This window comes from Rhinatrema bivittatum, unplaced genomic scaffold (genome assembly GCF_901001135.1).
Source record: "Rhinatrema bivittatum unplaced genomic scaffold, aRhiBiv1.1, whole genome shotgun sequence".
NCBI lineage: Eukaryota > Metazoa > Chordata > Amphibia > Gymnophiona > Rhinatrematidae > Rhinatrema > Rhinatrema bivittatum.
The window spans coordinates 194,442-338,620 of NW_021820692.1; the positions used below are offsets into that span (position 1 = coordinate 194,442).

The 144,179-nt window shown below is 50.6% G+C and overlaps 1 protein-coding gene and 1 long non-coding RNA gene across 2 annotated transcripts; one reads left to right on the forward strand and one right to left on the reverse strand.

The window, feature by feature from the left end:
* Nucleotides 1–2,599: 2,599 nt before the first annotated feature.
* LOC115081952 (zinc finger protein 721-like) lies at nucleotides 2,600–78,875 on the forward strand. The gene is given in 6 exon segments (XM_029586194.1): nucleotides 2,600–2,767; nucleotides 4,137–4,263; nucleotides 15,869–17,073; nucleotides 43,920–43,974; nucleotides 52,684–54,584; nucleotides 76,641–78,875. Coding segments are annotated over 6 exon segments (4,500 nt in total). The 5' UTR covers nucleotides 2,600–2,740; the 3' UTR covers nucleotides 77,826–78,875.
* Nucleotides 78,876–101,780: 22,905 nt separating this feature from the next.
* Nucleotides 101,781–107,646, reverse strand: LOC115081954. The gene is made up of 4 exons (XR_003854044.1): nucleotides 107,590–107,646; nucleotides 107,020–107,048; nucleotides 106,674–106,743; nucleotides 101,781–102,157 (listed from the first exon to the last, which is right to left on the reverse strand). It is a non-coding gene; the product is annotated as an uncharacterized LOC115081954 (long non-coding RNA).
* Between the last annotated feature and the right edge of the window lie 36,533 nt (nucleotides 107,647–144,179).

A 144,179-nucleotide genomic window follows, 5' to 3' on the forward strand; every position in this document is an offset into this window, starting at 1 on the left:
AGAAATACTTCCTGACATTGGTTCTGAGTCTTCCTCCCTGGAGTTTTAAATCGTTACCCCTGGTTCTGCTGACTTTTTTGCAATGGAAAAGGTTTGTCGTTGTCTTTGGATCATTAAAATCTTTCAAGTATCTGAAAATCTGTATCATATCACCTCTGCTCCTCCTTTCCTCCAGGGTGTACATATTTAGATTCTTCAATCTCTCCTCATAAGTCATTTGATGAAGACCCTCCACCTTTTTGGTCGCCCTTCTCTGGACCGCCTCCATCCTGTCTCTGTCCCTTCGGAGATACGGTCTCCAGAACTGAACACAGTACTCCAGGTGAGGCCTCACCAAGGACCTGTACAAAGGGATAATCACTTCCCTTTTCTTACTCGATATTCCTCTCTCTATGCAGCCCAGCATTCTTCTGGCTTTAGCTATCGCCTTGTCACATTGTTTCGCCGACTTCAGATCATTAGACACCATCATCCCAAGGTCTCTCTCCTGCTCCATGCACATCAGGCTTTCTCCCCCCATCGAATACAGTTCATTCAGATTTCCACTCCCCATATGCATGACTCTGCACTTCTTGGCATTGAATCTCAGCTGCCATATCTTCGACCACTCTTCCAGTTTCCTTAAATCCCGTCTCATTCTCTCCACTCCTTCCGGCGTGTCCACTCTGTTGCAGATCTTAGTATCATCCGCAAAAAGACAAACCTTACCTTCTATCCCGTCTGCCATGTCACTCACAAAGATATTGAACAGGACCGGTCCCAACACTGATCCTTGTGGCACTCCGCTCAACACCTCTCTCTCTTCAGAGTAAGTTCCATTTACACATTGTCTTCTGTCCGTCAACCAGTTTGCAATCTAGGCCACCACCTCGGCACTCACTCCCAAGCTTCTCATTTTATTCACCAGTCTCCTGTGCGGGACTGTATCAAAAGTCCAAGTAGATGACATCGAGCGCTCTTCCTCGATCCAATTCCTTGGTTACCCAGTCAAAAAAGTCAATCAGATTTGTCTGACAGGACCTTCCCCTGGTGAATCCATGCTGCCTCTGGTCCAGCAATTCTCCCGACTGTAGATAGTTCACTATTCTCTCTTTCAACAGTGACTCCATTACTTTTCCCACCACCGAGGTGAGGCTAACCGGCCTGTAGTTTCCAGCCTCCTCTCTGCTCCCACTCTTGTGAAGCGGGACCACCACCGCTCTTCCCCAATGTATCTTGGGGAGATCCATTCCTTTGTCACCGGACCGGGCATTATTAAGCATCCCAAATGAGGGCTCTTGAAGTGAAAGTATGCTATTCACTCAAATATGCCTGGGTACACGGTACATACAGGCGGCAACATGGAAGCAGGCAACGGTGCCTTCATTGGACGTTTTGCTTCAAAAACTGGACAACATGTGTAGCTTGTACCAGATAACGGCACATTCCTCGCTTCAGCCAGGCGTGGAACCCATATTTGCATTGGAGGAGGAGCACATCTTCTGTGGCGACGGTGACTCAGAGACAACAACCACTATCGGCAAGTGATAATAAAGACACTTCGACGTTTCATATAAAGCACCGCTGTTTATTTAATTGCTTCTTATTCTGTTAACATTAATATGATATGGCTCATCGCATTGCTGTATTCCTGCACATGTTTGTACAAATGCTATTTAATTATAATATGCTTAATAAAATTTAAATTACAAAAAAAAAAAAAAAAAAAAGAACAGTCGTCGGATGGTTCCTCCGATTATGGGGAGGTGCGCTGAGGTATTCACAGGTTTGCATAGTATAGATGGTCATGCAGATCCCAGGTGCGAACGAGGCCCACACGAAGGGGCAGGCCCCTATGTCGTGCTCCGTCGCGCGTTTAGTGGGCAGTGGTGAGTGGGCGGATCGGCCGCGCATGTCCCGTGGCTTCCCGCTCTCTCTCGTTCCGATGGGGGGGGAGGCGGCCTAGCGTGTCTGAGCGCCGGTTTCCGGCTCCCAGGGCCGAAGGATGGCCCAAGCCCGTGTGCAGCTCGTGCCCTCCGGTGTCGCCGCCGCAAGTTTGGTGGTGGGTGGGTAGGCCGTAAAAAAATAAATAAAATGTAAATTGTAAATATATGCAAAATTATGAAAATGTGCCACTTGATTGCTGCAGAATTTGCAATCTCTTGCCGCAGAACCTTTACAACTTTGCTGCAGGATACCGGGGGCCCTACTACTAAAAATAACCTCTGCACCAGCTCTGCCCGCTTCAGCTCTTTCCAACCATCCTGCCCTCCTTGTAAGGGAGCGCAGTCAGTTCCCAGACCCTCTCCTGCTCCTTCCAAAGCAGAGTGGCCCATTTCATATGTTAGAAGCAGAATTTGGCTTATTGTTTAATATATTTATGCTTTGTTTTTTGGTTTCTTTTGTCTGGGACAGTCTCGCTACAACCCAAACCTGCAGCTGCTGCCACAGAACTCAGTTCATGAAAGCCCCTCCCCTACCACAGGACTACATTTCCCACCAGTCCTAGTTGCTTTTAATTCTGGAAAAAAAAAAGGCTGCAGCAGGACTACATTTCCCAGCATTCATACCCACCCCTCTTTACCACTGGCAACTGCTGTTCTCACGTCCTTCTCCCTCTTTGGTGATGTCACTTCTTGCTGGAAGGGGACGGGCACTGCTGAGAGCCGGAAACGGTGGCGAGAAGCTGAAAGCCTTCAGTGCACAACCCAAAGCTGCCCCCACCCCAGGGAGCGCGCAGTGAGGGAGCAGGGGCAGGAGAATGGCTGCAGGGCTTTCTGCTCAGCAGGTAGGAGAGGGGCAGGGGATGCAGCCTGGGACTGATCCCATCCCCCACCCCAGGGACCATGCAGGGAGGGAGCCAGGGCTGGAAATCCTGCTCTGGAGAAGGGGCAGGAGAATGGCTGCAGGGCTTTCTGCTCAGCAGGTAGGAGACTGGCAGGAGGGGGGCAGGGGATGCAGCCTGGGACTGCTCCCATCCCCCACCCCAGGGAGCGTGCAGGGAGGGAGCCGGGGCTGGAAATCCTGCTCTGGAGAAGGGGCAGGAGAATGGCTGCAGGGCTTTCTGCTCAGCAGGTAGGAGATGGGCAGGGGATGCAGCCTGGGACTGTTCCCAACCCTTCCCGACCCACACGCTGAATCCATTCCTTTATTCCTTGCAGCTCCTCAGGTCTTCTTCCTGTGTTCCAGTTTCTGACCCATTTAATTTAGTGGTGATCTCTGCTGGTCATGCATTTCCTTTCCGCACATTCTTGTCACCATGTGTTGTACATGGATTGCACAGATTGCCTTGCATGCAGTGATAGATGGTTTCTGTACAGTTTATACAGTAATAAGCCTGAAACAGTTTCACTTATGATTCTCTCAGTGATCTCTCTCCACTTCTGAGTACAATGACTGGAGCATCTTTTCAGAGAAATTTTGTTTCTTTATTTTTTTGATCTGTGCTGCTCTCTGCTGCTAAAGAACTTTTGCATTTTGTCAGAGAAAGGTGACCAAGTGGCTCTGCATGTATTGTATTCTCCTTTTAGGTTTTCTATCACGTTCTCCAATGATGATATTTTTCCCTACTTTGTTTATCCTTTCATTTTATTCTGATTCCTTCTCTGACTTCCACTGTCTTGCTGGTACTGTTCCAGCTGCTTAAAGTGGAACGCGTCATTCGGAAGTTGCCAATGTTATTAGTCTCTCCATAGTTTAGTACGTCTAGGACCATCTGGGTTTTGATCTCTTAAAGTGACCTGTTTACTAAGCTGTGACTGAAAATGAATGTGCAGAAAACCGTGTTTACTCTGCATTACAACACGCTAGCATGGCATAGAAAGGAGTGACGGTGAGTTCTCCGGGTGTAACAGAAGCAGATGTTCCTGGTGTTCTGGATAATGATCTGTTGAGGCTCAACTTTCATTACTGATTAATTTATCCAGGCAGTAACCTTTTTTTGAAGCAGCAGCCTCCTTCTCCTCTGGGCCTGTAGCTCACTTAGGATCAGGGCTGGGATCTGACACCAGGAACCTTCATTCACTCGGGTTAGGGGAACAGAGGGGAGCTGGCATCCTCTGTTCCATGATAAAACGTTAGGAGAAGAAATCCAGCTGAGATCTAGTGCACGCTGAGCCCCTCCTCGTGTCCCTGAGTGTTTCTGGTTTGTGTTTCAGGTGCCGGTGTCGTTTGAGGACATCGCTGTCTATTTCTCCCAGGAGGAGTGGGGGTATTTAGATGAAGGGCAGAAGGAGCTTTACAGGGAGGTGATGAAGGAGAATTACGAGACCTTGAGCTCCCTGGGTAAGGATTGCATAACATAGGCACTGTAAGCCAATTCGGGCAGCCTTCCCTCTCCTCTTTTCCTCCTCACTCCCTGAAATCCAGTCTCTCCCTTCCTCCCTCCACCTTTTTTCTTACCTTTACAAGAAAGAAACCTGGAGAAAGGCAGGTTTGAAATGGAGGCTGTAGCTTTATTGAACGTACAGCTTGTAAAAGATGACAGTTTCACATTCAGACTTCTAACTTTCCTGTCCATAACATTCCTATTACGGTTTACTGCTTGCTCTGCAGCCCTGCTAAACCAACTCGGCTGCTGTTGGCCATGCCAGACCAACCCAGTCATCACGAGATGCATAAGGACTACCAGGCGGGCCTCGTTATATGAGCACGTGCATTGCCAGTAGGACTTCTAACAACGCGGACTTGGCCATGCTGGCTGCCTGATACCCATGGAAAAAGTGGAAGGGCTGAATTAAGGCCCTTAATCTGTTTTATTTACATAGTCACGGTCTGTCCTGACGCTATGCCAGATCTGTGGTTCTCGGGCCTTTTTCATCAAATACTAGTAATTTAAAGAAGCAAAATGTATAAAAGCTGCCTCGCAAACAGATCTCGCCAAGCAAGATACAGCATTGAAAAATCTTCTACCCAGACACAAGAATAGTAAGACACAAAAATATTAATAAGTGACAGGATGTCAGGAAGCCGGTGTATCTTTTGAAGATGTATCTTCACCCTTCACAAAAAACCATATCCATTTTTAATCCAATTTTATGTTTATAAAATCCCAACGTTGGCTAATGTTTCATCAAGAAAATCTACAGCATAAATCACAAACTGAAATTTTGTCTGTATAACATGTTCACACTCGAGCATCCCTCTGCCTCACGGTTCTTTAAATAGATCTAAACCTTTCTTTTAACTGCAGCTTTGCTAAAGCTTTCACTACATCCCCCGGCAGCAAATTCCAGAGCTTAATTATGCGTTGAGTAAAAAAAAATATTTTCTCTTATTAGTTTTAAATGTATTACCCAGTAACTTCATTGTGTGTCCCCTGGTCTTTGCACTTTTTGAAAGAGTAAACAGATTAACGTTTATTCGTTCCATTTCGCTCATTATTTTATAGACCTCCATCCTATCCCCCCTCAGCCGTCTCTTCTCCAAGCTGAACAGTCCTAACTCCATGAAGTTAGCATGGGGCACATTTAAAACTAATCGGAGAAAGTTCTTTTTTACTCAACGCACAATTAAACTCTGGAATTTGTTGCCAGAGGATGTGGTTAGTGCAGTTAGTATAGCTGTGTTTAAAAAAGGATTGGATAAGTTCTTGGAGGAGGAGTCCATTACCTGCTATTAAGTTCACTTAGAGAATAGCCACTGCCATTAGCAATGGTTACATGGAATAGACTTAGTTTTTGGGTACTTGCCAGGTTCTTATGGTCTGGATTGGCCTCTGTTGGAAACAGGATGCTGGGCTTGATGGACCCTTGGTCTGACCCAGTATGGCAGTGACTTATGTTCTTAACCTCTATAGCCTTTCCTCATAGGAGAATCTTTCCATCCCCTTTATCATTTTGGTCTCTCTTCTCTGTACCTTTTCTAGTTCTGCTCTATCTCTCTTGAGATGAGATGACCAGAACTGCACACAATACTCAAGATGAGGTCGCACCATGGAGGGATACAGAGGCATTATGATATTCTCTGTTTTATTCTCTGTTCCTTTCCTAACAATCCCTCGCATTCTATTTGCTTTCCTGGCTGCTGCCATCACTGCACTATATTACCACTCCGCCAATCTTGTTGTACCAAATCTATGACTATACGTTGATATTCAGCGCAATGTGCCACCGAAGGTGCTGTAAGCCAGGAATGTTTCTGTTAAATCTGCTGCATTACACATGCGTCGTCTTGCCCACATAAAACTTGTCACAAGGACAACGAGTCACATAGATCACGTTAAGTATCTGACTCGTAGTATCATAATGTAACTTAGTTGTGCAGAGGGAACAAATACCTTTTTGATTTGGTTCATTTTGTGCACGCCGAGAAAGATTGTGCCCAAACATGACTAAAAGGTGTCGGCATGCCTCTTTTGAAAAATCAGACCGTATTAATTTCTCTCTTAAACCCGACCCCCGAGTGTAAAAGATAACACACAAATGTAATCCTAGATTCTTCGCTGGCACGAATAGGAATCTGTAGCCATTCCCGATGGCGATATCGTGCTCTAAAATAAGCCTTTCGCACACATGACCTCGCCTACCCCCTCTCCAAAATCGTTCCGTCGTGCTTTTATCTGGATTTCTGAAGCGGTGGAACAGATCCTGCGCAATCTAAAAAAAAAAAACCCAAAACTTGATGCGTTTATAAGCTGTCCTTTACCAAATGAGGCTGTGCACTATCGGTTGGTTTCTGAAATAAACCATCAGCCATCTTTATTGTAACAGAGTCCAAGAAGAAAGGCGTTCTTCCTGGATAACCGCGGTGAGCTTCACGTTCAGGTGCAAACCGCTGAACCAGTGCAAGGACGTGTTACGTTGAGAGCGGGATCCCTTTCAGAATAAAGGAAAAACGTCGTCAGTGTTACATTTCCAAACCAGCAGATGGTATTGGACGGGATGATCTGACCTGCTCGTTTGCCCAAGATTTCATTATAAGTCTTTTGGATCTGGATTTGGATCAGCAGGTTAATTCTCCCACTCATTCCAGGGGGCGATGTTTTAGATCTCACTATAGCATCTGAAAGTTTTGATTGAGGATAGCAGATGGAAGCTTGCATACTGTGTTTTCATCTTTGATCTTCTTAAATCGAGCACTAGTGGGAGCTGGGGAGGGATGGCTGAGAGGTATCAAGAGAAAGGAGACCCGGATGCTTTTAGAGAGCAGCTCGCTGGATTGTCCTGGCCTTACTCTACTGACACGTTGGAGGCTCAAAGTTTTTACGTTGGAATTCCAGTCTAAATAGGGCTTAGGACCCAGCCCCACGGCAGCTGTTCTCCAAGCCTAAGGTTAGAGTTAGAACTGAGCGCTGGTTTCTGAATGAGCATTGTTTGCTTAAGTGGGAAGTTCAGCGGTTGGAGAGAGGGTGGTTAGCCACTAAGGACAGTCGGAATAAGAGCGCCTGGAGAGCAGTAACTAATAAGTATTTGGCAGCTCTTTCGAAGGCTAAGAAATCATTTTGTAATAACAGGTACAGAGTTCAATTAACAGTGCTTGAGGACCGTTTTCTGTAGGGAGAAATTCGTGTGGATAGAAGGTTTAGTGCTGGAAAGGCACGCGGGAACCTTTCTCTGCTGAACGACTTTCAGGCAGCGGTCTCCAAGTTCTGCTCGAGTGTTGGAATGATTGGCGTGGAAGCGAGCCCTTTGTGCTGTGGCGGAGGCGATCCTATGAGGTCTATGCTGGAAGCTGGCAAATGCCCCCAGTATGGAGCTTCACCTAAACCAGCTGCCTGCCCTGCAGGTTGACCACTTGGGTTCTGGCAGCCGGCAGGACTGCGGTGAGTCCCTAGGGTGGAGGGAAGAGCGAGAGTCCAAGGGCGCGCCGGGGTCAGGACAGACAGCAAGCTGGAGATACGGAGATAGGCCAAGGGTTGGGGCAGGCAGCGGGCAAATGTGCAAAGCAAGGGTCAAACTCGGTGCCAAGAGATCAGGCCGCAGACGTACTGGACGAGTCAAGGAGAAGGGAAGAAGGCTGGATGAGGCAAGGCAAAAATGCAGGGGCTTCATGAAGACCAGCACTTGCCTTGCTGATCCCTGTCCTTCTTGGCTGCTGAGGTCTGCAGCAGATGTTGAAGATCTTTGAGGGGAGGGATTTCATTTTCCCTCCTTTATTAAAACAAGCTATTGGTCAGATCAGACCTCAAGAGTTATTGCCCCATTGCCAATTTGCCTTTTTTCTCTAAAATCATTGAGAAACTAGTAATTGACTTTAGAAAAAGATTTTGGTTTAGCAGAGAATCCTGTAAGCTTTCAGAGGGGCCACAGTACCAAGACCGTCACAGTCTCGATCCCAGATGACATTCTGCATTTGCTGGATGGTGGGCGGCAGCTGATGTCAGTCTTACTTGATCTGTCCTCTGCCTCCGACCTAGTGGACCATGGGCTCTTGTTGGATAGATGGAGCGGGGCTGGCCTGCAGGGCCCGGTTTTACAGGGGCTGGCTTCTTTTGTGCTTGGAGCGATGGCGTTTCTAAGAGTAGGACAGTCGTTATCCTCAACTAGGCAACCTCCTTGCAGTATCCCTCTGGGTTTATCACGGTCTTCAACATAGTTTAACAACATTTTGCAACCCCTTGGGTGGCTTTTGGGTTATATTTACGCTGGCAGCATCCAGGTGGCGATTCCCTGGGTCCAGGTCAAGGATAAAGCCGCTCTACATGTGTCATTCTGTTTGTAGATTGAATGACGAACCACAAACTGCTCTCAAATATTCCGAAGTCTGAATTGTATTCTATTGGCAATTCAACTCAGGACATGCCCCTTTTACTAGCTGGGAATAAGAACATAAGAAATTGCCATGCTGGGTCAGACCAAGGGTCCATCAAGCCCAGAATCCTGTTTCAAACGGAGGCCAAACCAGGCCACAAGAACCTGGCAATTACCCAAACACTAAGAAGATCCCATTCTACGGATGCAATTAATAGCAGTGGCTAATCCCTAAGTAAAATTGCTTAATAGCAGTTAATGGACTTCTCCTCCAAGAACTTATCCAAATCTTTTTTGAACCCAGCTACACTAACTGCACTAACCACATCCTCTGGCAACAAATTCCAGAGCTTAATTGTGCATTGAGTGAGAGAGAATGTTCTCCAATTAGTCTTAAATGTGCTACTTGCTAACTTAATGGAATGCCCCCTAGTCCTTCTATTATTCGAAAGTGTAAATAACCAAGTCACATCTACTCGTTCAAGACCTCTCATGATCTTAAAGACCTCTATTATATCCCCCCTCAGTCATCTCTTCTCCAAGCTGAACAGCCCTAACCTCTTTAGTCTTTCCTCATAGGGGAGCTGTTCCATCCCCTTTATCATTTTGGTCACCCTTCTCTGTACCTTCTCCATCGCAACTATATCTTTTTTGAGATGTGGTGACCAAAACTGTACACAGTATTCAAGGTGCGGTCTCACCATGGAGCGATACAGAGGCATTATGACATTTTCCGTTTTATTAACCATTCCCTTCCTAACATTATATTTGCATTTTTGACTGCCGCAGCACACTGAGCCAACGATTTTAAAGTATTATCCACTATGATGCCTAGATTTTTTTCCTGGGTGATAGGTTCCATATTAGGAACTAACATCATGTAACTACAGCAAGGGTTATTTTTCCCTATATGCAACACCTTGCACTTGTCCACATTAAATTTAATCTGCATTTGGATGCCCAATCTTCCAGTCTTGCAAGATCCTCCTGTAAAGTATCACAATCCACTTGTGATTTAACTACTCTGAATAATTTTGTATCATCCGCAAATTTGATAACCTCACTTGTCGTATTCCTTTCCAGATCATTTATAAATATACAAGCCGTAAAGCCCGTTAAAACGGGCTACATCCCTCTGTCTCTCACCTCCCCCTCATTCTCTCTCCCCTCACTCTTCACCGTCCCCCCTCTCCCTCACACTCAGTCCCCCCTCTCCCTCCCTCCCACTCACTCAGTCCCCCTCTCCCTCCCTCCCACTCAGTCCCTCCCTTCACCCACCTCCATTTCCTCCCGGCGCCGTAAGCGCGACTTCCCGCAACCCTCACCCGGCTCCATTAACTCCTCCCGCTCCTGCCGGCAGATCTCGGGGGGGGGGGGGGTGTCACTCCCGCGCGCGCGGCAGTGACCCCCCCGAGATCTGCCGGCAGATCTGGGGAGGAGAAGCAGCGGCGCCGCGCGCGCGCGGTGCCGCTGCTTCTCCTCCCGCTCCTGCCGGCAGATCTCGGGGGGGGGGGCGCGGGAGTGACACCCCCCCCCCCCCCGAGATCTGCCGGCAGATCTGGGGAGGAGAAGCAGCGGCACCGCGCGCGCGCGCGGCGCCGCTGCTTCTCCTCCCGCTCCTGCGGCCCCACCGCTATTTTTTTTTTCTGACCGACGTCCTTGCCCGCACATGCGCAGTAGAGCTGCGCTCTACTGCGCATTTGCGGGCCGTCGGTCACAGGCCATTTATAAGGTAGATTGAAAAGCACCGGTCCAAGGACAGATCCCTGAGGCACTCCACTGTTTACCCTTTTCCACTGAGAAAACTGACCATTTAATCCTACTCTTTGTTTCCTTTCTTTTAACCAGTTTGTAATCCACGAAAGGACATTGCCTCCTATCCCATGACTTTTTAGTTTTCTTAGACTCTTCTCATGAGGGACTTTGTCAAACGCCTTCTGAAAATCCAAATACATTACATCTACTGGTTCACCTTTATCCACATGTTTATTAACCCCTTCAAAAAAATTAAGCAGATTTGTTGGGCAAGACTTCTCTTGGGTAAATCCATGTTGACTGTGTTCCATTAAATCATGTCTTTCTATATGCTCTACGATTTTGATCTTTAGAATAGTTTCCACTGTTTTTTTCCCAGCACTGAAGTCAGGCTCACTGGTCTATAGTTACCTGGATCACCCCGAAGCCCTTTTTAAATATTGGGGTTACATTGGCCACCCTCCAGTCTTCAGGTACAATGGATGATTTTAATGATAGATTACAAATTTTAACTAATAGATCAGAAATTTCATTTTTGAGTTCCTTCAGTACCCTAGGATGCATACCATCTGGTCCAGATGATTTGCTACTCTTTTTAGTTTATCAATCTGGCCTACTACATCTTCCAGGTTCACAGTGATTTCGTTCAGTTCATCTGATTCATCACCCTTGAAAACCATCTCTGCAACTGGTATCTCCCCAACATCCTCATTAGTAAACATGTAAGCAATGAATTCATTTAGTCTTTCTGTTATGGCCTTATCTTCCCTGAGAGCCCCTTTAACCCTTTGGTCATCTAATGGTCCATCCGACTCCTCACAGGTTTCTTGCTTCAGATATATTTTAAAAAGTTTTTATTATGAGTGTTTGCTTCTATGGCCAACTTCATTTCAAATTCTCTCTTCGCCTGTCTTATCAATGTTTTACACTTACCTTGACAATGCTTATGTTTTATCCTATTTTCTTCAGATGGATCCTTCTTCTGATTTTTGAAGGATGTTTTTTTGGCTAAAATAGCCTCTTTCACCTCACCTTTTAACCATGACTGTAAACGTTTTGCCTTCCTTCCACCTTTCTTAATGCGTGAAATACAATTGGACTGCGCCTCTAGGATTGTATTTTTAAACAATGTCTATGCCTGTTGAACACTTTTAACCTTTGCAGCTGCACCTTTCAGTTTTTTTCTATTTTCCTTATTTTATCAAGGTTTCCCTTTTGAAAGTTTAGCGCTAGAGCCATGGATTTACTTACTGCCCCCCTTCCAGTCATTAATTCAGATTTGATCATATTATGATCATTATTGCCAAGTGGCCCCACCACCATTACCTCTCTCACCAAATCCTGTGTTCCACTGAGAATTAAATCTAAAATAGCTCCCTCTCTTGTTGGTTCTTGAACAATTGCTCAATGAAGCAGTCATTTATTACATCCAGGAACTTTAGGTCTCTAGCAAGTCCTGATATTATATGTTAGATTCAAAATGCAAGTGGACAGGCCCCGACTTAAAAATCCCATTTGGACACACTGATCTTCTAAAATTACAGGTCTTTACTAATGAGGATGTTGGGGAGATATCAGTTCTGGAGATGGTTTTCAGGGGTGATGATTCAGATGAACTGAACGAAATCACTGTGAACCTGGAAGATGTAGTAGGCCAGATTGACAAACTAAAGAGTAGCAAATCACCTGGACTGGACGGTATGCATCCTATGATACTGAAGGAACTCAAAAATGAAATTTCTGATCTATTAGTTAAAATTTGTAATCTATCATTAAAATCATCCATTGTACCTGAAGACTGGAGGGTGGCCAATGTAACCCCAATATTTAAAAAAGGCTCCAGGGGCGATCCGGGTAACTATAGACTAGTGAGCCTGACTTCAGTGCCGGGAAAAATAGTGGAAACTATTCTCAAGATCAAAATCGTAAAGCATATAGAAAGACATGATTTAATGGAACATAATCAACATGGATTTACCCAAGGGAAGTCTTGCCTCACAAATCTGCTTCATTTTTTTGAAGGGGTTAATAAACATGTGGATAAAGGTGAACCAGTAGATGTAGTGTATTTGGATTTTCAGAAGGCGTTTGACAAAGTCCCTCATGAGAGGCTTCTACGAAAACTAAAAAGTCATGGGATAGGAGGCGATGTCATTTCGTGGATTACAAACTGGTTAAAAGACAGGAAACAGAGTAGGATTAAATGGTCAATTTTCTCAGTGGAAAAGGGTAATCAGTGGAGTGCCTCAGGGATCTGTACTTGGACCGGTGCTTTTCAATATATATATAAATGATCTGGAAAGGAATACGACGAGTGAGGCTATCAAATTTGCGGATGATACAAAATTATTCAGAGTAGTTAAATCACAAGCAGACTGTGATACATTACAGGAGGACCTTGGAAGACTGGGCATCCAAATGGCAGATGAAATTTAATGTGGACAAGTGCAAGGTGATGCATATAGGGAAAAATAACCCTTGCTGTAGTTACACGATGTTAGGTTCCATATTAGGAGCTACCACCCAGGAAAAAGATCTAGGTGTCATAGTGGATAACACATTGAAATCGTCGGCTCAGTGTGCTGCAGCAGTCAAAAAAGCAAACAGAATGTTAGGAATTATTAGGAAGGGAATGGTTAATAGAACGGAAAATGTCATAATGCCTCTGTATCGCTCCATGGTGAGACCGTACCTTGGATACTGTGTACAATTCTGGTCGCCGCATCTCAAAAAAGATATAGTTGCGATGGAGAAGGTACAGAGAAGGGCAACCAAAATGATGAGGGGGATGGAACAACTCCCCTATGAGGAAAGGCTGAAGAAGTTAGGGCTGTTCAGCTTGGAGAAGAGACTGCTGAGGTGGGATATGATAGAGTTCTTTAAGATCATGAGAGGTCTTGAACGAGTAGATGTGAATCGGTTATTTACACTTTCGAATAATAGAAGGACTAGGGGGCATTCCATGAAGTTGGCAAGTAGCACATTTAAGACTAATCGGAGAAAATTTTTTTTCACTCAAAGCACAATAAAGCTCTGGAATTTGCTGCCAGAGGATGTGGTTAGTGCAGTTAGTGTAGCTGGGTTAAAAAAAGGTTTGGATAAATTCTTGGAGGAGAAGTCCATTACCTGCTATTAATCAAGTTTACTTAGGGAATAGACCGATAGTTTCTGCTAAGGAATCAGTACTTGAGCCGGGATCTAGATTTCTTGACAAAATTCTACAGCCCTTTGTATCACAAGCTCAATCTTACATTAAGGAGACATCAAACATGCTTCAATTTTTGTCTAAAATTACTCTCACTCAAGATTTAAAAATGAACTTGGCCCAAAAATTCGGAAAAGTAATGTGGATTTAAGAAATATACTTCTTCTGATAAATCTTGCCTGGAGAACACGGTCCAGTACAGTCCCTGACGCAGCAGCCCGCGAAACGTGGACCCGTCGGACTGGACTTGCATTTATAAACTCTGGATCTCCAAAACGCGGTAGCGACTCCAAAGGGAAGTACCTTTCCACATTTTTTAAGAAAAAAACAAAGAAAGGAAAAAAGATTATTGTTGCAAATAGAAAAGACACTGGGGTTATGGACCGATGATTGAAAAAGACCCGCGGCGGTTGAAATCACAAGTTTACATACTTGCAAACCGCGGGTGTTGTGATGGCAATTGAAGTCTCTCATTATTATTGCACAGGGTTAGCGTCCCTGATTTCTCTTAGATAACCCCCAATGATTTTAGTTTAGGATCTGTCTTTGATTCATATTTTTAGTCTGGACTCCCCGATCTCTCAAGCCTTTCCACAATTATTTATTTATTTATTTAGACAATTTTATATACCGATGAACGTTGCGAACATCTTATCGGTTTACATTAAACAAAGTTAAGACTTGTGAGGAAGTTACACCCATTTCTGGACAGTCGTTTCTTTAGAGCTGGGGCCCAATCTGTCGAGTTATTGCCCTTGCAACTGGGGGCAGCCCATGCCAGATCCGTACCCCCGTTACAATCCCGTTAAACTGTCCCAAATACCTGGAGCCAAGAGTTTGCGGGGAACTAAATAGGCCGCAGCTTTATTGCATCGTTTAAAGCCGGACAGTTATGTACCCAACCTTTCTTCTAACAGATGGGTCTAACCTAAACAGAGGAAAGAGCGCTGCTCTGCCCTGCAACCCAACCCGGCCGCTCCCAGCAAGCAAATCCATGTTGGAGCAGTCAGTGTGTGGGTGTAAGGGGCCATCCAGACGGCCTGAACCGTAATAGCAACGCTAAAGCCTAAGTAATACAAAAATCATTCAGCAGCCCAGGTCAAGCCCTGAGAGGAAGAAGAAAGGGGACGGGTTGGACCACTGCCCGCCCTGTCCCCCCTGTGAGCTGCCAATAATAAAGCAGCAGTGCCCCCTCTCCGCTTGGGGGGGGGGGGAATGAGATGAGAGGGGGAATCACCTCCTCAGTCCTGGCAATCTATGAGCCCCAGCTTCTGAAAAACCGGCCCTTGCAGGAGGACGATGTCACCCACGATGACCAGGAAGTGAGCAGCGCGTGGGCAGGAAAGCAGCGAGGAAGTGGAGGAGGGGCGGGGAATAACTCTGGCACAGGCACCCGGCTACGCGCGATGACCGTGCGCGTGGGATGGGCGCCGCACATGGCTGTTGCAGTGCTCTGTACGCGGGCCTTACCCGGTGGCTCGCCTGTGGACTGCGGGGACTCCAAAACTCAGTGGCTCTCCTGGATGAACTACGGCAGCGAAGCATTGGCTTCCTGTTGAGCGGAGGCTCTGGCTTAAGATCCTGTGCTCGGTATTTCACTCTCTGAAAGGTGAGGCTCGAAGTTATTTAAAAAGAAACCCGAAGGGTTCCTCTCCGGCCCTTCATCTGCACGCTGGTCAGTCTTCCGTCATGCAGAGAAGCAGCTAGCGTGCGGGCGCAGGCTCGTGGGTCTTCAGCCATTGTTCCTTGGCTACGGAAGGAGCTGGCTGGAGACGGGCGTCTGCTAGAAAACATTTTGTTTTATTTTTTCAATGTTTATATCCCCTTTCAAACAAGACTACAGCCATGTTTCCAAGAACATAAAACATTAAAATTAAATAATAAAAGACAGACGAGCATAAACCATCCCAATGCAGTAATCAAATAGGAACATCTCTAGATTTTTCAGGCTCCAGCTTCAGTTGGTTGGGGCAGGTGGGCTGTTCTGAAGTCTTTCTGCTGATATAACGGAGTTGGGTATAGTGTTATTTTATGACTGTTTTCTTTTTTTTTGTGTTGTTTTTTTTATGTATTTGGTGTTTGTTCACAACATTTTGAAGGATGGGGGAGGCGGTATATAAATAGATGGATGAAACGAAATGAAATATGTTCATTGTGTGCCCCTGACATTCTGCTCCCTGGTTATTGGAAGCTTGCCATAGTCACTGGCACGTGGCTAATGTTTTCTTTTTATATCCAGCAGACAAGGAAGTCATACAGGAGGAGAATCGAGAAGAATGGCCTACAGTACTGGAACTAATACCAGGACTGTTAGGAAATGACTGCAAGAATCTTTATCAGGGGATTGAAAGGGGAAAAGATATCCAAAATCCTCAGGACAAAGAGAAAAAGCAAGAATCTGCAGGAGGCTCATTGGATGGACTTATCGAGTGTGAGAGAAGAGACAGGGGGCTCTCAGACATCCCTGAGCACCACACAGGAAAGAGACCCTTTCAAAGGCCTCAGCATGGGAAAGCTTTCAAAAAGAAGTCAGATCTAAAAGAACAGCAGAAAAGTCACATGCAAGTGAGACCCTTCAAGAAAAACAAAAGTACCCACACAGGAAAAACACACTTTGCACATAATGACCGTAGCCAGTGTGATAAAAGATTCACATTCTCATCAAAACTGAGATTGCACAAAAAGGTCCACACTGGAGATAAACCTTTCACATGTACTGAGTGTAATAAAGACTTCAAACAGAAATCTGATTTAAGACGACACTGGAGGATCCACACGGGTGAAAAACCCTTCACATGCACTGAGTGTGGTAAAAGCTTCAGTCAGCAATCACAGGTCCAGCGTCACCAAAGGATTCACGCTGGAAAGAAACTCTTTACATGCACTGAGTGTGATAAAAGCTTCAGCCAGCAATCACAGGTACAGTGTCACCAAATGATTCATGCTGGAGAGAAACTCTTCACCTGCACGGAGTGTGATAAAAGCTTCATATTCTTATCACAATTGAGAATGCACAAAAGGGTTCACACGGGAGAGAGACCTTTCACATGTACGGAATGTGATAAAGGCTTCAAAGAGAAATCTCTTTTAAGTAAACACTGGAGGATCCACTCAAGTGAAAAACCTTTCACATGTCCTGAGTGTAATAAAAGCTTCAAACAAAAATGTGATTTAAGTAAACACTGGAGGATCCACACAAGCGAAAAGCCTTTCACCTGTACGGAGTGTGATAGTAGCTTCACTCAAAAATCAAACTTGAGAATGCACCAAAGAACCCACACTGGGGAGAAACCTTTCACATGTTCTGAGTGTGGTAAAAGCTTCAGACAGCAATCACATGTCCAACGTCACCAAAGGATTCACACCAGAGAAAAAGTCTTTAAATGTACTGAGTGTGATAAAAGCTTCCTATTGTTAACACTGGAGGATCCACACAGGCTGAATGTGAAATGCTAATGTCAGAAGGCTTGTACACAGGAAGGCACAAGAAAGTGGCACGGTGTATTCATTGGAAACTGTAAGCATTATAACATCAATTTATCAAACAAACACTGGCAGCACAACCTGAAGAGAATAAGATTGAAGTTGTGATCACCTGGGATATTCCTGTTCCTACAGACAGGAAGATTGATTCTATAAAACCAGATGTGGTGAAAGAGAAACCAAGAACAGCATTGCTGATATAGGTGTCAGTTCCTAGTGATTATTCTGTAGATTGTATGGAGAAAGCAAAGATCCTTAAGTACCCAGAGATGCAATCAGAGACCAGGAAAATGTGGCAGAAAGATACAGAATAGTCACTATAAATTCTGGATGCCCATGGCCTGATTTAGAAGTTTCCAAGCGCATCTTGATATGTTGCCTATGAACTTCAGGAGGAGGCTCTCTTTAGTACAATGCAAGTACCAAGAAAGGCATTAGCAGTAAGTGTGAGAGATTGAGATCATGCCCAACATACCATGGCTCGTTACTGGCAAGGTATGCGCAAAACAAACCCATGTGGAGAAACTGCCCCATGAAAAATCTTACACATGTAATGGGCATCAGTAAAAAAACCAAAACAAAAAACCCCTCTCATGTCCAGTATCTCCAAATGATTCACATTTGAGAGAAACTCTTTACATGTATAGAGTGTGAAAAAAACCCCTTCATATTCATGTAAATAGGGTGAAATAAATAATTACCTGCCCTGCGCTGGTGGAGGTGACCCTGGGTGCTGTAGTGGGGGCGTGGTGGCCGGGAGCCCAGAGAGATGGCCACAGTTTGGGGTTTTTTTGTCTCTTTTGTGGTGAAGGGGGCCCGGCGGCAGCCGCGGTGCTGGCAGCTGTGCGGGCCGCGGGTTTGCGTGTAGCTCCCTGCGGTGGCGAGGAGCCAGGCTGTGGCAGGTAGAACTTTTTATGAAGCGAGGAACAGCTGAGCCACGGGTTTGAGGGAGGCTCCCCTTCCCCCTCCCTGGCGTTTCCGAGGCCAGCTCTGGTGGCGATGGCGGGGGTGGTGGTGGTGCTGGGCCTTCGAGCCTCCCCGTCAGGCGGAGGTGAAGCGCTATCGCGGGCAAGGCTCAGTTAAGCAACGGCCGCTGCAGAAGGTGGGGCTGTGCCGTGTTTGAGCGGTGCAGGCCGGGTCCTGCTGACGACGTGGGTTTGCATGGGCCGTCTGGCCCGCGGCCCATTTTAAATGTATAAAAAAAGGCAAGAAAATATTAAACTGACATTTGTTTAAAAATGGCCCGGTTCAGGTGGGGAGTCCTGGGAGAGGATCCTGGTGAAGCTTTACACACTGAGAAGCACCCCCCCAAATATAAAAACGTCACATTTTAACATCATGCTGGCTGAGGTCATGAGAGTAGAGTCTTAAGAACCTGAAGCAAACCAGTATTTATGGTTAAAATTGAATTTTGACCGATTTTTCAGGGGGGCCCCTGTTTGATCATATCTTGGAGTTAAAATACTATAATTTTGGATGTCTTCCAGGGAATTTCGGGCTGGTTTTGCGGGTGTTTGATTGGCACAGGACGCCCCTGGGTGATGGTTGAGTGGGGTGGAGAGAATTTTTGGACCAGTTTGGGGTTTTTGGACTGGGATTTTTAGGTGATTTTTGAGCTCTGCTTTGATGGGTTTGTTTCTATTCACAGGGAGATGCTATGGGAACACAGGGGGTAGATTTTAAAACATACGTGCGCACACTCGGACGCGCTGATCTTGCAACATGCGCACGTAATAAAATCCATTGGCCGTGCGGGCGGCACACGTGGGGGAGGTGAATTTTTGCAAAATTCCCTCGTTCCCTCCCCGTCCGCTCCTAACCCCCTGCCTAACCTTTCTTCCCCTCTCCTCCCTTACACCTAACCTACCTTTCACTATTTTTTTTTTTATTTTCTTAGTTACTGGTCCTCTAGCGCAGAAGTAAGTCACAGGCACCGGCTGACGCTTCCACGGGACAGCGGCTAATCCCGGCCATCCTTCGTCTGCTCCTTTTTAGGACCCGGTGCTTAGAAACAATAGGCCCATCCAGGCTGCCCAGCAAGCTTTCACACTTTTATTTTCTCATACTGTTACTCTGACCGCTGAGTTCAGGGCCCTTATTGGTAACTTTTTTTTTTTGCCATTTGTAGTTTATTAACCATACAGCAAGAAATACAACACAAGTAATACCAACAAATAACATAGGTTATACATATATGTTGATGCATATCATTGTAGGAGTTACACTTCTAGACAATAAGGAACTAACAACTAGAATAGAAGTCCGTAGGTATGAACTTAACAGCTTACAGCACTAGGGGAGAGTGTCAGCCTTGGGCACACAGAGTAGACAAGATAAGAAAGACTAAGCACTATCCTTAGAGGGTGGGCCGGAGCCAGTTCGCCAAATCTGATAAGGTAACCAAACGTTCATATATTTAAGATGGTTGTGGTGTTTTTGTGCAGTCAACTTATATAATATTTGCATAGTGTCCAACTTATACAGGAGAGCATGTAAGGGCGGGGAGTCACACTGTTTCCACCGTGCAGCTATGACACATCTGGCTGCAATCAAAATTTGATGTATCAACAACCATATGGTCCGGCTGCTATTAACCGGAACACTAAGTAGCGCCTGTTCAGGAGACAAAGTAAATGATTGCCCAAAAATTTGAGTACATAGATTGGAAACCACTTCCCAAAATTGCTGTATCTTGGGGCACCCCCACCACATATGGAGGAATGTTCCCACCCCCCCGCAACCCCGCCAGCAATTAGCCGTGGACCGGAGCTTAGCTTTCCATAATTTATAGGGAGTACAATACCACCTCAATAACACCTTGTAACCGTTTTCCGCCAGGGATGCTGAAATAGAACTGCGTTTGGTGGACAGAAAAATACCATCCCAGGTTTCTTTGTCCAGCGTAGTCCCCAAATCTTTCTCCCAGGCCTTAACAAAAGTTGGAATGTAGGTTATATCGGTATTTAGGTAATCATATATCTTAGAAATAACTTTTTGGATCTTGTCCGCCTGTTTACACCAGTGCTCGAATTGAGTCATCCCAAGGGATAAGTCCTTACGTATAGTTCTGGAGCACAGGAAATGTCTGATGCTTAAGTACCGAAATATCTCGTTCCCCCCAAATTGATAACGGTCTTGAAGGGTCTGAAATGATACAATATTACCTGCTTCCCACAGGTTCCCAAATGATTGGAGATGTCTCTCCTGCCATCCCTGGAAACTGTTAGTATCCCGCCCAGGGGGAAAGGTCGTATTATAAAATAGAGAAGAGCTCATAAAGTACTGCCTAGAACCCCCTAACTTAAACCTCCATTTTCTCCACACCCGTAGCGTGGTAGCAAGAGCTGGTGTTTCCGCACCTCCCGGTATCCATGTCCCTCTAGGTTGCCATGTCACTGCCCAGAGCGGCATGTGCCCCAATATCTCCTGTTCAATATCCGCCCACCGCTTCCGTTCCCCTTGTTTGTGCCAATCAATGATTGCTCGGAGTTGTGCAGCAGCGTAGTAATGCGCGAGATTAGGCACTCCCAACCCCCCCTGAAGACGATTCCTATATAGTGTGGCCCTCGCCACCCTCGGAGGTTTACGCTTCCAAATGTAATCGTATATTTTCTTCTGCCACCGTTTAAGCATGGCAGGAGAAATGAAAACCGGGAGGGTTTGAAAAAGGTATAAAAACCTTGGTAGGACCGACATTTTAACTGCAGCGATACGCCCCATCCAAGACAGCTGATGCCTTGTCCAGCTGTCTAAATCCTTAAATATTTTATCTGTGAGAGGAATATAGTTCAGTCTGAAAAGATCCTCCAACTGGTTACTAATGAGTATCCCCAAATATTTTATCCGATGATGAGCCCATTTAAAAGGAAAGCGGGACTTCAGCCTCCTCACTTGGTCAGCCGATAGTGAAATGTTGAGTACCTCTGACTTCTCCAAGTTAAGCTTGAATCCAGAAACAGAACTAAATTCAGCTAGGGTAGAAACCACTTGTTCCAAAGAATGGGATGGATTAGTCAATGTAAACAGAACATCGTCTGCGAACAAAGACATTCGATAATCTATGCCACCCACTTCTATGCCCGTGATCCGTGCCGTTGATCTAATTTTAATGGCTAGAGGTTCCAAAAATAGGGCAAATAATAATGGGGACAAAGGGCATCCTTGTCTGGTTCCCCTGCCAATCTGGAAAGGCTCCGAATACGTGCCATTCACCTTGACACAGGCCTGCGGGTTCTCATACAACGCCTGTAGCCAACTAAGGAAAAACGGCCCAAAGTTCATGCGCCCCATTGTTTTGAACAGGTAAGACCAATGGACCATATCGAATGCTTTTTCAGCATCGATCGATAGAAGGAGGGTGGGAATATTCAGTCGCTTTGCCCACCAGATTAGATCTAAAATTTTCCGAACATTGTCGGCTGCCATTCTGCCGGGTATGAAGCCAGTTTGATCTGGATGAATTAAATGGGCTAAAACCACATTTAAACGATTTGCTAATACTTTCGCCAAAATTTTTAAGTCCAAGTTAATGAGGGATATAGGGCGATACGACCCGCATTCCACAGGATCCCGGCCTGGCTTCGCCAAGATCGTGATCCCAGCAATGTTAGACCCACTATACAGAGAGCTACCATTGCGCAAGGAATTAAACAACTCCGTAAGAACTGGAGCTATTTCCGGGGAGAATTTTTTATAAAAATGGGCAGTAAACCCGTCGAGCCCAGGAGCTTTATTGACCTTAAGATCTTTAATCACCTGAAGGACCTCACAGAGAGAGATCTCGGAGTCAAGAGTAAGGCGTTCGGACCCAGAAACTCTGGGGAGAGTCACCTGTGTCAGGTAAGCCTCTATCTCCTCATTCCGTATGGAGATCTCCGTCGCATAAAGCTGCCCATAAAATTTTTGAAACCTTTCATGTATAGCAGTAGCTGTCACCAACTGGGACCCATCCTCTCCACGGATGCTAGTAATCTGCGATTGGTTAAGTCGGTGTTTCAGCTTCCTCGCAAGCATTTTACCCGCTTTATCCCCCCATTCAAAATACTGTTGCTTAATAATATTTAGTTTGTGGGGTACCTCCGCGAGAGAGAGCTCACAATATTGAGAACGGGCCTGTTGCAATTGTTGCAATACTGAGACAGTCGGGCTAACCTTATGAATAGCCTCCAACTTAGCAATGTCCTCCTCCAATTTTTTTTTAAGGGCCACCTTTACTTTTTTCAAGTGTGCCCCCTGGGATATGAATTTACCTCTAAGAACAGCTTTGAGGCATTCCCAATACAGAGGGGGATTCACCCTCGCTTCTACATTAGTGATTTGATAGGTAGCAAAATCGGCTCTGATCTGTTCACAAAAGGCCTCATCTAGTAGAGAGTCATTTAATTTCCAGTATTTCCGCCCACACTCAACCTTCGCCATCACGAGCTGCAGACTCACTGGAGCGTGGTCGGACCAAGTAATCGGACCTATTGTCAAATCCTTGACAGCACTGGAGCATGTTTTATCGACCAGGAAGAAATCTATCCTGGAGTAGGATTTATGGGGATTGGAGTAGAAAGTATAATTTTTCTCAAGTGGGTTACGGTCCCTCCAGATATCGGTTAGACCCCATTTAGAAATAAAGGATTTAAGGGATTGTCTTTCTTTTTTGGACCCCAACCCGCCCCCCGAGGAGTTATCCAGTCTCGGCTGCAGAGTCATATTGAAATCCCCCGCTATAAGCCAAGTACCCCTCTCCATTTGAGCCATCAATTGACCCAACTGATCAAGAAAAGTGTCAAGAGAGGCATTTGGAGCATAAACATTCAAAAGATTATATACTTCTGTTCCCATTGCAATTTGCACAAGTACAAAACGTCCCCCTGCGTCAGCGTGGGATTGTAGAACCTGCCCTGAAAATTTTTTATGGAAAAGAATACTGACTCCCGCATACTTATGGGCTTTGGAGGCTGGGGCACTGAAACATTGAGGAAACATTGACCATGGAAGCAATTTTCCATACTTTTTGGTCAAATGCGTCTCTTGCAAGAATATGACATCAGCCCCTGAATGAGAGATATCCTCCCTTAACAACTGACGCTTCCTTGGAGTGTTGAGCCCTTTTACATTTAGGGATCTTATATGAGTGATCGCCATTTTAGATTACAGAGACCATCCCCGTTCCCCGTCCCCTCTGCCCACCCGTGCCTTCCCTGTCTGCTAGTGGCTCCCTCCATATACGAAATACAAAGTAATCAGTGTGCTGAAAATATCTTAAGACCTCGGACCATAACTGTCGTCTAGAGTGTCCCCTACAAGTGCATAAGAAAACAGTATTCCCCATCCCCGTTACCCCTCCCCCCCCACCCCCCCTTCAGTGTTATGCCCGTTATGCCCGGCAGATCTGCCAGCGCAGATGGGATCGTTAAACCCATCGGAGTATGCATCCCAACCCCCCGAAACATCACAATGAACAAGTAGAATGATAAACAGCTGCAACCCGATTATGTCCCCCTTACAAAAGTCCCAAGAGTCCATGCTGACTACCGCGGAGGGAGTCTTTTAAAAACTGCTCCCCAAGGACGCTGTGGAAAACCATACCCAGAGTACATACGCAGACCATCGCAGAGGCTTCAACATGATCACCCGTCGCTAGTTGGGCCATGACGCAGAGTGTCCGAATCCTGCCGCCTCAGTCTTCGACCTCCCTTAGTCACTCTCTGCCATTTCGGCGTTTCGTGAGGCGGTAAGGGAAAATTTCTTTTCGGAGCCAGGGGAATCTGCACCACGTGGCCGGCCTCCTTCAAAATGGCCGCCGCATCGCCTACCGACAGCGCTTTCGTAGTCTGACCGTTGATGGTGATAGCCAGGCCCATCGGATACAGCCATCGATAGCGCAGACCTTCGTTTCTTAAAAGTGAGGTAATTGCTCGGAACTCCATCCGCTTCTTTAGGGTGAGGGGCGATAAATCAGCAAATACCGCTATGGACTGGTTTTGCCACTCCCACGAGCGTTGTTGTCTTGCTGCCCGCCATATTTTTTCTTTTACTGGGAAACGTGTATAGCATACCACAATATCTCTTGGTTTGTCCCCGATCTTCGGGCCTAAGGATCTGTGAGCCCGTTCGATATCTATGGCCACCGATTCCGGAGCTGTCGAGGAATCCTTCTGCAGAAAAAAGAGGCTAACTTTTTTAATAGTGTCAGCACAGTCTGCAAATTCCTCGGTCTCCGGGATGCCGCGAAAACGCAAGTTATTCCGGCGGCTCCGGTTTTCTAAATCCTCCAGTTTATATTGCAGATCAGACATGGCTTGAGAAAGGTGCTGGCCGTGGGTTTGTGCAGCCTCCAATTGCATAGCTTGGGCGTCCATCCGTCCATCCATTTCATCCACCCTTCGGCCAATATCTGCAATTTCCTCTTTTAAGTCTGCCATCATGTCCATCATTTCCTTCTTATTAGCTTTCATGTCGCTACGGAGATCTCCCAAACCACTGTCTGAATTCGCTCCGGGTAGGTGCCTCCGACACGATCACCTCTCCTGCTCCGGGGTCGGCTACTGCAGCAGGACTCACGTCGCTGTCTGACTCTCCCTGTTCTGTAGGCCCCGTTTCTTCCGAAGCCCCTTTGGAGTATGAGAATTGTCTGAAATCTACTCCTTTTTTCTTCTGGGCCATCGTGTAGATTAGAGCTACCTGTTAGGGTTCTCAAAGCCAAAATTCTCCGAAAATTAAAGGGGTTGCAAGCAGTTTATTGATCGCGGGGTTCAGGAGCTCTGGTTTTATGCGACCATTCTACTCCGTGGCTCTAGTGCCCCCTATTGGTAACTTTTTTATTCAAATTTCCTTCCTTCCACACCCACCACTGATGCAGAGAGCAGTGCTGGAGCTGCATCATTGTGAAGTATCAAGCCTAAATTGTTTTTTATTTATTTATTATATACTGACATTTGATCTGAGGTACCATATCGGTTTACATTCAGGTACTGTAGGTATTTCCCTATCCCCAGAGGGCTTACAATCTACGTTTTTGTACCTGAGGCAATGGAGGATAAAGTGACTTGCCCAAGGTCACAAAGAGCAACAGCAGCACCTGGTCTCCTGGTTCATAGCCCACTGCTCTAACCACTAGGCTATTCCTCCTCTGCCGCAATAAGCAATCTACTCCCATGCTTATTTGTTTACCCAGACTGTGCTACCTTGTTGGTTGAATGTAAATCCTCTTATCTTCATTCCCCCCTGCCGTTGAAGCAGAGATTTACGCTGAATATGCATTGAAAGTGAAGTATCAGGCTTAATTGGTTTGGGGTAGTAACCGCCGCAGCAAGCACGCTACTCCCATGCTTATTTGTTTACCCAGGCTGTGCTACCTTGTTGGATGTTGCCTGAATGCAAATCCTCTTTTCCACATTTCCTCTTGCCGTTGAAGCATAGAGCATTGTTGGAGTCTCATTAACGGTGTGAATGTTTATTGAATAAGGGTATTAATCACCAGGTAGTAGCCGTCATTCCCGCAAGCCACCCCCCATGCCTCTTCTCTACATTCCCATCATCCAGGCTTTATGGATCTACAATGTTTATCCCATGCTCCTTTGAAATCCTTCACCGTTTTAGTCTTCACCACTTCCTCCGGAAGGGTGTTCCAGGCATCCACCACCCTCTCCGTGAAGAAATACTTCCTGACATTAGTTCTGAGAAGCCACCTACCCGCGTGGCCGGGTCCTTTTGAAAATGCGCAGGGCCCGGCCAGGCACGTAAGTGGCAATTTTTACGCCCGCCGGGCTTTTAAAATCCAGCCCATGCTATTTACCAGAAACCAACAGGTTAGCAGGCTGGCGTCGTTATACCTTTTTAGGTCAACATACAGTAATGATTGGTTAACGTTAACATTTCCTTCCAGTAAAGTTATTACAAATCTTTTCACATCCTAACCTATCACAGGGGGCTTTAGAGTAGGTTAATGGCTATTAAATCAGGGCTTTGGTTAGGAGAAGAAACTATTCCTTAATGATATCAGCAACGTCGGATCTCGGTGAGAAAAGAGAGAATCCGTGCCAGTTTATAAGAGGGGGAGGGCGATGCTGAAAGCTCACAGGGAAGGAGTGTGTCCTTTTGCTTTTTCTCTGAGGCCTAATTTAAATAAAACAAATAAGTGAGGGGACATTATTTAGGTGTGTATGCGTGTGTGAATGAAATTGTATTTTATATTAAGAGAGAACCTGAAAAGATAAGCTAAATCAGTCAGCTGCCATGTAGAGAACAGCTGCTCCCTAGGGTTTTGAATCATCTTCTGTAAATAGCTAAATCAAAGAAATTGAATGATAGGACATTGAAAAATGCACTTGGGGTGAACACTGCAGACTGATTAGTACAAGTTTGCTGAGGCAATAGAAGCCATATGATAAGCCTGTGTCTCTTAGGAAAAGGAATTGCTAATCTCTGAGGAATATTTTACTGATTAAGTGTTGAATTCATCTTTACGTCAATCAAGTAAAAATTGATGCCAGATTTATGCCGGGAGGAACAGGGAAGGAAGAAAGGAATTTCTCCTGTCTTAAACCATCTCTGTGGATACAAAGTCAGCTTCGGAGAAAAGAAAATACTTTTTCTCTGAATTGTTACTATAAAAATGGGAGAAGCAGAATAAAATGAGTATCAGAGGAAGGAAATAAACGGCGAACGTGTTGGTGTGTGAAAGACATTATCTTTGGCAGGGGCAGCACACTTAAATTTGTCTTAAGTTTCATTGTTTTGAGGGTCACGTTTCCAAATCTCCTGTCCCTCACTTGGTCTGCATCGGCCAGTCCCAAGTCACTCAGCCACACGTCTCAGTACCCTTATTCTTCTTATGGCTGGCGTAACTGCAGTTATCCTTTGCCCTCCAGGAGAGAGAGGGGGTGCCAGCATGGCCATTTGGCTCGGGCCTACAATGGTCAAGGGGCCTACTTTTGTTGGGCAAAATTAAAAAAAAAAAAAAAAAGCTAAATAATCTATTTCTAACATGCATAAATAAAACTTTCAATTGGAATCGAAGAATTTGGTAACAAAAGAGCTTCTTAAATAAATAAAAATTATTTGGGAAGTTTAGAAAACTATTTCTCTTATGAAGTATCACATCAGCACCTTACGTAGGGGCCTACCTTTCTTCGCTGGCACGGGCCTAGTTCCTGCTCTCTCCGGCCTTGGTCCTTTGATTGTAATTAACTGGTATATCAGCACAATAAGCCTGTGAGACATACACCGAGGGGTAAACGTAGCTGCTGGAAGATTTTCAGTTTGAGGAAGATAGGGGTTTGGGGTTGGGTTTTTTTTTTTTTAATTTATTTGGTCAAAGATCGTGTAGTAGGTGGAGAAACCTGACTGGAAATTGAAGAGATGATGTGAGCAAGAGTTAACGAATTCCTGTCTTCACTCTCAGGCAGCGTTCACGAGCTTCGTTCTCGGTCTCTGAAAGCTTCTTCTTTTGGGGTTAGCACAGAGCCATCGCTGTCAGTCGGTGCTCGCGAGCCCCGCCTTCCAACTGCTGCCTCGGTGGATTATAAAAAGTCAAGAAGTACATTTTCAAAGGGCTGCGGGGCAGCGCGTGCGGAAAATACTTCTGCTCCACCGGAGAGCAGGAAGTAGTGAAATAAAAATATTTGGGGTAGCGAGGTAGGAGTCGGGGTGGAGAGGGGAAAGGGAAGGGAGGTTAGGGGGTAGGGAACTGGGGAAAAGGCCGATCATGTCATTATGGGAGACAGAGGAATAGAGTGACTAGAGAGACACAGATATACAAATAAAACGTAGCAAACGCAAGATTATTTATTTATTTTATTTAGGGCTTTTATATACCGGTATTCGTCGAGACGTCTTATCGGTTTACATGTAACTTATAACAGCAGGGAAATACAATAAAACAGGGAGATAAGCAGAACTGGGAGAGTATACAGAGGTATATATTACCTACCTGTGTTGTAATTCCTGAAGCTGTAAATTATCTTCAAAGAAATCTGAAACATAAAAAGAACCCGAAGACTAAGTTCTTCGTGTTAAAGTCAGAATATCATAATAACAAACTAAAAGAAAAGAGTAACAAAATTCTGTTTATCTAATGTTAACCCACAGATTCTTCTGGGACCCCTTTCAGAGTAATATATCTTAATGTTAAAAAAACGAGAGTATTGATACCGATATCTGAAAGTGTGAATAATTGCTTTGCATTGTTTACAGAATTGCATGGCAAAGCATTTTATGTGTGTGTTTGACTAGCAGTTGTTTACAGTAATTTAGGAAGAAGAAGTACCTACCTGCGTGCCAGGTTTGTTCTTAATAAAACTTGTTCTACTGGAGTGTCCTTTTTATTTATTTATTTATTTATTCTAAATGGTAAATCTACATTGGGCATAAGATCTAGCAAACTATTTTAGCTTAACAACTGTTAACGTGGCAACCCCTTAGGCCTGAAGCCAATGGCTGCCTACGTGACCGGGCAGGAAATAATTCTTACGTTCCCATCACAGTGGAGAAGGCACAAAACGGGGCCACACATTTAGATAAACCTTTCGCCCACGTACCGAATGTAATAAGGACTTCAGAAAGAAATCTCATTTAAGAAGACGCTGGAGGCTTCACCGAGGTCTGTTCCTGTCCAGATCGGCAGAAAGCTCACCCATTGGGAGAAATTGCCCAAGTGCAATCATGAAAACTTCTGTGTGCGCGTCAAGTAATCTGAAAGAATCCGTGGATACCGAGATTGTACAATCCAGCAGCTGAATGGGCTGTGGGCCTTTTAGAAATAGATTATTCATATGAAACTCTTATAGATCTACAAGCATACCCAACGGCATGAACAGATCCAGATACTCAAAAACTGCTGAAGCAAACCGCCACAATCGGGGGTACATTTTAAAAAAAGGCGCGAGCGCGTACTTTTGTTCGCACACCAGGCGCAAACAACAGTACACCGGATTTCAATAGATACGTGCGTAGCTGCGCGTATCTTTTAAAATCCGGGGTCGGCACGCGCAAGGGGGTGCACATTTGTGCAACTTGCGTGGGCCGAGCCCTGCGCGTGCTGCCTGTTCCCTCCAAGGCCGCTCTGAAATCGGAGCAGCCTCGGAGGGAACTTTCCTTCCACCTCCCCTTCCGCCTTCCCCTCCCTAACCCCCCCGGCCCTATCTAAACCCCCACCCTACCTTTATCGCAAAAGTTATGCCTGCCCGAAGCAGGCGTAACTCGCGCGCCGGTGGCCCGCTGGTGCGCCATCACCCGACCCGGGGGCAGGCATAACTTTGCGATAAAGTTATGCTAGGGGGCGTGGTCCGGAGGCCTGGGCCACGCCCCCTAGCAAAGCCCCAGGACTTGCGTGCGTCCCGGAGCTTGCGTGCGCCGCCGAGCCTATGCAAAATAGGCTCGGCGCGCGCAGGGTTTTTTTTTTTAAGGGTTACGAACAAAACTTATGTGCGTAACGCTTTTAAAATCCACCCCAATCGGTCTCCATTCTTAAGCTCGGATGATAACTTTGGCAAGTGGAAGGAAATGAGTAAGAATTTGCCAGCTGTCGTGGTACATACCGGTTCCAAGAACATAGGAAGGTTCTGCGGGCTAAATATATTTATTTATTTTATTTATTTGTAGATTCTTATATACCGCGGTACATATAGTTATACATCACCTCGGTTTACAGTGAAACAATAACTTAGCAACAGGCTTTACATGTAACAGGTTAAAAAGAAGAACATTTAACAGCTACAGGGTTTCCAAAAATAACGGGTTTCTAACTTCATTAACTATGATAACCAAAATATATTAATTTTCAATAAATTACGCAGGAGTAATTAATTGTCAAAAGCAAAATCCAATGTCCCTTTAAAGTCAATAAACAGAAATTGAATAATGGATGGGGGTAGTCGCATAACAGCGGGATTGTCAGTATGATATAAACATAAGAAGAGCATAAGAACATGGTGCAGGTAAGTAAGAATATGAAATATCTGACTTTCAGGTTAGTTATATAGGCTTTTAGTTAGAAAACTGGAATTGAGAACCTCCAGGGTTGCATTCTAAGGACGAGCTTCCTATTCCTTGGGCAAGAACCCGGAGACAGACCGAGCGCCAGAGTCTCAAGGCGTGCAGGAGAAGATGGCGCAGGAAAGAGGTTTTAGGGTTTTTTTAGAAACGGGGGAACAATTTGTAGAAGGGGAAGCCTGTTCTGAGGGGACGGGCTCCACCTTAACCAAAGTGGAACCAGGCTGCTGGCGCTAACTTTCCTAAAAGGAGGTAGAGCAGCTTTTAAATGAGAGCATGGGGGAAAGCCGACAGTCGCTCAGCAGAGCATGGTTTGGATGGCGGCATCTTCAAAGGATGCTGGCAAATCAAGTAAGTTAAAATGAAAACCCAGAGGTGTTTAAATACAAAGCATGCAGATAAAAATGACTCCAGACTAGGAAGGTAGCTCCACTAGGTGACGAAGAGGTGCCAAGCTCACTGTGGTGCCCGGCTGCCGAAGCTACATGCCCGAGGAGCATGCCCCTGGATAAGAATCTGGCTCGATGTGAAGGGAAAGAGGAGGGCTATTTGTACGCCTGGCACTTCTACACCAGTACGATGTCCTACGGATCTTCATTTACAGCATTGGGTGACCTTCGTGCAGAAGCAGTGGATGTTTCTCTTGGCAGGGAATTCCATATTTTGTCATCTTGGGGATCCCTCTGACGAAGCTACATCTGTACATATATTAGTTTCTCAACTAAAAGAACCAGGGAGTGGTGCTGCTCTAGGGAAGGGTAGGGTGGCCCAGAGAGGCTTAACATAGGATGGCTCTTTAACACAGTCTCAACAGTTTGTTGCTTCTACTCCGAATCATTTGACAGGGGATCATGGCTTTGTTCATTTTACATCTGCTGCTAGTGGAAGTGATCCTGATAGTGTCGGCAATAGGAAGTTTGGAGGCAGGAGAGAGACTATCTCTGAGCCAGCCAACATTAATCTCCGGGATATTTGGAGAGCAGTGACCCGAACAGAAACCTCACTAGTACAAACTATTTTGCAGCTGTGCATTTTTTCATAAGAACATAAGCAGTTTCCATACTAGGTCAGACTGAGGGTCCATCAAGCCCAGCATCCTGTTTCCAACAGTGGCCAATCCAGGTTACAAGCACCTGGCAAGTACCCAAACACTAAGGAGTAGATTTTATAAAAGTACGCCCGCACGTACTTTTGTTCGCGCACCAGGCGCAAACAAAAGTACGCCGGATTTTAATAGATACGCGCGTAGCCGCACGTATCCTTTAAAATCCGGGGTCGGCGCACACAAGGCTGCCCAAAATCAGCAGCCTGCCTCCATTCCCCCCCCCCCCCCCCCCGCACCTTCCCCTCCCTTCCCCTACCTAACCCACCCCCAGCCCTATCTAAACCCCCCTACCTTTGTTAGAAAAGTTACGCCTGCTTGAGGCAGGCGTAACTCGCACGCGCCGGCCAGCGCGCGATTCCCCGGCCACGCCCCTGAAATGCCCTTGGGCCGGAGCCATGCCCGCGGCCCTGCCCCCGAATGACGCGCTGCCACGACACGCCCCCCTAGCAAACCCCCGGGACTTACACGTGTCCCGGGTCTTGCGCGCACCGAGCCTGTTCAACATAGGCTCGGCACGCACAGGGGGAGATTGGGGCAGGTTTTTTTTGGGGGGGGGTACGCGAGTACCCCTTTGAAAATCTGCCCCAAGGAGATCCCATGCTACTGTTGCCAGCAATAGCAGTGGCTACTCCCCTAAATCAACTTGATTAATAGTAGTTAATGGACTTCTCCAAGAACTTCTCCAAACCTTTTCATTGAGTGAAAAATAATTTTGTTTTAAATATGCTACTTGCTAACTTCATGGAGTGCCCCCTAGTCCTTCTATTATCCAAAAGAGTAAATTGGAGATTCATGTTTTCCCCTTCTAGACGTCTCATGATCTTAAAGACCTCTATCATATCCCCCCTCAGCCATCTTTTCTCCAAGCTGAACAGCCCTAACCTCTTCAGCCTTTGCTCATACGGGAGCCATTCCATCTCCTTTATTATTTTGGTTGCCCTTCTCTGTTCCTTCTCCAGTGCAACTATATCTTTTTGGAGTTACAGTGACCAGAATTGCACACAGTATTCAAGGTACAGTCTCACCGTGGAACGATACAGAGGCACTAAGATATTCTCCGTTTTATTTGCCATTCACTTCCTAATAATTCCTAACATTCTGTTTGCTTTTTCGATCGCCGCAGCCACAGTGAGCTGACGATTTCAATGTATTATCCACTATGACGCCTAGATCTCTTTCCTGGGTGGTAACTCCTAATATGGAACCCAACATTGTGTAACTATAGCATGGGTTATTTCCCCCCATATGCATCACCTTGCACTTGTCCACATTAAATTTCATCTAGTATCTCATCAAAATTGTCTGATTTGGAGCACAAATTGGGAACTGTCGAAACCCAGATGACATCCATATTTATTTAGATTTTTATATTCTGCTTTTTGGCACTTCAGAGTAGATTGCATTGAGGTACTGTAGGTATTTTCCCTATGCCCACATTGTAAGGGACAGCTGTCTCTAATATTAAAGACAATTTTAATTTTAGATATGAAGCTTGAATTGTTGGAAAATAAGATTTAGGAATTTACAGCTACATTTTCCTAGGATTAGACTGCTTTCATCTTTTGAGTCGGTAGAAGTATATTCTATTTTCTCAAGATGAGGATTTTTAACTTGTCTAATTGTTATATACCAGTGATGGCGAACTCCAGTCCTCCATCGCCACAAACAGGCCAGGTTTTCAGGATATCCGCAGTGAATATGCATGAGGAAGTTTTGCATGCCCTGTCTCCATTGCATGCAAACTATCTCCTGCATATTCATTGTGGATGTCCTGAAAACCTGGCCTGTGTGTGTGGGGCGCTCGAGGACTTGGAGTTCGCCATCACTGTTGTACACCAGCTATGAAGGAGGTCATTGGTGAAGTAGAAGGTGCTCTGGATGTGTTAGCGCCCTTTTGGTAGTTCTGATTTGTCAGGTTCCTTACAAACTTCTTACGTTAATATTTATTTAAAACTTTTCTATACAGACATTCATGGGACTATCACATCGGTTTACATTAAACAGGGGTAACCATTAATTTTGGAAAATAGAAATTACATATAACGTAAGGGGAGAAAGGGCGAGAGTAGCAGAGTCGGGGCACCAGAGAGGTATGGTTACAGCAAAGAGTGTTAACAATTGTTTAACGATATATGATGATATATGATGAATTTACAACATGTACAAAATAAAGTTTGGAGGGCAATTACTTGAATGAATTCGAAACGAGGTTGGACAATATTACAGCTAAAGCCCCACTTTTGTTCTAGATTCCGATAAGGGCTTGGCTCTAAAGCAATATTTCAAATTATAAAGAGCAAATTTGTGGGCAGAAGATTCAGATTTCCCCCCCCTGTGGCTAGAGAGACCCAAATAAGAAGGAAATTGTTCTTGCAGCTTAAACGTGAGCTTCCTTGGGGTGCTTCCTTCTTTCTGAAGTTCCCTTGTAAATGTATTGTTGCCTTTCAGGGGATTTAACTGCCTGATTCACTATGGCTTTTCTCCTATTCTGAGTCTATGGGAATGTACCTTGATGAATCAGACCCTAACTTTGTTTTTACTGGCCCTGCTCATCTTGGACTCATTTCTTTTGGAAAAATCACCAGCAACCTAAATGCTTTAATTATTTTTCTGCCTAATGCCTTATGGGGGCTTTTTTTTTTACTTAATTGGTTGGGTGATGTCTTATCATCTAGATTTGCTTTTTCTTTATTTTTTCCCATTATAATTTTGTTTCTTCCTTCTGATTATTTTCCCTGAAAGTTTATTATAATGTATTTTCCTCGCTTTATTTCACGTGTAATGACTTTAAATGCACATAAAATATACATTAAAAAAATGACTCCAAACTGCCTGCATCATCTGATAAGGAGAAGGTTGCGGGTATATATAAAAATAGAAATACAAATAAAACTACTTTAAAGTAGCAGAAGTCTGAAAAATAAGACTGAATTAGAATGCGTGATGCTAAAGAAGATATAGTCATAAGAGGAATCTCAGAAACCTGCTGGAAAGAAGTTATCCAATGAGACAGTGTGATAGCAGGGTTCAATTATATCAACATGACAGAGTTGATAAAACTGGTAGAGGGGTGGCACTATATATTAAGGATGGCATAGAGTCAAGCAGGATGAAAGGTTTGCAGGAGACAAACTGCAGTTTGGAATCCTTAGGGATAGAAATTCCAAGGGTAAAAGGGAAAAGTATAGTAGTGGGCTACAATACCACCTACCTGGCCAGGACGAAGAAATGCTGCAAAATGCTAACAGATTAGACTGGCTAGCAAAATGGATAACCCAATAAGAACATAACATAAGACTTTCCATATTGAGTCAGACCAAAGATCAATCAAGCCCAGAATTCTGCTTCCAAGAGTGGCCAAGCCAGGTCACAAGTAGCTGGCAGGATCCCAAGGGGTATATAGATTTCAAGCTGCTTATCTCAAGAATAAGCAGTGGATTTATGCAACTCCCCCTTAATAATGGTTAATGGACTTTCCCTCCAGGAACTTGTCCAAACCTTTTTCAAACAAAGCTACACTAATCGCTTTCACCACATCCTCTGGTAATGAATTCCAGAGCTTAGTTATGCATTGAGTAATAAAAATACTTTCTCTTATTAGTTTTAAATATATTACCTAGTAAATTCATTGTGTGTCCTCTGGACTTTGTACTTTTTGAAAGAATAAACAATTGATTAACATTTACTCGTTCCATTCCACTCATTATTTTATAGACCTCTATCATATTTCCCCTCAGCCGTCCCTTCTCCAAGCTGAACAGTCCTAACCTCTTCAGCCATTTCTCATAGGGGAATCATAACATCACCTTTATCATCTTGGTCGCCTTTCTCTGTACCTCTTCTAATTCTGCTAAATCTTTCTTGAGATGTGGTGACCAGAACCGCAGACAATACTCAGGATGAGGTTGCAGCATGGAGCGATACAGAGGCATTATGATATTCTCTGTTTTGTTCTCCATTCCTTTCCTAATAATCCCCAGCATTCTGTTTGCTTTCTTGGCTGCTGCTGCACACAATGCTCATTGTATGGTTTCTCTATGGATCGATACAGGAACATTGTGATATTTTCTGTCTTATTCTCTGTTCCTTTCCTAATAATCCCCAGCATTCTGTTTGCTTTCTTGGCTGCTGCTGCACACAGTGCTCATTGTATGGTTTCTCTATGGATCGATACAGGAACATTGTGATATTATCAGTTTTATTCTCTGTTCCTTCCCTAATAATCCCCAGCATTCTGTTTGCTTTCTTGGCTGCTGCTGCACACAATGCTCATTGTATGGTTTCTCTATGGATCGATACAGGAACATTGTGATATTCTCTGTCTTATTCTCTGTTCCTTTCCTAATAATCCCCAGCATTCTGTTTGCTTTCTTGGCTGCTGCTGCACACAATGCTCATTGTATGGTTTCTCTATGGATCGATACAGGAACATTGTGATATTCTCTGTCTTATTCTCTATTCTCTATAAAATATATGAGTGGAATGGAACGAGTAAATGTTAATTTGTTAATTTTTTATTCTCAGTTTTTTTTTTAACACAGTTCCTATCAATTTCTCTCTCCCCTAGCACTTCACTACCTTTCTCCTTCCCGCAACTTCTGCGCTTACTGTCACCTGACCCCCATCCTCTCCTTTTTCCTTCACTGCTCCACCTCCCCCCTCCCTGTTATTTGTAATTTCCTCTTCCTCCTTTACAATGTTGATTGTGAACCGGCATGATATGTCCTATGAATGTCGGTATATTTTAAAAGCATTTAAATAAATAAATAAAATAAATATTCCTTTCCTAATAATCCCCAGCATTCTGTTTGCTTTCTTGGCTGCTGCTGCACACAGTGCTCATTGTATGGTTTCTCTATGGATCGATACAGGAACATTGTGATATTATCAGTTTTATTCTCTGTTCCTTCCCTAATAATCCCCAGCATTCTGTTTGCTTTCTTGGCTGCTGCTGCACACAATGCTCATTGTATGGTTTCTCTATGGATCGATACAGGAACATTGTGATATTCTCTGTCTTATTCCCTGTTCCTTTCCTAATAATCCCCAGCATTCTGTTTGCTTTCTTGGCTGCTGCTGCACACAATGCTCATTGTATGGTTTCTCTATGGATCGATACAGGAACATTGTGATATTCTCTGTCTTATTCCCTGTTCCTTTCCTAATAATCCCCAGCATTCTGTTTGCTTTCTTGGCTGCTGCTGCACACAATGCTCATTGTATGGTTTCTCTATGGATCGATACAGGAACATTGTGATATTCTCTGTCTTATTCCCTGTTCCTTTCCTAATAATCCCCAGCATTCTGTTTGCTTTCTTGGCTGCTGCTGCACACAATGCTCATTGTATGGTTTCTCTATGGATCGATACAGGAAACATTGTGATATTCTCTGTCTTATTCCCTGTTCCTTTCCTAATAATCCCCAGCATTCTGTTTGCTTTCTTGGCTGCTGCTGCACACAATGCTCATTGTATGGTTTCTCTATGGATCGATACAGGAACATTGTGATATTCTCTGTCTTATTCTCTGTTCCTTTCCTAATAATCCCCAGCATTCTGTTTGCTTTCTTGGCTGCTGCTGCACACAGTGCTCATTGTATGGTTTCTCTATGGATCGATACAGGAACATTGTGATATTATCAGTTTTATTCTCTGTTCCTTCCCTAATAATCCCCAGCATTATGTTTGCTTTCTTGGCTGCTGCTGCACACAATGCTCATTGTATGGTTTCTCTATGGATCGATACAGGAACATTGTGATATTCTATGTCTTATTCTCTGTTCCTTTCCTAATAATCCCCAGCATTCTGTTTGCTTTCTTGGCTGCTGCTGCACACAATGCTCATTGTATGGTTTCTCTATGGAGTGATACAGAGGCATTATGATATTCTCTGTCTTATTCTCCATTCCTTTCCTAATAATCCCTAGCTTTCTATTTGCTTTCTTGGCTGCTGCTGCACACTGAGCAGATTTCAGCATATTTTCAACAATGACACCTAGATCCTTTTCCCAAATGATGACTCCTAATGTGGAACCTTGCATTGAGCAGCTATAATTTGGGTTTCTCTTCCCTAAGTGCATAACTTTGCACTTCTCCTCATTAAATTTTATTTGCCATTTGCATGCCCAGACTCCAAGTTTTGCAAGGTCCTCTTGCAATTTCTCACAATCCTCTTGTGATTTAACAACTTTGAATAATTCTGTGTCATTGGTAAATTTGATCACCTCACCTGTTGTTCCCATTTCCAGGTCATTTATACATTTATTAAAAATCAGAGGTCTCAGAACAGATCCCTGGGGCACTCCAGTATACACCTTTCTCCACTGGGAAATGTACCGTGAAAGCCCTCCTCTCTGTTTTCTATCTTTTAACCAGTTGGCAATTCACAATAGGACGCTGCCTCCCTATCCCAGGACTTTTTAATTTCCTGAAAAGTCTCTTATGAGGGACTTTGTCAAATGCTTTCTGGAAATCCAGATACGCTACATCAGCTGGCTCACCTTTATCCACATGATTATTTACGCCCTCAAAAAAAATGTAGCTTTATGACAGTTTCTACCATTTTGCCTGGCACAGACATCGGACTCACTGGTCTGCAGTTTCCTGGATCACCCCTTGATCCCTTTTTAAAAATTGGAGTCTTCAGTTACCCAAGTATTGATTGGGTAAATGTCACAACAGGACAAGCAAGGAAGATAAAGCTGCTAGATGCCACCCATGAATCCTTCGTGCAGCAGATGGTCATGGATCTGTCGACAGGGCGGAATTATATTAGGTTCTGTTCTCAGTGGAATGCAGGACCTGGTGCAGGAGGATAAAGGTGGTGGATCTGCTTGGTATCAGTGATCATAATGTCATAAAATTTGAAATAATCACAGGAGGGTGACTACTAAGGAAAACGACTGCAGCAGCCTTTAACTACTGAAAGGGAAATTATGAGGAAATGTGCTGAAAATAACTATTAGGAGCAATTCATAAGCTTAAGAACGTTGCATGTGGAGTGGACACTTAAAAATGATCATCCAAGAGGCCCAGACAAAATGTATTCCACATGATAAAAAAATAAAAGAGACTGCAAGAAAACCAAAGCACTGCTGGGGAGGTTTAATAGTGAGGTGGAAGAGGCAATTAAAGCCAAAAGGGTATCATTAAAAAAATGGAAAAAACACACACAAATGAGGGAAAATAGGGCTCAGCATAAGCACTGGCAAGTTAGATGCACTTAAGCAGGCTAAAAGACAACTGGCAAAGAAGCGATAAAATCATTTTCAAGCCCATTCAAACATTCAAAGCAAAAACATCTGTGAGGAAGTCAGCTAGGTCGCTAGATGACCGAGGGGTAAAATGTATGGTAACGGATGACAAGGATATAAGTGGAAAACCTAAATTAATTCTTTGCTTCTGATTTACTGAGGCAGATTTGGGGGTCATACACACTCCAGAAAGGTTTTTTTCTTTTTTGGTGATGATTCTGAGCGACTGTGAAGCTGGAGGACGTAATAATTCAGACTGACCGACTAAAGAGTAACAAATCACCTAGACCGGATGGTGTTCAGTCCGAAGTTCTGAAGGAACTCAAACATGAAATTCTAGATCTCTTTCTGGTGATTTGCAAATTATCATTTAAAACAGCCATGGCTTCATAAGACTGGAAGGTGGGTTTCTGGGTGGGATCCAGGAAACTAAAGACAAGTGAGCCTGATGCCAGTACTGGGAGAAATGTTCAAAACTATTCTTAAAAACAAAATTACTGCCCGTATAACTAGACATGGTTTAATGGGGGAGAGTCAACAGGGTTTTGCAAAGGGAAGTCTTGCTTTACCAATTTACTAGTTATTTTTAGGTTATAAACAAACATGTGGCTAAAGGTGAGCCGGTTGATGTAGTGTATTGGGATTTTCAGAAGGCGTTTGAGAAAGTCCCTCACGAGAGACTCCTCAGAAAATTGTGTGTGTGTACGTGTGTGGTGGGGTGGTGGTGGTTACGGGATCAGAGTCAGTGTCCTATGGTGCATTGGTAACTGGATAAAAGATAGGAAACAGAAGAAAGGTCATTAGTGGAGTGCGCAGGGGTCTGTATAGGGACCTATGCTATTTAGCATAGTCATAAATGATTTAAAGAAAGGAAGGACATGTGAAGTGACAAAATTTGCAGATGACACAAAATTGTTTCAAGTCATTAAAACAGCAGCAGCAGATTGTGAAGAGCTCCAGAAGGGCCTTGCGAGACTAGGAGACTGGGCTCCTGAACGGCAGATGCAATTTAATGCGAACAAATGCAAAGACATGTACACAGGGAAAATGAATCCCAACCGTAAGCGCACAGTGCTGAGTCCCATGTTAGAAGTCACCACCTAGGAAAAGGATCTTACATCCTTGTGGACAATGCCTTGAAATCTTAGGCTCAGTTTGTAATGAAAGTCAAAAAGGCAAATAGAATGAAATATTTGGAAAAAATAGAGAACAAAACGGAGAATGTCGTAATGTCTTTGTGTAGATCCATGGTGCGACCACAGCTTGAGTATTGTGTCTGAAAAAAAGACAAAGAAAACATAGAAAAGGTACAGAGAAGGGAGACAAAAATGATAAATGAGATGGAAAAGCTCACTTACGGAGAAAGGCAAAACAGTAGCACAGTAAGGACGGCAGACAAAGACCAAATGGTCCATCCAGTCTGACCCACAATTTGCCCATGGCAGTACCTGCTGCTCCATGCAGGTTACCCCCATGCCTTCTGTTAAGGGTAGTAACTGCCACTCCATGCAGGTTACCCCCATGCCTTCTATTAAGGGTAGTAACTGCCACTCCGTGAAGGTTACCCCCATGCCTTCTGTTAAGGGTAGTAACTGCCGCTCTGTGCAGGTTATCCCCATGCCTTCTATTAAGGGTAGTAACTGCCACTCCGTGCAGGTTACCCCCATGCCTTCTGTTAAGGGTAGTAACTGCCGCTCTGTGCAAGTTACCCCCATGCCTTCTGTTAAGGGCAGTAACTGCCGCTCCGTGCAGGTTATCCCCATGCCTTCTGTTAAGGGTAGTAACTGCCGCTCCATGCAGGTTACCCCCATGCCTTCTGTTAAGGGCAGTAACTGCCGCTCCGTGCAGGTTATCCCCATGCCTTCTATTAAGGGTAGTAACTGCCGCTCCGTGCAGGTTATCCCCATGCCTTCTATTAAGGGTAGTAACTGCCGCTCCATGCAGGTTATCCCCATGTTTCTGTTAAGGGTAGTAACTGCCACTCCGTGAAGGTTACCCCCATGCCTTCTGTTAAGGGTAGTAACTGCCGCTCTGTGCAGGTTATCCCCATGCCTTCTATTAAGGGTAGTAACTGCCACTCCGTGCAGGTTACCCCCATGCCTTCTGTTAAGGGTAGTAACTGCCGCTCTGTGCAAGTTACCCCCATGCCTTCTGTTAAGGGCAGTAACTGCCGCTCCGTGCAGGTTATCCCCATGCCTTCTGTTAAGGGTAGTAACTGCCGCTCCATGCAGGTTACCCCCATGCCTTCTGTTAAGGGCAGTAACTGCCGCTCCGTGCAGGTTATCCCCATGCCTTCTATTAAGGGTAGTAACTGCCGCTCCGTGCAGGTTATCCCCATGCCTTCTATTAAGGGTAGTAACTGCCGCTCCATGCAGGTTATCCCCATGTTTCTGTTAAGGGTAGTAACTGCCGCTCCGTGCAGGTTATCCCCATGCCTTCTGTTAAGGGGAGTAACTGCCGCTCTGTGCAGGTTACCCCCATGCCTTCTGTTAAGGGTAGTAACTGCTGCTCTGTGCAAGTTACTCCCATGCCTTCTGTTAAGGGTAGTAACTGCCGCTCTGTGCAAGTTACCCCATGCCTTCTGTTAAGGGTAGTAACTGCCGCTCTGTGCAAGTTACCCCATGCCTTCTGTTAAGGGTAGTAACTGCCGCTCTGTGCAGGTTACCCCCATGCCTTCTGTTAAGGGTAGTAACTGCCGCTTTGTGCAGGTTACCCCCATGCCTTCTGTTAAGGGGAGTAACTGCCGCTCCCTGCAGGTTACCCCCATGCCTTCTGTTAAGGGGAGTAACTGCCGCTCCCTGCAGGTTACCCCCATGCCTTCCGTTAAGGGTAATAACTGCCGCTCCCTGCAGGTTACCCCCATGCCTTCAGAGGCAGCTCTCTGTCACATCCTCTCTGTTCCTTACCCTCTCCCTCATCATTCCCAATCTCCCTGCCTCTCCTTTCTATGATTCTCTGTTATTTCTATAAATCAGATAATGTATGAATCTGAGCTCTCAGTCTGCCAGTCCCAATATTCCTGAGAGCGCAGTCCCAGCTGATCCTGAATCCTGCAGCCTTGTGTGCAGCCTCAGCTCCTGCTGTCAGTGCTGGGCGGGGGAGGCAGAGGGCAGCAGTCAGAGGCCGCTCAACCCCAGGATCCCTCCCTCCCCCCTCTCTTCTCTTCCAGATTCCCTCCTACCTACACCCCACTCTCCCTGCTGTGTCCCCCACCGCCTTCCTTCTGAGCTCTTTCCCCTCTCCCAGCTCTCTCCAGACTCCTTCCTCTCTCACATCCTTCCCCCTCTCTCCTGTTTCTCCTTTCCCTGCTGTGTCCCAGCCTCCTTCCCTTTCTCCTAGATTCCCTCCCTCATCCCTCTTTCCTTCGTGCTCTCAGTCCCCAGACTCTCCCTGATCTAAACTTGCAGGCAGTGCACTGCCTGGGACTACACTTCTCACAGTTCCCACCTTCGCTGTACCTATTTCAGCCCAGAACAAAATGAATCGGGGAGGAAGGTGCGTTAGCCGCCCCCCCCCCCACAAAACAATGAACATCAACTGATGCGACCCTGCATCCCGCAGGGTACGCAAAGGAGGACTGAAGCAAAGTCACGGGTGGTATCATGACTAGCTGCAAGATGCCGGAACTCATGAGCTTTGAGCAGGAGAAGTGGGAAAGGGGAGGAACCCACCTTCCCTGTAGCTGAAGAAAAGGCAGTGAACTACATTTCCCAGCGTCCAATACGCAGCTGCAGCTTCCCTGTGCCTTCTCCCTCTTTGTTGACATCATCTTCTGTTATAAGGGGGCGGGGCTTACTGTGCAGAACATAAACACTGAGCGCCTGCAACCAGCACAGCCCAGGGCTGCTCCCATCCCCCACCCCAGGGAGCGTGCAGGGAGGGAGCCGGGGCTGGAAATCCTGCTCTGGAGAAGGGGCAGGAGAATGGCTGCAGGGCTTTCTGCTCAGCAGGTAGGAGGGGGGCAGGGGATGCAGCCTGGGACTGATCCCATCCCCCACCCCAGGGACCGTGCAGGGAGGGAGCCGGGGCTGGGAATCCTGCTCTGGAGAAGGGGCAGGAGAATGGCTGCAGGGCTTTCTGCTCAGCAGGTAGGAGGGGGGCAGGGGATGCAGCCTGGGACTGATCCCATCCCCCACCCCAGGGACCGTGCAGGGAGGGAGCCGGGGCTGGAAATCCTGCTCTGGAGAAGGGGCAGGAGAATGGCTGCAGGGCTTTCTGCTCAGCAGGTAGGAGGGGGGCAGGGGATGCAGCCTGGGACTGCTCCCATCCCCCACCCCAGGGACCGTGCAGGGAGGGAGCCAGGGCTGGAAATCCTGCTCTGGAGAAGGGGCAGGAGAATGGCTGCAGGGCTTTCTGCTCAGCAGGTAGGAGGGGGGCAGGGGATGCAGCCTGGGACTGATCCCATCCCCCACCCCAGGGACCGTGCAGGGAGGGAGCCAGGGCTGGAAATCCTGCTCTGGAGAAGGAGCAGGAGAATGGCTGCAGGGCTTTCTGCTCAGCAGGGAGGAGGGGGGCAGGAGGTGGGCAGGTGCCCTCACCCCACACGCTGCCTCCATGCCCTGCAGCCTCCCTCAGGTTCTTCCTCTTGCTTCTCCTCCCCTCACACTGCAGCGGCTGCTCGTGCTCTGGGGCACCCTGGGATCTCCTTGCGTTCGCCCTGCTCTCTCCCCCCCCCCCCCCGATCCTTCTCGGAGCGGGGTCAGATCCCGGGGGGGGGGGGGGGGGGGGAACATTCCGGACTCCGGCAGTTAAGGTCTCAGGCTGGAGTGTGCAGGCTCGTGTGCGTTTCCGCGCCCAAATCCCGAGGGGGAAGGCATGGGCACCCGCGGCGAAATCCTTCTGAGCACGGAGGGGGGGGGGGGGGGGGTGAGCGCGCCTGCTGGTCCTGCCCGAGGCGCTTCTGAAAGGGGATGTGTGCGTGACCCCTCGGAGCCCGCCGTTTCAGGGACCCGCTCGGCCCATCGGGCCAGAGCTTGGGTGGGTGGGTGAGGGGGTGAGGATTGGTGCGGGCAGCCGGCGGTGCTGGTCTGGGCGCAGCCCCCTCTCCCGGGGCGCCCGTGGCTTTTGAGCGCTAGGGGAGCGCGCGCGCGCTTCGTCACCAGCGCCGCCCTCTCTGCCGCGCCGGCTTCATTTGAAATATCGCGCCCGGGAGAGGTTGGCCGGGCGCACGGCAGGGAAACCCCCGCGATGTTGCGTGGTCCCCCCCAAGTTTCTAGCGGAGGCGGCGGAGGGTAAAGTGATTTGCCCGGGGTCGGCAGGGAGCGCGGCGGCTGCTTTAGCCCCCGGGCTGCTCCTCCGCTCCAAAACCGCCTCCCAGTACCCCCAGCTTCCCGATTCCCCTTTTACTCTTCCAGACGCCGCGTGAGACCATCCTGTGTCTGATGTGCTTTGCAGGTGCGGGTGACGTTTGAGGACATCGCTGTCTCTTTCTCCCAGGAGGAGTGGGGGTATTTAGATGAAGGGCAGAAGGAGCTTTACCTGGAGGTGATGAAGGAGAATTATGAGACCCTCATCTCCCTGGGTAAGGATTGCGTTATCTGCCTGTTTAGCGGACTAGGGGGGGCTGATTTAAGAAAGGTCATTTCAGATTTGTTTTTTTCCAGGGCGTCCTCTGCTCCAGGACCTGTTCCAACCCTTCCCTGGGCTGAAGGAACCGCAGAGCCGTGATGTGTATCTTCCAGGTCTCCTTCTCTTGAGGTTCGGAGACATCCCATCCCCAGCGCTGAGCGGTGCTGCGAACCGGGACTCTTTTGAAAGTGCAGGAGAAGTGTCTTACATAGGAACATAAGAAATGACCCTACTGGGTCAGACCAAGGGTCCATCAAGCCCAGGATCCTGTAAGAGAGGCCAAACCAGGCTACAAGTACCCAAATATTAAATAGATCCCATGCTACTAATGCCAGCAACAAGCAGTGGCTATTCCTTATTGATTAATAGCAGCTTATGGACTTTTCCTCCAGGGACCTATCCTAACCCTTTTTTAAACCCAGCTACACTAACTGCACTAACCACATCCCCTGGCAACAAATTCCAGAGCTTAATTGTGCGTTGAGTGAAAAAGAACTTTCTCAGATTAGTTTTAAATGTGCCCCATGCTAACTTCGTGGAGTGACCCCTAGTCTTTCTACTATCCGAAAGAGTAAATGACCGATTCACATCTACCCGTTCTAGACCTCTCATGATTTTAAACACCTCTATCATATCCCCCCTCAGTCGTCTCTTCTCCAAGCTGAAAAGTCCTAATCTCTTTAGTCTTTCCTCATAGGGGAGCTGTTCCATTCCCCTTATCATTTTGGTAGCCCTTCTCTGTACCTTCTCTATCGCAATTATATCTTTTTTGAGATGCGGCGACCAGAATTGTACACAGTATTCAAGGTGCGGTCTCACCATGGAGTGATACAGAGGCATTATGACATTTTCCGTTTTATTCACCATTCCCTTTCTAATAATTCCCAACATTCTGTTTGCTTTTTTGACTGCCCCAGCACACTGCACCGACGATTTCAATGTGTTATTCACTATGATGCCTAGATCTCTTTCTTGGGTTGTAGCACCTAATATGGAACCTAACATTGTGTAATTATAGCATGGGTTATTTTTCCCTATATGCATCACCTTGCACTTGTCCACATTAAATTTCATCTGCCATTTGGATGCCCAGTCTTCCAGTCTTGCAAGGTCCTCCTGTAATGTAACACAATCCGCTTGTGATTTAACTACTCTGAATAATTTTGTATCATCTGCAAATTTGATGAGCTCACTGTTGCGCAGGAGCTGGACCCTTGGGCCGAGGCAGGGTTGATGCTACCCGTAGGGGAGGCCCTACGGGTCCCCACCATCGATAAGCAGAGCTGGCTGACTGACGGAGGCCGGCTGGAGCTTCGCCAGTACCGGCCCTCGCTTTTCGCCGTGCAGCCGCCTTCGCCGAGTGATCTGGCGCCAAACGGACAGGGGAAGCCTGGAATTGCAGATTCTGCTGTTGTTTTCTGGCTGCCTGCATCATTACTTGCTTGCGATGGTAATTACAAATCTTCACAATAACCATACGTGGCCGAGTTTGCCCTGCTGCCCGAATTCCCAGCCTGTGTGCTCTTTTCGATTTCCAAGGAGTCTTTTCATTCCGGGAGGCCCAGCGCGACTGGCAGCCATTTTAAAAGCTCTTGTCGCGGTGAATTATCCTCCACTGATTCAGGTGTACCCAGAAAAACGGATATTTGACCGCCTAGATCTGTGCCGATATACCAGTGAGTTTACCTTCCAAGGCATGGGTAACAGCCTCGGTTATTTCTGCCGTAGTCGGATGGAGAAGGGGAGGATTATCAGGGCTCTCACCGCTTGCGGCCTCGATTCCTTGCGGCGCCTTCTTGCCTTCCATCCCCCCTCCCCAAACCTTCTCTTTGTCTCGTTTCGCGATTTTCGCCGGCATCACCGCTGGGGACTTTTGCATAAAAGTGGTGTTCGACCTAGGCAGGTCCGCCAAGTTTTTTTTAGAAGGAAAAGCTTCGTTTAGGCGGTTTTAACGGTGGTGGGGAAGGCCGCGACGCTCAGCGCTCTTTCGGACACGTCCGACCCCCCGCTCACCGCATCACGTGATCTCCTTGATTTTTATTTCCGTCCTTGTCTTGAGCGCCTCTTCCGGGAGAGCCGCCTTTCCGTGAAGAAATAGCTCTCGACGTTGGTTCCCGAGTCTGCCCTCTTGGAGTTTCAGATCCTGACCCCCTAGTTCCACAGCCTCCTTTTCCATCAGAAAAGATTGGATTCTTGTGCATAATTTATACCTTGAGGATATTTAAAAGTCTGTATCCTATCTCCCTGCCCCTCCTCTCCTCCAGGGTGTTTATATCTTAAAGTCCTTCAGGCTCATCTCCTATGTCTTTTGGTGCAGACCCCACACGATTTTGGTCGCCCTTCCCTGGACCGCCTCCACCCTGTCTCTGTCCTTTTCCGGATGCGGGCTCCAGAACTGAGCACCGTCCTGCAGGTGAGGCCTCACCGTCATCACCTTCGTGCTTCTCTCTGTGCATCCTGCATCCTTCCGGCCTTGGCCGCGGCCTCGTCACCGTGCTGCGCTCCCTTCGGATCCTCAGACATCTTCACGCCAAGGTTTCTCTTCCAGTCCGTGCACATTCCTCATTCTTCCACCTTCACGCACCGCTCTTGGGGGATTATGAGCCTCCAGGTGCGCGACTCTGCCCTTCCTGACATTAAATCGTAGCTGCTACATTTTTCGCCGCTCTTTTGTGGTTCCCTAGACCACGTCTCTTTCTCTCTGCTGCTTCCGGCGTGTCCACTCTGTATCATCCGCTAATAGGCAAACGTTACCGCCTATCCCTTCTGTATCTACTCCTTCCGGCGTGACCACTCTGTGTCATCCACTAATAGGCAAACGTTACCGCCTATCCCTTCTGTATCTACTCCTTCCGGCGTGACCACTCTGTGTCATCCGCTAATAGGCAAACGTTACCGTCTATCCCTTCTGTATCTACTCCTTCCGGCGTGACCACTCTGTGTCATCCGCTAATAGGCAAACGTTACCGTCTATCCCTTCCGTATCTACTCCTTCCGGCGTGTCCACTCTGTATCATCCGCTAATAGGCAAACGTTACCGTCTATCCCTTCTGTATCTACTCCTTCCGGCGTGACCACTCTGTGTCATCCGCTAATAGGCAAACGTTACCGTCTATCCCTTCCGTATCTACTCCTTCCGGCGTGACCACTCTGTGTCATCCGCTAATAGGCAAACGTTACCGTCTATCCCTTCCGTATCTACTCCTTCCAGCGTGACCACTCTGTGTCATCCGCTAATAGGCAAACGTTACCGTCTATCCCTTCCGCAGTGTCACTCATGAAGATGACCCCAGGACCGATCCCAGAGGCACTCCAGGTGACACTGTTCTCTCCTCAGGGTGGGCGCCATTTACCATTGCACGCTGTCGTCTCTCAGTCAACCTACACTGTAATGCTTTCTGCCACTTTGAAACCTATTCTTCGGCTTTTATTTATTTATTTATTTGGCATTTTTCTATACCAATATTCTTGTAAACAAGTTACAAATCACCTCGGTTTATTTTCTTTTTATTCACTAGCCTCCTGTGCTGGACCGTATCAAAACCTTTGCTGAAATCCAAGTAAACCGCAGTGAGTGCTCTTCCTTGATTTAATGCTCTAATCACCCTACGAAAAAAAAACCCCAGATTGTTTGGGTACTTGCCAGGTTCTTGTGGCCTGGTTTGGCCTCTGTTGGAAACAGGATGCTGGGCTTGATGGACCCTTGGTCTGACCCAGCATGGCAATTTCTTACGTTCTTATTTGTTTGACAGCACCTTCTGTGGTAAAACCCATGCTGCCACCCGCTGGACTGTAGATAGTTCCCTCTCCTTTCCTTCTGCAAAGTTGCCATTAATTTCCTCACCTCCAAGGTCAGGCTGGCCGGCCTTTGGCTTCCTGGCTCCTCTTTGCTAAGACCTTTGAGATAGATTTCAGAAAGCTGCACGCACAAAAAAAAGACCACGTGAGCGCGAGAAATAGCACGGGCACTAGTCAACGGGATTTTTTTTTTGTAATTGAAAATTTTTATTAGAAACATCATGAACAAAAATATGTAACATTGTTAAGTACAAATGGGAAGTACAATAAACATTGAACAAAAATGAGTTTCTATGGTGTTATTAAGTTATTCCCCTCACCCCCTCCCCCCGATCTTGCAGGAACCATTTAACACAATCTCCAGGTGCAAAAGATACACACGCAGCAAATCATAAGTATGAAATTGCCTATTATACCCTAGGCTTGGGTAAAAAGAGCGCCAACCAGTAATCATTCTGTGATGAGGGTCGTTCGCCACAACTGATAAGGCTGCCATACCTTCTGGAAAGAAGACAATCTCTGGCGTTTGTGAGCAGTGATCTTGCACATATGATAAACTTTGTCCACTCTCGCTTTAATAGCCGCCAGAGTTGGTGTCTCAGGTGCCTTCCAGAGGCGCGCTATTTCACACCTGGTAGCCAAGACCACGAACTTAACAAACCGAGAATGGTACACATCCCCGGACGCAAGATCCCCATTAAGAAGAGCCTGCTGCGGTGTGAGAGATACCACCGCCCCCATAATTGCCGCGAGCCAGGCGGAAACGGCATCCCAGACCCGAGAGATCATAGGGCACTTCCACCAAAGATGGAAAAAGGTACCCACCGTCCCACAACCTTTCCAGCATATATCTGAGACCTGGGGATATAGGCGATGAAGTCGTTCTGGGGTGTAGTGCCATCTATATAATAATTTAAATTCGTTTTCTATTAGAGTTGCTGATATAATACCCTTCCCCAGCTTAGAGTAAATATCGTCCCAGGCGTCGCTATCCAGGGTGACCCCCAAATCTCTCTCCCATGCGGCTACATACGCCGGGGGGGACCGCAAATCCTGAGTAAGCAGTTTATATATTTTAGATAATAACCTGGGGACCTTATCCACCGCCCGACAGTACGATTCAAATAAAGAGACCGGGGCCTGAAGATCTCTCCTCAGGCCAGAGTGTATGCTATATTTTTGCAATTGAAGATATCGGAATCTATCCCATGGGTGCAGGCCATATTTGAGCTGAATATCCTCAAATGGCAACCACCCATCTTTGTCCCATAAATGACCACAGGTAGTGATACCCTTGTCCAGCCAACCCTTAAAATCCTGGTAAGCTTTACCATTTAGGAAATCCCCATGATAAAAGGGTGACGAGTTGATTGACCCAATCCGCTTACCCATGAGAACCCGCCGCCAAGTATACCACATCTGGATAGTATGCTGCATGGGCGGTGACAGCTCCGACAATTTCGGCCATGCCGAGCGTGGTCTCCATACCAAAGAAGCTAGCGGACGAATCCCCACTATCTCCTGCTCTAGATTGATCCAAGGCTTCCCCCTCCCCGACCGATGCCACTCTGCCACTATCCTTAAATGCGCGGCTGCATGATACCATACCAGGTTGGGAACCGCAAGCCCCCCATGAAGTTTAGGGCGGAAAAGCACCTTACGTGCCACTCGGGGATGCTTACCCTGCCAAATATACTTCATGAAACGCCGCTGCCATTTCCCCAACAGCGCCTCGGGGACCTTAACCGGCAGCGTCTGAAACAGGTAGCATAACCTAGGCAAAATATTCATTTTAAAGGCTGCTATACGCCCCAGCCACGATATGTGGTATCTGCTCCACTCTTCCATTTCCCTATATATTTTGGCTAGTAGGGGAGGGTAATTAAGAGTAAAAGCATCACCTGTGTTTCCTATATAAACCCCCAAATATTTCAGTTTGTCTTTGGCCCATCGGAAAGAAAAGGCTGCCTGTAACCCTGCCACCTGAGAACTCGCTAGGGAGATATTTAGGATCTCAGTTTTATCCCAGTTTATAGAATAGCCGGACACCTTACTAAAAGATTTAATGAGGTCCACTACCACAGGTAGAGAGTGCATAGGATGAGAGAGGGTGAGAATCATATCGTCGGCAAACATTGCCAATTTTGATGAAAAGGTCCCCACTTTAATGCCAGTAACGGTCGTCGTCTCCCTAATTTTCTGGGCAAGGGGTTCTATAAAAATGGCAAATAATAATGGGGAGAGCGGACATCCCTGTCTGGTACCCCTCTCCACTGGAAAAAATGTGGAGTACCCGCCATTCACTTTGATACAGGCTTTAGGCCCCTCATACAACCGTTGTAACCACGTAATGAAAAAAGGACCAAAACCCATGACGGTTAATGTCTGGAATAAAAACGGCCAGTGGACCAGATCGAAGGCCTTTTCCGCGTCCATAGCCATGAGCAAAAATGGAAGCTTGCTTCGTTTAGCCCACCATAGAGAGTCCATGACTTTCCGGACGTTGTCAGAAGCCATTCGCCCTGGGATAAATCCCGCTTGGTCAGGATGAATCAGATGGGCAATAGAATGGTTGAGCCGATTGGCCAAAATTTTAGCCAGTAACTTAAGGTCAATATTTAACAGGGAGATGGGCCGATAGGAGCCACACTGTGTAGCGTCCCTGCCTGGCTTCGCTATTATGGTAATCCCCGCTACATTCGAATTAGGAGCTAAGTGGCCCTCCGCCCTCAGGGCATTAAACATCCGGGCCAGAGGGCCCGCGAGCTCTGCTGTAAAACATTGATAGAACCTGGCTGTAAATCCATCCAATCCAGGAGCTTTGTTCACCTTCAGCTGCTTAATGGTGAGAGAAACTTCCAAAGGGGTAATAACAGCATCCAGAGCCGCCCTCTGACTATCCAATAATCGGGGTAGAGAAATATCCCCTAAGAATGCCTCAATGTCCGCCCCCTCAATAGTGGTATTACTTTGGTATAAAGTGGCATAAAATCGTAGGAAACGAGAACGGATATCCTCGTTGGAAGTAAGAGGGACACCCTGCTCATCCTTGATTTTAGTAATAAGGTTCTGCATTCGCTTCATTTTTAACCTGTTGGCTAACAGCTTGCCGGCCTTGTTACCCCCTTCAAAATATGTTTGCTCCACCCGTTCCAAATTAAACGCTATCTGTGCAGCATCCAAGGTGGCCACCTGGGAGCGGCAGAGAGCAATCTGTTCTCGGACCAAGTCAGTAGGCTTTAGTTTATGTTGCTGCTCCAATGTCGCTAATTTATGCAGAAGAGCCACGCGTTCCTGATTCTCAGCTTTCCTAACAAAGGAGGCTCGGGCGATGAGCTCTCCCCGGATAACTGCCTTCAGACAGTCCCAGATCGTTATGGGAGAAATATCCGGTGACTCATTAAGTTGTAAATACTCCGTAATACGTTGCTGACATATGGACACAAACCTCTTGTCCTCCAGAAGGCCATCATTTAATTTCCAAAACCTCTGTCCCTTGTCATATAAGGGAAACTCTAAGTCCACCCACAGAGGTGCATGGTCTGACCATGTAATCACATCTACGGTGGGACGGACCACTCGTTGAAGAAATCCCCTATCCACAAAGATATAATCAATCCTGGTATATAAATTATGGGGATTGGAATAAAATGTATATTCCCTTTTGTGAGGATGGAAAAAACGCCACGTATCCTCCAATTGAAAATGACAAAGGAGAGTTAGTAAACTACTCCTGTCCTTCTTGAGGAAAGAGCCCCTGCCCACAGAGGAGTCCAGTTTGGGGTTAAGCAAAATGTTACAGTCCCCCACCATTAAAAGATGGCCCTCCAGGTGAATCTGAATTATACCAAACAGTTTAGCAAAAAAAGCAGCCTGCCCGGAGTTAGGGGCATACACATTTACCAACGTATATTTTTCCCCCGCCACCAAAATAATAAGCAGGAGAAATCTGCCCTCGAGGTCAGGAACACACTTAATCATTTCAAAAGCAAAATCCTTCTAAAACATAATTCCCACCCCTGCATAACGGGAACTCTTGGAACTCGCCGCCCAAAACTGGTGAGGATAATGTGGGGAGCGCATCAGGTGTTCATACCGCCGTTTAAGGTGCGTTTCTTGCACCATGGCCACCGCCACATTTCCCCGTTGTAAGTCTTTAAATAAAAGTTTGCGCTTCCGCGGAGAATTTAATCCTTTCACATTCAAGGAAGTCAATGGGATTTTTAACAGCCGCAGCACTGGCGTGTGCCACGGAGGGTGAGTGAATTGGGCGCGTAGAGAAAAGGGGTGGACCAGAGGGCGAGGCAGGGGCCGCATTGTGTGCACGTAAGTTTCTGCTTGAGAACCTGCAGGTCTCTTACCTGCGAACGTTGACTTCTGCTCCGTATCAGGCGTAAGCACTCGCAAACTCCTTGAAAGTGGAAAACGTGACATGGGGGGGGGGGGAGGGATTCAGGCCGAAAGGCTGCAGATAGACAGGGCAAACCGGCGGACTCATTGGCGAGACTGGTCATCTCCTTCTCACGCGCATATTACGGAGTTCCAGTAAGTATGAGTGCAAAAGCCGACATTGGCTCCGAATGCAGCGCAAGTTAAATCTTCTCGTACGAACGATTGAAATTAGGAGCGCAAATACGCAAGCAGAGCTGAATTGCGCCACACACCCGGATACATTTTGACTTCTCAGGGTGAGCGGCAGCCTTGCTGTCGCTTAGATGGATAAGTTAGAAAAACGGCCGCTCATCCGGCTAAGTAAGATAGGCGGATAAGTGTTAACATGGTACTTATCTGGCCATGTTTTACATCTTTTAGATATGCGACTATGTTGTCGGCTGGCTGATTAATATCTTCTTTTTATATCCAGCAGATGATGAGGTCACGCTGGAAGGGATGAGGGAAGAGAGTCGAGAACAATGTCCTATGAAACTAGGACTGCTTCTGAGACAACGGGGAAATGACTGTGCGAATACGTCTCAGGGGACTGAGAGGAGAAACAGAAGGAAGATGCAGCGAGATCCTGGAGGAGACTCACCGGATGGAGTCACTGCATGTAAGCGGGAGGTCACAGACATCCCTGAGCACCAGAGACACCTGAGAGCAGAGAGGCCCTTGCAGAGTCAAAGGACTTCTGACTTCCACCAGAGAGAGGGGAAAGGGAAGAAATCCGGTGTGTGTGACACGTGTGGAAAAAGATTTGATCCGAAATTCCATTTAATTTTGCATCAGAAGTGCCACAAGGGAGAGAAACCCTGGCAATATATGGAAGGGGGTGAATTTTACCCTTGCAAGTTTTTCTCAAATAAGAACCAGAAAATGTCCATTGCAGAGAGACCATTTTCATGTTTTGAATGTGGGAAAGGTTTCCTCCAGAAGAAAGATTTAATAATACACCAAACAATACATAAAGGAGAAAAGAGGCTTACATGTACTGAGTGTAATGAAAGTTTCCTTTATCTATCACATCTAAAAATGCACCAAAGGTTCCACAAAGGAGAAAAACCATTCACATGTAGTGAGTGTAATAAAACATTTGTTGCTCTGTCACACCTGAGAAGGCACAAAATGATCCACAAAGGAGAAAAGCCATTCAAATGTACAGAGTGTAATAAGAGTCTGAGTAGTAAATCAAGTTTAAGATGCCACTGGAGTATCCACACAGGAAAGGAATCCTTTCTCTGTACGAAGTGCAATAAGAGCTTCATGTGGCATTCACAGCTTAAAATACATGAAAAGATTCATACAAGAGAGAATGTTTTTGCATGTTCTGAGTGTGATAAAAGCTACACTCGTCTATGGCATCTGAAATTGCATGAAAAAACCCACACAGGAGAGAAACCTTTTGCATGTACGGATTGTGATAAGAGATTTACTGTGCTTGCAAAGCTTAAAATACATACAAGGAATCACACAGGTGAGAGACCATTTATATGTGCTGAATGTGGTAACAGCTTCACTCAACTTTCTCAACTAAAAAGGCACAAAATGATCCATACAGGAGAGAAACCATATACCTGTACTGAATGTGATCACAGCTTCCTTCAACATTCCCAATTAAAAAGGCACAAAATTATTCACACAGGTGAGAAACCCTTTACATGTCCTGAGTGTGACAAAAGCTTTAGATCAAAATCACAGCTGAAAATTCATCAAATCATTCATACAGATGAGAAACCATTTACATGTACTGAGTGTAATAAAAGTTTCAGTCGCAAAGAAGATCTAAAAAAACACTGGAGAACCCATACAGGAGAAAAACCGTATAAATGCACAGAGTGTGATAAAAATTTCGCTCGGCTTTCCTACCTGAAAAGCCACAAAACAATTCACACTAGAGATAAATTGTTTACTTGTTTTCATTGTAATGAAAGCTTCATGCAGATTTCACATCTTAAAAATCACAAAACCATCCATATAGAAAAGAAACATTTTGCATGTAATGAGTGTAATAAAAGCTTCACTTGCCTGTCGATGCTGAAATTGCACTACAGAATCCATACAGGAGAAAAACCATTTTCATGTACTGAGTGTAATAAATGCTTCACTCAGCTTTCACAACTGAAAAAACACAAAATGATCCACACAGGAGATAAACCTTTTACATGCACCGAATGTGATAAAAAGTTCATTTTTCATTCGTATCTAAAACGGCACAAAATAATACATACGGGAGAGAAACCTTTTTAATGTACAGAATGTGGTAAAAACTTCATTTATCTCTCACACCTGACAAGGCACAAAATGACCCATACATCAGAGAAACCTTTTATGTGTACAGAATGTGGTAAAAACTTCATTTCTCTGTCACACCTGACAAGGCACAAAATGAGCCACACAAGAGAGAACACTGCCCTGGAAGAAACCATATACATGTACTGAGTGTGCTGGAAACTTCACTTGTCTATCCGTACTAAAAATATAGGAGAGAAATAATAGCTAGACCAAATTATAGCCAGTCAACTACTTCTACTGAAGTTTGAAAAGAAGCAAAAAGAAAAATTCATTCTTGCCGCACATCCCCCTGTTGGATGAGTGATGTTTTGCTCTGAATTACTGTACTGATGCAGGACTATTTTGTACTGTGAATGGGAAGAAATGGCTGAAGAAATTAAGGATCCTGTGATGCAGTAACCTTCCCCCAAACAAAGCAAATCCTGTCATGAATGTTACCTGATTGGTTCACTGCACAACATGGGATCGTTCTTCCCTGCAGTCCTCGCTGAATACCGTTAAGATCACAATGAAGATGCATCGCTCTTTCAAGGTTTTGGGTAACCATCAAGGGTTTATGGGCTGTTGCAACTAGCAGTAAAGATTTCTTTTTTTTTGGGGGGGGGGGTCGGATGATTTTATTTGTTTTATCTTACTGTTTTATTTCATTGGCTCTGTATTCTTATATTTTATATGCTGTGCATTGCCTAGCACGGTTTATACGATATAGGCGGATGGTAATATTTTAGTAAATAAGACACAGCGAGGAGATGCAAAAGGAAGAATTTCAGACTGAAGAAGGTCCACACACACAACTGAAGAAAAAGTTACCGGCAAGATCCAGAAACCAGCTCGGACAGAAACTGGAGGCCTGCAGATGCACACAGAGAGAGAGAGAGAGATCAACACCAGTACAGAGACTCCGCCGTTCATCACAGAAAACGCAGCACTGAAGGATTCTTGCTTATCAGTAAGCTTGGACTGTTTCGGGTATTTGAGTAATATTAAGTGTTTGAACATTTAACCTATAATTTTCTCTAAATAAAATATAGAGTTAAAATAAACAAGCCTGTTCCTTTAAGTTAACCTCTTGCTACTGTCTGGTGGTTGGAGACACGTATTGCACTTAATTTTAACGTAGTTAAGTCCTGCAAGGAATTGTAGGTAGGTAGATAATAACCTTTTTTTTTAAATATATTTCATAAAATATCTGCCTTTCTTTTGTAACAAGCCAGGGAGGGTAAAGAGTGTCCATTCTTAGTCTGGGCACTAGGGCTAATAACGGTGGTAGCAACAATGCAAACCTTTTAGGTGACAATAGCTGTACCAGAAGATAGACCACAGAAGGTAATGAAGAAGTTAAGAGGATTAAGTGGACACCTGAAGATAAAAAGATAATAAATAGCTACTTTTAGGCCACAACCCCTCTGTTTAAAAGTGTAGGGCATGCAAAGAGAGCCTGCCAAAAAATGGAAGAAAGCAAAAATATCAAAGGAAAAGATGGAAAAGGCAATGAATGAAAAATTCAAGATCTTAAGGGAAGAAATCCTAAATGCCGACATCTGAAAAGAGCTGAAAGATGGTGCAGCAAGAGAAATAACAAGAGAAAAGGAACCTACCAAGCAAGGTGGCCGAGCACGAGGAGCGCCAGAACAAAGGTGTCAAAACAGCTAAGTGCAATGGGAAGAGGGAACGAGTAAGGCTGCGCCCCGGGAGGAGAACAGGGTGTGACAGGCCAGGAAGTAGGAGACTGAAGAATTGGCGAGGGATAGGTGGCTCCAGGAAAGGGAAAGACCACAAAGGTACATCCAACACCCAAAGTTAAAAGGTAGGCTAAAGGAGACGAACAAGGCCGTAATGTCTATTGAGGCTCCCTCTATCGACATCACAGGCAGCAAACATTATTCCCGAGAGATTGCTGCCAACAAGGACACAAGGCCAGAAGAAGCGGAGAAAGATAACGATTAATCCTTGGAAAAGAACATACAAAAGAGACAATGTAATCCCTGCCTGCAGATGCATACCTGAAAGGAGCGAGGTGTCAGGTTGGGAACCCCTGGGAATGGTGCCTCCGTACTGGTCCCTGACTTCGGTTGTGCCACAGCTATAAAGAAACAGGGAACTCCAATCAAAGTTGCAGACGCTCACAGTTGGGGGCAAAACTGAAATCCAGCCCAGGTCCGATTCCGCAGTTATCGCTTTCCCTGGACAGGCTCCATGAGCCCGGGACAAGCTTTCTACCCACAAGGTTTGCACTGAGTTCAGCAGCTTCACATCCTCTAACAGCAGCATGCACAGGCTTAAGAGCTCACAGGTTTTCCACCGGGATCCTACGCCATCACTTGGCCTCCAAGCCATCTAAATGCCATCTTGGTGTTGCGAACGCGCCCTGAGGAGGGACGCGGAGGCGTGATCCCCTGCTCCTGGGAGATAGTGAGCCCTTGGCCCACGGGGCGAATCAGGGGGGAACCAAGACACACCCCGTGGGAGGTGAGTGAGTACAGGCACGGGCGAAGCAGGAACACAGGAACTAGAATGAAGCAGGGTCAGCCCTCCGCTGAACCAACATGTACCACTGAGACCCAGCAATGCAAAGCTGGTCTCGAGAGTAGCCCTCCGGCCACTCGGTAGCCCTTCCGGGCCCGCCACTATGGAGCGATGAGTGCATGAGGTCAAATGGAGGCAGAGGGCTGGAAACGAAGAGACAAGGATCTGGCACAGAAGACCCCGGACACTTGGGAGAAATAAAAGAGTCAATATACTTAGAGAGTTCAGATTGAGGACTCAGAAGACTCAGGAAACTTGGAAGACACAAAGAAGTGTCAGAGTACTTGGAGGAGATGAGGACTCCTGGAACTTGGACGAGATGAGACTCTGGAGACTTGGATGAGACGAGATTCTTGGAACATGGAAAGCACTGTCCCTCATAGAGGACTGGTCATGGACCACCCTGTCCCACTGCGCACCCTACACAACCTGAGAGGCTGGATGCGGACCACGCAGAGAGCGGGACATGTGCAGAATGGAGAAAGGATCCAGACAACACATGAAGAAAGATCCAGCCAGAAGGGGACTCCAGTCACCCGAAGACGGACACTAATTGAGACGGATTTACTCCTAAGAAGGTCGGCTGAAGACGAAGTCCGGCGGATGGCAAGGCTGCTCATGGATTCATCAGGAAGGACTGGACGAAGGACATTGGGTACACAGAAGACTGGTATCTCTGGACACGAGGACAACTAGGACATCAGGGACATCAGATATGGACGAGGAACATCAGGACTTCTGGAAAAGGAGCCTGAAGACTGGAATATACCACAAAGAAGGTCCGATGAGGGACGAGACCCAGAATATCAGACGGAGAACATCAGGAAAACGAAGAACATGGAACATGAAGTCATCTGGTCAGGAGCAGATCACGGAAGACCTTGACCGGAGAAGAGAAGACATGGACGACCATGGAATCCGATTCAAAGGCCCTGAGGAACTGAAGCAGGGCCTTTATATAGGGCTGGTCCAGGAAGTGCTGTGAAGACCTCATCCGGTGGGGCTGTTGAGTGCTTCCTGCTGCTGGCCCTTTAAAAGAGGAAAAGAGGCGCGCGCCCACGCCTAGGAGGACTCCGGAGGAAGGAAGGAGGAGCTGAGGCCTGTGGTGGCGTCCAGCCGCATTAAGAAAGGGCAGACCGGAGGCGGCTCCAAGCCACAGGAGAGCCAGGCAGCATGCGGCATCCACGCCGTGAAGATGAAGCCCCAACGGAGCAGGCATTGATAGCTGAGCGCAGGTAAGTGTCAAAGATAATACATGACTTATAAATTGCATTTCTATGGCATTTTATTATTATTTTTTTTTTTAATTAATATTTTATTAAGCTTTACAAATTCTACAGAACATAAGTTCAAGAATATCAGATACAGGATTAGGAAATCTTCCATTGCTTCTCCATCATTTAACATATAACACTAACTTCCTGATCTGTGTATATTAGAAGAAATAGGGAGTCCAATACATAAATGAGAAGCATATTTAACATTTAGTCTCCATCCATTTGACTTAGATAAGCCATAACTTCGTGTTTTTCAAGTAAAAAAATAAAAATAAAACACTCGGCAGATGGCCGGCTGTGAAAACCGACGCCGAGTTTCCCCGGCAGCCGCAGCGGCGGGGGTCGCATTAGCAAGGTGGCGTTAATGTCGTCCAAGCGACCCTAGCGCGCCTCCTCGCTAGCGTGATCCCCTTAATTTGTGTATTGCATGACCCCCTCCATGGCCCACCCAGAAATGACTATTATTTCCCTTCTCATTTTGGGGTAGATTTTCAAAGGGTTACACGCGTAACCCCCGAAAACCTACCCCAAACCCCCTCCCCGCACGCGTCGAGCCTATCTTGCATGGGCTTGGCGGCCCGCGCAAGCCCCGGGACGCGCGTAAGTCCCGGGGCTTTCCTGGGGGGGGGGCGTGTCGGGGGCGAATCGGGGGGGGGGGGGGTGTTGCAGCGGCGCGTCATTCGGGGGCGGGGCCGCGGGCCTGGTTCCGGCCCCGGGGGCGTTTCAGGAGCATGGCCGAGGCCTCCGAAACAGCTCCCGGGCCGGGGAATTGCGCGCTGGCCGGCGCCGGCGTAACTTTTAAAACAAAGGTAGGGGGGCGGGGGTTTAGATAGGGCTGGGGAGTGGGTTAAGTAGGGGAAGGGAGGGGAAGGAGCGGGGGTGGGGGTGGGTGGAAGGAAAGTTCCCTCCGAGGCCGCGACCGATTTGGAAGTGGCCTTGGAGGGAACGGAGGCAGGCTGCGCGGCTCGGCGCGCGCAGGCCGCCGATTTTGGGCAGCCCTGCGCGCGCCGAGCCCGGATTTTAAAGGGTACGTGCGACCACGCGCGTATCCATTAAAATCCGCCGTACTTTTGTTTGCGCCTGGTGCGCGAACAAAATCTACGCGCGGGGGTACTTTTATAAAATCTACCCCTTTGTGCGTCATTTTTATTACGGTACACGTGGCTCGGGCGCTGCCGAAACGCCTGCGCTCCACTGCGCGCGTGCTCCGCGACGGTAACTTTCCAACGGCCCCGCGGGGGCGCGCGCACACTCTGGCTCGCGCCAAATGATGCGGCCATTTCACGACATGCGCGCGCGAATGCCGGCCCTATCGCGTAAGTGGGGGTGGGGTGGGATTTTTAGTAGACGTGCGCGCGCCGACGCAATGACCAGTTTCGCCAGTTCGTCGACCAGTTCGCCCAGGTAAGGGACGGGGCTTTCGAAGCTGACTAGGCTGGATTTTTTTTTTTGTTGCTTACCCGCCATTCGTTGCAGCGGTAAAGTCACGCGGCAGGGGGGTCGCAGATTTCGCGTTAAAGTCCTAGAATGGCCGTTCCTGCCCAGGTCACCCCGACACCACCCCCCCTTTTTTTCTGCAACTTCTTAACATCCAAAGGGGCCGACGCGATGCACTAACTCTGCAATAGGGGAGGATTAGCGCCTATTTAACGCGCGTGCGCCGCGGAGTGGACGGGATAGCGCGCTCAGGCACATTTATCGCTCAGCTGCTAACGCCTGCCTGGCGCGCGCACGGAGATCCCGGCCCCTCCCTCCCTCACAAAAAGCCCCGTTTGTTTGCGGCGGAATCGGGGGCTACGGGGCATCGGACACCCCCCCCCCCCCCTGCCTGGAAGAAACGACCCCCCCCTCCCCCAATCAACCCTGCCCCCACCCCAGTGATGTGGACCTGCAGGGTTTGCTGCCTCGCGCTGTCTCCCAGGGGCTTCCCCTCTCTGTCCTGCAGGAAGGAAAACCGGGAGCGGATCCCGGGATGGGAGCGGGACTCCCTTCCAGGTGGCGGCGCTTTCCCTGCTCCTTCCTTTGTGGGATTTTCCTCTCTGCAGCTCCGATCTCTTTTGTATTTTGCGCAGCGCGGGAGGAAACGCATCCCCCGTGTCCTGCGCTCCGGTGCTGCCCTGCCGGTGCAGTTGGGGTATTTTGGGGGGGGGTTGGGGGTAATCGCAAGGCTTAAGGGCTAGGGGGGCGAGGAAAACCTGGAGAAACAGCTCGGACCCCCATAACCGGAGCCGGCCACCCTGCACCCACCCCGGGATCTCTCCTCCTCTCCTCCCTGCATGTGGGTTACTCGCCTCCATCTCCCGGCTCTCCCCCCCCCCCTAATCTCCTCCCACCTCAGTCTCCTCCCTCCCCCAATCTCCTCCCACCTCAGTCTCCCCGCCCCCCCAGGCTCTCCCCTCTCTCCCCCAGGGTCTCCTCTCTTGCCTGTCCCCAGGGTCAGCTCTCCTCTCTCCTTCCCAGCAGGGATTTCCCCGTGTGACCCTCCCCCTGGGTGGGCCCAGGCTCTCCTCCCCTCCCTCCTCTCCTCCCTGCCAGGATTACCCAGCATTCCTGCTCAGCACAGGGGGGGGGGGGGGGGGGGTGTCCATCCATTCATTCAGAAGCGGGGAGGAGAGACAAAGAGAGAGAGAGAGAGAGGCTGCACTGGGAGCTGCAGGGCTGGCTCAGCTCAGGATCCCTCTTGTGCCGGTCCAGTGACAGAGGGCAGAGCCCGGGGGGCAGCTGGAGGCCTGGGAGGAGGGGGGGTGGTACCCCCAGGGTGTTCCCTTCGCTCCCCTTCTTCCAGGGATTACAGCGGAGGGGAGCAGCCAGCAGCCATCCTGGCACAGGTAGGGGAAGCAGCTTTCTGACTGTCAGGTCTGGGCCTCGCTGCTCTGCAGGCAGGAATTACTGGGGAAGGGAGCAGCCAGGGCTTAGGGGCATGCAGGGGGGGGGGGGCAGGTACCCAGGGGGGGGGCAGGTACCCAGGGGGTGGGGCAGGTACCCAGGCCGAGATGCAGAGGAGGGGGTCTCAATAAAGAGGCTTGCAACCAGGGCCAGATGCATGACAGGGGGGGGGCTGAGAAGCAGAGAAGCCAGGGCTCAGATCCCACTGCCGCTCCCCCGCAACCTCGCCCTTCGCTGCCTGGGGGTACAGGGCTCGGGCCCTGGCTGCAATCCGCCCCTGACGCGCCACGCAAGGCAGGAAACAGAGAGTCATGCACAGGGGGGGGGGGGTCCCCAGGCAGACCCTGGGCCTCGTTGGCGGGAGAGGGGGGGTGGACCCCGGCTGGCCCCCTTTCGGCGATCCCAAAGGCTGGGGAAGGGGGTTTCCAAGGGCGCAGGGGTGTGGCAGATGGGGGCAATAATAATATTTCTGCCTTTCTCCAGGGCTAGGTAAAAGCACCCCCCCCCCCTGCTCGCCTAATCCAGGGCGAGCAGCTCAGGCTTGGGGGTCTGGAGTTCTACCTCCTGCGTCCCTCCCGGCTCTGCAGACCTTGCTGGCATCGTGGTTGGGAGCTCCAGGAAGCGGCATCCTCACCTGGCAGCCCTGCAGTCAGCGCACCCCCCTAGCTCCATACCACCTGGGCCTCCTTCCCTGTGCCCCGCCACGCCCTCCGCGGCAGCCAAAATGTTCTTATGGCCCTGCTTGGGTTGGAGGCCTGCACAGTCAAATAGACAGGGGGGGGGGGGGGGGGGCGACGACAGCTATTTTACCCTTTCAAACAGCACCAGGAGTAGAGGGCGCTCCTCGAAGCTAACAGCAGATTTGAACGAAAGCCAATTTTTGACTATTTTCGCACTTAAGAAGATAAGAAATTGCCATGCTGGGTCAGACCAAGGGTCCATCAAGCCCAGCATCCTGTTTCCAACAGAGGCCAAACCAGGCCACAAGAACCTGGCAATTACCCAAACACTAAGAAGATCCCATGCTACTGATGCAATTAATAGCAGTGGCTATTCCCTAAGTATAATTGATTAATAGCCATTAATGGATTCTCCTCCAAGAACTTATCCAAACCTTTTTTGAACCCAGCTACACTAACTGCACTAACCACATCCTCTGGCAACAAATTCCAGAGCTTTATTGTGCATTGAGTGAAAAAGAATTTTCTCAGATTAGTCTTAAATGTGCTACTTGCTAACTTCATGGAATGCCCCCTAGTCCTTCTATTATTCGAAAGTATAAATAACCGAGTCACATCTACTCGTGCAAGACCTCTCAGGATCTTAAAACCTCTATCATATCCCCCCTCAGCCAAGCTGAACAGCCCTAACCTCTTCAGTCTTTCCTCATAGGGGAGCTGTTCCACCCCCTTTATCATTTTGGTTGCCCTTCTCTGTACCTTCTCCATCACAACTATATCTTTTTTGAGATGCGGCGACCAGAATTGTACACAGTATTCAAGGTGTGGTCTCACCATGGAGCAATATAGAGGCATTATGACATTTTCCGTTTTATTAACCATTCTCTTCCTAATAATTCCTAACATTCTGTTTGCTTTTTTGACTGCTGCAGCACACTGAGCCGACGGTTTTAAAGTATTATCCACTATGACACCTAGATCTTTTTCCTGGGTGGTAGCTCCTAATATGGAACCTAACATCGTGTAACTACAGCAAGGGTTATTTTTCCCTATATGCAACACCTTGCACTTGTCCACATTAAATTTCATCTGCCATTTGGATGCCCAATCTTCCAGTCTTGCAAGGTCCTCCTGTAATGTATCACAGTCTGCTTGTGATTTAACTACTCTGAATAATTTTGTATCATCCGCAAATTTGATAACCTCACTCGTCGTATTCCTTTCCAGATCATTTATAAATATATTATATATATATATTGAAAAGCACCGGTCCCAATACAGATCCCTGAGGCACTCCACTGTTTACCCTTTTCCACTGAGAATATTGACCATTTAATCCTACTCTCTGTTTCCTGTCTTTTAACCAGTTTGTAATCCACGAAAGGACACTTGACCCACGGTGAAACCGCACCTTGAATACTGTGTACAATTCTGGTCGCCGCATCTCAAAAAAGATATAATTGCGATGGAGAAGGTACAGAGAAGGGCAACCAAAATGATAAGGGGAATGGAACAGCTCCCCTATGAGGAAAGACTAAAGAGATTAGGACTTTTCAGCTTGGAGAAGAGACGACTGAGGGGGAATATGATAGAGGTGTTTAAAATCATGAGAGGTCTAGAACGGGTAGATGTGAATCGATTATTTATGCTTTCGGATAATAGAAAGACTAGGGGGGCACTCCATGAAGTTAGCATGGGGCACATTTAAAACTAATCGGAGAAAGTTCTTTTTTACTCAACGCACAATTAAACTCTCGAATTTGTTGCCAGAGGATGTGGTTAGTGCAGTTAGTATAGCTGGGTTTAAAAAAGGATTGGATAAGTTCTTGGAGGAGAAGTCCATTACCTGCTATTAAGTTCACTTAGAGAATAGTCACTGCCATTAGCAATGGTTACATGGAATGGACTTAGTTTTTGGGTACTTGCCAGGTTCTTATGGCCTGGATTGGCTACTGTTGGAAACAGGATGCTGGGCTTGATGGACCCTTGGTCTGACCCAGTATGGCATGTTCTTATGTTCTTATGTTCTTATGAGAAGACGTTTGAAAAGGGACCGCACCTGGTTGCTAACCACCCCGGGGTGAAGATAAAAGTACACCCGGCCCTTTCACAACGCCCGCTGCTATTCCCTGGGTGGACTAGGGACGTTCCAGGGAGGGGGTGGGGGATGGGCAGGGTGACTTCGGGGACCCAAACTGCAGGTGCAGAATTGAGTTTCTGAAGCTACGCGGGGCGTTTTTCCTCCATTCCTTCATCCGCGGTAATCGCAGGTGGAAGGTCCCCGAGTCCTTTGCTGGAAGGGGACGTTGGAGCAAATTTCTCCAATGCAAGCTTCCCGGGGACCTTCCCCCTGCACAAGTCGGCAAAACCCAGCCCCTTAGCGCAGAGAGAATTTTTTTTTTCCCCTCCTGGCGTTGGTGGCATTTTCCAGGTCCAGTTTGCCAGTGGTCGTGGGGGCATCCTGCTTCCCTTTTTTTCTCTTGTAAACGTGTGATTTTTTTTTCCATGCGCAGCGAGCAGATTCAGGGGTAGGTTCAGCGGCTGCAGAGCACCGGGGACCTGGGAGACGGTAGAGTGGTGGCCTGGGTCGCTCCCTTGCATCAGAGGATACGTGATGATAATATTATTTTGTGGCCTGCTCTTAAAAGTCAGTGCCACTGAGAGCTGGGAACGACTTGCGTGACTCTGCCTTTCTTCCCGTTGCAGGTACAGGAGCTACGACGGCCTGTGGCTCCGAGATGGAGCCGGAGGGAGAGCTGCGGGGCGGAGATCCCCAGGACTCGGCGGAGAGAGACACCCCACAGGCTCCCTGCGCAGGTGAGGGACAATGACCACACTTACACTCGCTGTCTCATTCAGGGCTCACTTGTCAACTCTTCCACTGGGTGGTTTGTGAGCTTCAGGAAACCGCAGAGAGCGCAGGGGCTGAAAATACCAGGGGAGGCTCCGGCCAAATGTAGAGAGCTCAGGGGCTGAAAATACCAGGGGAGACTCCAGCCAAGTGCAGAGAGCTCAGGGGCTGAAAATACCAGGGGAGACTCCGGCCAAGTGCAGAGAGCTCAGAGACTGAAAATACCAGGGGAGACTCCAGCCAAGTGCAGAGAGCTCAGAGGCTGAAAATACCAGGGGAGACTCCGGCCAAGTGCAGAGAGCTCAGACGCTGAAAATACCAGGGGAGACTCCAGCCAAGTGCAGAGAGCTCAGAGGCTGAAAATACCAGGGGAGACTCCAGCCAAGTGCAGAGAGCTCAGAGGCTGAAAATACCAGGGGAGACTCTGGCCAAGTGCAGAGAGCTCAGACGCTGAAAATACCAGGGGAGACTCCAGCCAAGTGCAGAGAGAGCAGGGGCTGAAAATACCAGGGGAGACTCCGGCCAAGTGCAGAGAGCTCAGACGCTGAAAATACCAGGGGAGACTCCAGCCAAGTGCAGAGAGCTCAGAGGCTGAAAATACCAGGGGAAACTCCAGGCAAGTGCAGAGAGCTCAGAGGCTGAAAATACCAGGGGAGACTCCAGCCAAGTGCAGAGAGCGCAGGGGCTGAAAATACCAGGGGAGACTCCGGCCAAGTGCAGAGAGCTCAGAGGCTGAAAATACCAGGGGAGACTCCGACCAAGTGCAGAGAGCTCAGAGACTGAAAATACCAGGGGAGACTCCGGCCAAGTGCAGAGAGCTCAGAGGCTGAAAATACCAGGGGAGACTCCGGCCAAGTGCAGAGAGCTCAGAGACTGAAAATACCAGGGGAGACTCCGGCCAAGTGCAGAGAGTTCAGAGGCTGAAAATACCAGGGGAGACTCCGGCCATGTGCAGAGAGCTCAGAAGCTGAAAATACCAGGGGAGACTCCGGCCAAGTGCAGAGAGCTCAGGGGCTGAAAATACCAGGGGAGACTCCAGCCAAGTGCAGAGAGCTCAGAGGCTGAAAATACCAGGGGAGACTCCGGCCAAGTGCAGAGAGCGCAGGGGCTGAAAATACCAGGGGAGACTCCGGCCAAGTGCAGAGAGCGCAGGGGCTGAAAATACCAGGGGAGACTCCGGCCAAGTGCAGAGAGCGCAGGGGCTGAAAATACCAGGGGAGACTCCGGCCAAGTGCAGAGAGCTCAGAGGCTGAAAATACCAGGGGAGACTCCGGCCAAGTGCAGAGAGCGCAGGGGCTGAAAATACCAGGGGAGACTCCGGCCAAGTGCAGAGAGCGCAGGGGCTGAAAATACCAGGGGAGACTCTGGTCAAGTGCAAAGAGCTCAGAGGCTAAAAATAACAGGGGAGACTCTGGCCAAGGGCAGAGAGCTCAGAGGCTAAAAATAACAGGGGAGACTCTGGCCAAGGGCAGAGAGCTCAGAGGCTGAAAATACCAGGGGAGACTCTGGGCAACTGCAGAGAGCTCAGGGGCTGAAAATACCAGGGGAGACTCCGGCCAAGTGCAGAGAGCTCAGGGGCTGAAAATACCAGGGGAGACTCCGGCCAAGTGCAGAGAGCTCAGAGGCTGAAAATACCAGGGGAGACTCCAGGCAAGTGCAGAGAGCTCAGAGGCTGAAAATACCAGGGGAGACTCCGGCCAAGTGCAGAGAGCTCAGAGGCTGAAAATACCAGGGGAGACTCCGGCCAAGTGCAGAGAGCTCAGAGGCTGAAAATACCAGGGGAGACTCTGGCCAAGTGCAGAGAGCTCAGAGGCTGAAAATACCAGGGGAGACTCCGGCCAAGTGCAGAGAGAGCAGGGGCTGAAAATACCAGGGGAGACTCCGGCCAAGTGCAGAGAGCTCAGAGGCTGAAAATACCAGGGGAGACTCCGGCCAAGTGCAGAGAGCTCAGAGGCTGAAAATACCAGGGGAGACTCCGGCCAAGTGCAGAGAGCTCAGAGGCTGAAAATACCTGGGGAGACTCCAGGCAAGTGCAGAGAGCTCAGAGGCTGAAAATACCAGGGGAGACTCCGGCCAAGTGCAGAGAGCTCAGAGGCTGAAAATACCTGGGGAGACTCCAGGCAAGTGCAGAGAGCTCAGAGGCTGAAAATACCAGGGGAGACTCCGGCCAAGTGCAGAGAGCGCAGGGGCTGAAAATACCAGGGGAGACTCCGGCCAAGTGCAGAGAGCTCAGAGGCTGAAAATACCAGGGGAAACTCCAGGCAAGTGCAGAGAGCTCAGAGGCTGAAAATACCAGGGGAGACTCCGGCCAAGTGCAGAGAGCTCAGAGGCTGAAAATACCAGGGGAGACTCCGGCCAAGTGCAGAGAGCTCAGACGCTGAAAATACCAGGGGAGACTCCGGCCAAGTGCAGAGAGCTCAGACGCTGAAAATACCAGGGGAGACTCCGGCCAAGTGCAGAGAGCTCAGAGGCTGAAAATACCTGGGGAGACTCCAGGCAAGTGCAGAGAGCTCAGAGGCTGAAAATACCAGGGGAGACTCCGGCCAAGTGCAGAGAGCTCAGAGGCTGAAAATACCAGGGGAGACTCCGGCCAAGTGCAGAGAGCTCAGAGGCTGAAAATACCAGGGGAGACTCCGGCCAAGTGCAGAGAGCTCAGAGGCTGAAAATACCAGGGGAGACTCCAGCCAAGTGCAGAGAGCTCAGAGGCTGAAAATACCAGGGGAGACTCCGGCCAAGTGCAGAGAGAGCAGGGGCTGAAAATACCAGGGGAGACTCCGGCCAAGTGCAGAGAGCTCAGAGGCTGAAAATACCTGGGGAGACTCTGGCCAAGTGCAGAGAGCTCAGAGGCTGAAAATACCAGGGGAGACTCCGGCCAAGTGCAGAGAGCTCAGACGCTGAAAATACCAGGGGAGACTCCGGCCAAGTGCAGAGAGCTCAGAGGCTGAAAATACCTGGGGAGACTCCAGGCAAGTGCAGAGAGCTCAGAGGCTGAAAATATCAGGGGAGACTCCGGCCAAGTGCAGAGAGCTCAGACGCTGAAAATACCAGGGGAGACTCCGGCCAAGTGCAGAGAGCTCAGAGGCTGAAAATACCAGGGGAGACTCCGGCCAAGTGCAGAGAGCTCAGAGGCTGAAAATACCAGGGGAGACTCCGGCCAAGTGCAGAGAGCTCAGACGCTGAAAATACCAGGGGAGACTCCGGCCAAGTGCAGAGAGCTCAGAGGCTGAAAATACCTGGGGAGACTCCAGGCAAGTGCAGAGAGCTCAGAGGCTGAAAATACCAGGGGAGACTCCAGCCAAGTGCAGAGAGCTCAGAGGCTGAAAATACCAGGGGAAACTCCAGGCAAGTGCAGAGAGCTCAGAGACTGAAAATACCAGGGGAGACTCCGGCCAAGTGCAGAGAGCGCAGGGGCTGAAAATACCAGGGGAGACTCTGGTCAAGTGCAAAGAGCTCAGAGGCTAAAAATAACAGGGGAGACTCTGGTCAAGTGCAAAGAGCTCAGAGGCTGAAAATACCAGGGGAGACTCCGGCCAAGTGCAGAGAGCTCAGACGCTGAAAATACCAGGGGAGACTCCAGCCAAGTGCAGAGAGCTCAGAGGCTGAAAATACCAGGGGAGACTCCAGCCAAGTGCAGAGAGCTCAGAGGCTGAAAATACCAGGGGAGACTCTGGCCAAGTGCAGAGAGCTCAGACGCTGAAAATACCAGGGGAGACTCCAGCCAAGTGCAGAGAGAGCAGGGGCTGAAAATACCAGGGGAGACTCCGGCCAAGTGCAGAGAGCTCAGACGCTGAAAATACCAGGGGAGACTCCAGCCAAGTGCAGAGAGCTCAGAGGCTGAAAATACCAGGGGAAACTCCAGGCAAGTGCAGAGAGCTCAGAGGCTGAAAATACCAGGGGAGACTCCAGCCAAGTGCAGAGAGCGCAGGGGCTGAAAATACCAGGGGAGACTCCGGCCAAGTGCAGAGAGCTCAGAGGCTGAAAATACCAGGGGAGACTCCGACCAAGTGCAGAGAGCTCAGAGACTGAAAATACCAGGGGAGACTCCGGCCAAGTGCAGAGAGCTCAGAGGCTGAAAATACCAGGGGAGACTCCGGCCAAGTGCAGAGAGCTCAGAGGCTGAAAATACCAGGGGAGACTCCGGCCAAGTGCAGAGAGTTCAGAGGCTGAAAATACCAGGGGAGACTCCGGCCATGTGCAGAGAGCTCAGAAGCTGAAAATACCAGGGGAGACTCCGGCCAAGTGCAGAGAGCTCAGGGGCTGAAAATACCAGGGGAGACTCCAGCCAAGTGCAGAGAGCTCAGAGGCTGAAAATACCAGGGGAGACTCCGGCCAAGTGCAGAGAGCGCAGGGGCTGAAAATACCAGGGGAGACTCCGGCCAAGTGCAGAGAGCGCAGGGGCTGAAAATACCAGGGGAGACTCCGGCCAAGTGCAGAGAGCGCAGGGGCTGAAAATACCAGGGGAGACTCCGGCCAAGTGCAGAGAGTTCAGAGGCTGAAAATACCAGGGGAGACTCCGGCCAAGTGCAGAGAGCGCAGGGGCTGAAAATACCAGGGGAGACTCCGGCCAAGTGCAGAGAGCGCAGGGGCTGAAAATACCAGGGGAGACTCTGGTCAAGTGCAAAGAGCTCAGAGGCTAAAAATAACAGGGGAGACTCTGGCCAAGGGCAGAGAGCTCAGAGGCTAAAAATAACAGGGGAGACTCTGGCCAAGGGCAGAGAGCTCAGAGGCTGAAAATACCAGGGGAGACTCTGGGCAACTGCAGAGAGCTCAGGGGCTGAAAATACCAGGGGAGACTCCGGCCAAGTGCAGAGAGCTCAGGGGCTGAAAATACCAGGGGAGACTCCGGCCAAGTGCAGAGATTTCAGAGGCTGAAAATACCAGGGGAAACTCCAGGCAAGTGCAGAGAGCTCAGAGGCTGAAAATACCAGGGGAGACTCCGGCCAAGTGCAGAGAGCTCAGAGGCTGAAAATACCAGGGGAGACTCCGGCCAAGTGCAGAGAGCTCAGAGGCTGAAAATACCAGGGGAGACTCTGGCCAAGTGCAGAGAGCTCAGAGGCTGAAAATACCAGGGGAGACTCCGGCCAAGTGCAGAGAGAGCAGGGGCTGAAAATACCAGGGGAGACTCCGGCCAAGTGCAGAGAGCTCAGAGGCTGAAAATACCAGGGGAGACTCCGGCCAAGTGCAGAGAGCTCAGAGGCTGAAAATACCAGGGGAGACTCCGGCCAAGTGCAGAGAGCTCAGAGGCTGAAAATACCTGGGGAGACTCCAGGCAAGTGCAGAGAGCTCAGAGGCTGAAAATACCAGGGGAGACTCCGGCCAAGTGCAGAGAGCTCAGAGGCTGAAAATACCTGGGGAGACTCCAGGCAAGTGCAGAGAGCTCAGAGGCTGAAAATACCAGGGGAGACTCCGGCCAAGTGCAGAGAGAGCAGGGGCTGAAAATACCAGGGGAGACTCCGGCCAAGTGCAGAGATCTCAGAGGCTGAAAATACCAGGGGAAACTCCAGGCAAGTGCAGAGAGCTCAGAGGCTGAAAATACCAGGGGAGACTCCGGCCAAGTGCAGAGAGCTCAGAGGCTGAAAATACCAGGGGAGACTCCGGCCAAGTGCAGAGAGCTCAGACGCTGAAAATACCAGGGGAGACTCCGGCCAAGTGCAGAGAGCTCAGACGCTGAAAATACCAGGGGAGACTCCGGCCAAGTGCAGAGAGCTCAGAGGCTGAAAATACCTGGGGAGACTCCAGGCAAGTGCAGAGAGCTCAGAGGCTGAAAATACCAGGGGAGACTCCGGCCAAGTGCAGAGAGCTCAGAGGCTGAAAATACCAGGGGAGACTCCGGCCAAGTGCAGAGAGCTCAGAGGCTGAAAATACCAGGGGAGACTCTGGCCAAGTGCAGAGAGCTCAGAGGCTGAAAATACCAGGGGAGACTCCAGCCAAGTGCAGAGAGCTCAGAGGCTGAAAATACCAGGGGAGACTCCGGCCAAGTGCAGAGAGAGCAGGGGCTGAAAATACCAGGGGAGACTCCGGCCAAGTGCAGAGAGCTCAGAGGCTGAAAATACCTGGGGAGACTCTGGCCAAGTGCAGAGAGCTCAGAGGCTGAAAATACCAGGGGAGACTCCGGCCAAGTGCAGAGAGCTCAGACGCTGAAAATACCAGGGGAGACTCCGGCCAAGTGCAGAGAGCTCAGAGGCTGAAAATACCTGGGGAGACTCCAGGCAAGTGCAGAGAGCTCAGAGGCTGAAAATACCAGGGGAGACTCCGGCCAAGTGCAGAGAGCTCAGACGCTGAAAATACCAGGGGAGACTCCGGCCAAGTGCAGAGAGCTCAGAGGCTGAAAATACCAGGGGAGACTCCGGCCAAGTGCAGAGAGCTCAGAGGCTGAAAATACCAGGGGAGACTCCGGCCAAGTGCAGAGAGCTCAGACGCTGAAAATACCAGGGGAGACTCCGGCCAAGTGCAGAGAGCTCAGAGGCTGAAAATACCTGGGGAGACTCCAGGCAAGTGCAGAGAGCTCAGAGGCTGAAAATACCAGGGGAGACTCCGGCCAAGTGCAGAGAGCTCAGACGCTGAAAATACCAGGGGAGACTCCAGCCAAGTGCAGAGAGCTCAGAGGCTGAAAATACCAGGGGAAACTCCAGGCAAGTGCAGAGAGCTCAGAGACTGAAAATACCAGGGGAGACTCCGGCCAAGTGCAGAGAGCGCAGGGGCTGAAAATACCAGGGGAGACTCTGGTCAAGTGCAAAGAGCTCAGAGGCTAAAAATAACAGGGGAGACTCCGGCCAAGGGCAGAGAGCGCAGGGGCTGAAAATACCAGGGGAGACTCCGGCCAAGTGCAGAGAGCGCAGGGGCTGAAAATATCAGGGGAGACTCCTGCAGGCTGCATCAGAGCGTGTGCAGCCGCGCTCGCTTCCTCAGACCCCACGCCCTACACGGGGAGTAATGGCTGCTCCTCAGCCTCGCATGCTGCCTTGGAAGGTTAGCGGCAGTCGTTCGTCGGCCCTGCAGGTCGTCTCAGAGTAGGGGGCAATGACGGCTCTTCTCTGGCCTGAGCTGGGGGTGGGGGATGGTGACGGCTCTCTTCCACCCCCCACAGGCAGCCCCTGAGCTCTCTGCTATGTAACGCCGCAGATGTGGCTTCTTTACCTCATCTCCCTGAAAGAGCCTCCTTCACACCTCTCTGCTAGCGTCCGAATCCCGAAAAGAATCCCAGGGGACTCCCGAGAAAGCGGCTCCGCCGGGGAGACGCGGAAAAAGCCCCTGGCTGGGAGAGAGAGTTTCTCCCGCAGGCCTGGGAGACTGTGAACGACGTTAGCTCAACAAATCTCGCCGCCTTATAGCCGGTGGCCGGGTTAGGATGAGGCCCCCCGGGAGGAGAAATCCAGAAACTCTTACCAGCCCGGCTGACCTGAGGGAAAGCCAGGGCTTGGGAGCTGCCGACTGCTGGGCTCCTGCCGGGCACTGGTGGCCTGGATCGGCCACGGGTTGGAGACATCGGCTGGGCCTGATGGGCCCTCGGCCTGCCTCTGTGTGAACGGGCAGAGGAGTCACGGCCACCTTAAACCAGGTGCGAAACTCCAGGAATCCTAGAACATGGTGACAGAAAAAGAGCAGGTGACCCATCCACACCGTCCGCTTAGCCTGTCAGTCCCATCCTTGCTCTCAGGGGGCCTCTGTGCTTTCTTCAGCTCCTAACGCCATTTTCCCTCCCTCTGTGCAGAAATATTTCCTTCCATTGCTCCTGATTTTTTACCCCTTTCCCTCATCATCCCGTGACCCCTTGCTCTAGAGCCTCCCTTCCATTGCGTTTCTTCCTCGCTCGGCCCTCTTTTCACGCCTTTCCGCCGGGCAGTAGGCGTTCAGGTTTTCAAGTTTGCCTGCGGGTGCTTGGGTAGCCTCCCCCTGGACCCGACTCCGTCCATTCAGAGGCGCGGCCTGCGGGATTCCTCTCAGCGCTCTGAGCGGGGTCGCGCCAGAGACTGATACGGAAAGGCAAGGCCGCTTTTCGTTTCCTGAGGCGATTTCTCTCCCTGGGCACCCGAGCCACCTTTTCTGTTTTTTTTTTAACCTGTTTCGCCACCTTGAGATCGTCGGAAGCGATCGCCCTCCAGATCCGGCTCCTGGTTTTGTGCACCCCCCCGTTCTGTATCTGACCTAACTCTGATAAGCCCCGTGCTGCCTCGGATCCAGGAATGAACCGGCCTGTGGTTCCCAGCCTCCTCCTTTACTTCCACTTTTACGAAGAGGAACCACATCCGCCTGCCTCCAGAACTACTCCTGTCTCTATAGAAACATTGAAAAGATCAGACAGTAAAGCTGCCGGAATGTTCTCTCAACGCCCTCGGAGGGTCCCGTTGCTTCATCTACCTTTAGTTTTCCTAGCTCCTCACATACACTGCCTTCTGAGAATTGATTGCCGGCTGCCTCACGTCCATTTCTACTTGCGGCAGTTACCTGTGGCCCTGCTCCAAGCCCTTCCTCGGTGAACCACCGAACGGAAATATTTGCTAAATCAGCCGCTACTTATCCCTCCCCTTCACCGTGGAGTTTTACAATCCCGTTCTTGCACTTCCTTCTGTCCCTACTACATCTAAAGAAGTCTTGTTCACCTGCCGATTTACCGTATTTGCTGTTTTTCCTTCTTCCATTTGCATCTTCGCTCTCTTGACTGCTTTCCCAGCATCTCTTAGTCTTTCCGTACGTTGCCACCCGACTTCCTTTTTCCGAGAGCTCTTGTAGTTCATGAATGCTACCCTTTTCTCCCTTACTGTTTCAGCTACTTTAGAAAAAAATAGCGGCCTCTTTTTCCTCTTATTGTTGTTTATTTCCTTACGGTAGCTCCTTTCGGTTTTGCCCACTTCTGAAGATGGCGAAGCAATGTGACAAGGCGATAGCTAAAGCCAGAAGAATACCGGGCTGCATAGAGAGAAGAGTAAGAAAAATAGGTGATAATCCCCTTGTACAGATCCTCGGTGAGGCCTCACCTGCAGTACTGTGTTCAGTTCTGGTGCCCGTATCGCAAAAGGGACAGGGAGGCGGTCCAGAGAAGGGCGACTAAAATGGTGGGAGATCTCCATCAAACGACTTATGAGGAGAGGTTGAAGGACCTGAATATGTACACCCTGGAGGAGAGGAGGAGCAGGAGTGATAGGATACAGACCTTCAGATACCTGAAAGGTTTTAATGATGCACAATTGACAAACCTTCTCCGTTCAAACTTTGAACCCATTCTGTTGGAAAAAAAATCAAGAGAACTAGGGCTCATGAAATGAAATTCAGGGGAGGGAATGACTCAGAAACCATCAGGAAATGTTTCGTCACGGAGAAGGGTGATGGATGCCCTTCCTCCAGAGGGGGTGAGGAAGAGAAAAGTAAACGAACTGAAAAGGGCATGGGGCGAACACTACCGATCCCTAAATGGAAATGAAGGCAAGGGTGCATGGGGGTAACCTGCATGGAGTGGCAGTTACTTCCCTTAACAGAAGGCATGGGGTAACCTGCACGGAGCGGCAGTTACTACCCTTAACAGAATGCATGGGGATAACCTGCATGGAGCGGCAGTTACTACCCTTAAGAGAAGGCATGGGGGTAACATGCACGGAGCGGCAGTTACTACCCTTAACAGAAACATGGGGGTAACCTGCACGGAGCAGCAGTTACTACCCTTAAGAGAAGGCATGGGGTAACCTGCATGGAGCGGCAGCTACTACCCTTAACAGAAGGCATGGGGGTAACCTGCACGGAGCGACAGTTACTACCCTTAAGAGAAGGCATGGGGGTAACCTGCACGGAGCGACAGTTACTACCCTTAAGAGAAGGCATGGGGGTAACCTGCACGGAGCGACAGTTACTACCCTTAACAGAAACATGGGGGTAACCTGCACGGAGCGGTAGTTACTACCCTTAAGAGAAGGCATGGGGGTAACCTGCAGGGAGCGGCAGTTACTACCCTTAAGAGAAGGCATGGGGGTAACCTGCACGGAGCAGCAGTTACTACCCTTAAGAGAAGGCATGGGGGTAACCTGCACGGAGCAGCAGTTACTACCCTTAACAGAAGGCATGGGGGTAACCTGCAGGGAGTGGCAGCTGCTACCCTTAACAGAAGGCATGGGGGTAACCTGCACGGAGCGGCAGTTACTACCCTTAAGAGAAGGCATGGGGGTAACCTGCATGGAACGGCAGTTACTACCCTTAACAGAAGGCATGGGGGTAACCTGCACGGAGCAGCAGTTACTACCCTTAACAGAAGGCATGGGGGTAACCTGCAGGGAGCGGCAGCTGCTACCCTTAACAGAAGGCATGGAGGTAACCTGCACGGAGCGGCAGTTACTACCCTTAATAGAAGGCATGGAGGTAACCTGCACGGAGCGGCAGTTACTACCCTTAATAGAAGGCATGGGGGTAACCTGCATGGAGCGGCAGTTACTACCCTTAACAGAAGGCATGGAAGTAACCTGCACGGAGCGGCAGTTACTACCCTTAACAGAAGGCATGGGGGTAACCTGCACGGAGCGGCAGTTACTACCCTTAACAGAAGGCATGGGGTAACCTGCAGGGAGCGGCAGCTGCTACCCTTAACAGAAGGCATGGAGGTAACCTGCACGGAGCGGCAGTTTCTGCCCTTAATAGAAGGCATGGGGGTAACCTGCACGGAGCGGCAGTAACTACCCTTAACAGAAGGCATGGGGGTAACCTGCAGGGAGCGGCAGCTGCTACCCTTAACAGAAGGCATGGGGGTAACCTGCACGGAGCGGCAGTTACTGCCCTTAATAGAAGGCATGGGGGTAACCTGCACGGAGCAGCAGTTACTACCCTTAACAGAATGCATGGGGGTAACCTGCACGGAGCGGCAGTTACTACCCTTAACAGAAACATGGGGGTAACCTGCACGGAGCAGCAGTTACTGCCCTTAACAGAAACATGGGGGTAACCTGCACGGAGCGGCAGTTACTACCATGAGCACCTTTCTGGGGCAGGCTGGATGGACCGTTTGGCCTTTTATCTGCTGTCATTCTTATGTTACTGTACGTAAGATGTTACTAGCTTCTCCCCTCCGGTCGCTGAAGTCTTGAGGTACTCCCCCCAGTTTAAGAGCGTTGGCTTTCCTGAAGCCCAGGACCCTCTCCTTTGAATGAACCAGCTCTGCCTGAGCTCTAACACTGAACTACCCAGTGCAGGGATCAGTTTATCTCGGGTGACCCCTCACTCGGATCCCCTTTCATGAGCGTCAGGTCCAGTGTCGTCGTCCGTCCCCCACCACCTCACACGTTGGTTCCGTTATCCGTTGTCCGAACAGTTCTCCCTAGGTGACTGATAACGTCACGGTCCTTACGTGGCATGAAAGAGTAACTTGGCGGGGGGTGCACAACTCCCAACCCATCAGGTCCAGAGTGGAAATTGAATGGATTTTAATGTAAAGATTTTTTTCAGCGTATTAAAATTTTAGAAAGAGATTCTGGGCAGTCAACATATTATGTATCCATAAACGTTTAAAAGCACTAAGGTCCTTGGTGATAATGTCTACCAGTAGCCTGTGGCTAGTACCTGCTCTCTCTCTCTCTCTCTCTCTCTTATCCAGAAGATGGTGAATCCTTGAATGGAGAGTGTGCCAAACATCTGGAACCTCTGGAGGCTGTGTCAGAAGAGGACGGAGGCCTCCCCCAGCATTTCGAAACCAATTTGGGGACCCACCATGGCAGAACCTTCTCAGGAGCCACAGAAGAAAGACCCATGCGCCTGTACTGATGACGAGGAAAGCTTCCTGGAGGGCACCGGGGAGAGAACAAATCCAGGCACTGACGGTGGGAACGCAGGACCCCAGGCAGGTCGGAAACAGTATGCGGGTGCCACCAGCGTGAAGGATTCAGAAGAGCGAGGGCACGTGTGTGCCGAGTGCGGAAAAGGCTTCCGGCAGAAGGGGAGCCTAACAGCACATCGGAGCATCCACACAGGCGAGAGGCCTTACAGCTGCACCGACTGCGGGAAAAGCTTCCGGCAGAGGCGGCACGTCATAAAGCACCAGCGGACGCACACGCGCGAGAGACCGTACGAGTGCTCGGAGTGCGAGAAGAGCTTCGGCCAGAAGGACTCCCTCGTCGCCCACCGCCGAATCCACACGGGAGAGAGGCCCTTTGTGTGCCCGGAGTGCGGGAAAGGATTCAGGGACAACTCGAACCTGATCATCCACCTGCGCACCCACACTGGGGAGAAACCGTACCGCTGCGCCGAATGCGGGAAGAGCTTCAGCCACAAGGGCTCGCTGACCATTCACGAGCGAACTCACACCGGCGAGAGACGGTACAGCTGCCCGGAGTGCGGCAACAAATTCAACAACAGCTCGAGCCTGATAAAGCACCAGCGGATCCACACGGGGGAGAAGCCCTACACATGCACGGAGTGTGGGAAACGTTTTGCACACAACTCGAACCTCACCACGCACCACCGGGTTCACACACGGGAGAAACGGTACAAGTGCATCGAATGTGGGAAGAGCTTCAGCCAGAGCTCCTACCTCATCCGCCATCAGAAAATCCATACGGGGGAGAGACCATTCACGTGCACGGAATGTGGGAAAAGCTTCGCTGACTGTTCCAACCTGATAACGCACCAGAGAACTCACACAGGGGAAAAACCGTATGCATGTTCTGAATGTGGGAAAAGATTCAGTGACAGTTCCAGTCTGATATCGCACCAAAGGACTCACACGGGAGAAAGACCCTACAACTGCACGGACTGTGGGAAGAGCTTCAGCCGCAAAGCCAACCTTACCACGCACCAGCGAATCCACACGGGAGAAAAAAAGCACAGGTGCGCGGAATGCGGGAAGAGTTTTGTTCAGAATTCCTACCTTGTTCGGCACCGGAGAACCCACATGCGAGAAAAGCCATTTGCATGCAGCGAGTGCGAGAAGAGGTTTGGCGACAGCTCCAGCCTTCTGAGGCATCAGATAATTCACACCGGAGAGAGACCGTACCCATGTAAAGAATGTGGGAAAAGTTTCACCCGCAGCTCCCACCTCTCCACGCACAAGAAAAGTCATTCAACCAATCCTCTGATGTGGGAATGAGGTCTGGGGTGTTTCATTAACCCGTAATTATGCAGAATGGGAGAGAACCCCCCAACAGTAATCCTCCACTTCCAGTTCTGCAAACAGACACTCAATGCCCACAGAAACTCCCCTCATAATGGGAGCAGAGCAGAATTAGGACACTTCCCCGTACTACTCACCAGGCCCAAAAGAATATGCAAATTCAGGTGCCACCTCAACAGCAGTGACACAGAACTCCCTCTACTACCAGGTTCTCTGTGAAAACAACACAAACCCCCCCCCTGGAAAACCACACTTAGCACTTGCGAAGCAAACTTGCACTCCCAATCCAGCACTAACCCCCGGAACTCAAACTACTACACCCCGGCCGACCAAAAGAGGCAGCCATGCAAATGTTTCTCCACCGTGGGTCCATGGGCTGGTCCTGGGAAGGCCCCCAGACGATCCTGGCTTCTGTGCCAGGGAGGTGGGGACCCCCCCCCCCCCGTCCCTCCGACTGCATAAAAAAAGTGAAAGACTGAAAGAAGCGACATAAATAAACGGGCTGGTTATCTTCTTAAAAGGATGTGGGCAAGCCGCAGGGCCCGACCCATGCGTTTAAGGAGCCTGTGGGGGGCTTCTTATTTTTCAGAGGGACTTCTCCCCTCGCCCGCCCCCGCCCGTCAGCGCTGCCGTCGGTCCTCGTAATGTAAGGAAGGTAGCTAACCGGTCCCTGGAGCGCAAAAAAAGCTTGAGGGAACCCCAAGCCACCGCTTCCTTGGGAAAACAGAGCAGATGCCCCCCCTACCTGCCAAGCAGAATCCCTCCGCCAGGTCCCCACACGCCAAAACAGATGAGACCCCCTTGCCAGACATCGAACAAGTGATCACAGAAAAGAAATGGAAAGAAGCAGACACAAAAGGGGAACTGGAAGCTGCAGAAAGCCGAACTCTGCTTGCAGTGCAACACTGGAAAATATTACTGCTAAACATTTCTAAAGCAGCACAAGCTTTACGCATAAAACGTGCAAAAGAGATGGCCCTCCAAAAATCTCCGGTAATTACCTGCTTCAACAGACCTGTTATTAATTTTGCATTAAAGTGTTCCTTTTAATTGTGCATACAGATGATTTATAATTTTCAGTGCTAAGTTATTTGGTTTTTTTGGATCACTACCTTTTTTTTTTTGTCAGATTTTGTTTTATATGATAATTGTTTCTATACATTTGCTATTCTCACACGCACACGTAATCCAGTCTCTGCTCCAGGGAGCTTACAATCTGCTCAAGACAGATACGTTTTTGGAGGAGGTTCGGGGGAAAAGATTTAAACCATTGCAAGGGTGATTATTGGATGCAGTTTCGTTGAGGACCGAGTGCATTTCATCTAACTGGGGAAGAGCCGATAAGACCTGACTTTCTTCCCCTCCCCCCCCAAAAAAGCAATCTCTATACCAGGAGTGGGTGGGTGGGTGAGGGGTAGGAAGGGAGGGAAGGATGCAGGACCAGTTGGTGGCCACCACAAAGCACTTTCTGTGCTCTGCCGAGAACTCTCCTTCCCTTTAACGCAATGGAAAGTTTGCACGCGGGACCTGCCAAAGGAAATGATGTTGGGAGGCAGAGCGAGAAGAAGGGAAATCAGCTCTGCTTCCCAGGTAGCAAGCTCGGGAGTGCGACGGAGGTCTTTGGGTCTGTCCGCCTGTTCAGTATGTGCGCACATACAAAAAAAATGATCTGGAAACCCCCACGAAGGCAGACTTTGCGTGCACCGCAAGACGGGGGAAAAGAAATGCAATTCCCTCCCGAGCTGTGCGGAATACAAAGAGAGAAAATGCACAAAAGCTAACACGGTGCTGTAATATTTAGGTAGATTGCATATATTTTTCTTCATTCTACATTATTTCAAAACAGTCCCTCTCTTTTTTTCTACAAAGTATTCAGTACTTTAACAAGTCACGCACATAAGTGTTCTGTACCATTTACAGTCCCCGACCCAAAATTACGTCGCACCTTTCCCCCACTCACACAAGCCACAGGTATCACTCATCGCATGTCACGTTAAAAAAACCACCCAGTATCCAAACCCTACCCGTACAATGTAAGCGTCCTACTGTCACGCGCTCAAAATCCCACTTCCGGCCATCAGGATGCAGGCGAGGGGTGTGGATGTTTGTCACACCTACGCCTCATGCGGGTTGGGCATGTTAAATTGTATGGAACAGTTCCATATGTGGTTTACTAAAGTATTGAATGTTTTGTCAAAAAAAAAATAAAAATTAAAAAGGGACTGTTTGGAAATAATGTATAATAAGAACATAAAAACATAAGAAAATGCCATACTGGGTCAGACCAAGGGTCCATCAAGCCCAGCATCCTGTTTCCAACAGAGGCCAAACCAGGCCACAAGAACCTGGCAGTTACCCAAACACTGAGAAGATCCCATACTACTGATGCAATTAATAGCTGTTATTGTTTGTAAGGTTTTGGGTGGACCCTTGGACACATATATGTGTAGTTTACCTAAACATGAAAGCATTCTCTTTAAAGGACTGTTAACTGGTGCTAACTGTAGGAATCCAATATATACCTTCAGCATTGTGTTTGAGGCCCATCTTCAAAAGCCATTTAGGTGCACAACTCACACCTCATCCTTCTAATCGGCGAGATCTGAGATATTCAGCCACTTACCGGCTAGATTTTAGCCGGATTAAAAAACCAAAAACCCCAGCAGCGTGCCAGGGATGATTCGGGGGAGGAAGGCTGAGTCGATTGTAAGTGCTATCCGGCCTTGTGCGGCCGCATAACTCGATACTTAACCGGATATCCTCAAAAGTTAGCCAGATAAGTAGCACCAGCAAAGTCCAGAAACAGAAGTACAAGGGCCTAGAGCTCTATTCCTTCACCACCCCCTCCCCCCCCCCATCCCATCGCCACCACCAAGCCCGCCAGAAAATCTCACTGATGCCCCCCATCCCTTCCTAAATAAACCTCAGGGGTGAGCCATGGTCGTTGATTGTACCCTGTCAAGTTACTTTGGAGTAAAAAAAACTCCTTTAAATAAAGAAGTGCTCCTCCGGATAACTTTAAGCGAGTATATTCGGTGGGACGAGTTCTCCGGCTAACCTAAGCCAGATAACTTGTCAGCTAATGGGCCCAATGAACATGAACTTGGGCCTAATGAACGTGAACCTCAAAGAGATCGGAGCCGCACATTTCCCAGAGCTGAGAGAGAAAGTCCAGGACTTTCCCACACACGGAGGAGCAGGGGGAAAAAAACTGGAATAATCCCGGGGGAAAGAGGAGAAACAACAGCCGCAGGAGCAAAATATTTGCGAGATCCTGCCACCAACCAGGCCGGAAATGAAGCCTGAGCGGGGACGGCGCGGACCGGCACCAGAACATCGGGAACTGTCATGGTTTTCATTTTTGGCCTTGCTCATCCTTTCCTTTGATCGCTCTGCCTTGGCAAACATATGCACAAATTGCGAGGCCAGCCTCTCCACCCTACGCTCTGGCCTTCCCTCCGTTTTGCCGAGGTCCCGTCCCACGTTCCGCCCTCCCTGGGTTTGGAGATGACGGGTTGCAGAAAGGAATAAGAAATCTTAGATTTCACACTATTTCCATTTCCTCTCGACACGATACCCTCTTGCCCCTTTCCCCAACACTGGGGCCTACAAGCGAGCAGGAGGACGCCCGCAGGGATCTCCGATCAGGTACTGGATGGGAGACTTAGAACAGGGCAATAAATAGTGAAAAGGGGGGGGGGGGGTTAGAGAAGGGAGGGGTGGGGGACGGCAGAAGGCAGAGATCTAAACATAGTCCTTTTGTAGCTTGATATTTACAGAATACAGGGTCAGAGATGACGATAAAATGACTGCGGAACCATTCACCCCGAGATACTAATAAAACTCAAGCACCTGCTGATCATAGCTCTGTTCAAATGTGGTCCTTTAGGATGGGGGATGTTCCAAGGGAGGAGGAGGAGAGCAGATCCGTACAAAAGTGGGGGCATGAAGGCGGAGAACTACAGAGCCATCAGTCTTAAGAGGGGAAAGCTCTGGGAGCTCGTAAAGAGGAAGAGACAGTGTAGTAGCGGCAGCTGGAGTTGCACGGAGTCATTCAGGCTCTCTGCAGGGCGTTCTCCTGGTTCTCCTTCCCGCGCTTCTGACTGTGAGATTCCCACCCACGTGGGGTTGCTGGTGTGACCATAATAAAGGCTGGCTCCACCTATAATATTCCAGCGACGAGGGAGGGAAGGAGGGGAATTCTGCTGCCGTCGACTTGCACGGGCAGGAGGAGCAAGGGGTTCTGGTTCTTAGGGTCCCGCACGACCGGCCCACCTGCCGAAAGTAAAAGAACACGCTCGCCCGTTGGGTCCACGTTCAGGAACCCGGGACGCTTCTGCAGGCAGGAACTGTCCTTCTGTTGGGAAGCAAATAATCTCGAGATCCCTGAAACGGAAATGGGTCGTTCTCTTAACTGTGTGTGTGTGTGTGTGACACGACGACTTAGACCCTCGCACGTTGGCTGGCTTTGCCACTTCGATGCACGGGGATAGCACAGCATCGGTACGGATAAGATTTCTCGCCTGCGCCATCCATCGTAGCAGAAGGATTTCGTCCGTCACGAGAGCGTCGCCACCTCTTGACGCCGAGCTACACGGAATCAGGGAGCATTGCCACACGGAGCGGTTCGTACCCAGTGGCCGCCCAGGACCGTGCATTTGGGATCCAGGAACGCAGCGCTCCAGCACCGTCTCCACCTGGCGCCGGATCCGACCCTTGATGGCGCAGGCTCCTGCAGCCGAGATGGCACCGAGCTGGGCAGAAAGAGCTGCGGGTCAGCAGCCGGGCCCAGGCTGGCACGGAGGCTCTGAACGCAGATTTAAAGGGGCACTGAACGAATTCGCAGACCAAAACTCTGGGGGGAGAACAAGGACCCCCGATTCAGAAATAAACTCAACACGGCCATGAGTGATGAGGCTGGAAACTGTTATCACACGCACTCAGTACAGAACAGGGAGCCGCGTCGTTCAGGAGCGTTACTGACGGTCGTGTCTGTGAAACGGAGGTTGGTGCTGGGTCTGGGTTGTTAGCTTTCGGTGAAGACGCCCTCACAGGCCGACGCGATATCGGCGCGCGCAAAACGGGCCGGCAATGCACATATTGTGGGTGTCTGTTGGGCGCCCAGGAATTCCCCCCCCCCCCCCTCCCGAATTTTTATTTTCCATCATCGCCACGATACTAATAGGAGGGATCACAGAAATCTGGAATCTTGTTTTGTTTAAAAAGTGAGCCCCTGGGGGCGGCAGCCCTTTAGGCCGGCCACGAGCTGGCGCAAAATTTGCCGTTGGCAAAGGCGCCCTGGTCGCCCGGGACATTTTTTTTGGCATCGCCGGGATTCACGAATAACCTCATCTACATGTACTTCGCATAGGACGAGCGCCGTTAGCTATGCGCTCTGTCAGGCGCGCTGATCCCCGTTATGGGCGCGCATTGAGCCGTGCGCCGGCTGCAGCGCACGGTATTGCCTCGGTTCGTCGGTGCTCTCGAGCTGTCCATCCCGCCGTGCGGCCTCCACGATTACAGCGGACAGAAGCCCAGCTCTCAGGAAGCTGCGCTCTTTAAGTCAGGGGTGAGCAAACTTTCCGAATGCATTAACCCAGCTTTGGGGGTGCGGGGGGGGGAGCGTTCCCCAACCCACTGCATGGGTGAAAGGGGCGAGGAGGCCACAGCTCACCCCTGCTCCAGTTATCCCAGTTCAATGGGAAGGTTTCTCACCTCTCCCTATCTGCAGCGTCTCCAAACCTTTGCACCTTGCAACGCCTCCTCCCCAAAGATCTTGGTGATCGTTCAAGCGGGGGAACGGTGGATGGGTTCCCTCCCGCCGCAGGTCCGGCTTCCCCAGGAAGGCAGCCCAGAATATTCTCTGATGGATCCCTTTGTGTGATTTTGAATTTTCTAGAACAGTTATCGGGATTTTGAGAATTCCAGACTCACTACGCGTTTCATGTACTTCCCTCTCCCCTGGTTTGTTTTGCAGGTCAGGGGGAGAGGAAACGGTTAAGTGCATTTCTTTTCTGCTAAGTGCACAGCCTCCAGCCCTGTGAAGTCCTCTCACTCCCTGCCTTGCTGCAGTGCTCAACCTCATCTGCCCCCACTTCCCACCCCGCTCTGTTGCAGCCCTCTCCTCACCCATGTGCAGTTCTCTTTCCAGTCTGGCTCCCGCCCCCACTACAACCTTCTCCTCCTCCTCCTGTCCCTCCCTCAGTCCACCTTTTTTCCCCCTTTTATCCCCTGACCTCTGCTGCAGCCCTCTCCCCTCCCTCCAGGCCTCCCAGGCCCAGATTAAGGCAGAAGATGCATCCTCTTTACCCCTTGCTGCCAGCTGGGGGTGGGGGTGGGGGTGGGGTCAGAGAGGCTTCTGCCACCCTCCTGGGGGGGTGTTTTCCCTCTGCCACACTATTTTTGCTCCGTGGCAGGGGAAATGATGCTGCCCGTGGCCTCCTCTGAACTGCCGTTGGGGGTTCTTTGGCCTTGCTCTGCCTGCTTGCAGGCACTCGGAACCAGCTCAGCAGTGCCAAGTGGGCAGAGTATGTCTTCGCCAGCCCGACAGTTATTACCAGCTATGTTTCAAACAAGAGAGAGAGAGAGAGTTAATGATAACTTATTGCGTGCCCATTCGCTTCTCTTTCCTGTAATGTGTGTGCTTATTCAATGTAAAGCGCTTTGTGCGATTTTATTCAGAAAAAAAGCAGAATACAGATGTTTTAAATTATATACACACACGCGCGCACACAGGTATAAATGAAGGGTCACCCAGACAGACGCAGCCACCCAGACCTGGCCCACACACGGAGAGACCCCGGGCAGAGGTGCAGGCGCGCCACATCGAGCTGCCCGACGGAACACGGCGTGGACGGAAACCGTGCCCTGGAACCTGGCCGCGCGGTTCCTTACGGCGCAGGTGAAAAGGTTTTTAAAACTCCCGCAGCTGCAAGCTCGCATCGTGCTCGCACGCTGGGAGTTACAGAAGTGCACAGACCGGAAAAGGTGCGCACAGACCCCTCCCAGGGGCGTCGTTGCAGGCTCTTCCCCCCCCCCCCCCCGTTCTGAGTGCCTGCTGCAGCCCTCGCCAGGAGACGCTGCCTTCTCACAGCCACGCGGGGTAAACACGGGAGCCTCTGAGGAAGGAACCGGCCCGCGCCTTTAGGAATCAGTATCCCGGGGGCCCGTGTCAACACTCGAGGAGCATTTCCGGGACTTCATGGATGGGAGTCCCTCGGGTGAGGAGCTGGGAGCTTGCGGGGGACCAGGAACACGACGGCCTACGTCTGAGGCGGCCCTCGAGCATCTTCCAGCACAAAAGGCGTCCCAGAACCAGTTCCACGCACTAAATGAGCCACAACCATCCTGCCGGGGCTAGGGGAAACTGGAGATGGCGGGGACCTGCGGAGGTTACGAGGGCATTTTTAAAAGGCGCTTGAAGATCACCCGCACCCCCACGCCTGCTGTTACCCGATTATTCACCACGGGCTTGCCGGAGGGAAGGTGTTTTGCAAAGCTTGATCCTGCACAAGCCTGCCGGGAATTGACTGTGGTTGAAGAAGCTGCAGCCACCAAGAAAATCCTGACTTAACAAGGTGCTCCCTGAGACGAATGTGTCCAATTCAGAAACTCTGTCACACCAGGCATCTTTCACTGCTTCACAGCAACACTATAATGACAAAAAGGATAGAAACACCTGAGGATGCTCTTTACTCCCTGCACCGTGTGATACAGTGAGATTGAAAGGATAGAAACACCTGGGGATGCTCTTTACTCCCTGCACCATGTGATACAGTGAGATTGAAAGGATAGAAACACCTGGGGATGCTCTTTACTCCCTGAACCATGTGATACAGTGAGATTGAAAGGATAGAAACACCTGGGGATGCTCTTTACTCCCTGAACCATGTGATACAGTGAGATTGAAAGGATAGAAACACCTGGGGATGCTCTTTACTCCCTGCACCATGTGATACAGTGAGATTGAAAGGATAGAAACACCTGGGGATGCTCTTTACTCCCTGCACCATGTGATACAGTGAGATTGAAAGGATAGAAACACCTGGGGATGCTCTTTACTCCCTGAACCATGTGATACAGTGAGATTGAAAGGATAGAAACACCTGGGGATGCTCTTTACTCCCTGAACCATGTGATACAGTGAGATTGAAAGGATAGAAACACCTGGGGATGCTCTTTACTCCCTGCACCATGTGATACAGTGAGATTGAAAGGATAGAAACACCTGGGGATGCTGTTTACTCCCTGCACCATGTGATACAATGAAATTGAAAGGATAGAAACACCTGGGGATGCTGTTTACTCCCTGCACCATGTGATACAGTGAGATTGAAAGGATAGAAACACCTGGGGATGCTCTTTACTCCCTGCACCATGTGATACAATGAAATTGAAAGGATAGAAACACCTGGGGATGCTCTTTACTCCCTGCACCATGTGATACAGTGAGACTGAAGGGATAGAAACACCTGGGGATGCTCTTTACTCCCTGCACCATGAGATACAGTGAGACTGAAAGGATAGAAACACCTGGGGATGCTCTTTACAGCCTGCACCACGGGATACAGTGAGATTGAAAGGATAGAAACGTCCAGGATTGGTCCTTATTACCTGCACTGTGACCCTGCACAAAGGGAAGATGTGAGACACAGACCATTGACTCTGCAGATCGATTAAGGTGGAAAGAGAACAAAACTCTCTCATGAAAAAGGTACAGGTATGGAGGGTAAGAGACCAGAGCCTGCAGCCCCATTATTCTGCAGGCTAAGGTTATTACTGTCAGCAAAAGCACTAGCCAGGGGAGCTCTTTGAGGTCCACTGAATGTAAGGGTTCCAGAGGAGGCTTGGGACATTACAAAAGCTCCTCGTGCAGGTCCCTGAGATAGGAGGAGACCTGAGGGGAGGATCCAGCTGCAGCAGCCCTCGCACGAGCTTGGATACTGGAGGATGGGAAGAGGTAAGATTTCCATCCTGTAACACAGGATTTACTGCTGGATCCCTTGGGTGGACCCTGACCCAGTTGAGTTTTCAGCCAATAATGGAAAGCCGGGACCCCACAGTGGGCTGGAGGAACCCCAGTTACTGGAGAATAGGGTTCCCCCTTCCCAGGTCATCCCTTTCTGCACAACACAACCCCAGTTCTCATCACCCTCCTCACTCCTACGCCCTGCCAGCAGTTTAACCCCCAAGCCTTCTGTTATGGGTATTAATTGCCGCTCCCTGCAGGTTACCCCCATGCCTTCTGTTAAGGGTAATAACTGCCATTCCCTGCAGGTTACCCCAATGCCTTCTGTTATGGGTAATAACTGCCGCTCCGTGCAGGTTACCCCAATGCCTTCTGTTATGGGTAATAACTGCCGCTCCGTGCAGGTTACCCCAATGCCTTCTGTTATGGGTAATAACTGCCGCTCCCTGCAGGTTACCCCATGCCTTCTGTTAAGGGTAATAACTGCCGCTCCCTGCAGGTTACCCCCATTCCTTCTGTTAAGGGTAATAACTGCCGCTCCCTGCAGGTTACCCCCATGCCTTCTCTTAAGGGTAATAACTGCCGCTCCGTGCAGATTACCCCCATGCCTTCTGTTAAGGGTAATAACTGCCGCTCCCTGCAGGTTACCCCCATGCCTTCTGTTAAGGGTAATAACTGCCGCTCCGTGCAGGTTACCCCCATGCCTTCTCTTAAGGGTAATAACTGCCGCTCCGTGCAGATTACCCCCATGCCTTCTGTTAAGGGTAATAACTGCCGCTCCGTGCAGGTTACCTCCATGCCTTCTGTTAAGGGTAATAACTGCCGCTCCCTGCAGGTTACCCCCATGCCTTCTGTTAAGGGTAATAACTGCCGCTCCGTGCAGGTTACCCCCATGCCTTCTCTTAAGGGTAATAACTGCCGCTCCGTGCAGATTACCCCCATGCCTTCTGTTAAGGGTAATAACTGCCGCCCCGTGCAGGTTACCCCAATGCCTTCTGTTATGGGTAATAACTGCCGCTCTCTGCAGGTTACCCCCATGCCTTACGTTAAGGGTAGTAACTGCCGCTCCCTGCAGGTTACACCCATGCCTTCTCTTAAGGGTAATAACTGCCGCTCCCTGCAGGTTACCCCATACCTTCTGTTAAGGGAAGTAACTGCCACTCTGTGCAGGTTACCCCCATGCCTTCTGTTAAGGGTAATAACTGCTGCTCCCTGCAGATTACACCCATGCCTTCTGTTAAGGGTAATAACAGCCGCTCCCTGCAGGTTACCCCATGCCTTCTGTTAAGAGGAGTAACTGCCGCTCCGTGCAGGTTACCCCCATGCCTTCTGTTAAGGGTAATAACTGCTGCTCCCTGCAGATTACCCCCATGCCTTCTGTTAAGGGTAATAACAGCCGCTCCCTGCAGGTTACCCCATGCCTTCTGTTAAGGGACGTAACTGCCGCTCCGTGCAGGTTACCCCCATGCCTTCTGTTAAGGGACGTAACTGCCGCTCCGTGCAGGTTACCCCCATGCCTTCTGTTAAGGGTAATAACTGCTGCTCCCTACAGGTTACACCCATGCCTTCTGTTAAGGGTAATAACTGTCGCTCCCTGCAGGTTACCCCATGCCTTCTGTTAAGGGTAGTAGCTGCCGCTCCCTGCAGGTTACCCCATGCCTTCTGTTAAGGGACGTAACTGCCACTCCGTGCAGGTTACCCCCATACCTTCTGTTAAGGATGGCAACTGCCAATCCCTGCAGGTTACCCCCATGTCTTCTGTTAAGGGTAGTAACTGCCGCTCCCTGCAGGTTACACCCATGCCTTCTGTTAAGGGTAATAACTGCCGTTCCCTGCAGGTTACCCCAATGCCTTCTGTTAAGGGTAATAACTGCCACTCCCTGCAGGTTACCCCATGCCTTACATTAAGGGTAGTAACTGCCGCTCCCTGCAGGTTACCCCCATGCCTTACGTTAAGGGTAGTAACTGCCGCTCCCTGCAGGTTACACCCTGCCTTCTGTTATGGGTAATAACTGTCACTCCCTGCAGGTTACCCCCATGCCTTCTGTTAAGGGTAGTAACTGCCGCTCCATGCAGGTTACCCCACGCCTTCTGTTAAGGGTAGTAACTGCCGCTCCATGCAGGTTACCCCCATGCCTTCTGTTAAGGGTAGTAACTGCTGCTCCCTGCAGGTTACCCCCATGCATTCTGTTAAGGGTAGTAACTGCCGCTCCGTGCAGGTTACCCCCATGCCTTCTGTTAAGGGTAGTAACTGCTGCTCCCTGCAGGTTACCCCCATGCATTCTGTTAAGGGTAGTAACTGCTGCTCCATGCAGGTTACCCCCATGCCTTCTGTTAAGGGTAGTAACTGCCGCTCCATGCAGGTTACCCCCATGCCTTCTGTTAAGGGTAGTAACTGCCGCTCCCTGCAGGTTACCCCCATGCCTTCTGTTAAGGGTAGTAACTGCTGCTCCCTGCAGGTTACCCCCATGCATTCTGTTAAGGGTAGTAACTGCCGCTCCATGCAAGTTATCCCCATGTTTCTGTTAAGGATAGTAACTGCTGCTCCGTGCAGGTTACCCCCATGCGCATCTTCCAAAACTCAAGACTTGGCTGTTTCAACAAGCTTTCTCCTAACCTAGGCCTGCCTCGATATTTAGTCCACAGATGCACATTCTAAGGCCTTCTATTCAGTTCACAACATCTCAGACACTGTAATTGTTTTGTTACCTTCCTACTTCTGGCTTCTTCTTTTTCTCCAGTTCCATTACCTTTGTTTTATTGTAACTTTTGCATTATCGTCTTTGTTAAGGTTAATGTTATAACCCCTGTTCTTTGTAAACCGATATGATATGATCTGTATCATGAATGTCGGTATAAATGTCGGTATTATTTATTTAGAATTTTTTATATACCGACATCCGTTTGCACATCGTATCGGTTTACAAATAACTTGGAACTTTTAGGCATTGCCTTTACATGGAACAATAACTATGTGAAGAGGAACAGTAACTAATAAGGAAAACAGTATTACAATTCACAAGGTTCAGTAGAATAGAGTCGATATACTGATTAGAAAGCTGGGTGTGCAAGGGGATATTTACAAGATATTCGACAAACATAGGGTAGAATAAGCGATTTAACGTGGTGTTAGAACCTGGGGGAAGTAGCGGCAGATTATACAAGGTTATTCGGGAAAAATACTACACACATTTCAGGGATTCATCAGAAAGGGGATTAGCGTTGGACGGGTAGGCCTGTAGGAATAAGATGTTTTTGTACCCAAGCTTTTATATATTTATCATAAATGGACCCTTTTCTCTTGCTAAACTTATCTTGTAGGATCTGAAATCAATTATAGAACAATCGCAGGCCTCATTTGTCTATGGCTAAAATAATGACCCCAACGTAAAAGTGCATAACATTGCCTGCAATATGTTATTAGGAGATAAGTCTCCAACAGCTTGCCTAGTTTATGAGAAACAATTCTGGTCCCCGCATCTCAAAAAAGATATAATTGTGATGGCGAAGGTACAGAGAAGGGCAACCAAAATGATAAAGGGGACGGAACAGCTCCCCTATGAGGAAAGACTAAAGAGGTTAGGACTTTTCAGCTTGGAGAAGAGACGGCTGAGGGGGGATATTATAGAGGTGTTTAAAATCATGAGAGGTCTAGAACGGGTAGATGTGAATCGGTTATTTACTCTTTCGGATAGTAGAAAGACTAGGGGGCACTCCATGAAGTTAGCATGGGGCACATTTAAAAGTAATCAGAGAAAGTTCTTTTTTACTCAACGCACAATTAAACTCTGGAATTTGTTGCCAGAGGATGTGGTTAGTGCAGTTAATGTAGCTGCGTTTAAAAAAGGATTGGATAAGTTCTTGGAGGAGAAGTCCATTACCTGCTATTAATCAAGTTTACTTAGGGAATAGCCACTGCTATTAATTGCATCAGTAGCTTGGGATCTTAGTTTTTGGGTAATTGCCAGGTTCTTATGGCCTGGATTGGCCACTGTTGGAAACAGGATGCTGGGCTTGATGGACCCTTGGTCTGATCCAGTATGGCAATTTCTTATGTTCTTATTATGTTCAGCCACTGGATATTGCATTTTGTACTTCATGCCTGAAAAGACCAATTGCCAGAGCAGATATCCAATTCAGTTTTCATGTAGGCTAATCGTTGGGTCTGGAAGGATTTGAAGGTCTTACGTAGGAGGCTCTCTCGTTTCTGCCCTTGGTGGGAGATATGCAAATATTTTATAATAAATTGAATGCTGAGGGTAAAGCTGTTATTAAATATTTAATTGATCCTGTTTTTTTCAACACTGTAATATACATCTTCCTCTCGGCTCTAGTGATTATTATGTACAAATAATAAGTTATAAAGAAAAAACAGTGCTGAGGGATAGGGTAGTACACACCTCAGGTCCTTTTCACTGCTTAATCCATCTTTTTCAAAGCCAGAAAGTCTCTACAGCTGTGCTATATAAATATTTGCATATGATTATGGGACATCATCTACTGGATGCGTTACCTGATACTTGGAGCAATCATTTAAATACCAAGTATCTGATGTTGAAAGAGTAGCTTGTAATAAAATAACTCAAAGTGCTGCTGATAGCAAAGCTGTGCGTGAAGAACATTTTACAATCATAAACAGGATTATCTCTTGGCCTCTGAAGACCTATAAAGCGAAAACGTCAACTGGCAGCTCTTGTCATAAGTGCTCAGCTCTGGATGCCACACGTATGCACTGTCTTCGGGAGTGCAAAGTGCTTCAAGATTTTTGGAAGACAATTCAAGTCTCCATGAATAAGGCGTTAGAAACCTCCTTTTCCTGGTCTTCTCCATTTTGTCTATTGGGCCTCCTTGACAAATCTTCAATGAAGAGATCTCACCAGCTTCTCACGATTCAGAGCTGTGTGAGTGTGTAACGATGCATCTGAAAGTCTTGCTTAGATAAGCGTAGTCCACAAGTTTTCCGGTATGGGGATCGTCTATGACTGAGTTGCTTCTTGTGGAGAATAGATAGGTGGATCCCTCAAATTCTTTCTAGCGTTTCCGAGTAGTGTGACCACCTTTCTTCTTCTCTCTGTCTGAAGAGGTAAAAGATAAAGATAAACTTAAGATAAACTGAAATGATTCCAATCTACTGGAAAGAGGAGGCCTCCAAAACAAGTTTGGGTTTGCTACAAGCAGAAGCCCGACTAATGAATACGTAACAGCTTAGGTAATCAAATTTGCAAATGACACAAAATTGTTCAGAGTAGTTAAATCACAAGCAGATTGTGATAAATTGCAGGAAGACTTTTACTTCTCGACGCCATCAGCGACGCTGATCCTTCCCGTGCCGCGGCCCTGCGCAACTCAGGGTTTGGCCACGCCCCCTTTTGACGTCAGACGCCGACGGCAGACCCGGGCAGCGCGGGAGATTCGATCTATTTAAGGGACGCAGTTCCTCTCCTCTCTTGCTTCAGCCTCAAGTGTGCTGGGAGTGTTCGGTCTGTGTTCCTGCTGCTTGCTGCCTGCCTTGACTCGGACTGTACTGGATATTCTGCCTGCCGCCTGCCCTTTGGATTATTGCCTTGGTTCCTGCTTGCTGCTGCCAGTCCTGACCCGGGCGGTCTCCGGACCTCTCGGTTCCTTTGCTGAGCTATCTGGGCTTTCTGGAGCTTCCTTTCACATTCTTTGAAGTTCCCGATCCTAGAAGTTCTACTTCCCAAGGTAAGCAGCCATCGGCCCTGGTTCCACATTTACCGCATAACAAAGACCTTGTGAGGCTGGAAAACTGGGCATCCAAATGGCAGATGAAATTTAATGTGGATAAGTGCAAGGTGATGCATATAGGGAAAAATAACCCATGCTATAGTCACACAATGTTGGGTTCCATATTAGGTGCTACTACCCAAGAAAGAGATCTAGGTGTCATACTGGATAACACATTGAAATCGTCGGTGCAGTGTGCTGCGGCAGTCAAAAAAGCAAACAGAATGTTGGGAATTATTAGAAAGGGCATGGTGAATAAAACGGAAAATGTCATAATACCTCTATATCGCTCCATGGTGAGACCGCACCTTGAATACTGTGTACAATTCTGGTCGCCGCATCTCAAAAAAGATATAATTGCGATGGAGAAGGTACAGAGAAGGGCTACCAAAATGATAAGGGGAATGGAACAGCTCCCTTATGAGGAAAGACTAAAGAGGTTAGGACTTTTCAGCTTGGAGAAGAGACGGCTGAGGGGGGATATGATAGAGGTGTTTAAAACCATGAGAGGTCTAGAACGGGTAGATGTGAATCAGTTATTTACGCTTTCGGATAATATAAAGACTAGGGGGCACTCCATGAAGTTAGCATGTGGCACATTTAAAACTAATTGGAGAAAGTTCTTTTTCACTCAATGCACAATTAAACTCTGGAATTTGTTGCCAGAGGATGTGGTTAGTGCAGTTAGTGTAGCTGTGTTTAAAAAAGGATTGGATAAGTTCTTGGAGGAGAAGTCCATTACTTGCTATTAAGTTGACTTAGAAAATAGCCTCTGCTGTTACTAGCAACGGTAACATGGAATAGACATAGGTTTTGGGTACTTGCCAGGTTCTTATGGCCTGGATTGGCCACTGTTGGAAACAGGATGCTGGGCTTGATGGACCCTTGGTCTGACACAGTATGGCATGTTCTTATGTTCTTAGCATCCGCTTTATAGAAACAGAAATGACGGCAGAAGAAGACCTAACGGCCCATCCAGTCTGCCCAGCAAGCTTTCGCACTTATTTTTCTCATATTTATCTGTTACTCTGACCGCTGAGGTCAGGGCCCTTATTGGTAACTTTTTGGTTCTAATTTACTTCCACCCCCGCCATTGATGTAGAGAGCAGTGCTGGAGCTGCATCAAAGTGACGTATCAAGTCTAATTGGTTAAGGGTAGTAATCGCTGCAATAAGCAAGCTACTCCCATGCTTATTTTTTTCTCCCATGCTTGTTTGTTTACCCAGCCTGTGCAATTTAGTCCTTGTTGTTTGTTGTCTGAATATAAATCCTTGTTTCTTCATCCCCCCTGCCGTTGAAGCAGTGAGCTGCGCTGTATATGTATTCAAAGTGAAGTATCAGGCTTAATTGGTTCAAGGTAGTAACCACCTCAACAAGCAAGCTAATCCCACGCTTATTTGTTTACCCAGACTATGCAATTTAGTCCTTGTTGGTAGTTGTTTTAAATCAAATCCTCTTTTCTTCATTCCACCCTGCCATTGAAGCAGAGAGCTACGCTGGATATGCATTGAAAGTGAAGTATCAGGCTTATTAGGTTTGGGATAGTAACCACCGCAACAAGCAAGCTACTCCCATGCTTATTTGTGAATGCAAATCCTTTTCTCCACATTTCCTCTTGCCGTTGAAGCATAGAGCAATGTTGGAGTCACATTAACCGTGTGTATGTTTATTGAATAAGGATATTAATCTCCAGGTATTAGCCGTCATTCCCGCAAGCCACCCCCATGCCTCTTCTCTTCATTCACATCCTCAAGACTTTACGGATCCACAGTGTTTATCCCACGCCCCTTTGAAATCCTTCACAGTTTTGGTCTTCACCACTTCCTCTGGAAGGGTGTTCCAGGCATCATGTCAATATCACCTTCACTAATGGAGTTTACTGGAGTTCTTCACCCACGGTAAGAGACTAGTAGGGGTTGGGGATAGGGAGGGGGTATTTGATGGTGTATAGTGTTGAAACTTTTTCCCACCTGGTTTTCCCCCAGGCAAGCCTCAAAGCTAATGATGGAACAGCCTTTCAGTTTCAAAACATATTGTTTATTAATCTACTCAGAAATCAATATCATCTGGCAGGTTTGTTTTTTATGCATACAAAAGTTAATAGCGGAAAGCGAAGGGAACGAGATTGTGTTTTCTTCAGGAAGTAAATGGAGCAATGCAGCTTCCTCATCGTTTTGAATTTGCATTAGTCTTTTATGCACTGCTAAACTGGATTGCATCCCCTGCATTTACTGGTACTTTTTCTTCATGTGACTATCACATATTATGCTTTCTCAGTAGTTCTTTTGTTCTTGTGGCTTCTCGTCTGCCCCTTCTATCTACACCCACTCTGTTCTCACACACCCCCTTGCATACCATCATACAGCCTACACTTCTTCTGCCTAGGTCATCACTCTCAGGGCCATGCGACTGTCTTAGGTTGCCAGAGGCCGTACTCTGATCTTACCCGTCATTGTCAACATGACTCATCCTGAGGAGGTCTCTTTCAAGGGAAGCAACTGTATCAAGGGAAGCATAGAGGTTCTGTGTCATACCTGACCTCGGGAGGTTGACCTGTTCTAGGTGATAGGTGACGTTGTTTGGGCCCAACAACGTTGCAATATCTGGTGGCCAAGCATTAAACATGTAGGCAAGCACATACATACTGCTATCACATATTAACTCTTCATTTCCCTCTTGATGATTGAGACAACCATCACTCTCAGGGCCATGCGACTGTCTTAGGTTGCCAGAGGGCACTCTGATCTTACCCATCATTGTCAACATGACTCATCCTGAGGAGGTCCCTTTCAAGGGAAGCTGCAGTATCAAGGGAAGGATAGAGGTTCTGTGTCATACCTGACCTCGGGAGGTTGCCCTGTTCTAGGTGATAGGTGACGTTGTTTGGGCCCAACAACGTTGCAATATCTGCTGGCCAAGCAATAAACATGTAGGCAAGCACATACATACTGCTCTCACAACTATAAGAAGGAGCAGAGCAAACCACAAGAAATCCCTGCCAATTTCCCCTAGGGATGTGAGCCAGTTTACCAGCTTCTCCATTTTGTCTATCGGGCCTCCTTGACAAATCTTCAATGAAGAGATCCCACCAGCTTCTGATGATTCAGCGTCGTCTACAAGTTTTCCGGTATGGGGGACATCTATGACTGAGTTGCTTCTTGTGGAGAATAGATATGTGGATCCTTCAAATTCTTTCTAGCGTTTCCCAGTAGTGAGGACGCCTTTCTTCTTCTCTCTGTCTGAAGAGGTAAAAGATAAACTTAAGATAAACTGAAATGATTCCAATCTACTGGAAAGAGGAGGCCTCCAAAACAAGTTTGGGTTTGTTACAGGAAGGGATCCTGTGGCTAACGCTGCCGATCGGGCCTCTCAGGCTCCCGGCGCGCACTGGAGCTGTCCTTGTCCGATTGGTGCTGCACTGCCGTCTTGGACGAGCCCTCCCCTCCCGACAAGCAGCCGGTGCAGATCCCGGCACAAGAAAGCTACGCATGCACGTTGCCACATGCAGAGCAGGCCACACCACGTGGCATGATCCCTGGCCTCTGTTTCCAACGCGGCCGAAAAAAGAACCGTGGCAAACAAAGGACCCCCCCAGGAGCTACGCAGCATGCGAACCTGAAGCGGAGCGGAGGGAGGGGAGAGAGAAAATGCAGCAAACGCTAAGCCGGTCACCAGAACAAAATTAAATACCTCACCGTTCCTATTTTTTTTTTCCTTCGGGCGCGGGCCTGCCGGTGGTGAGTGAGCCGGGGTCCCTGGTATCACCCCCAGCCGCAGGCAGTAGCAGGGTTTCCAACCCTCTGCTCTGTAGCCTTTGCTACCAGGGGTGATGGTCCCACCAGGACCTAGCAACCCCCTGGGAGGCTGAAACAGGCAGCCCATAGTGCTCTGCTTTCTTCTTGACAAAAAAATGTTTCTTTTCCAGTAACTTTAATTCTGCTCCCTTAAAGCCGTACTACCTTTTTCTTTTTTTTTTCCTAAACAATTCCTGGTACTAACACCTACTCCAACACTCAATCCAGACTAAAGGTTTTGCACCTCCACCATCTGCTGGAGACAGAGAAATACTGACGGACTCTAGAGTCACCTCAGGGGTATAGGACGGAGTCCGTAAAAACTTCTCTGTCTCCATCTGCTGGAGGGGAGGCAAAACCCAGCTGTCCTGGGTACATCCAGGGAACTGGTGATCTGAAGGCAGTGAGGCAACGTGACAAGCTAAGAGATAAAGCCAGAAGAATGCTGGGCTGCACAGAGAGAGGAATAACCAGGAAGGAAAAGGAAGTGGTGATGCCCTTGTACAGGTCCTTGGTGAGGCCTTACCTGGCGTATTGCGTTAAGTTCTGGAGTTCATTTCTCTGAAAGGATTGAGTCAGGCTGGAGGTTCTCCAGGGAAGGGGGTGGCGTGGGTCTGATTTAGGAGAGGCTACGGATCTGCTTCATTCAACCTGGAAGAGAGGAAATGCAGGGGCGATGTGATACAGATCCTAAAGAGAGAGACACCGTGTTGCGTCTCTTTCTAGAGAAACTTCATGGGTGTCAGGTCTGGATATACCCAGACCTATCTAGATCTACGCAGATCAGACGAAAAGAATTCCTTACATTAAAATCAGAGCTGGATTTATTCTAAAGTTTCCTTGTCTGTGCGAAGTTAATTACTTGGAGCATAAATATGGTTTCCTTGAAACTTCTGAGTAACAGGTTTTCTTAGATTCACAGCCCCCGCAGTACAGGACTAGGTTAGGGATAATATATACGGCACCAATTGTATCCTCTTGAATAGGTATAACTATTTCTGGAATATTTGCTCAGTAATATAAATTGTCATGCCCTGGAATTTCCCGAGTAGAAACAGAATGATTACTTGCAGGGTAAATTTATGATGTACGCTTGTGCTATGAGTATTGAATCACCTGCAAAAATAAAAAAAAGAAGAATGCAGGGCTGCATAGAGGGAGGAATAACCAGGAAGGAAAAGGAGGTGGTGATGCCCTTGTACAGGGCCTTGGTGAGGCCTTACCTGGCGTATTGTGTTAAGTTCTGGAGTTCATTTCTCTGAAAGGATTGAGTCAGGTTCGAGGTTCTCCAGGGAAGGGGGTGGTGTGGGTCTGATTTAGGAGACTTTAAAAGATCTGCTTGATTCAAGATTTAAAAGATCTGCTTCTCTTCAACCTGGAAGAGAGGAAACGCAGGGGAGATATGGTACAGATCTTCAGATACCTGCGGTGTTAATGATGCACAAACTTTGAACCTTGTACATTGGAAAGGAAATATTAGAACTAGGGGGTCATAAAATGAAATTCCAGTGGGGACGACTGAGAACCAACATCAGGAAAGCAGAGTTGCTTACCTGTAACAGGTGTTCTCACAGGACAGCAGGATGGGAGTCCTCACATGTGGGTGACATCATCAGGATGGAGCCCCCACGGAAAACTTTTCTGTCAAAGTTTTAGAAAGCTTTGATTGACACTGGCACACTGAGTGCACTGAGCATGCCCAGAATGCCATTATCCCTGTGTCCACAGGGGTCTCCCTTCAGTCTCGTTTGTAGCAAAAAGTGCGAGCGAAAAAATAAAATAAGAAACGTTAGCGGACCCAACTCCGCGGGGTGGCGGGTGGGTTCCGTGAGGACTAACATCCTGCTGTCCTGGGAGAACACCTGTTACAGGTAAACAACACTTGCTTTCTCACAGGACAAGCAGGATGGTAGTCCTCACATATGGGTGACATCACAGAACTTTGATTGGTCCCTACTGGACATGCCCAGCATGGCACTAACCCTGCAGCCAGCAGGTGTCCCCCTTCAGTCTTCTTTTTTCCACCCAGCAGGCATGGGCGTCTATGGAGGGATGGGTATGGGCGTGGGAGTTCATGAAGGCACGGGTGTGGGCGTCCATGGTGGCAGGGGTGTGGGTGTCCATGGAAGCATGGAGGCATGGGTGTCCATGGAGCCACGGGCGTGGGCGTCCATGGAGGCACAGAGGCATGGATGTCCATGGAGCCACGGGCGTGGGCGTCCATGGAGGCACAGAGGCATGGATGTCCATGGGTGCACGGTCGTGGGCGTCCATAAAGGCACAGAGGCATGGGCCACCATGGAGCCACGGGCGTGGGCGTCCATGGAGGCACAGAGGCATGGGCGTCCATGGAGCCACGGGCGTGGGCGTCCATGGAGGCACAGAGGCATGGATGTCCATGGGTGCACGGTCGTGGGCGTCCATAAAGGCACAGAGGCATGGGCCACCATGGAGCCACGGGCATGGGTGTCCATGGAGGCACAGAGGCATGGGCGTCCATAAAGACATGGGCTTCCATGGAGGCATAGGCATGGGCAACCATGGAGGCATGGATGTCCATGGAGGCACGGGCATCCATGGAGCCATGGGCGTGGACGTCCATGGAGGCACGGGCGACCATGGAGGCACGGGCGTGGGCGTCCATGAAAGCCAGGGCGCCCATGGAGGCATGCGCAACCATGGAGCCACGGGCGTGGGCGTCCATGGAGGCACAGAGGCATGGATGTCCATGGGTGCACGGTCGTGGGCATCCATGGAGGCACAGAGGCATGGGCCACCATGGAGCCACGGGCATGGGTGTCCATGGAGGCACAGAGGCATGGGCGTCCATAAAGACATGGGCTTCCATGGAGGCATAGGCATGGGCAACCATGGAGGCATGGATGTCCATGGAGGCACGGGCATCCATGGAGCCATGGGCGTGGACGTCCATGGAGGCACGGGCGACCATGGAGGCACGGGCGTGGGCGTCCATGAAAGCCAGGGCGCCCATGGAGGCATGCGCAACCATGGAGCCACGGGCATGGGCGTCCATGAAGGGATGGGCGTCCATGGTGGCATGGAGGCATAGGCGTCCATGCAGGCACTGGCATGGACGTCCTTAGAGGCATGCGCAACCATGGAGCCACGGGCGTGGGCATTCATAATGGCATGGGCGTCCATGGAGGCATGGGTATAGGCGTCCATGGAGGATTGGAGGCATGGGTGACCATGGAAGCACGGAGGCATGGGTGTCCATGCAGCCAGGGCAAGGGCGTCCATGAAGGCACAGAGGCATGCATAACCATGGAGCCAAGGACATGGGTGTCCATGAAGGCATGGTTGCCCATGGTGACATGGGCGTGGGTGTCCATGGAGGCACAGAGGCATAGGCGTCCATGGAGGCATGGGCGTGGACGTCCATGGAGGCAAGGAGGTATGGACATCCATGGAGGCATGGGCATGGGCGTCCATTAAGGCATGGGCGTCCATGGAGGTACGGGCATGGGCATCCATGGAGGCACGGAGGCATGGACGTCCATGGAAGCATGGGCGTGCGACTGGGCGTGGACATCCATAGAGGCATGGGCGTCCATGGAGGCATGGTAATGGGCGTCCATGGAGGCACGGAGGCATGGATGACCATGGAGCCACTGGTGTGTGCATCCATGGAGGCATTGGTATGGGCGTTGTGAACGCTCACCGTCCATGAGGCCTCGGGTTCCGCTCCTCTGTCTCTGGTTCCGACCCTCCACCAGTCGCCCTGGTCCCTGGAGTTCGCCAGGCTCACGTAACTCCCGAGGTTGGTGCCTCCGCTGGCCCTGGTTTTGCTGGGCTTCTAGGTTCCTTTCATGCAGGGTTGGGGGTAAGCAGCCCCCCCAATCCCCAAAGACAACACAGAGAGAGAGCTAGTTCCTTCAAAGTAGTTTATAAAGTAACAGCAGGTTGTATTACAGGGAGTCTGCCACCTCCCCCTCTAGCCTTGTCTATACCTAATGAATCAAGGCATGCAGCAAATGACCCTCCCCCAGCCTAGCCCTCCGGTTCTTTTACAAGCTGTGCTGTTACAGAGTAAGCTTGTACGTCCTCTAATCAGCGTTATTACAACATCAAACACAACAAGCACCTCTAGAGCCCTTCTCCCGTGCTTCCCCTAAGATAAAGGTTATACTCCACCCCTCTTAGACTACTCAGTTTCCATATATGAGCTGGAGGATTCCTCTCCCCCTGAACCTACCTCCATCTCCTCCTCCTCCTCCTCTGAAGAGCCGGGCTTTTGTGGCCAGCTCCACCATGGTGGCACGCCCTCTTCCTCCACTTCCATGGACTCACCGCTGTCTACCTCATTAATCTCTATTCTGCCACCTGTTCGCCTTCAGGCTCTCCTCCCAGGTCTGGTGGGGTTTCAGGGAACCTGGGATTTGTAGTTTTTTTCTTCTTCCCCTGTGCCCCCTGCTGTCGGGCTCTGGTATTACCGTTGTTCTTATGGTAGCTTGTCAGCTCCTGCCTGCGGCCGGGCTGCGCTACATCACAGCGTCCATGGAGGCATGGAGGCATGGGCGTCCATGGAGGCACGGAGGCATGGGCGTCCATGGAGCCACGGGCGTGGACGTCCATGAAGGCCCGGGCGTGGACGTCCATAGAGGCATGGGCGTCCATGGAGGCACGGAGGCATGGGCGTCCATGGAGCCACGGGCGTGGACGTCCATGAAGGCCCGGGCGTGGACGTCCATAGAGGCATGGGCATCCATGGAGGCACGGAGGCATGGGCGACCATGGAGCCACTGAAGCATGGGCGACCATGGAGCCACGGATGTGGGCATCCATGGAGGCACGGAGGCATGGGCGTGCTCAGTGCACTCAGTGTGCCAGTGTCAGTCAAAGCTTCCTAAAGCTCTGACAGAAACTTTTTCCGTGGGGGCTCCATCCACTGGGTGCCCTTCCCTGAGCAGAGGTCCATGGCTGGAGGAAGATCACTCCCCTCTTCCTCCCAATTCCACCACCACCGTCAATCAGGCCTCCCTGCCAGTGAGAGAGGAGTAAAAAACTTTACCTTTTAATGCTTCTTGCTTGTAAAACAGGCCAGCAAGGGGCGGATGATGTTGGAAAATCTAAAAATAAATGGAATAAGCCTGATTATTCTCTCTCTGCTATTGGTGCTAAGTAAAGAACACAGATTAGCACATTCCAGACAGAGATATCCTCTCTTTCAACTCACCTTCTTCTCCTCCACCACTTGGGAGAGGGGGGAGGGGATGCTGGAGAGGGAAGGGAGGTAGGAGAGGGACAAGGTGTTGGGGAGGAAGGGATGGTGGATGGCAGGGAGGGAGATGGGGAGGGAGAGGGAGGAGAAACACAAATCATGGGGGCCAGGGGAGGTGGTGAAGGGGTGAAAACTGTGGGAGGAGAGGGAGGAGGAGAGGAGATGGTGGAGGAGGAGGGGGAGGAGATGGGGGAGGTGGAGGAGGAGGGGGGAGATGTGGGCTGAGGGGGAGGGGTAAGGGGAAGATTGGGATTAATTGGGGGGAGGGGAAGGGGTGTTTTGAGGGCCTGAGGGAAAGGGTTAATGAGGGTAGGATGGTTGAGAGAGGGAAGGAGGATGGGGGGAAGGGAAAACCTTATTATTGGAAAGGGGGTGAGAGATAATAGGGGTGAGGGTTTTAGAAGGGGTGAGGGATATTTTGGGAAAGGGTTGGGTAGAAGGGGAATGGGATATAGGAGGGGGATGGGGCAGAGAAGGGGGTTGTAGAGGAGGGATGGAAAGGGGTGTGGGGTGCAGGAGTTTCTCGAGTCTCTTGCTGGCTCTCCGGTTCTGGGCTGCCCTGTTAAAGCAAGGTTCAGACATTAAAATGTGAAAAATAGAAAGCAAATCACAAATATACACAGGGAGGCCAACATAGCAAGCCATTTCCTTGAGTAAAATCGTTTGACAAAATCCCTGGGACAGACTGCTCAGGAAATTACAGAGCCATGGCCTGTGGTGGACTGGTAACTACTCTGCGTTATGCCTGTTGGATATACGGGATGAGGCCACCCTGGGACAGACTGCTCAGGAAATTACAGAGCCATGGCCTGTGGTGGACTGGTAACTACTCTGCGTTATGCCTGTTGGATATACGGGATGAGGCCACCCTGGGACAGACTGCTCGGGAAATTACAGAGCCATGGCCTGTGGTGGACTGGTAACTACTCTGCGTTATGCCTGTTGGATATACGGGATGAGGCCACGCTGGGACAGACTGCTCAGGAAATTACAGAGCCATGGCCTGTAGTGGACTGGTAACTACTCTGCGTTATGCCTGTTGGATATATGGGATGAGGCCACGCTGGGACAGACTGCTCAGGAAATTACAGAGCCATGGCCTGTAGTGGACTGGTAACTACTCTGCGTTATGCCTGTTGGATATACGGGATGAGGCCACCCTGGGACAGACTGCTCAGGAAATTACAGAGCCATGGCCTGTGGTGGACTGGTAACTACTTTGCGTTATGCCTGTTGGATATACGGGATGAGGCGACCCTGGGACAGACTGCTCAGGAAACTGCAGAGCCATGGCCTGTAGTGGACTGGTAACTACTTTGCGTTATGCCTGTTGGATATACGGGATGAGGCCACCCTGGGACAGACTGCTCAGGAAATTACAGAGCCATGGCCTGTAGTGGACTGGTAACTACTCTGCGTTATGCCTGTTGGATATACGGGATGAGGCCACCCTGGGACAGACTGCTCAGGAAATTACAGAGCCATGGCCTGTAGTGGACTGGTAACTACTTTGCGTTATGCCTGTTGGATATACGGGATGAGGCCACGCTGGGACAGACTGCTCAGGAAATTACAGAGCCATGGCCTGTGGTGGACGCAACGCTCTCATAGCCTGCCTCAACGCTGCGCTGAATAAGGTAGAAGAACAAGCACCTGGAGAAAAAGCTAGTACACTTTTTTTTTTTTTAAACTAAGACAGAAAGAAAGAAATAAACCAGTTGATCTAGACAGTATAGGCAATACGGTAATAAATAACACCTGTGAGGAATTTTAGTCAGGATAGACAGGACTGCAGGTTATGCCTCTCAATCTGCTGGAGTCAGAGATATACTGAGGGATCGCAGGTGGCACACCAGGGTATATGGGAGGTGCCTTTTCAGTTTCTCTCTGACTCCATCTGCTGGAGGGGAGGCATAACCCAGCAGTCTGGACTGATCCTGGTACGTACAGGGAACTTGAATTTATAACGTTGCATATTTTCTATCATCTGCTTATTGATTACATTAAAAGTTATTTTATAAAAGGAGGTTTGGACACGCTCCTAGAGGAGAAGTGCGTAACAGGTGCACTAAAGAAAGCCATTGCCATCCCTGGGAGTAACAGGAAATAGACTGAGTATAGGATCAGCCGAGTATGTGTGACCCAGACTGGCCCCCGACACAGACAGCATGCTGGCTTGATGGATCTTGGTCTGACCCAGCCTGGCATTGCTCAATGTTCTTACGTATGCTCAGAGCAAGAAAGTTACACCAACAGATCCTCCAGGTTCCTCATTTCCATCCTCTGTGTATATCCAGTGCCCTTTTGAATTGTCACCCTTCTGGTCCTCACCACTTCTTCCGGGAGGCCATTCCAAGCATCCAGCGGCCCTTCCATGAAGAAATATTTCTCATGCTTGTTCCTGAGTCTACTCCTGGGGAGCTTCATATCACGACCCCTTTCCATCTGAAAAGGTTTGATGCTTTGCATTCTTAATACCTTTCAGGTAGTTAAAAGTCTGCCTCCTGGTTCCCCTGTCTCTCCTTCCCATGAACCGGCCTGCTCTCTGCTACCACTTTTGTCAAGCAGGACCACGATTTACGGCACCGCTCCCTTCTCTGAGGATCTATTGAACAGTGGGCCTGCCAGCTCCTCTGTTTCTACCCAAACACTCTCTTCTGTAAATGGGGCTCCATCTACCCCCGCACATCTCTTCTCTTGCCAGGATCTTCTTTAGGGAGCACCAAACTGAAGGATTTGATTACAATTTCTGCTTTTTTCTTCATCTTCCTCCAGAATGACGATACCACCTCTCTCTGATACATCTGACCAATGTTCTGTCTCCTCGCTTTACCTTTCCTTCAGCTTCACCGGATATCCTTCCCTGCCTTCCTCTTTCTACTTTTTGAATGCTGATCTTTTGCCTTTCTTGTTTCAGCCACCTGATTTGTTGCTTTTCTCATAGCTCCTTCCACTTCACCTGTCTTCTTCTTCTTCTCCCAGCCTTCCAGCTCCACTTCAAGGTACTTCCCCATTTACCAAAGTCAGGATTGTTGAAATCCAGGGCTTCTCTCTGCCTCTAATCTCTGCTCGCCGCTGCTCAGGTGGGTACCTACCCAGACATTCGAGATTCTCACTCCAGTTGTGAGTACCAGTTTTATTATTTAGTAACTAGGCCAGGGGTGGGCAGCTCAGGTCCTGGAGTGCCACAGTGAATATGCATGAGAAATATTTGCATACAGTGGAGGCAGCGCATACCTCATGCGTATTCATTGTGGAGATCCTGAAAACCAGAACTGGTTGTGGCTCTCCAGAACTGACGCTGCCTACCTCGGATGAACGTGCATCCCTCAGGCCAGATAAAACGCTTAGGGGTAGATTTTCAAAGGGGTACGCGTGTAAGATACGCACGTACCCCCCGAAAACCTACCCCAAACCCCCCCTGCACGCGGCGAGCCTATTTTGAATAGGTTCGGCGGCGCGCGCAAACCCCGGGACGCGCGTAAGTCCCGGGGCTTGCAAAAAGGGGCGGTCGGGGGCGTGGCCAGGGGCGTGGCCGAGTGCCCCGACACAGTGGCCTGTGTCAGGGCCTGCTGCGCCGGCGCGCGTAAAGTTACTACTGCCCGGAGGCAGTAGTAACTTCTCCGATAAAGGTAGGGGGGGGCTCTAGATAGGGCAGGGGGGGTGGGTTAGGTAGGGGAGGGGAAGGGAAGGGAGGGTGCGGGGGGTAGAAAGAAAGTTCCCTCTGAGGCCGCTCCGATTTCGGAGCGGCCTCGGAGGGAACGGGCAGTGCGCACAGGGCTCGGCGCACGCAAGTTGCACAAATGTGCACCCCCTTGCGCGCGCCGACCCCGGATTTTATAAGATACGCACGGCTACGCGCGTATCTTATAAATCCAGCGTACTTTTGTGGTAATTTTTTCGGAATCTGGAGTTTTCGCTTCGGACTGTCCCGTCCTTCCTTCCCAAGGGGGGGGTCGGCTTTTCATCTGAACCAGTCAGTGGAATTACCAGCTTTTCCTCAGCTCGATCGGTTGGAGAAGTCTTGCAAGGAATTACGGATGTTGGACATGCGTAGGGCCCTCCTACGCTATCTGGAGGTCACGAATCCCTTCCGTACGTCGGATCATCTTTTTGTTCTTTGGAAAGGACCCAAAAAGGGTCATATGGCGTCTAAGACGACCATATCGCGTTGGTTATCGGAGGCGATAAATTCTGCTTATCTCCAGAGAGGCCGACCCCTGCCGTTGGGCCTCAAGGCACATTCCACGCGTTCCCAGGCGGCATCCTGGGCGGAGTGTCGGCAGATCTTCCCGACTGAGATCTGCTGGGCGGCAACATGGAAATCGTTGCCCACGGTCGTGCGTCATTATCGCTTGGACGTGCAGGATTCCAGGGAGGGAAAATTTTGGGGCCGGCGTTTTGAGAGCGGGCCTCTCCGTTTCCCACCCTCTATTGTGAGCTCTGGTACATCCCAGGAGTCTGGACTGATCCGGTATGTACAGGGAAAAGAAAATTAGGTCTTACCTCTGTTAATTTTCGTTCCTGTAGTACCAAGGATCAGTCCAGAGTCCCGCCCTATTCTGCTGTATGTTCGGAGAGTCCGCTGTTGCCAATATTTCTTAATGCGGTTCTTGTTGGAGGAAGTGACCCGAGGGTTCCCCGGTTGTTCTTCTTATACATAGTTAGTTTGGTAGTTTACATAGGGGAATCCAACTGCTTTGACATTTTGTAATACTGACAGGCTGTGGGTGGCACCCTGGTATATATAGCGAAGCTTGTCAAGTTTTGCTCTGTTTCCCCCTGCTGGTGCGGAGGCACCACTTTTGTGGTGGTAACTCTGGCTCTCTCCCTGCCAGGTGTCTCGTTCCTTCTCCAAACCTCCCCACCCCCAAATGCAATGTCCACAGCAGGAGTGGGCGCCCACCCCCCTTCACAATGAAATGTTTGTGAGGGAAGCCGCATCTCCTCCTCTCCCCCTCCAATTCTGTGTCTGTGAGGGGAGTGAGAAAGAGAGAGATTTCCTGCTGGGGCTCTGCCTCCACCCAATGCTTATTTTCCAAATAATTGACAGTGAGATACAAAAATAGAATTACCTTCATAGTAGGCAGGCATTGCTGAGGCAGGTGGGGCTGGAAGAGGCCTTACTTTATTTTTCTTGCCCATCTAAAAGTGAAGGGATATATGAAGTGGAAAATGTCAGTGGGGTGTGGGTGTGAGAGCTCAGCAAGCAGCGGCCTGACCCTCCAATCCTATTCTACAATCTCACTGCTCTATTCTCCCATTCTCCCTCTCCCCTTCTTTAATCTCACCTCATCTCTTACCCAGCTATCCCCTCCCCCTGTGCAAGTCCTCATCCTTTTCCTGCTCCTCTCACACACATCCCTCCCCTCATCTCTCCCTCCCATCCCCTCCCGATGGCATCTTTCCTGTTGTACTTACCATTCAGATGTGGAGGCTTTATATGAAGTCTGCCCAAATAAAAAAAAATATATAGAACAATATAAATAAAATAGAAAACAAAAATATATATAAAATATGTACAAAATATAAGATAAATAAAATATGAGCAAAAAGATACAAAATCAATATAAAGAAAAAATATATAAACTAAATAGAAAAAATATATAAACTAAGTACAAAATATATATAAACTAAGTACAAAAAGTATATAAACTAAATAGAAAAAATATATAAACTAAATATAATATATATTTATTTATTTTATTTAAATTTCTTATATACCGGCATTCGCGATGGGAGTCGCATCATGCCGGTTTACAAATAACAAGGTGTGACAACAGAATAAATACTTAATAACTTAAAAACATTAACATGTGATAGAAGAATAAGGTAGCAGTTACAATAAAACAGGGATAAAATGCAACTTGGAATGTAGAAGAGGCAAAAGAGAGATTAACAATGAGATAACAAAAGAATGACCAAGGTAAATAAAACCTGCCAAATTAAAAAAGAAAGAACATTATTGAGTTGTCAAAGGTTGTTGATTACCCTGACGGGAGTTCTTAGTTGCTTGAGTTCTTAGTTGCTTGAGTTGAGAGTTCTTAGTTGCTTGAGTTGAGAGTTCTTAGTTGCTTGAGTTGAGAGTGGGTTCAGTTGGTATAAACTAAATAGAAAAAATATATAAACCAAGTACAAAATATATATAAACTAAGTACAAAAAGTATATAAACTAAATAGAAAAAATATATAAACTAAATATAATATATATATAAACTAAATACAAAAAATATATAAACTAAGTACAAAATATATATAAACTAGCCTGAGCCGCTGGGACTTAGGAGAATCTTCTGGCCAGCAAGTACCGGATACCTGAGATGGTGGAAGAGGCAGAAGACGGGGTCCAAGAACAAAGCGGGGTCAAATCCAGAAGTCAGATGTCCGAAGTCAGAGCCAGGGGCGGAAGCTAGAATCAGAGTCATGGGAGCTGGGTCAGAAGCCAAAAATCAGATGTCTGAAACCAAATCCAGGGGCAGAAACTGAAGAGGAGTCAATGGACGAAGCCGGGACAAAAGCCAGAAGGCACAAGACTGAAGAGAATATATATTTACAAAAAAAGAACAAAATAAGCAAAGCAAGAAAACTAAATAAGAAAAAAGAACAAAATAAGCAAAAAAATAAATTATAAGAAAATAATGAACAACAAAATAACAAGAAAATGAAACTAATATAGGAAATAAAAAAAACAACGCAATAATACGACAAACACTTCTCAAATGAATTTTCAGTAACGCCTCTACATTACCTCCTCTCACAACTCCTCTCACAACCCTCAAAAGCCTCTCTCTTGCTGCGAGCTCTTTTCTATCCTGAGGTTCCTCCGTGTCACACAGCTCCCATGTGACCTCTGCTGAGCTGCAAAGTTTCAAGGGACAGAAATAAATAAATAAATAAATAACTCCTTAAAACCCACTGAAGGTCCCCAAGATGTTACATCTCTTGGGGAAACCAGTTACAGGGTTGCCAAATGTTCAAAGCCACAGACTTGGATAAAAGAAAATTAGGTCTTACCTTCGTTAATTTTTGTTCCTGTAGTACCAAGGATCAGTCCAGACTCCTGGGTTATGCCTCCGCACCAGCAGGTGGAAACATAGCAAAACTTGACAAGCTCCACTATATATACCAGGGTGCCACCCACAGCCTGTCAGTATTACTCAATGTCAAAGCAGTGGATATTCCCCATGTAACTAAACTATGTACACGAAGATCAACAGGGGAACCCTCGGGTCACTTTCCCCAAGAAGAACGAGACCCAGACAACACGAACAGAAAGAAAAAACCGAATTGACAATGACTGTCAACAGCAAAAACCTTTCGTCCAACACAGCGGACTCTCCGAACATACTGCAGAACTGGGTGGGACTCTGGACTGATCCTTGGTACTACAGGAACGAAAATTAACAAAGGTAAGACCTAATTTTCTTTTCTCTGTACGTACCGGATCAGTCCAGACTCCTGGGTTGTACCAGAGCTCACTACTTAGGGTGGGAAACGGAGAGATCCGCTCTCAAGACGCCTGCTCCAAAATTTCCCTCTCTGGAATCCTGCACGTCCAAGCAATAATGACGCGCAAACGTGTGCAACGATTTACAAGTTGCTGCCCGGCAGATCTCTAGTGGTGAGATCTGCTGACACTCTGCCCAGGACGCCGCCTGAGACAGTGTAGAGTGTGCCTTTAACCCCAAAGGTAGAGGTTGACCTCCCAAGAGATAAGCAGAATTGTTTCCTTCAACCAGCATGATATGGACGTCTTAGAAACCATATTGCCCTTTTTAGGACCGTTCCAAAAAACGAAGAGATGATCCGACGTCCGGAAGGCATTTGTAACCTCAAGGTAGTGCAAGAGGACCCTGCACACGTCCAACTTCTTCAGGTCCTTGGAGGCCGTATCCGAACGATCGAGATGAGGAAAAGTTGGAAGATCTACCGACTGATTCAGATGAAACACAGACACCACCTTGGGAAGGAAAGAAGGGACGGTCCGGAGGGTGACTCCAGAGTCAGAAATCCGTAGGAAAGGTTCCCTACACGAAAGGGCCTGAAGTTCCGAAACCCTCCTGGCGGAGGTGATCGCCACCAGAAATACTGCTTTCAACGTGAGATCCTTCACGGTGGCCCTCTTCAATGGCTCAAAGGGGGGCTTACACAGGGCCCTGAGCACCAAGTTTAAGTTCCAGGAAGGACAAGGTGACACGATTGGAGGACGCAAATGTGTTGCTCCCTTTAGGAACTGTATCAGATCAGGATGGGAGGCTAAAGACCGCCCATCCACCAAACCTCGTAGACAACCTAGAGCCGCCACCTGAACCCGTAAGGAACTACAGGACAGCCCCTTCGCCAGGCCATCCTGCAGAAAAGACAAGATATCGGGAATGGTAGCCCGGGTAGGCTATATAGCAGAGAGAAGTCGATACCTTGCGAGAACGTAGGAGGGTGGCTACCACCGCGTCCGAATAACCTTTACCTTTCAGACAGCGCCTTTCAAAAGCTATGCTGTTAGACAAAAGCGATCTGCCTGATCAAAACAGACGGGGCCCTGATGTAGACGATTCGGAATCGGCGGTAGATGGAGCGGCGCTTCCAATGCCAGATTGACTACGTCCGCAAACCACGGCCTTCGTGGCCACTCCGGAGCCACCAGGACAACCTCTGTGGGATGATTTTCTATGCGACGCAGAACTTTTCCTATGAGGGGCCATGGGGGAAAAATGTACAGCAGGATGGACGTTGGCCAGGGAAGCGCCAGGGCGTCCACCCCCTTCGCCCCTGGTTCTCTGCGGCGGGCGAAGAAGCGCGGCGCCTTGGCATTCCAAAAGGTCGCCATCAGATCCATGGCCGGTCGCCCCATCTGTCGCAGATGAGCTGGAATGCGACGTCCGCCAGTTCCCACTCACCTGGGTTGAGTTGATGATGACTCAGAAAATCCGCCTGAATATTGTCTACCCCTGCGATGTGGGACGCAGCAATGTGGAGAAGATGCCTCTCCGCCCACTGAATTAGTAGGCGAGCTTCTAAGGCCACTGGACGGCTCCGGGTTCCCCCCTGACGATTGATATAGGCCACTGTGGTCGCATTGTCCGACAAGATTCTGACCGACTTCCCCAAGACCAGGGGCAGAAAAGCCCATAATGCCAGATGCACCGCCCTGGTCCCCAAGCGATTGATCGACCAGCGCGACTCTGTCGTGGACCAGCGCCCCTGCACCGAGTGCCGCAAGCAGACTGCCCCCCAACCGGAGAGACTCGCGTCTGTATTGACCACTATCCATTCCGGGGCCACGAGTGATACCCCCTGAAGAAGCTTTTCCTTTCGAAACCACCACTGCAGATTGGAATGCGCTACCGCTGGCAGGGGTAACGGCAGCTGGAACTATTCGGAGATTGGACTCCAGTGGGAGAGCAACTCCGACTGCAAGGGACGCATGTGTGCAAAAGCCCACGGAACCAATTTCAGCGTCGAGGTCATGGAGCCAATCAACTGAAAGTAGTCCCAGGCCGTCGGCGGCTGCATCTGTAGAAGAGCCTTGACCTGTCCTTGCAGCTTGCGACAGCGGTCCAAGGAGAGGAAAACCCTGCCCTGGCATGTGTCGAATAACGCTCCCAAAAATTCCAGAGATTGCGAGGGTTGAAGATGACTCTTGGCCGTATTGACCACCCAGCCGAGCGAGTGCAAAAGGTGCAGGACTTGTTGAACTGCAGACCGGCAGAGCTCCTCTGACTTGGCATGAATCAACCAATCGTCCAGGTACGGATGGACTAAGAGACCCTCCCGGCGTAAATGGGCCGCTACCACCACCAGGATCTTGGTGAAAATCCTGGGGGCCGTCGCGAGACCGAAAGGCAATGCTTGGAACTGATAGTGCTTCCCCAACACAAGGAACCGGAGATATTTCTGATGCTCCTTCCGGATCCCGATGTGCAGGTACGCCTCCGTGAGGTCCAGGGTCGCCAAGAACTCCCCCGGACGAACCGACGCAATCATGGATCTCAGGGTCTCCATGCGAAAACGTGGGTTCCAGAGACACTGATTGACCTCCTTCAGATCGAGAATGGGACGGGAAGAGCCTTCTTTCTTTGGCACAACGAAGTATATGGAGTAGTGTCCTCTTCATTGTTCCAAGATGGGAACTGGAACGATAGCCCCCAGCTCCTCCAACCTGACCAAAGTCTGAAGAACCTCTTGCCGCTTGTCCGGGTGTCCGCAAGGGGAGGGAAAACATCTCGGGCGGGGAAGGCAAGCAAAATCTAAAGCGTAGCCGTGTTTTATCACTGAAAGTACCCACTGGTCTGTTGTGATTGTCCAAGCCTCGTAAAAGAGGGACAGCCTATCCTCTATCTTTGGGACCGAGGGATGGACTGGCTGGACAACATTGGGTCGACTTGCGGCTCGGCACGGAAGCGGAGGAGGATCCAGGCCTGCCGAAGCATCGCCCACGAAAGGACTGGGACTGCTGTCTACCGCCTCCGGATCGAAAGGAAGGAGAAGAAGAAGAGCCAGGACAAGAGGTCCGAGGCTTCCCGCTACTCCGGTACTGGGAGCGAGAAGAGAAGGATCCCTTGGAGCGCGCCCTGTCCTCCGGCAGCCGGTACCCCTTATTCTCGCCCAGTAGCTGAATCATGTCGTCCAGTTCCTTACCAAACAGCAGCCTGCCCTTGAAGGGGAGGGAGCCCAGACGAGACTTGGAGGCTCCATCCGCTGACCAGTTCCTCAACCACAAGAGACGTCTGGCCGAGACAGCGGACACCATGGAACAAGCTGAGATTCTAAGGAGATCATGCAGAGCATCCGCACTATAGGCTACCACCGCCTCAAGACGCCCGGCCTGTCTGACTTCTTCCTCGGAGAGGCCCTCATTGGCTAGGAGCTGTTGGACCCAACAGAGCCCAGCCCGCAAAGCAAAGTTACTGCAGAAGATCGCCGCTCGGGCCCCCAGCGCCGAGACTTCAAAGATCTTCTTCAACTGAATTTCCAATTTCCGATACTGGAGATCCTTCAGCGCCGTGGTACCCATGACCGGAATGGTCGTCCGTTTCATCACCGCCGAAACCGCCGCGTCCACCTTCGGCACCCTCAGCACCTCTAACGCTTCTTCCGGCAAGGGATACAGTTTATCCATGGCCTTCGTAACCTTCAGACGCAGATCTGGCGTATCCCATTCTCTATAGAGAAGATCCGTGGAGGAAAAATGAAAGGGGAAGGCTGTGGGAGGGCCACTGAGGCCCAACAACACTGGGTCCATAGAGCCACCTCGGGACTCCTCAAGAGGTTCCGTTATCCCCAATTCCCCCAAGATGGCGGGAATGAGAGGACCTAACTCGTCCCGGCGGAAGAGGCGAAACACCCTCGGGTCATCACCCTGCGAGGTCTGACCCTGTTGCGCTGTCCCTTGCGCGGGAGTATTGTCACCCTCTGCCCCCCTTGGGGGCGGGGATGGGGTCTCCTGATCATCCAGGTCCTCTGAAGTGTCTATGTCATCCCGGGGTGGGACGGCCCGCAGCAGTCGCTTAGCTTTAGAGGGGCCCGGTATGTCCTCCGTCCGTGGGCGTTCCTTGGGTGCCACTGAGGGTGTCCCTCTTAAGGGCCTTGCGGGTTTTCAAAACCCTATGCATGGCCAGGATAAAATCTGAAGAAAACGAGGTGCAGGAGCCCTATGAGTCCGTGTCGGTATCCTGGCCCCTCCCCCGCCCCGCGGGCACCGTGGGAGAAACTGGCCTAGAGACGGGCCGCTGCGGCGAAAGGGAGGGGGGAGATTCCCTGGACCCCTCCCCGGTCGGCCTGGACCCCGTGGGGGCCGACGGCAAAATGGCGGGAGTTCCCGCATTCCCCCTAGCTGCCTTGTGAGCCGATGAAGGTCGCGTTTCCACCGCGATCGAGTCAGACGTCCGCCGGACCAACACCCCCCGGATCGCCCCCCCCCCCCCCCCGACGGTCCCTCGCCCCCCCGGGGTGCAGGCCGAGCACAGCCCATCCCGGGAGAGGCGCGCGCTGCCGGACCCGCAGGCTGTGCAGGCCGCGCCACGTGGCATGCCCGCCCCTGCTAGTCCCGAAGAAGGCTGCGAAAAAAAACAACCCGCGAAACGCTCGCCGAGAAGGGGGGAGGGAAAAGAAAAGAAATAAAAAATAAACAACCCCTGCCAAGTCAGATAATCGCCGAGAGGGAGAAAGAGTTGGGTTGGTTTTTTTTTTTTTTACAAGAACTCACCGGCGCTGTTCCCCCGACGAGTGCTGAACGGTCCGGCTGGGGTGAGTGAGCCTGGCTCCCCGGTGTCACCCCGGCTGGGCTCTGGAAAGTGGGGTCCTCAACCCCTAGCCCCAGCAATCTGCCCTCTCAGGGCCTGGCAGCCTCCTGGGAGCACGGGACCATTTCTTCCCCCTGAAAGAAACAGAAAACTCTAAGGCTTTTTTTTTTTTTTTTTTAAACTTAATTGAGCCAGCAAGAAAAACAGAAACAGCAAGAACCAAAAACCTGCCTATCTATTTCTCAAATTTGCTAGCCCTCCTCCTTTAAACGTTTTCCCTATCCAGGCTGTGAGCTCTGCACCCGCACCACCTGCTGGAGACAGAGAAATACTGGCAGGCTGTGGGCAGCACCCTGGCTTATATAGCGGAGCTTGTCAAGTTTTGCTCTGTCTCCACCTGCTGGTGCGGGGGCATAACCCAGGAGTCTGGACTGATCCGGTACGTACAGGGAAAGTGTGATAATATGGGAAGGGGACTTCAGCCACGTGCAGGCCTCCACAGTGCGTGGATCTCGGGCTGTACGGGAGGAGGTATCCTCAGGGGGGGTGTTTCAGTCGGGGCAGGAATATGACATGCACTGATCGTACGCACATTGTTTTCCCTCACAAAATCTACCTGCAAAGGTTCACAGCGATTTTCTTCCTGTTCTAATAAAACTCCTTCTCCCCCAGCCCCTCTGCAAGATTACTTTGAGGCTGTCTTTGTCCAGCACCTCCCAGGCTTCCACCTTCCTCTCTGTAAAGAAATATTTCCTGGCATTTCTCCTGAGTCTTCCCTCTGTCACCCTCATCCTACCACCCCGAGTGCCAGAGCCTCCTTTCTGTTCCTCTTCTGCTTTGATACCTCTGAGGTATTTAAATGTCTCGGTCACGTCTCCTCTAGGCTATATCTGTAAATCTGTCCCCATAAGCTTTGCTATAATCATCACTGGCCGTTTCAGTAGCCACTGCTTGCAGACTGCATTCAGTTTATGTCCTGTTGAAGGTGCAGTCTCCAGGATTGTACCCGGGACTCCAAGGGAGGTCTCACCAGGGAGCTATACAAAGGCAATATTGCCTCCTTCCTTCTGCTGACCATTCCTCTCTCTGTCTCTGCACCTTTCTTGCTTTTGCCATCTCCTTATCCACCTGTGAGGTTCCCTTAAGACCATCAGATATGTTCACCCTCAGAAAAGATTTGGAAGATTGCAACCAAACGGAGGTTTCCACCAGGCAAAGAGAATCCACAGAGATGGTACATGGAAATATTCATATTTTATTGAGATCATTTGAAGACTTGTATTTTGATTATGTCAGAGAACCAGCAGCTAGGGCTGGTCTGTGGGGGAAGGCCACAGATAAGCGTGAGCCCCTGTGCTGTGACGCAACCTGCACAGCCCCGAGGCTGGATCTAGTGCAGCCCCCTGGCAGGTGAGCTGTGATTGTCACCACTGATGATGCCTCGTTCACCGGAGAGGATCCAGTGTTTCCATGCTGAGATCCCTGAGAGATCTCCCCATGCACTTTACAGTCTGTGATTGTCACCACTGATGATGCCTCATTCACCAGAGAGGATCCAGTGTTTCCATGCTGAGATCCCTGAGAGATCTCCCCATGCACTTTACAGTCTGTGATTGTCACCACTGATGATGCCTCATTCACCAGAGAGGATCCAGTGTTTCCATGCTGAGATCCCTGAGAGATCTCCCCATGCACTTTACAGTCTGTGATTGTCACCTCTGATGCCTCATTCACCGGAGAGGATCCAGTGATTCCAGGCTGAGATTCCTGAGAGATCTCCCCATGCACTTTACAGTCTGTGATTGTCACCTCTGATGATGCCTCATTCACCAGAGAGGATCCAGTGTTTCCATGCTGAGATCCCTGAGAGATCTCCCCATGCACTTTACATTCTGTGATTGTCACCACTGATGATGCCTCATTCACCGGAGAGGATCCAGTGTTTCCATGCTGAGATCCCTGAGAGATCTCCCCATGCACTTTACAGTCTGTGATTGTCACCACTGATGATGCCTCATTCACCAGAGAGGATCCAGTGTTTCCATGCTGAGATCCCTGAGAGATCTCCCCATGCACTTTACAGTCTGTGATTGTCACCACTGATGATGCCTCATTCACCAGAGAGGATCCAGTGTTTCCATGCTGAGATCCCTGAGAGATCTCCCCATGCACTTTACAGTCTGTGATTGTCACCACTGATGATGCCTCATTCACCAGAGAGGATCCAGTGTTTCCATGCGGAGATCCCTGAGAGATCTCCCCATGCACTTTACAGTCTGTGATTGTCACCACTGATGATGCCTCATTCACCGGGGAGGATCCAGTGATTCCATGCTGAGATCCCTGAGAGATCTCCCCATGCACTTTACAGTCTGTGATTGTCACCACTGATGATGCCTCATTCACCAGGGAGGATCCAGTGTTTCCATGCTGAGATCCCTGAGAGATCTCCCCATGCACTTTACAGTCTGTGATTGTAACCACTGATGATGCCTCATTCACCGGAGAGAATCCAGTGTTTCCATGCTGAGATCCCTGAGAGATCTCCCCACCCACTTTACAGTCTGTGATTGTCACCTCTGATGATGCCTCATTCACTGGAGAGGATCCAGTGTTTCCATGCTGAGATCCCTGAGAGATCTCCCCATGCACTTTACAGTCTGTGATTGCCACCACTGAGAAGCAGAATCTCTCTGAATCAGGCAGGACCAGGGTCTTTTTCTTATCACAATACATGAGAAATATTATCTGACACTGGGTCCAGTCATGAGTTTATGTAATTAAGAGAAACTGCAAAGGAAAATTAGTTTCTTACCTGATCATTTTCGTTCCTGTAGTACCACAGATCAGTTCAGACTCCTGGGTTTTGCCTCCCCCCTCCAGCAGATGGAGAGAGAGCAGTTACCATAGCAACGCTCAGCCTATAAATAGAATGATGCCACCTGCAGTATTCCTCTGTCTCCAGCAGATGGAGACAGAGCAGTTACCATAGCAACGCTCTGCCTAGAAATAGAATGGTGCCACCTGCAGTATTCCTCTGTCTCCAGCAGATGGAGACAGAGCAGTTACCATAGCAACACTCCACCTAGAAATAGAATGGTGCCACCTGCAGTATTCCTCTGTCTCCAGCAGATGGAGACACAGCAGTTACCATAGCAACGCTCTGCCTAGAAATAGAATGGTGCCACCTGCAGTATTCCTCTGTGTCCAGCAGATGGAGAGAGAGCAGTTACCATAGCAACGCTCTGCCTAGAAATAGAATGGTGCCACCTGCAGTATTCCTCTGTCTCCAGCAGATGGAGAGAGAGCAGTTACCATAGCAACGCTCTGCCTAGAAATAGAATGGTGCCACCTGCAGTATTCCTCTGTCTCCAGCAGATGGGGGAGGTGCCAAACCTACAGTCTGGGCTGTGTGCTTTCTTGGTTATTCTATGGTAACTGCTCTGTCTCCATCTGCTAGAGGGGGCGCAAACCCCAGGAGTCTGGACTGATCCGGGTACGTATAGGGAATTACGTTTGCAGCCCCTGTTAATAAAAATGAAATTGGTTTCCAAAACTAAAGTCACAGAGCCGTTGGATGTGAGTTTGTAGAAGTGCACGGCTGGTCGGGTGAGTCATTCATACAAGCCTGATCCAGTCCTGGCCCCTGATCCTTACCTTAGTGATTGATGTGCTAATTCTTTAATTCCTTTCCCTGTTTATCAAATGAAATGTAAGGGAACACCTAGCTCCAGATCCAGATTTAAGAGTTCTGTACCCATAGGCGAGGATGGAGAATAGGGAGGAGTAATGGGGGGAATCCCTCCCCACTCTCATCACCCTGCCCCCGCCCCCAAAGTGCCATAGCAGTGCCCCTTTCAATTGGATTGCTAGAGCAGGCCCCCCCCTGCCTAAACCCAGGCCTGGCTTCCTCGCTAGCCACATTGTCCCTAGCTTAACCCCTACGTTAGGATGAAGTAATTTGCAGACCATCCCTGCAGGCACCCCTGGATAGGTCAGGGGTGCACCTGTAAAATCAGGAGGGCTGCGGTTTCTGCTTTGCTTCTTTCTTAGGCCCCACAGCCTGATCCAAGGGGAAAAGGCTCTGCCCCGGCCTGCACCCTCACAGGTCGGGAAGGGATTGTCCGGAGAGGAGAAGACTTGGAAAGAACATTTGATTTTGCTTTTGGGAGCCTGGTCCTGCCCCAGGAGGATGATAACCCCTGCCCTGAGGGAGGTCAGGATAAGTTCCTGCCCAGAGTATGAGGAGGAGGAGAAGGAGCGTTGAGATCTTTGTTCCTGTTGTTTTGGGAGGAATTCCTGCCAACCCTGGAGGAGGAGAGGATTTTGGACTTTGACTGCTTTTTGGGACTTTCTGTTAGCCAGAGAGCGAGGAGATCCCAGACCCCACTGGGAACCCATCAGGGGGGCGGGTCTGCTATTCTCTGCCACCTAAGGGACACTGACTCAGCATCAACCTGAGGACAGCAGCGTCCTTGGAAAGTTTATATTTTTACCAGAAGATTGATTAGAGAATTTTTGCTGTGAATTGGAATTGAAATACTCTTGATTGCAGTAAATATATGTTGAACACCAGTGTGTCCAGCGTCTTCATTCAGACTCAGAGGTGCCGTAAAGCGAGGACATCCAGAGAGCGAGCAGAGCTGCGCGAGCAGCCTAAGAGAGACTGAGGGACTGTGCATGGGTCCCCACCCCTGTGAGCCTAGGGTCCCGGAGGTGTATATTCCTCCCTGCCTTAGCAAACCCTGCGGCAGTGCACTGTGCTGGTGTGAGAAAGGGACAGAACTGGGAGAGGAGTGGCCCTGGGGGGAGACATTCCTGAAGAAGGGGCTTTTACAGAAAGATCCTAATACTGCCTCATGGGACAGCCCTTAAAAACGCATGAGGTGGCTTAGCTGAAGGGCTGTGCCCTGAGGGGGCTGCCGCTCAGTGCAGGTTACCCCCATGCTTTCTGTTAAGGGTAGTAACTGCCGCTCCGTGCAGGTTACCCCCATGCCTTCTGTTAAGGGTAGTAACTGCCGCTCCGTGCAAGTTACCCCCATGCCTTCTGTTAAGGGTAGTAACTGCTGCTCCGTGCAAGTTACCCCCATGCCTTCTGTTAAGGGTAGTAACTGCCGCTCCGTGCAGGTTACCCCCATGCCTTCTGTTAAGGGTAGTAACTGCCGCTCAGTGCAGGTTACCCCCATGCCTTCTGTTAAGGGTAGTAACTGCCGCTCCGTGCAGGTTACCCCCATGCCTTCTGTTAAGGGTAGTAACTGCCGCTCCGTGCAGGTTACCCCCATGCTTTCTGTTAAGGGTAGTAACTGCCGCTCCGTGCAGGTTACCCCCATGCCTTCTGTTAAGGGTAGTAACTGCCGCTCCGTGCAGGTTACCCCCATGCCTTCTGTTAAGGGTAGTAACTGCCGCTCAGTACAGGTTACCCCCATGCTTTCTGTTAAGGGTAGTAACTGCCGCTCCGTGCAGGTTACCCCCATGCCTTCTGTTAAGGGTAGTAACTGCCGCTCCGTGCAGGTTACCCCCATGCCTTCTGTTAAGGGTAGTAACTGCCGCTCCGTGCAGGTTACCCCCATGCCTTCTGTTAAGGGTAGTAACTGCCGCTCCGTGCAGGTTACCCCCATGCCTTCTGTTAAGGGTAGTAACTGCCGCTCCGTGCAGGTTACCCCCATGCCTTCTGTTAAGGGTAGTAACTGCTGCTCCGTGCAGGTTACCCCACGCCATCTGTTAAGGGTAGTAGCTGCCGCTCCATGCAGTTTACCCCCATGCTTTCTGTTTAGGGTAGTAACTGTCGCTCCATGCAGGTTACCCCCATGCATTCTGTTAAGGGTAGTAAATGCTGCTCCGTGCAGGTTACCCCCATGCCTTCTGTTAAGGATGGTAACTGCTGCTCCGTGTAGGTTACCCCCATGTTTCTGTTAAGGTTAATAACTGCCGCTCCGTGCAGTTTACCCCCATATTTCTCTTAAGGGTAGTAGCTGCTGCTCCATGCAGGTTACCCCCATATTTCTCTTAAGGGTAGTAGCTGCTGCTCCGTGCAGGTTACCCCATGTTTCTGTTAAGGGTAGTAGCTGATGCTCAGGGCAGCTTAACCCCATCTTTCTGTTAAGGGTAGTAGCTGCTGCTCCATATAGGTTACCCCCATATTTCTCTTAAAGGTAGTAGCTGCCACTCCATGCAGGTTACCCCCCATGTTTCTGTTAAGGGTAGTAACTGCCAATCCCTGCAGGTTACCCTTATGTTTCTGTTAAGGGTAATAACTGCCGCTCCGTGCAGGTTACCCCCATGTTTCTGTTAAGGGTAGTAACTGATGCTCAGTGCAGCTTAACCCCATGTTTCTGTTAAGGGTAGTAACTGCCGTTCCATGCAGGTTACCCTCATGTTTCTGTTAAGGGAAGTAAATGCTGCTCCGTGCAGGTTACTCCCATGGTTCTGTTAAGGGTAGTAAATGCCGCTTCGTGCAGGTTATCCCCATGCCTTCTGTTAAGGGTAGTAACTGCTGCTCCGTGCAGGTTACCCCATGCCTTCTGTTAAGGGTAGTAACTGCCGCTCTGTGCAGGTTATCCCCATCTTTCTGCAGGTCATGCACTTCCGGCTTCTGCTCCCATCTCTATGGTACTAGCCTCGTCACAGAGCCGAAGGCGGGGTCTCGAGTTTCAAGCCTCACTCTGGCTGAGATCCCTCCTCCGGGAGCAGGCTTCGTTCGGTGGGGGCGGGGCTTTGTGGTTCAAGCCTCGCTCTGGCTGAGATCCCTCCTCCGGGAGCAGGCTTCGTTCGGTGGGGGCGGGGCTTTGTGGCTCAAGCCTCGCTCTGGCTGAGATCCCTCCTCCGGGAGCAGGCTTCGTTCGGTGGGGGCGGGGCTTTGTGGCTCAAGCCTCGCTCTGGCTGAGATCCCTCCTCCGGGAGCAGGCTTCGTTCGGTGGGGGCGGGGCTTTGTGGCTCAAGCCTCGCTCTGGCTGAGATCCCTCCTCCGGGAGCAGGCTTCGTTCGGTGGGGGCGGGGCTTTGTGGCTCAAGCCTCGCTCTGGCTGAGATCCCTCCTCCGGGAGCAGGCTTCGTTCGGTGGGGGCGGGGCTTTGTGGCTCAAGCCTCGCTCTGGCTGAGATCCCTGCTCCGGGAGCAGGCTTCGTTCGGTGGGGGCGGGGCTTTGTGGCTCAAGCCTCGCTCTGGCTGAGATCCCTCCTCCGGGAGCAGGCTTCGTTCGGTGGGGGCGGGGCTTTGTGGTTCAAGCCTCGCTCTGGCTGAGATCCCTCCTCCGGGAGCAGGCTTCGTTCGGTGGGGGCGGGGCTTTGTGGCTCAAGCCTCGCTCTGGCTGAGATCCCTGCTCCGGGAGCAGGCTTCGTTCGGTGGGGGCGGGGCTTTGTGGCTCAAGCCTCGCTCTGGCTGAGATCCCTCCTCCGGGAGCAGGCTTCGTTCGGTGGGGGCGGGGCTTTGTGGCTCAAGCCTCGCTCTGGCTGAGATCCCTCCTCCGGGAGCAGGCTTCGTTCGGTGGGGGCGGGGCTTTGTGGTTCAAGCCTCGCTTTGAGAGTCAGGGCCCCCTCTCTCCGCAGCTGCGTGGTGGATGCTGCCAGCGAGGCTTGGAACGCACGGCCTCTTCCGGGTCTCCCTATCTGTCAGCTCAATACTGTAAAGTGCGGCCGTGTTAGCCCTTCCTGCGATACACTATCCCCTTTAACCTACTCCTACCGCGTCCTAAAATCCCCGGGCAACCCCTTCCGCCCGCGGCATGTATATTGCATGTAAACGAGCGAATTAGCGATTCCCTACCATACAGTAACGCGCTCCCCGACTATCGCTATTTTACCCTGCCGTTTTGCCGCGCGTTTAACCTGCTAACTTACCGCCTACCCTTACCCCTGCGTTAGAGGCAGGGGTAAGGGTAGGCGGCAAACTTTCCCCCAGCCCCCGCTCTCCTGCCCTGGCCGCGTCCATGGGTGCTGGTCTCCGGGGCAGCCCCAGTCCTCTCCCCTCCTCCCGAAGCATCGAAAGCGGAAAAAAGTGAAAAAAAAAGATTGCAAGAGAGAGAGGGGAGAGGACTGGCAATCCTACGCTCGGGATTGCCAGTCCCCCCTCCCCTCCTCCCGAGGCAGGCGCGAAAAGCAGCCTTGCTCCGGGAGGAGGGGAGAGAGGACTGGCAGTATAAAGTGACTTACTTTTTGCAGCCCCCCCATCCGGACATCGGCGAAGACGACCGCGGCTCCCCTCTCCTGCCTCCAGCTGCTCAGGAAGATGGACGTCACGTCTTGAGCGGCCATCAGCAGAAACGGATCGCTGCTCCCAGCGAAGATGGACGCCTGCACGGGGGAAAGCGGCCCCTGTGGGTGCAATTGGCCTCTCAAGACGTGACGTCACATGCCGTGACGCCAAACGTCGTGACATCACGTCTTGAGCGGCCAATTGCACGCACAGGGGCCGCTTTCCCCCGTGCAGGCGTCCATCTTCGCCGGGAGCAGCGATCCGTTTCTGCTGATGGCCGTCTCCTCCGGAGGGCTGCAAAAAAAAAAGTAAGTCGCTTCGTCGCTTTACACTGCCAGTCCCCCCTCCCCTCCTCCCGAAGCAAGGCTGCTTTTCGCGCCTGCCTCGGGAGGAGGGGAGGGGGGACTGGCAATCCCGAGCGTAGGATTGCCCGTCCTCTCTCCCCTCGCTCTTGCTACTTTTTTTTTCGCTTTACACTGCCAGTCCCGTCTCCCCTCCTCCCGGAGCAAGGCTGCTTTCGTGCCTTGCTTCGGGAGGAGGGGAGAGGGCTGACAATCACCCGCTCGCCGGATGAATGCGCGCCCGCCGGCTCCCACCGCCGCCGCCTGGATAAACGCGCGCCCGCCAGCTCCCGGGAGGGGGGGAACCATCCACTTCCTGGTGCCTGTCATTTCAAATGTCATTTGAAATGACAGGTACCAGCGCACCCAGGTTACTGTATAGGCGCTGTACTCAGCGCCTATACAGTAAAATGGGTTGCGCGGGCCTAACCCTTCGCCTAACGCTTCGCAGACGCGGCTTGCACTTGCAAGCAATTTGAATAGAGTAGCGAGCGGTAGGTGAGCAGGACTGTGCGTGCGGGGAACGAGGGTGCGCCCGGCACGGCCGCACTCTTTCTGACGCGGCCTTGCTGTATCGACCTGTGTGTATGGTCTCCGATTCGGTAGATCCCAGAGCCTCTGAATCGGCTCCTTCCAGTTGTGGCTGCCGGGAAAGGGCTGGCCGCGGATCCCACTTCACCCACCATCAGCACCAGGCGAGGACTCGCTGCTCCCAACCTTCCTTTACCTTTCTCTGGCCTTATTTGTCCGGGTGCCAGCACCTGCCCAGCAGCACATTGCCTTGTTAGCGATAGTGCGTTGTAGTCGGGGGCTGGGGTTAAGCGCTTTTTCTGCTGTGCACGCAATTTCTTAGCTTCCCTCCCCCCTTCCCCCTTATTGCTTGAAGCCCTTACTTACCTTACCCCTTATCCCCAGGTCTGTCTCTATCCTAATCCCCTCCCGGATCCTGCTGACAGCACTTGCGATTGCCTCTGTAAGCAGGGATCTCTGTGAGCCTCACTGTTTCTCCTCTCTTCCCTTTCCATCCTGTGCCCGGGGTTCTCAGGCCGTGGCTCCATTCTGGGGAAGCTTTCCCGTTCAGTCATGGTTCATTTATTGGTTGGAACAGGCTGCGTATGGGGTTTTTTCTGGCTTGTTGCTTTGTAAATGTTTGGAATCATGCACACAGCTCGCACGATATAATTCTGACAGGGCAGCCCCCATCTTCGGGGACCTCTCGCAATGCCGGTGCACAGCTGCTGTCCCCGGGGGTCACTTCTGATCAACTCTCCGTCTCCTCTCACTGTGTTGCAGGGGTTTGTTCTAGCAGGCAGGAGAATAAACCTCTGGGACCCTAAGCTCACGGGGGTGGGCACCAGTACACAGTCTCTTGCTTTCTTTAAGCTCTCTGGATCCACGGTACTCGCGCTTGGGATGGCCTTGCTCGAAGGCACCCTCGACGCTGAAGAAAACACGCCGGATGCTCTGGCGTTCAACCAAAAACACTTGAGAGTCCCATTCAGAACCAAACCTCCTCCAGATGATCTTTGCACAGAAATAAACAAGCCAAAGGTGCCTCTTTCTCAATTCCTTCAGCGGAGTCGGGGTCCATTTAGATGTCAGCACTAGGTGAATCCAACATTCCTGTGATCCCCCTATCTCTTTCTCAGTGGTAAATGCTGGACCTCTGGTGGTTACTCTCAGAAGGTGTTAAAATCTCTTCCTCATTAACAGGAGCTAGGGGCCAAAAGATTTCCTCTCACAACACAAAAACGAAAACTGTCTGTGAGCATACAACTTTGTCAGATCACTGCTGTCCGTTCTTAGCTGGGCGGAGGGAGATGTAGCACCTTCCTGACCTCCCAAGGCAGGGGGAAAGTCCTCAGAGGGCAGGAGCAGGAACCCAAAAGCAAAACAAAACAGCTCTTCTCAAATGCCTTCCAAAGTCATCTTCACTCCTTCCAGACCATGGGGTACTGGCACAGCTTAGCTTGGGCTGTGAAGCCTAAAGTAGGGATCGGCCACCACGTGCTGCTCCTCCAAAAACAGAAACCACGTCCCCTCTATCAGGCTGTGGACCCCAAAGATGGGGAAAGCTTCAAAACCTGCAGAAAACCCCCACACACTGCTCCTCGTGCACTTCTGACCCATCCAGAAGAGCCTCCGCGGAGGTGCCTGCAGGGATGGTCTGCAAAGTACAGAAATCCTAGCAGAAACCCCCACACACCGCTCCTCGTGCACTTCTGACCCATCCAGAAGAGCCTCCGCGGAGGTGCCTGCAGGGAAGGTCTGCAAACTACAGAAATCCTAGCAGAAACCCCCACACACTGCTCCTCGTGCACTTCTGACCCATCCAGAAGAGCCTCCGCGGAGGTGCCTGCAGGGAAGGTCTGCAAAGTACAGAAATCCTAGCAGAAACCCCCACACACTGCTCCTCGTGCACTTCTGACCCATCCAGAAGAGCCTCCGCGGAGGTGCCTGCAGGGAAGGTCTGAAAAGTACAGCAATCCTAGCAGAAACCCCCACACACTGCTCCTCGTGCACTTCTGACCCATCCAGAAGAGCCTCCGCGGAGGTGCCTGCAGGGATGGTCTGCAAAGTACAGAAATCCTGGCAGAAACCCCCACACACTGCTCCTCGTGCACTTCTGACCCATCCAGAAGAGCCTCCGCGGAGGTGCCTGCAGGGATGGTCTGCAAACTACAGAAATCCTAGCAGAAACCCCCACACACTGCTCCTCGTGCACTTCTGACCCATCCAGAAGAGCCTCCGCGGAGGTGCCTGCAGGGATGGTCTGCAAAGTACAGCAATCCTAGCAGAAACCCCCACACTGCTCCTCGTGCACTTCTGACCCATCCAGAAGAGCCTCCGCGGAGGTGCCTGCAGGGATGGTCTGCAAAGTACAGAAATCCTAGCAGAAACCCCCACACACTGCTCCTCGTGCACTTCTGACCCATCCAGAAGAGCCTCCGCGGAGGTGCCTGCAGGGAAGGTCTGCAAAGTACAGCAATCCTAGCAGAAACCCCCACACACTGCTCCTTGTGCACTTCTGACCCATCCAGAAGAGCCTCCGCGGAGGTGCCTGCAGGGATGGACTGGAAAGTACAGAAATCCTAGCAGAAACCCCCACACACTGCTCCTCGTGCACTTCTGACCCATCCAGAAGAGCCTCCGCGGAGGTGCCTGCAGGGATGGTCTGCAAAGTACAGCAATCCTAGCAGAAACCCCCACACACTGCTCCTTGTGCACTTCTGACCCATCCAGAAGAGCCTCCGCGGAGGTGCCTGCAGGGATGGTCTGCAAAGTACAGCAATCCTAGCAGAAACCCCCACACACTGCTCCTCGTGCACTTCTGACCCATCCAGAAGAGCCTCCGCGGAGGTGCCTGCAGGGATGGTCTGCAAAGTACAGAAATCCTAGCAGAAACCCCCACACACTGCTCCTCGTGCACTTCTGACCCATCCAGAAGAACCTCCGCGGAGGTGCCTGCAGGGATGGTCTGCAAAGTACAGAAATCCTAGCAGAAACCCCCACACACTGCTCCTCGTGCACTTCTGACCCATCCAGAAGAGCCTCCGCGGAGGTGCCTGCAGGGATGGTCTGCAAAGTACAGAAATCCTAGCAGAAACCCCCACACACTGCTCCTCGTGCACTTCTGACCCATCCAGAAGAGCCTTCGCGGAGGTGCCTGCAGGGATGGTCTGCAAAGTACAGCAATCCTAGCAGAAACCCCCACACACTGCTCCTCGTGCACTTCTGACCCATCCAGAAGAGCCTCCGCGGAGGTGCCTGCAGGGATGGTCTGCAAAGTACAGAAATCCTAGCAGAAACCCCCACACACTGCTCCTCGTGCACTTCTGACCCATCCAGAAGAGCCTCCGCGGAGGTGCCTGCAGGGATGGTCTGCAAAGTACAGAAATCCTAGCAGAAACCCCCACACACTGCTCCTCGTGCACTTCTGACCCATCCAGAAGAGCCTCCGCGGAGGTGCCTGCAGGGATGGTCTGCAAAGTACAGAAATCCTAGCAGAAACCCCCACACACTGCTCCTCGTGCACTTCTGACCCATCCAGAAGAGCCTCCGCGGAGGTGCCTGCAGGGATGGTCTGCAAAGTACAGAAATCCTAGCAGAAACCCCCACACACTGCTCCTCGTGCACTTCTGACCCATCCAGAAGAGCCTCCGCGGAGGTGCCTGCAGGGATGGTCTGCAAAGTACAGCAATCCTAGCAGAAACCCCCACACACTGCTCCTCGTGCACTTCTGACCCATCCAGAAGAGCCTCCGCGGAGGTGCCTGCAGGGATGGTCTGCAAAGTACAGCAATCCTAGCAGAAACCCCCACACACTGCTCCTCGTGCACTTCTGACCCATCCAGAAGAGCCTCCGCGGAGGTGCCTGCAGGGATGGTCTGCAAAGTACAGAAATCCTGGCAGAAACCCCCACACACTGCTCCTCGTGCACTTCTGACCCATCCAGAAGAGCCTCCGCGGAGGTGCCTGCAGGAATGGTCTGCAAAGTACAGAAATCCTAGCAGAAACCCCCACACACTGCTCCTCGTGCACTTCTGACCGATCCAGAAGAGCCTCCGCGGAGGTGCCTGCAGGGATGGTCTGCAAAGTACAGAAATCCTGGCAGAAACCCCCACACACTGCTCCTCGTGCACTTCTGACCGATCCAGAAGAGCCACCGCGGAGGTGCCTGCAGGGATGGTCTGCAAAGTACAGAAAGCCTGGCAGAAACCCCCACACACTGCTCCTCGTGCACTTCTGACCGATCCAGAAGAACCTCCGCGGAGGTGCCTGCAGGGATGGTCTGCAAAGTACAGAAAGCCTGGCAGAAACCCCCACACACTGCTCCTCGTGCACTTCTGACCGATCCAGAAGAACCTCCGCGGTGGTGCCTGCAGGGATGGTCTGCAAAGTACAGAAATCCTGGCAGAAACCCCCACACACTGCTCCTCGTGCACTTCTGACCCATCCAGAAGAGCCTCCGCGGAGGTGCCTGCAGGGATGGTCTGCAAAGTACAGAAATCCTAGCAGAAACCCCCACACACTGCTCCTCGTGCACTTCTGACCGATCCAGAAGAGCCTCCGCGGAGGTGCCTGCAGGGATGGTCTGCAAAGTACAGCAATCCTAGCAGAAACCCCCACACACTGCTCCTCGTGCACTTCTGACCGATCCAGAAGAGCCACCGCGGAGGTGCCTGCAGGGATGGTCTGCAAAGTACAGAAATCCTAGCAGAAACCCCCACACACTGCTCCTCGTGCACTTCTGACCGATCCAGAAGAGCCACCGCGGAGGTGCCTGCAGGGATGGTCTGCAAAGTACAGAAATCCTGGCAGAAACCCCCACACACTGCTCCTCGTGCACTTCTGACCCATCCAGAAGAACCTCCGCGGAGGTGCCTGCAGGGATGGTCTGCAAACTATAGAAATCCTAGCAGAAACCCCCACACACTGCTCCTTGTGCACTTCTGACCCATCCAGAAGAGCCTCCGCGGTGGTGCCTGCAGGGATGGTCTGCAAAGTACAGAAATCCTGGCAGAAACCCCCACACACTGCTCCTCGTGCACTTCTGACCCATCCAGAAGAGCCTCCGCGGAGGTGCCTGCAGGAATGGTCTGCAAAGTACAGAAATCCTAGCAGAAACCCCCACACACTGCTCCTCGTGCACTTCTGACCCATCCAGAAGAGCCTCCGCGGAGGTGCCTGCAGGGATGGTCTGCAAAGTACAGCAATCCTAGCAGAAACCCCCACACACTGCTCCTCGTGCACTTCTGACCCATCCAGAAGAGCCTCCGCGGAGGTGCCTGCAGGGATGGTCTGCAAAGTACAGCAATCCTAGCAGAAACCCCCACACACTGCTCCTCGTGCACTTCTGACCCATCCAGAAGAGCCTCCGCGGAGGTGCCTGCAGGGATGGTCTGCAAAGTACAGAAATCCTGGCAGAAACCCCCACACACTGCTCCTCGTGCACTTCTGACCCATCCAGAAGAGCCACCGCGGAGGTGCCTGCAGGGATGGTCTGCAAAGTACAGCAATCCTAGCAGAAACCCCCACACACTGCTCCTCGTGCACTTCTGACCCATCCAGAAGAGCCTCCGCGGAGGTGCCTGCAGGGATGGTCTGCAAAGTACAGAAATCCTAGCAGAAACCCCCACACACTGCTCCTCGTGCACTTCTGACCGATCCAGAAGAACCTCCGCGGAGGTGCCTGCAGGGAAGGTCTGCAAACTACAGAAATCCTAGCAGAAACCCCCACACACTGCTCCTCGTGCACTTCTGACCGATCCAGAAGAGTCTCCGCGGAGGTGCCTGCAGGGATGGTCTGCAAAGTACAGAAATCCTAGCAGAAACCCCCACACACTGCTCCTCGTGCACTTCTGACCGATCCAGAAGAGTCTCCGCGGAGGTGCCTGCAGGGATGGTCTGCAAAGTACAGAAATCCTAGCAGAAACCCCCACACACTGCTCCTCGTGCACTTCTGACCCATCCAGAAGAGCCTCCGCGGAGGTGCCTGCAGGGAAGGTCTGCAAAGTACAGCAATCCTAGCAGAAACCCCCACACACTGCTCCTCGTGCACTTCTGACCCATCCAGAAGAGCATCCGCGGAGGTGCCTGCAGGGATGGTCTGCAAAGTACAGAAATCCTAGCAGAAACCCCCACACACTGCTCCTCGTGCACTTCTGACCCATCCAGAAGAGCCTCCGCGGAGGTGCCTGCAGGGATGGTCTGCAAAGTACAGAAATCCTGGCAGAAACCCCCACACACTGCTCCTCGTGCACTTCTGACCGATCCAGAAGAGCCTCCGCGGAGGTGCCTGCAGGGAAGGTCTGCAAAGTACAGAAATCCTAGCAGAAACCCCCACACACTGCTCCTCGTGCACTTCTGACCGATCCAGAAGAGTCTCCGCGGAGGTGCCTGCAGGGATGGTCTGCAAAGTACAGAAATCTTAGCAGAAACCCCCACACACTGCTCCTCGTGCACTTCTGACCCATCCAGAAGAGCCTCCGCGGAGGTGCCTGCAGGGAAGGTCTGCAAAGTACAGCAATCCTAGCAGAAACCCCCACACACTGCTCCTCGTGCACTTCTGACCCATCCAGAAGAGCATCCGCGGAGGTGCCTGCAGGGATGGTCTGCAAAGTACAGAAATCCTAGCAGAAACCCCCACACACTGCTCCTCGTGCACTTCTGACCCATCCAGAAGAGCCTCCGCGGAGGTGCCTGCAGGGATGGTCTGCAAAGTACAGAAATCCTGGCAGAAACCCCCACACACTGCTCCTCGTGCACTTCTGACCCATCCAGAAGAGCCTCCGCGGAGGTGCCTGCAGGGAAGGTCTGCAAAGTACAGCAATCCTAGCAGAAACCCCCACACACTGCTCCTCGTGCACTTCTGACCCATCCAGAAGAGCCTCCGCGGAGGTGCCTGCAGGGATGGTCTGCAAACTACAGAAATCCTAGCAGAAACCCCCACACACTGCTCCTCGTGCACTTCTGACCCATCCAGAAGAGCCTCCGCGGAGGTGCCTGCAGGGATGGTCTGCAAAGTACAGCAATCCTAGCAGAAACCCCCACACACTGCTCCTCGTGCACTTCTGACCGATCCAGAAGAGCCTCCGCGGAGGTGCCTGCAGGGAAGGTCTGCAAAGTACAGAAATCCTAGCAGAAACCCCCACACACTGCTCCTCGTGCACTTCTGACCGATCCAGAAGAGCCTCCGCGGAGGTGCCTGCAGGGAAGGTCTGCAAAGTACAGAAATCCTAGCAGAAACCCCCACACACTGCTCCTCGTGCACTTCTGACCCATCCAGAAGAGCCTCCGCGGAGGTGCCTGCAGGGATGGTCTGCAAAGTACAGAAATCCTAGCAGAAACCCCCACACACTGCTCCTCGTGCACTTCTGACCCATCCAGAAGAGCCTCCGCGGAGGTGCCTGCAGGAATGGTCTGCAAAGTACAGAAATCCTAGCAGAAACCCCCACACACTGCTCCTCGTGCACTTCTGACCCATCCAGAAGAGCCTCCGCGGAGGTGCCTGCAGGGATGGTCTGCAAAGTACAAAATCCTAGCAGAAACCCCCACACACTGCTCCTCGTGCACTTCTGACCCATCCAGAAGAGCCACCGCGGAGGTGCCTGCAGGGATGGTCTGCAAAGTACAGAAATCCTGGCAGAAACTCCCACACACTGCTCCTCGTGCACTTCTGACCCATCCAGAAGAGCCTCCGCGGAGGTGCCTGCAGGGATGGTCTGCAAAGTACAGCAATCCTGGCAGAAACCCCCACACACTGCTCCTCGTGCACTTCTGACCAATCCAGAAGAGCCTCCGCGGAGGTGCCTGCAGGGAAGGTCTGCAAAGTACAGCAATCCTAGCAGAAACCCCCACACACTGCTCCTCGTGCACTTCTGACCCATCCAGAAGAGCCTCCGCGGAGGTGCCTGCAGGGATGGTCTGCAAAGTACAGCAATCCTAGCAGAAACCCCCACACACTGCTCCTCGTGCACTTCTGACCCATCCAGAAGAGCCTCCGCGGAGGTGCCTGCAGGGAAGGTCTGCAAACTACAGAAATCCTAGCAGAAACCCCCACACACTGCTCCTCGTGCACTTCTGACCCATCCAGAAGAGCCTCCGCGGAGGTGCCTGCAGGGATGGTCTGCAAAGTACAGAAATCCTAGCAGAAACCCCCACACACTGCTCCTCGTGCACTTCTGACCCATCCAGAAGAGCCTCCGCGGAGGTGCCTGCAGGGATGGTCTGCCAAGTACAGCAATCCTAGCAGAAACCCCCACACACTGCTCCTCGTGCACTTCTGACCCATCCAGAAGAGCCTCCGCGGAGGTGCCTGCAGGGAAGGTCTGCAAAGTACAGCAATCCTAGCAGAAACCCCCACACACTGCTCCTCGTGCACTTCTGACCGATCCAGAAGAGCCTCCGCGGAGGTGCCTGCAGGGATGGTCTGCAAAGTACAGAAATCCTAGCAGAAACCCCCACACACTGCTCCTCGTGCACTTCTGACCGATCCAGAAGAGCCTCCGCGGAGGTGCCTGCAGGGATGGTCTGCAAAGTACAGAAATCCTAGCAGAAACCCCCACACACTGCTCCTCGTGCACTTCTGACCCATCCAGAAGAGCCTCCGCGGAGGTGCCTGCAGGGATGGTCTGCAAAGTACAGAAATCCTGGCAGAAACCCCCACACACTGCTCCTCGTGCACTTCTGACCGATCCAGAAGAACCTCCGCGGAGGTGCCTGCAGGGAAGGTCTGCAAAGTACAGCAATCCTAGCAGAAACCCCCACACACTGCTCCTCGTGCACTTCTGACAGATCCAGAAGAGCCTCCGCGGTGGTGCCTGCAGGGATGGTCTGCAAAGTACAGAAATCCTAGCAGAAACCCCCACACACTGCTCCTCGTGCACTTCTGACCCATCCAGAAGAGCCTCCGCGGAGGTGCCTGCAGGGATGGTCTGCAAACTACAGAAATCCTAGCAGAAACCCCCACACACTGCTCCTCGTGCACTTCTGACCCATCCAGAAGAGCCTCCGCGGAGGTGCCTGCAGGGATGGTCTGCAAAGTACAGAAATCCTAGCAGAAACCCCCACACACTGCTCCTCGTGCACTTCTGACCGATCCAGAAGAGCCTCCGCGGAGGTGCCTGCAGGGATGGTCTGCAAACTACAGAAATCCTAGCAGAAACCCCCACACACTGCTCCTCGTGCACTTCTGACCGATCCAGAAGAGCCTCCGCGGAGGTGCCTGCAGGGATGGTCTGCAAAGTACAGCAATCCTAGCAGAAACCCCCACACACTGCTCCTCGTGCACTTCTGACAGATCCAGAAGAGCCTCCGCGGAGGTGCCTGCAGGGATGGTCTGCAAAGTACAGAAATCCTAGCAGAAACCCCCACACACTGCTCCTCGTGCACTTCTGACCCATCCAGAAGAGCCTCCGCGGAGGTGCCTGCAGGGATGGTCTGCAAAGTACAGAAATCCTAGCAGAAACCCCCACACACTGCTCCTCGTGCACTTCTGACCCATCCAGAAGAGCCTCCGCGGAGGTGCCTGCAGGGATGGTCTGCAAAGTACAGAAATCCTAGCAGAAACCCCCACACACTGCTCCTCGTGCACTTCTGACCGATCCAGAAGAGCCTCCGCGGAGGTGCCTGCAGGGATGGTCTGCAAAGTACAGAAATCCTGGCAGAAACCCCCACACACTGCTCCTCGTGCACTTCTGACCCATCCAGAAGAGCCTCCGCGGAGGTGCCTGCAGGGATGGTCTGCAAAGTACAGAAATCCTAGCAGAAACCCCCACACACTGCTCCTCGTGCACTTCTGACCGATCCAGAAGAGCCTCCGCGGAGGTGCCTGCAGGGATGGTCTGCAAAGTACAGAAATCCTGGCAGAAACCCCCACACACTGCTCCTCGTGCACTTCTGACCGATCCAGAAGAGCCACCGCGGAGGTGCCTGCAGGGATGGTCTGCAAAGTACAGAAAGCCTGGCAGAAACCCCCACACACTGCTCCTCGTGCACTTCTGACCGATCCAGAAGAACCTCCGCGGTGGTGCCTGCAGGGATGGTCTGCAAAGTACAGAAATCCTGGCAGAAACCCCCACACACTGCTCCTCGTGCACTTCTGACCCATCCAGAAGAGCCTCCGCGGAGGTGCCTGCAGGGATGGTCTGCAAAGTACAGCAATCCTAGCAGAAACCCCCACACACTGCTCCTCGTGCACTTCTGACCCATCCAGAAGAGCCTCCGCGGAGGTGCCTGCAGGGATGGTCTGCAAAGTACAGCAATCCTAGCAGAAACCCCCACACACTGCTCCTCGTGCACTTCTGACCGATCCAGAAGAGCCTCCGCGGAGGTGCCTGCAGGGATGGTCTGCAAAGTACAGCAATCCTAGCAGAAACCCCCACACACTGCTCCTCGTGCACTTCTGACCCATCCAGAAGAGCCTCCGCGGAGGTGCCTGCAGGGAAGGTCTGCAAAGTACAGCAATCCTAGCAGAAACCCCCACACACTGCTCCTCGTGCACTTCTGACCCATCCAGAAGAGCCACCGCGGAGGTGCCTGCAGGGATGGTCTGCAAAGTACAGCAATCCTAGCAGAAACCCCCACACACTGCTCCTCGTGCACTTCTGACCGATCCAGAAGAGCCACCGCGGAGGTGCCTGCAGGGATGGTCTGCAAAGTACAGAAATCCTGGCAGAAACCCCCACACACTGCTCCTCGTGCACTTCTGACCCATCCAGAAGAGCCTCCGCGGAGGTGCCTGCAGGGATGGTCTGCAAAGTACAGAAATCCTGGCAGAAACCCCCACACACTGCTCCTCGTGCACTTCTGACCCATCCAGAAGAGCCTCCGCGGAGGTGCCTGCAGGAATGGTCTGCAAAGTACAGCAATCCTAGCAGAAACCCCCACACACTGCTCCTCGTGCACTTCTGACCCATCCAGAAGAGCCTCCGCGGAGGTGCCTGCAGGGATGGTCTGCAAAGTACAGAAATCCTGGCAGAAACCCCCACACACTGCTCCTCGTGCACTTCTGACCGATCCAGAAGAGCCTCCGCGGAGGTGCCTGCAGGGATGGTCTGCAAAGTACAGAAATCCTAGCAGAAACCCCCACACACTGCTCCTCGTGCACTTCTGACCGATCCAGAAGAACCTCCGCGGAGGTGCCTGCAGGAATGGTCTGCAAAGTACAGAAATCCTAGCAGAAACCCCCACACACTGCTCCTCGTGCACTTCTGACCGATCCAGAAGAGTCTCCGCGGAGGTGCCTGCAGGGATGGTCTGCAAAGTACAGAAATCTTAGCAGAAACCCCCACACACTGCTCCTCGTGCACTTCTGACCCATCCAGAAGAGCCTCCGCGGAGGTGCCTGCAGGGAAGGTCTGCAAAGTACAGCAATCCTAGCAGAAACCCCCACACACTGCTCCTCGTGCACTTCTGACCCATCCAGAAGAGCATCCGCGGAGGTGCCTGCAGGGATGGTCTGCAAAGTACAGAAATCCTAGCAGAAACCCCCACACACTGCTCCTCGTGCACTTCTGACCCATCCAGAAGAGCCTCCGCGGAGGTGCCTGCAGGGATGGTCTGCAAAGTACAGAAATCCTGGCAGAAACCCCCACACACTGCTCCTCGTGCACTTCTGACCCATCCAGAAGAGCCTCCGCGGAGGTGCCTGCAGGGAAGGTCTGCAAAGTACAGCAATCCTAGCAGAAACCCCCACACACTGCTCCTCGTGCACTTCTGACCCATCCAGAAGAGCCTCCGCGGAGGTGCCTGCAGGGATGGTCTGCAAACTACAGAAATCCTAGCAGAAACCCCCACACACTGCTCCTCGTGCACTTCTGACCCATCCAGAAGAGCCTCCGCGGAGGTGCCTGCAGGGATGGTCTGCAAAGTACAGCAATCCTAGCAGAAACCCCCACACACTGCTCCTTGTGCACTTCTGACCGATCCAGAAGAGCCTCCGCGGAGGTGCCTGCAGGGAAGGTCTGCAAAGTACAGAAATCCTAGCAGAAACCCCCACACACTGCTCCTCGTGCACTTCTGACCGATCCAGAAGAGCCTCCGCGGAGGTGCCTGCAGGGAAGGTCTGCAAAGTACAGAAATCCTAGCAGAAACCCCCACACACTGCTCCTCGTGCACTTCTGACCCATCCAGAAGAGCCTCCGCGGAGGTGCCTGCAGGGATGGTCTGCAAAGTACAGAAATCCTAGCAGAAACCCCCACACACTGCTCCTCGTGCACTTCTGACCCATCCAGAAGAGCCTCCGCGGAGGTGCCTGCAGGAATGGTCTGCAAAGTACAGCAATCCTGGCAGAAACCCCCACACACTGCTCCTCGTGCACTTCTGACCCATCCAGAAGAGCCTCCGCGGAGGTGCCTGCAGGGATGGTCTGCAAAGTACAGAAATCCTAGCAGAAACCCCCACACACTGCTCCTCGTGCACTTCTGACCCATCCAGAAGAGCCTCCGCGGAGGTGCCTGCAGGGATGGTCTGCAAAGTACAGCAATCCTAGCAGAAACCCCCACACACTGCTCCTCGTGCACTTCTGACCCATCCAGAAGAGCCTCCGCGGAGGTGCCTGCAGGGATGGTCTGCAAAGTACAGAAATCCTAGCAGAAACCCCCACACACTGCTCCTCGTGCACTTCTGACCCATCCAGAAGAGCCTCCGCGGAGGTGCCTGCAGGGATGGTCTGAAAAGTACAGCAATCCTAGCAGAAACCCCCACACACTGCTCCTCGTGCACTTCTGACCCATCCAGAAGAGCCTCCGCAGAGGTGCCTGCAGGGATGGACTGCAAAGTACAGAAATCCTGGCAGAAACCCCCACACACTGCTCCTCGTGCACTTCTGACCCATCCAGAAGAGCCTCCGCGGAGGTGCCTGCAGGGATGGTCTGCAAAGTACAGCAATCCTAGCAGAAACCCCCACACACTGCTCCTCGTGCACTTCTGACCCATCCAGAAGAGCCTCCGCGGAGGTGCCTGCAGGGAAGGTCTGCAAAGTACAGAAATCCTAGCAGAAACCCCCACACACTGCTCCTCGTGCACTTCTGACCCATCCAGAAGAACCTCCGCGGAGGTGCCTGCAGGGAAGGTCTGCAAAGTACAGCAATCCTAGCAGAAACCCCCACACACTGCTCCTCGTGCACTTCTGACCGATCCAGAAGAGCCTCCGCGGAGGTGCCTGCAGGGATGGTCTGCAAAGTACAGAAATCCTAGCAGAAACCCCCACACACTGCTCCTCGTGCACTTCTGACCCATCCAGAAGAACCTCCGCGGAGGTGCCTGCAGGAATGGTCTGCAAAGTACAGAAATCCTAGCAGAAACCCCCACACACTGCTCCTCGTGCACTTCTGACCCATCCAGAAGAGCCTCCGCGGAGGTGCCTGCAGGGATGTTCTGCAAAGTACAGCAATCCTAGCAGAAACCCCCACACACTGCTCCTCGTGCACTTCTGACCCATCCAGAAGAACCTCCGCGGAGGTGCCTGCAGGGATGGTCTGCAAAGTACAGAAATCCTAGCAGAAACCCCCACACACTGCTCCTCGTGCACTTCTGACCGATCCAGAAGAACCTCCGCGGTGGTGCCTGCAGGGAAGGTCTGCAAAGTACAGCAATCCTAGCAGAAACCCCCACACACTGCTCCTCGTGCACTTCTGACCCATCCAGAAGAGCCTCCGCGGAGGTGCCTGCAGGGAAGGTCTGCAAAGTACAGAAATCCTAGCAGAAACCCCCACACACTGCTCCTCGTGCACTTCTGACCGATCCAGAAGAACCTCCGCGGTGGTGCCTGCAGGGATGGTCTGCAAAGTACAGAAATCCTGGCAGAAACCCCCACACTGCTCCTCGTGCACTTCTGACCAATCCAGAAGAGCCTCCGCGGAGGTGCCTGCAGGGATGGTCTGCAAAGTACAGAAATCCTAGCAGAAACCCCCACACACTGCTCCTCGTGCACTTCTGACCCATCCAGAAGAGCCTCCGCGGAGGTGCCTGCAGGGATGGTCTGCAAAGTACAGCAATCCTAGCAGAAACCCCCACACACTGCTCCTCGTGCACTTCTGACCCATCCAGAAGAGCCTCCGCGGAGGTGCCTGCAGGGATGGTCTGCAAACTACAGAAATCCTAGCAGAAACCCCCACACACTGCTCCTCGTGCACTTCTGACCCATCCAGAAGAGCCTCCGCGGAGGTGCCTGCAGGGATGGTCTGCAAAGTACAGAAATCCTAGCAGAAACCCCCACACACTGCTCCTCGTGCACTTCTGACCCATCCAGAAGAGCCTCCGCGGAGGTGCCTGCAGGAATGGTCTGCAAACTACAGAAATCCTAGCAGAAACCCCCACACACTGCTCCTCGTGCACTTCTGACCGATCCAGAAGAGCCTCCGCGGAGGTGCCTGCAGGGATGGTCTGCAAAGTACAAAATCCTAGCAGAAACCCCCACACACTGCTCCTCGTGCATTTCTGACCCATCCAGAAGAGCCTCCGCGGAGGTGCCTGCAGGGAAGGTCTGCAAACTACAGAAATCCTAGCAGAAACCCCCACACACTGCTCCTCGTGCACTTCTGACCCATCCAGAAGAGCCTCCGCGGAGGTGCCTGCAGGGATGGTCTGCAAAGTACAGCAATCCTAGCAGAAACCCCCACACACTGCTCCTCGTGCACTTCTGACCCATCCAGAAGAGCCTCCGCGGAGGTGCCTGCAGGGATGGTCTGCAAAGTACAGAAATCCTAGCAGAAACCCCCACACACTGCTCCTCGTGCACTTCTGACCCATCCAGAAGAGCCTCCGCGGAGGTGCCTGCAGGGATGGTCTGCAAAGTACAGAAATCCTGGCAGAAACCCCCACACACTGCTCCTCGTGCACTTCTGACCCATCCAGAAGAGCCTCCGCGGAGGTGCCTGCAGGGATGGTCTGCAAAGTACAGAAATCCTAGCAGAAACCCCCACACACTGCTCCTCGTGCACTTCTGACCCATCCAGAAGAGCCTCCGCGGAGGTGCCTGCAGGGAAGGTCTGCAAAGTACAGCAATCCTAGCAGAAACCCCCACACACTGCTCCTCGTGCACTTCTGACCCATCCAGAAGAGCCTCCGCGGAGGTGCCTGCAGGGATGGTCTGCAAAGTACAGAAATCCTAGCAGAAACCCCCACACACTGCTCCTCGTGCACTTCTGACCGATCCAGAAGAGCCTCCGCGGAGGTGCCTGCAGGGATGGTCTGCAAAGTACAGCAATCCTAGCAGAAACCCCCACACACTGCTCCTCGTGCACTTCTGACCGATCCAGAAGAACCTCCGCGGAGGTGCCTGCAGGGATGGTCTGCAAAGTACAGCAATCCTAGCAGAAACCCCCACACACTGCTCCTCGTGCACTTCTGACCGATCCAGAAGAGCCACCGCGGAGGTGCCTGCAGGGATGGTCTGCAAAGTACAGCAATCCTAGCAGAAACCCCCACACACTGCTCCTCGTGCACTTCTGACCCATCCAGAAGAGCCTCCGCGGAGGTGCCTGCAGGGATGGTCTGCAAAGTACAGCAATCCTAGCAGAAACCCCCACACACTGCTCCTCGTGCACTTCTGACCCATCCAGAAGAGCCTCCGCGGAGGTGCCTGCAGGGATGGTCTGCAAAGTACAGAAATCCTAGCAGAAACCCCCACACACTGCTCCTCGTGCACTTCTGACCGATCCAGAAGAGCCTCCGCGGAGGTGCCTGCAGGGAAGGTCTGCAAAGTATAGCAATCCTAGCAGAAACCCCCACACACTGCTCCTCGTGCACTTCTGACCCATCCAGAAGAGCCTCCGCGGAGGTGCCTGCAGGGATGGTCTGCAAAGTACAGCAATCCTAGCAGAAACCCCCACACACTGCTCCTCGTGCACTTCTGACCGATCCAGAAGAGCCTCCGCGGAGGTGCCTGCAGGGATGGTCTGCAAAGTACAGAAATCCTAGCAGAAACCCCCACACACTGCTCCTCGTGCACTTCTGACAGATCCAGAAGAGCCTCCGCGGAGGTGCCTGCAGGGATGGTCTGCAAAGTACAGAAATCCTAGCAGAAACCCCCACACACTGCTCCTCGTGCACTTCTGACCCATCCAGAAGAGCCTCCGCGGAGGTGCCTGCAGGGAAGGTCTGCAAACTACAGCAATCCTAGCAGAAACCCCCACACACTGCTCCTCGTGCACTTCTGACCGATCCAGAAGAGCCTCCGCGGAGGTGCCTGCAGGGAAGGTCTGCAAAGTACAGCAATCCTAGCAGAAACCCCCACACACTGCTCCTCGTGCACTTCTGACCCATCCAGAAGAGCCTCCGCGGAGGTGCCTGCAGGGAAGGTCTGCAAAGTACAGCAATCCTAGCAGAAACCCCCACACACTGCTCCTCGTGCACTTCTGACAGATCCAGAAGAGCCTCCGCGGAGGTGCCTGCAGGGATGGTCTGCAAAGTACAGAAATCCTAGCAGAAACCCCCACACACTGCTCCTCGTGCACTTCTGACCGATCCAGAAGAGCCTCCGCGGAGGTGCCTGCAGGGATGGTCTGCAAAGTACAGAAATCCTAGCAGAAACCCCCACACACTGCTCCTCGTGCACTTCTGACCCATCCAGAAGAGCCTCCGCGGAGGTGCCTGCAGGGATGGTCTGCAAAGTACAGAAATCCTAGCAGAAACCCCCACACACTGCTCCTCGTGCACTTCTGACCCATCCAGAAGAGCCTCCGCGGAGGTGCCTGCAGGGATGGTCTGCAAAGTACAGAAATCCTAGCAGAAACCCCCACACACTGCTCCTCGTGCACTTCTGACCCATCCAGAAGAGCCTCCGCGGAGGTGCCTGCAGGGATGGTCTGCAAAGTACAGCAATCCTAGCAGAAACCCCCACACACTGCTCCTCGTGCACTTCTGACCCATCCAGAAGAGCCTCCGCGGAGGTGCCTGCAGGGATGGTCTGCAAAGTACAGCAATCCTAGCAGAAACCCCCACACACTGCTCCTCGTGCACTTCTGACCCATCCAGAAGAGCCTCCGCGGAGGTGCCTGCAGGGATGGTCTGCAAAGTACAGCAATCCTAGCAGAAACCCCCACACACTGCTCCTCGTGCACTTCTGACCCATCCAGAAGAGCCTCCGCGGAGGTGCCTGCAGGGATGGTCTGCAAAGTACAGAAATCCTAGCAGAAACCCCCACACACTGCTCCTCGTGCACTTCTGACCCATCCAGAAGAGCCTCCGCGGAGGTGCCTGCAGGGATGGTCTGCAAAGTACAGAAATCCTAGCAGAAACCCCCACACACTGCTCCTCGTGCACTTCTGACCGATCCAGAAGAGCCTCCGCGGAGGTGCCTGCAGGGATGGTCTGCAAAGTACAGCAATCCTAGCAGAAACCCCCACACACTGCTCCTCGTGCACTTCTGACCGATCCAGAAGAACCTCCGCGGAGGTGCCTGCAGGGATGGTCTGCAAAGTACAGCAATCCTAGCAGAAACCCCCACACACTGCTCCTCGTGCACTTCTGACCGATCCAGAAGAGCCACCGCGGAGGTGCCTGCAGGGATGGTCTGCAAAGTACAGCAATCCTAGCAGAAACCCCCACACACTGCTCCTCGTGCACTTCTGACCCATCCAGAAGAGCCTCCGTGGAGGTGCCTGCAGGGATGGTCTGCAAAGTACAGCAATCCTAGCAGAAACCCCCACACACTGCTCCTCGTGCACTTCTGACCCATCCAGAAGAGCCTCCGCGGAGGTGCCTGCAGGGATGGTCTGCAAAGTACAGCAATCCTGGCAGAAACCCCCACACACTGCTCCTCGTGCACTTCTGACCCATCCAGAAGAGCCTCCGCGGAGGTGCCTGCAGGGATGGTCTGCAAAGTACAGAAATCCTAGCAGAAACCCCCACACACTGCTCCTCGTGCACTTCTGACCGATCCAGAAGAGCCTCCGCGGAGGTGCCTGCAGGGAAGGTCTGCAAAGTACAGCAATCCTAGCAGAAACCCCCACACACTGCTCCTCGTGCACTTCTGACCCATCCAGAAGAGCCTCCGCGGAGGTGCCTGCAGGGATGGTCTGCAAAGTACAGCAATCCTAGCAGAAACCCCCACACACTGCTCCTCGTGCACTTCTGACCGATCCAGAAGAGCCTCCGCGGAGGTGCCTGCAGGGATGGTCTGCAAAGTACAGAAATCCTAGCAGAAACCCCCACACACTGCTCCTCGTGCACTTCTGACAGATCCAGAAGAGCCTCCGCGGAGGTGCCTGCAGGGATGGTCTGCAAAGTACAGAAATCCTAGCAGAAACCCCCACACACTGCTCCTCGTGCACTTCTGACCCATCCAGAAGAGCCTCCGCGGAGGTGCCTGCAGGGAAGGTCTGCAAACTACAGCAATCCTAGCAGAAACCCCCACACACTGCTCCTCGTGCACTTCTGACCGATCCAGAAGAGCCTCCGCGGAGGTGCCTGCAGGGAAGGTCTGCAAAGTACAGCAATCCTAGCAGAAACCCCCACACACTGCTCCTCGTGCACTTCTGACCCATCCAGAAGAGCCTCCGCGGAGGTGCCTGCAGGGAAGGTCTGCAAAGTACAGCAATCCTAGCAGAAACCCCCACACACTGCTCCTCGTGCACTTCTGACAGATCCAGAAGAGCCTCCGCGGAGGTGCCTGCAGGGATGGTCTGCAAAGTACAGAAATCCTAGCAGAAACCCCCACACACTGCTCCTCGTGCACTTCTGACCCATCCAGAAGAGCCTCCGCGGAGGTGCCTGCAGGGATGGTCTGCAAAGTACAGCAATCCTAGCAGAAACCCCCACACACTGCTCCTCGTGCACTTCTGACCCATCCAGAAGAGCCTCCGCGGAGGTGCCTGCAGGGATGGTCTGCAAAGTACAGCAATCCTAGCAGAAACCCCCACACACTGCTCCTCGTGCACTTCTGACCCATCCAGAAGAGTCTCCGCGGAGGTGCCTGCAGGGAAGGTCTGCAAAGTACAGAAATCCTGGCAGAAACCCCCACACACTGCTCCTTGTGCACTTCTGACCCATCCAGAAGAGCCTCCGCGGAGGTGCCTGCAGGGATGGTCTGCAAAGTACAGCAATCCTAGCAGAAACCCCCACACACTGCTCCTCGTGCACTTCTGACCCATCCAGAAGAGCCTCCGCGGAGGTGCCTGCAGGGATGGTCTGCAAAGTACAGAAATCCTAGCAGAAACCCCCACACACTGCTCCTCGTGCACTTCTGACCCATCCAGAAGAGCCTCCGCGGAGGTGCCTGCAGGGAAGGTCTGCAAAGTACAGCAATCCTAGCAGAAACCCCCACACACTGCTCCTCGTGCACTTCTGACCCATCCAGAAGAGCCTCCGCGGAGGTGCCTGCAGGGAAGGTCTGCAAAGTACAGAAATCCTAGCAGAAACCCCCACACACTGCTCCTCGTGCACTTCTGACCCATCCAGAAGAGCCTCCGCGGAGGTGCCTGCAGGGAAGGTCTGCAAAGTACAGAAATCCTAGCAGAAACCCCCACACACTGCTCCTCGTGCACTTCTGACCCATCCAGAAGAGCCTCCGCGGAGGTGCCTGCAGGGATGGTCTGCAAAGTACAGAAATCCTAGCAGAAACCCCCACACACTGCTCCTCGTGCACTTCTGACAGATCCAGAAGAGCCTCCGCGGAGGTGCCTGCAGGGAAGGTCTGCAAAGTACAGAAATCCTAGCAGAAACCCCCACACACTGCTCCTCGTGCACTTCTGACCGATCCAGAAGAGCCTCCGCGGAGGTGCCTGCAGGGATGGTCTGCAAAGTACAGCAATCCTAGCAGAAACCCCCACACACTGCTCCTTGTGCACTTCTGACCGATCCAGAAGAGCCTCCGCGGAGGTGCCTGCAGGGAAGGTCTGCAAAGTACAGAAATCCTAGCAGAAACCCCCACACACTGCTCCTCGTGCACTTCTGACCGATCCAGAAGAGCCTCCGCGGAGGTGCCTGCAGGGATGGTCTGCAAAGTACAGAAATCCTAGCAGAAACCCCCACACACCGCTCCTCGTGCACTTCTGACCGATCCAGAAGAGCCTCCGCGGAGGTGCCTGCAGGGATGGTCTGCAAAGTACAGAAATCCTAGCAGAAAACCCCACACACTGCTCCTCGTGCACTTCTGACCCATCCAGAAGAGCCTCCGCGGAGGTGCCTGCAGGGATGGTCTGCAAAGTACAGCAATCCTAGCAGAAACCCCCACACACTGCTCCTCGTGCACTTCTGACCGATCCAGAAGAGCCTCCGCAGAGGTGCCTGCAGGGATGGTCTGCAAACTACAGAAATCCTAGCAGAAACCCCCACACACTGCTCCTCGTGCACTTCTGACCCATCCAGAAGAGCCTCCGCGGAGGTGCCTGCAGGGATGGTCTGCAAAGTACAGCAATCCTAGCAGAAACCCCCACACACTGCTCCTCGTGCACTTCTGACCCATCCAGAAGAGCCTCCGCGGAGGTGCCTGCAGGGATGGACTGGAAAGTACAGAAATCCTAGCAGAAACCCCCACACACTGCTCCTCGTGCACTTCTGACCCATCCAGAAGAGCCTCCGCGGAGGTGCCTGCAGGGAAGGTCTGCAAGCTATAGAAATCCTGGCAGAAACCCCCACACACTGCTCCTCGTGCACTTCTGACCCATCCAGAAGAGCCTCCGCGGAGGTGCCTGCAGGGATGGTCTGCAAACTACAGAAATCCTAGCAGAAACCCCCACACACTGCTCCTCGTGCACTTCTGACCCATCCAGAAGAGCCTCCGCGGAGGTGCCTGCAGGGATGGTCTGCAAAGTACAGCAATCCTAGCAGAAACCCCCACACACTGCTCCTCGTGCACTTCTGACCCACCCAGAAGAGCCTCCGCGGAGGTGCCTGCAGGGATGGTCTGCAAAGTACAGCAATCCTAGCAGAAACCCCCACACACTGCTCCTCGTGCACTTCTGACCCATCCAGAAGAGCCTTCGCGGAGGTGCCTGCAGGGATGGTCTGCAAAGTACAGCAATCCTAGCAGAAACCCCCACACACTGCTCCTCGTGCACTTCTGACCCATCCAGAAGAGCCTCCGCGGAGGTGCCTGCAGGGATGGTCTGCAAAGTACAGCAATCCTAGCAGAAACCCCCACACACTGCTCCTCGTGCACTTCTGACCCACCCAGAAGAGCCTCCGCGGAGGTGCCTGCAGGGATGGTCTGCAAAGTACAGCAATCCTAGCAGAAACCCCCACACACTGCTCCTCGTGCACTTCTGACCCATCCAGAAGAGCCTTCGCGGAGGTGCCTGCAGGGATGGTCTGCAAAGTACAGAAATCCTAGCAGAAACCCCCACACACTGCTCCTCGTGCACT